Source organism: Mesoplodon densirostris, chromosome 6 (genome assembly GCF_025265405.1).
Source record: "Mesoplodon densirostris isolate mMesDen1 chromosome 6, mMesDen1 primary haplotype, whole genome shotgun sequence".
Lineage (NCBI taxonomy): Eukaryota > Metazoa > Chordata > Mammalia > Artiodactyla > Ziphiidae > Mesoplodon > Mesoplodon densirostris.
In genome coordinates, this window is record NC_082666.1 from 45,190,451 (window position 1) to 45,292,801 (window position 102,351).

At 41.1% G+C, this 102,351-nt stretch overlaps 1 protein-coding gene across 1 annotated transcript; it reads left to right on the forward strand.

Annotated features, from left to right (window-relative positions):
• Positions 1-683: 683 nt before the first annotated feature.
• Positions 684-82,538, forward strand: RASEF (RAS and EF-hand domain containing). The gene is made up of 17 exons (XM_060100729.1): positions 684-1,114; positions 31,423-31,569; positions 34,880-34,970; positions 38,649-38,744; positions 42,404-42,481; positions 44,787-44,902; positions 46,950-47,018; positions 48,827-48,911; positions 50,035-50,123; positions 56,858-57,092; positions 57,401-57,538; positions 57,655-57,802; positions 59,116-59,197; positions 60,638-60,752; positions 73,808-73,927; positions 76,347-76,423; positions 82,433-82,538. Exons 1-17 carry the CDS (start codon positions 684-686, stop codon positions 82,536-82,538), a joined length of 2,223 nt encoding a protein of 740 aa, XP_059956712.1.
• The last annotated feature ends 19,813 nt before the right edge of the window (positions 82,539-102,351 follow it).

Sequence of the window (102,351 nt, forward strand, 5' to 3'; positions counted from 1 at the left end):
CTCATACTTTGGTTTGTAAGAAAACTTGTATACACGGAAGTTTAACAATTTTCCGGAATCAGAAAATAATAAAATACACATAACGTTAACCAATTTGGAATCCTACCCCTGCCTTCCTTTCCCCTCTCTATCCAGTGAGTTAGCTTCTCATACCAGCTCTCGATTTACCCGAGCACACACTGTTTATGCCGAAGGGCCTGGCAACGCTTCTGTCTCACCCCCAGTTCCGGCCGGCCTCCCCAACTCCAGGAGCCCCAAACACAGGTTCCAGAGGCCAGCACGGAAAGCACAGCCGGACTCTCGAAGGCGTGGGAACCGGAGCGGGGCGCTGCTCCTCCCAGGCTGGGCGGAGCCGGGCCTCGCTGGGCAAGTGAGTGGGGCCGCGCCGGGCGCTCAATCGCGGCGGGCGCTGCTGCGCGGTGCGCGGGGCCAGGGGCGCGCTCGCACCGCTCTGGGGCTGAGCCCAGCCAGGGTCCGCGCGCGGAGCCTCTCGGAGCGCGCCGTCCCGACCCACCCAGGCGCTTCGCCCCGCCCCGACGTTCCCGCCAGTGGCCTAACCTGCTTGACTCGCCGAACTCGCCGCAGCTCCCGGCGGCAGCAGGTGGCCTCGGACTAGCCGCTGTCACCGCTGCCCGAGTGGCCCGCGCGGCCCGGAGCCCTCTCGGTCGCCCCCGACAGGCGGGATGGAGCCGGACGGGGACCTGGAGGAGCTGGCCCGGCTGCGCTCCGTCTTCGCCGCCTGCGACGCGAACCGCTCGGGGCGCCTGGAGCGCGAGGAGTTCAGCGCTCTGTGCGCGGAGCTGCGCGTGCGGCCGGCCGACGCCGAGGCCGTGTTCCAGCGGCTCGACACCGACCGCGACGGCGCCATCACCTTCCAGGAGTTCGCGCGCGGCTTCCGCGGGGCCCACCGCGGGAGACGGCGCTGGGGCCGGGGGCCGCGGGAGCCTGCGTTCACTGCGGCCCTGGTGGGGTCCGACCCCGGGGACAGCCAGGAGGACGAGGGCGACGAGGACGCGGCGGCGGCACTGGCCGCCCACTGGGACTCGGCGAGCCCGGGCCAGGCTTGGCAGGACTTCCAGGCGCGACTCGGGGACGAGGTCAAGTTCATCCCCAGGTGCGTGTGTGGTTTGCAGAGCGGAAGGTGGTGGTGGTGTTACCTCCCTGGGACGCTGCCATCTCTCTCTCTTACACTCGGAGTGTGCAGACCCAGTGGACACCCCCCCCCGTCTCTCTGTCTCTCTGTCTCTCTGTCTCTCTGTCTCTGTCTCTCTCTCTCTCTCTCTCTCTCTCTGTCTCTATCGCCTTCCTCCATTCACCGACGCACTTTTTTTTAAAACATCCTTATTAGAGTATAATTGCTTTACAATAGTGTGTTAGTTTCCGCTTTATAACAAAGTGAATCAGCTATATGTATACATACATCCCCATATCTCCTCCCGCTTGCGTCTCCCTCCCACACTCCCCATCCCACCCCTCTAGGTGGTCACAAAGCTCCAACCAGGGTCCTTTTTTTTTTTTTTATCTTTATTGGAGTATAATTGCTTTACAATGGTGTGTTAGTTTCTGCTCTATAACAAAGTGAATCAGCTATACATATACATATGTTCCCACATCTCCTCCCTCTTGCGTCTCCCTCCCTCCCACCCTCCCTATCCCACCCCTCCAGGCGGTCACAAAGCACCGAGCTGATCTCCCTGTGCTATGCGGCTGCTTCCCACTAGCTCTCCACCGACGCACTTTTAACTCTTCCAAGACGGGATCTCCTAGAGTTAAAGAAAAGGAATGCGTTCCGAGTCACAGTTCGGGGAGAAAGTTTCACTTGCTCATTTCTCAGTTTCACAAGCCAGAGTGAAATCCACAGCGTCCGGAGATTATTCCGGGACGCTGGTTTAGGAGCGCTCCCCAAACCTCAGAGACTTGATTACATCACCTCCTACTCCCGGCCTCCAGGCTGCACCTGGAGCAGCAATGCTCGGTGACCCGGGCCGCTAGCCAATTTGCCATTCTCTATGGTGGTTTTTGTGTTTGTTGTTTTCCTGCTACTACGTAGAAAACAAGACATTGTTGCGCATTTATATTGCTGCACACAAAGATTCACCAATGCCTACTATGTGCTAGGCATTTTACAGGTTAATTCGTTTAATACTCAGAATAACCTTGGGGGTGGACGTTCTTATCTGTGATTAATGGAGAAATTTAGACCTAAAGACGTTAAGGGACTTGACCAGTTACTAAAAGAGCAGCATTTGATCCCAGATGTTGTGAATTTTAAAACTCTCACTTTTTATACCACAGAATAAAATCATACAGTAAACTCTCACTCTTGTTTCTGCGACAGAAATAACATAGTATCAAGTTACTTAATTCTCAGGGGGAAAGGGGATGCCTGCAGGTTTGGGGCATGGTGGGAAAGATATTCAGGTTTTATTGAGATTAATTTGCATCTATCTCTGCCTAGAGTCATGGTATGTCTTGAGCTATTTTCACTTCTTCCTCAGGCGCTACAAACATCTTAATACTGTAAAATGTTTTTCTGCTCTCTGGATTTTCATTGAAATTTTATGCATCTCTGGTTGTCATTATTAGGAAGATCTGAACATTTTGCTTGGCAGTTCACATATCTGAGACATAAGACTCAGAAAAGGAAATAGCCCTGGAAGGCAGCAGTGGCCTGGCTCACCCATTCACCGCTTAGACCTGCAGGGCTGGGAATCCTCACTTCCTCCTCCGCCCAGCTTCTCCCTCCTGTTTGGAAAGTTCAGGAATACTGGGCATAAAAGGTTACTCACTGCAGTATAAGAGAGATTGTGTAGAGAAAGTGGGCGTGATACCCATCTTTTCTGTTATTTACAAATGAGTGAAAATGCAGTGTCTCCACCAGGGAAGTAGAAAAATTTAAACTTTGCTATAAGCCATATACTTTGAATCATCTTTCATCTGTAACTTGGTTTGGGTCCAGCTAGTTTAAAAAGGTAACAATATTAAGAATAAGAAAAGGTAAGACCACACCGTATTTTATACACACACACATACACACACACACACACACACACACACACTGAACTACTTTTCAGAGTTGCTAAGTCTCAGCAGCCAATATTTGACACTTAACCTTTAAATGATGAAAATGATCTTCTTAGGATCAGCATACAACCAGGTCTTAATATTATTGGTGACATTATTATTATCACGATGCCTTTCCGACTCTTGAGATGTTATTAAATATAATGGCACCAGCGTCACCTGGTAGACTTGTGTCCTAAGCCCCACCCCCGTCTTCTGCGAGATTAACAAGTACAATATTTGCCTTCCTGTACTCGTTCAAGTGGAAAAGAACTAAACTGAATTGCTTCACCTGATTGTTACTATGGCAGCCATTAGCTGTTTTGGTAAATTGGGTTGCTTCTATTCTACTTCCTCATACAGCTGTTCATCTTCCCTTCTCCCATTCAAATGTGATAAAAATCTTTCATTATTGACAATGTCATTGCCATTATTTCAGCCAAATTAATTCTGCAAACATTGTTGAGTGCCTGTTTTGTGCCACTGTCTTAGGTACTGTCCTAGGTACTTGGAGACAAAGAGAAGGAGATGTGGTTCATGCCCTCAAGAAGTTCATAGTGTGGGTGAAATATTTCTCAAAAATTTCCTCAGAGAACATGTAAAGGCAGGAGAGTTATTTGCAGGAAACTCCGTGTATTGTGGACATAACCCAATAGACTGCCTGCAAGCAGGAACTTTCTTTGAATTCTTGAGTTTTTACCTTAAAAGAAAAGAATTCATGTTCACTTTATAATATACTGGGGCTTGGTTTAACATAAAATATTATATATTCTTCCAGGGGGAAAATTGTCTCTCTGGGAAGGTGTGCCATTTCATCTGGTTCCTTAGTTTCCCACCTGGCACTCCATCTTCCCCCAGGTGGCACCCTGTCCCATGCCTATCCTAGGGGGGTATTTGTGTACAGTTTAAGCAGAACAGATATCAGATATAGGAATGTTTGGTGCCTGCAAAGGCAAAACGTGGTAGTGATTTCCATTTCAAAGATCATTCAAACTCTTAGATCAAAATATTAAACAAATCTGGGTTAAAGTCCTCAGTCATCAATAATTGTGATATTAGAGAGAAAATAATCTTGCACTGTGAAAGAATAAAAATGGTCTCTGGGTGGTGTGTTAAATTCTCAAGTTGGTCTTCTCTTAGAAACTGAAGGACTCCTTTCCTTAAAGGTTGGGGAGGGGAGTGTCCCATCGTGTGACACTGTTAACCTGAGCTGGGCAGGTGTAAATGGTCCAGAGGGTCAGGATGGGCCGTTACCACTAGTTCCAGTAAGCTGGAACTAGGTCAGCCAGCAGGTGAAACCAGAATGGGCAAGGCAGTGTAGTTACATAAGAGAATTCCGGAAGGAGGATTGTATCAGGCCAAGAAAAATCCATGAAGTGGGAAGAGAATGTCTGGGGAGAAACAGAGAGCAGAGTGTAATTACCTAGTGAAGCCAGTTTCTGGTGTCAGGGGCATTATCTTGGTGAAAGGGAGGTTTGTATCCAGTAGGTACTCAATAAATGTACTCAATAAATATTTGCTGAATGTTCTTTGATTCCCTGCTTCATATACTGAGAATGCAGTTAGTTCATGCTGCATGCATTCTCTTCATTTCTCTTGTTGGTTCCGTCCCTATATTTTCACATTCTGGTGAGAGCTGGTGTCTTCCGAGATTGGCAAGGAGAGAAGGATATAGGGTGTGTGTGTCTGTGTGTGTGTGCATTGAGCATTCGACTGAGGCAGGGTCATGACAGGAATTCACCTCTCTCCTCTAGTCAGAGCGGAAGCTTTCAGAATGTTCTCAATTCCATTTGTAGTGATTGAGTGTCATCTGTGGACTGATTCACTTTAACTTAGAACCCACGTTCTCACAAACAGAAACACGAGGGTCCAGCTGGCACCAGAACCACAGCGGACTTGTGAATGGGCACCAGTTTTGCCACAATAGCCAGACTAGACCCAGGGTGGGTGGGTGCCTCTGGTGTAACAGGGGTTAGCGTGATTGGGGACCTGCCAGACAGGGCTGGGGCGGGATTTGTTCAGGCACCAAAATCAGACCTGTGTGGTCAAGCTGTTTCACATGATTTGTGCCCTTTCTACACACACAACTTTGAAGAAGAGTCTTCTGTTGAATAACTTAGAAACAGGAAATTTAATTGAGAAGAACCAAAACTACCCACGTGTGAACTTTTATATGAATTGTCAAAAAGGTTTACTTTGGCACGTCCATGTAACTATGAAGATGATGTCTAAAATGGAGAGGAAAAGCAACAGGTGACACCAATCCCACTTAACTAGGACGTTTTAAAAAAACACGAAGCTACAAGTAGGCAGAGGCATAGTTTCATGGTCAGGGACTCCTTTACATTTCCCTTTCTTGGGGTCCACTTTAGGGCTTTTGCCTCTGATCGTCTTCTTGTAATAGTGCAGTTGCTTCATAAGCCCGCTTCACCTTCATGATATGGTGCTTGGCAGGATGGGAAAGGGAGAGGAAAGATGGACGCAAAGAGAGAGGTAAACACAGAGAGGGCTGGAGACACGGAGTGAGAGGGGGACAGGGTGAGAGGAGGCAGAAGACAAGCAGACAGAGAGACTGATTGATTAGACAGTGCCTCAGTTTCCCCTCTCTTCCCACTCAGTGAGGGTATGGCCCTGAGACAGCTTGGGATGCGAGAGTTAAATCAGCTCTTCTCTATTTGATCTCAGCTCTTGAGTATCTTCCACATGTGAGCATCTGGGTGCTTTGGACTGTGTTTTTAATGTTTGAAGATAAGTATATTTTTTTCATCCATATTGCCAGTTATATCTGCTGCTCATCCAAGGAGGTAAAGATTGGTTCCAGCCTTGAGACACCATAGTGGGCTGGACTTCAGTCCTGGAAGAGGTTCAAAGATGTTTTTGACTGTGTGTGATGCTTACCTTTGGCACTGGCTTTGAGGCCTATCAGCATGCTAGCCACAGGCTCTCCAGAGATTTCCTGCCTCTTCTGCATTCAGAACTGGGGATATATGTGTGTGTGTGTGTGTGTGTGTGTATGTATATCTTTATATGTCTCTATCTCTATATATAGATTATATATATCTTTATTTTCTAACTGTTTCTGGTCTGTTGCTTTTTGTTTTTCCTCTTCAGTATATCCTCTATCACAATTATGTGTCATTACGCTACTGCTGAGTGGGAGACACCTGTCCATTTAAAGCACAGCTCTTCCTTGAACCATCCAAACCTTGCTCCTGGGCCCAGCAGGAGTCTCTGAATGGCTTATTTTTTTATGAGCTCTGGTTGCTGGTGGTGGCCCCTTCTGGTTCTGATATTTGAATTTCATCTCGAGGTTGTAATTTCTTTTTGGCCTCCTGGCCCCAGAAAGGTATTCTGGCCTCCCATCCTTAGAGGACTGCCAGTTTTGGCCATACAGACAGTGGCCTGCTCTGACCCTCAGATCTCACTGATTGTTCAGAGCTCTGCTGGCAGGTTTTGGTGAGAGATTGTTTACTCAGCCCTTATGGTATGGGTAAAAAGAAAAAGGCTTAAGATGGGGTGTCATTGGAAGACTACCCTCCAAGGACCACAGACTCTTCTCTAGCTTGTCTTTTTGCCTGAAGTTTTCATTTACTTCTCTCCGGAATCACTGTTCAAATACACGGTCACTCTGAGCTTGTAAAACCTGTTTCTTGATTTCTTCCCAGGTTACATGATTTTATTTCATTTGTAAAATGGAAGTAGCAGAATTGGGCTGATCTGCCTTGAATGGAAGCTTAGAGGCTGATGGCGGAGAAGAAAGCCTTTGATGATGGGGGAGGTTAGGATGCTGAGGTGATTCAAATGTCTGCTTTTTTCTCCTAAGAGGATATACAGTTTACTTTCTTGCTTCATGTGTAGCTTGTGAAAGCTTAGTTGCACCTGACAGCAGTATATCGTTGGAGGGAAGAAATGGGAAGAGAGTATTTATTGTGGGTATTTGGGCTGCTCCTATCTGACTCTGTTAGTCTCATATCAGGTTGTAAAATGGAAAGTAAACACTGTGTCCCAGAGGAAAGCTGTAATGATGGAATGACACGTATGATTTCTTTGATACTAATTCCTCAAAAAAAAGTTTCACTGCTTCAACTGGTAAATATTTGGGGTCTTCCAAATTATAATTGCCTTTGTCAGAGTAATTATAAAAAGAGAAAAGTGAGTTTTAGCCCTTAAGGCCTTAGTCTATATGTCTTATAAAAACAAGACATATAGATGCAGTAGCTCAGACATGTTTCTTTCATTCTTTCTCTAATTCCCTCAGTATTCATGTGCCTGCCAGTGTCCCAGGCACTAGAGAGACTCCTTCGTAGACCTGACCTTCAAGGAGCTCATTGTCTCACGTTTTTGTTGTTGGTGGTTTTTTTTTAAGAAGATGTTGGGGGTAGGAGTTTATTAATTTATTTATTTATTTTTGCTGTGTTGGGTCTTCGTTTCTGTGCGAGGGCTTTCTCCAGTTATGGCAAGCGGGGGCCACTCTTCATCGTGGTGCGCAGGCCTCTTACTATTGCGGCCTCTCTTATTGCGGAGCACAGGCTCCAGACGTGCAGGCTCAGTAGTTGTGGCCCACAGGCCTAGCCGCTCCACGGCATGTGGGATCCTCCCAGACCAGGTCTCGAACCCGTGTCCCCTGCATTAGCAGGCAGATTCTCAACCACTGCGCCACCAGGGAAGCCCCGTCTCACGTTTTTAAATACCTAGGAGTTTCTGACATCTGAAGGACCTGAGATGCAGTATAATAAATGCAGAAAAATACCTCAGGGCACATCTCCAGACTATGGACATTTCATGTCAAGAGTGTTTCTCAGTCTTTATGTGTATGCTTGGCAATCTTAGAAGACTAAACATTTATGTTTTCATTTTATGTTATTATATGATAATATAAAACAAATTAATTTGAGCACATTTGGAATCACCTGGATGACTCTTACATGACAGATTTGGCTACACTGTTTCAAAACCTGCCTCTGTGTTTAAGATTGTATGGCATCTGTTCCTTGTCATGGGCTGATGAGGAAGGCACAACAGTGGACTTGGTGCAAATGATGTGTCCATGTAAATTGAAAGTGACCAACAGCACAGGGTGTTGGGTTGTCTGTGTCCTCAATGGAAAAGTGATCAGGGAGTGGGGTTTTGATCCTGTCAGTGTGGCTGGAAAGCGCAGTACACAAGCTGCCAGGACCATACTGACATTGGCTATGGGGGTGTAGTTTCAGTAGAAGTGCATCCCTTGTCAGTTTAAATGAATGTTGCTAATTCTCATTCCACTGATTTTGCAAATGCGTGTTGGTCACATAAATGTCTGGGAGCTATAAGGATAAGGGGTTTATATCTGGTTTATGTTTGTTTATAGTTAAGTGACATAATATAAACAATATTTACATCAACTCTGGAAGCCATAGGAGATATTTTCTTTAATAAGGTCTACATGTTTATCAAGTGTGAGAAATACTGTTCTAAAAGGACTTGAAATCCTCAAGAACTGTATGAAATTGAAAACGTTAGTTTCTCTATTTTTCATTGCTTATCGATCTCGTCCGTCATTTAAATCGAGGGCATCATATTGTGGAATAAGTTCATCTTAAATTGTTCCCAGTCTTAAGGATCATTTTTGTTATTTGCCCACAGAGGAAACTCTTCTTGCCTTTTTCCTATGTCATTCATTCACTCCTTCATTTAAAAAACTTTTTTTTAAATCCATGTGTGCCTGGGACTGCACCAGGAATGGGGTGCTTCAAAATGATATCCAGTCAAAAATCAGAAGTTTCTTAGACAGTTTCTCTCTCTCCAGAGGTGATGGCACCAGTGAGAGTAATGAACGGGAATAATCACAAGGTGGGTGGTCTGGGTCCCGCTTTCACTGGGGGTCAGAAATCAAGCAGACCAAATTGACAGACGAATGGATAAAGAGGATGTGGCACATGTATACAATGGAATATTACTCCGCCATAAAAAGAAACGAAACTGAGTTATTTGTAGTGAGGTGGATGGACCTAGACTCTATCATACAGAGTGAAGTAAATCAGAAAGAGAAAACAAATACCGTATGCTAACACATATATATGGAATCTAAAAATAAAGGGTTCTGATGAACCTAGGGTCAGGACAGGAATAAAGACGCAGACATAGGGAATGGACTTAAGGACACGGGGGCAGGAAGGGTAAGCTGGGACGAAGTGAGAGAGTGGCATGGACTTATATATATTACCAAATGTAAAATAGATAGCTAGTGGGAAGCAGCCGCATAGCACAGGGAGATCAGCTTGGTGCTTTGTGACCGCCTGGAGGGGTGGGATAGGGAGGGAGACACAAGAGGAAGGGGATATGGGGATATAAGTATACATATAGCTGATTCACTTTGTTATACAGCAGAAACTAAACAATGTAAAGCAATTATACTCCGATAAAGATGTTAAAAATAATAATAAAGGCATTAATTTAAAAAAAGAGAAAAATCAAGTGGACAAACTAAATTCAGGGAGTTTCTTCCTCTCTTCAGTAGAGCAGTTATCTCCATTTATGTTGTGTGGTGGTGTCACAGTTCCAGCAAGAGAGACTCTAGGCCCTGTCAAATTATCTCCACGTTCCCTCCTCTTACCACCCTGTGGGCTGTGACTGATGTAATGGAGGGGGGCTCACAAACTTTGAAGCCTCCGGGGCCAGGCAGGTAACGTAGACCTGGTGGAGTGGAGCTGGGGCCCAGTAGCAGCCTCTGCTTCATATGCTGGGGGGACGGACAGATGCTGCCATGCAAGACATCGGCCCAGTGTTGCCAGCGACGCCAACTTATAAAGGATGGTGAAAAATCCAGATTTTAAGTAGGAATCTCCAGTTTTGCATATTCCATGAAGGACAAAGCACAGAGGCGGGAAAGATACTTTCTCCAGTTTGCAACCCCTGTTTCCTACCTGAGAATGTGCCCTAGTAAATTCAAGTGTCAGGCGTGATCTTGCTTTGAAGGTTCGTGTTGATGTGAACATGTGGTTCCATGGTACCTTAACTTAGAATTTTAATCATGCTACTTCTTCCCCTTCCAAGTTTGTGGGATAGTAGTTTGACCCAAATATAGTCTGTCTTTACTCTCTTTTTTGCTCTTGGATGTTCTTGTAGTTTCCTGAGTTACCTTGTTCAGGCTTAACAGATGTTGCTGTACAGTATTTACTGCCTCCAGATTTGCTGCCCTGATGGTGTGTCCTTGGAGGAGGAGGGCTGAGCTCTGAAAGCATTGAGATGTCCAGAACACCTTTTACCCTGATGTCTTTCTTTCTCTTCATTTGAAGCTGAGAGTATTTGTCACAGTTTTAAGATATGTAAAAAAAAAAAAAAAAAAGGAATGAAATAAAAATAAGGGAATTTAGTGATGAGAGGTTATATTTTCTGGTACCACAGTGGTATTTCCTTTCATTATTGGAATATTTTGTCCTTCAGTCAAAAAAAAATTTATGGGGATGAAAAGATGCTCATCACTAATCAGAGAAATGCAGATCAAAAGCATAATGGAATATTGCCTCATACCTGTTAGGATGGCTGTTATCAAAAACACAGAAAGTAACAATTGCTAGTTAGAATGTGGAGAAATTGGGACCCTTGTACATTGTTGGTGGGAATGTAAATTGGTGCAGCCACTATGGAAAATGGTATGGAGGCTCCTCAAAAAATTAAAAATAGAATTATCATAGATCCAGCAATCCCACTTCTGCATGTATATCCAAAAAAATGAAATCAGGATCTAGAAGAGATATCTGCACTCCTGTGATCATTGCAGCACTAGTCATAATAGCCAAGAGGTGGAAACAGTTCAAGTGTCCATTGATAGATGAATGAATAAAGAAAATGTGGTATATATATACAATGGAATATTACTCAACTGTACAAAAAGAAGGAATTTCTGTAGTATGTGACAACACAGATGGACCTGAGGACATTATGCTAAGTGAAACAAGCCAGTCACAGAAGGACAAATAATGTATAATTCCACTTATATGAGGTATCTAAAGTAGTCAACTCTTAGAAAGTTGAATGGTGGTTGCCAGGGGCTCGGTGATTGGGAAATGAAGAGTTGCAGTTCAGTGGGTTATAGAGCTTCAGTCGTTCAACATGAAAAAGCTCTAGAGATCTGCACAATAAGGTGCATGTAGGCAACAATACCATACACTTAAGAGTTTGTTAAGAATAGAGATTTCGGGCTTCCCTGGTGGCGCAGTGGTTGAGAATCCACCTGCCGATGCAGGGCACACGGGTTCGTGCCCCGGTCCAGGAAGATCCTACATGCCGCGGAACAGCTGGGCCTGTGAGCCATGGCCGCTGAGCCTGCGCGTCCGGAGCCTGTGCTCCGCAACAGGAGAGGCCACAGCAGTGAGAGGCCCGCATACTGAAAAAAAAAAAAAAAGAATAGAGATTTCATGTTATATGCTTCTTAACCACAAGAAAAGCAGACATATGGAATACAAAATTTCTTTTTTACAGAGATAAGAAATTGGGATAGCTACAAGCTCTGTGTCTCATATCTTTTTGGATCAGTCCCAAATACAGGCTCTGTCAAGGTTTGTCCTTTAAATGTATTCACACCTGTCATTTTCAGGTGACCAAGCAGAAACACTCGAAATAATGACACCTTCTGAGAGCTCCCTCCCACCACATACACACTGAAGGCAACCGCTCTCTTCAATTTCAATTTTTGGGGGGCATTTTATGGGCATGTTCAGCCATGATACCCCCTCACGATCATTACAATTATGGAGCATGCTCAAGTGACCATTTTGTTATAATGGTATCTCTGACCTAGAGTGTTGGTTTTTTTTAATGTCTGGATAGAAAACAAGTGCAGATGAGTTATTCATTCTGAAATCTGGTTGCAGCGGTGGAAGTTTCACCTGCTGTGAGCCTCTTGTGGCTGCCTGGTCCAGAGGTGGAGGGGTGGTGGTAGGTTGAGGCAGCCGGCGCTGGCTTGTTGCCCATCTCTTTAGGCATGGGGGTTGCACAGTGCATCCCCTGGCGTGACCCAGTCACCTCGTAATTCTTGCTCCTGTAGAACAGTTACAGTCTGCTCTGGCTGAGGTGGACGAATTCCTGAGGAGTCAACCAACATTTGCTTAGAAAATCCATGTTTTAGGATGTTCATATGTCATGTTTTCTAATGGACATGCCATAAACTAGTGTTTGTGTTTGTGATGCAAATATGTTTTCTTTTCCTCCTTGGGGATCCGTTGGCATAGCATGTACTTCAGTCTGGCAGAGATGGTTAGCCTGGGGATGTCAGTGAATGAATTACAGTGCATGCATTTCTACTCTAACACAGCACATGTATTCCAGACAAACCTCATGTTCTGCAAACACACAAAGGACATATGGACAAAAAAAGTAGGGATGGGGCTGATCTCTCCATATCTGTATAGCTTTGCAACCAGCATACTCAAAAAACCAGTAACAATCTGAATAAGATATTAGCACAATAAAAAAGTCACATTAGATGCTTAATAGAAACATACGACAGTCCAGGGTACCAGTACAGAAAAACTGTAAATGTTTTAATGCAAGTATAGGATTTTTCACTTTGTTTTTTAAGGTGAAGGTAACTTGGTGGATGGAGGTACATGGGTTGTGGCCGCTGGATTACAGGAACAAGGAGAGAATGCACAAAGACAACGCATGTGTACCGTCTGTGCTGGGAGGAAGCCCCCGGGGAATGGGCATTGTGTCCAGACTGAGTTCACCTGCAGCCGGCTGCCTTCAGCTGTGGTAATGGGCTTGCACTTGGTGACTGTTACTTGGGCACAGAGCATCGACATGCTGGGAATTGCAACTTCCACTTCTGCGTCATTCACCTGTTGACCTAAGGGATGAGCTAATTGATGCTATAGGAACATGTACTGTGTCCGAGCAGTACTAGTCTTGAGTGAAAATGCATGGGAGGCTAAAGCAAGGTACAAAGCCAGAAATGAGGGTTAGATTGATTCTGTGTGTACAGGTCCGGAGGTTTTATATTGGTCAAAAAGGGATAGTGCATTACCTCTCTCCTAAAAGATGACAGTGAATGAGCTGTCTTCAGGCTAATAAATATCTGTCCACAAAAGTCCACAGATCTGTTGGATAGGCTGTTACAATCCTAATGAACCCTGGTGAGAATTATAATGTTATGTTGTAGGTGAGCATGTGGGCCATTAAAAAGTGACCTATTCTGTTGAATAATATTTTAAATTAAAGTTCTTATTTAGCAACTGAATAAGAATTCAGTTCTTATTGAATTCAATTTATTCAACCAAGTAAGCTGAATAATCTTATTCAACTGTTTTAAGCAGTGCTAGCATATATTCATGGTGAAGCTGGTACATTTGTTTATGTGATTAACCCCAGGAAAAGTACAATGATATAAGCCACTGTGTTAGTTAGTTAGAGAAATAGAGCCAATAAGATGTGAGCGTGTGTGTGAGCATGTGTGTGCGTGTGTGGAGGTGAGGGGGCGTGGATTTATTTTAAGGAATAGGCTCACACGATTGTGGAGGCTGGCAAGTCTGTAATCTGCAGGGTGGGCCAGCAGGCCGGAGACCCAGGGAAATGCTGATATAGCAGTTTGAGCCCCAAGGCAGTGGGCTGATAGAATTCCCTCTTCCTTAGGGGTGCTCAGTCTTCACTGAAAGGTCTTCAACTCACTGGATGAGGCCTGCCCATGTTCTGGAGGGTAATCTGCTTTACTCGAAGTCTAACTGATTGAAATGTTAATCTCATGTACAAAAGACCTTCACAGCAACGTCCAGACATGTATGACCAAATATTTGAGCACTGCAGCCTAGCCAAGCTGACACATGACATTAACCATCGCAACTACTAAAAAAAGTTTTCCAGATACTCTGTTTTTGAGATTCCCTATGCTATGCAAATTGGTTCTGGTGAGATCAGAGAGCATTTTTTATTGCTTCCAGCTTATAAAATATGCACCAGAAATTTTTCAAATATTTATTTGAATCTGGAAAAATCCCTATACATATATTATATTCCCCTTGTACCCCTTCCAAATTCCTAAACACTTCAAAACCACATATCAAATTTCAGGGGTGGTTTAAAGTTATTAATATTTTTCTATCTGCCAAGAAGAGGCTTACCCTCCCTGTGTTCATGGCTCTGAGATGCCCCCCTGGGAGAAGAGGGCTTCTTCACCCTGGTGTCTACCCCTCCATTCTCACCCTACAACCTCACTCATCCCCCAAAATATCCATAACTCCACACTGAGCCCCTCATGGAAGAGACATCTTGGATTTAAGCAGCCTCAGCCATCTGGCAAGTCACGCCAGCACTTTACATTGCTGCACTTTCCCAGGCAGTTTAACTGCTTGCTTGCTCGCTTCCTTTCTTCCTTTACCTCCTCTCCCTCTCTCCCTCCCTCCCTCCCTTCTGCAAATGCTGAGGGAAAAGCACTATGCTAAGAAGTCCAAAGGTGAAGTTTTCATGAGAAATTGTACAAAAATCCCTAGAGTAGGAACAGGTTCTTACTTTACTGTCCCCAACTGCTAGTTTTTGTCCCTGAGTTGGTAGAGCTAACAAGGATGCAAATTGAGAGGCACAGGGAAGCCCAAAATGTTCCACCAGATACAGGTCCTAAAACTCAGCCATAAGGAAGCCGTGAGTTCCATGCTCAGTTTCCCAGGACAGGCATTATTCAGCTCCCAGGAGCTCTGCAAACGCTGGTTTTAAATCACGTCTTTTCTCAGGCTCTGCAGCTCAGGGCCTCAGACCAGCAACACTGGCCACACCCGGGAGCTCTTCCAGCAACGCAGACTGTAGGCCCCACCACAGACCTACTGAAGCATCTGTGTTTTAACAAGATCCCTGGGAGACTCGTGCATGTCTTCAACTCGGCTGAGGAAATGAGAACTGAGGGTGTGGAATGCAGCCACATTTGGTTGGGAGCTGCTATTCAAAAGGTAGAAAAGCCCCAGAAAGAGAATGTGGAACTGAGGTAGAAAAGATAAACATCACGTGCTTCACATTTTGCCTTGGGTTGCCTCTGAAATGAAATCCAAATTGTGAAGTGTTCATGACTGAATTTCCCATGAAGATAAAAAATATATACTTCCTCGAATATATTGTGTAATATTTTGTGAACGTGTTCTTCAGAGACAAATACACCTACAGAAGAGTGCAAGGAGCTTGGTATACGGCTTGCTGACTCTTCACAGATGGAACACTCTCATATTCGGCGTCCAGATCTAGAAACAGCACGCACCTAGAAGCCCCGGTGCTTCCTTCTAATCACCACAGCCCCTCCCTGACCCCCAGGCATGATTTCTTGGGTGTTTTTTTTCCTTACTACATAGGTTTGGCTTCTTGCACTCACCATTATGCTTGTGAGCCTGTAGTTGTAGATCTGTCATTTTCTCTACTGTATTCATTGTGTGAAGATATCACAGTTTATCCATTTTACTTTTCATGGCCATTTGGGTCATTTCTACTTTGTGGCTATTACATAGCATGCCGCGATGGGCGGTCCATCTCTTGGTAAGCATATGGACTCACACAGTGCCTTGCTTTTAATAACTGTTTTCAGAATAACTTCAGCTCTCCTTGCTAACTCAGGGTCATCATTATGAAGCTGCGTTTCATCCTGGGCTGTGGTGTAGCATATCCCCAGGATTTGTGGGGATGGTAGTTCAGTTTGGCTTTTTGAGTTCCTGTGTGCATTTTCTGTTCTTGCTGCCAGGTGACGGTTTACTATTGTCAGTTCTTCCTTCCTTCCTGGGTACCTTTGTTTACTGAAGACGCAGAAAGCAAACTGATCAGATGTATTAGAACTGTGTTCAGAACCCCTTTGAATGCATGTTAGTCCTGTGCCAAGGAGGGGGCTCACAGGCTGCTCTTCGTTCTCTCCTGACTTTGTCTGCTTTTGTATTCTTCTCAGGGCTGGATGCCTGAGCTTCAAAGGGCTGGAGTGCTGCCGTCGTTTTGAAATTAATTTTTTTGGCGGTTTTATTCCTTTTCCATTTTTATTTATATTTTAACTCCTTGCCCCCTTTCGTTCATTTTGAAAGTTCCCCAAGGTAGACACTGTAGTTCTAATTGTCTTTGTAGAAATTATCCCATGCAGAAGAGGTCCAAGAGGGAGGGGATATAGGTATACACATAGCTGATTCACTTCATTGTACAGCAGAAACTAACACAACATTGTAAAGCAATTATACTCCAATAAAAAGAAAAAGAAAAGTAAGCACAAAACATGGATTTATATTATTATGAATACATGTGAGAAGTATGCACCTAGCCAAGAGTAGGCATGGTGTTATGCTGAGATGAATCCACAGAAATCTGGCAAGTCTTGCACCTGGGTCTTGGGCCCCAGACCAATAGTTGGTTATTGATTATTTTTAATGCTCTTTTCTTTGAGTCTCGGGAAAATGCTACAAAAACTGTACATGGAGGTAAACAGATACTGCTGCTTTGTGAGGTTCTCCTTGTCCACTCAGGCCGATTATTGTAATAACCTATTACAGCTCCTTCTTTAGTACCACTTGTATTTAAAGCAACCATTCAGCTTTTATTTCCATTTTGTTTAGTAGATTTTAGGCCAATTGTACACTCCAGAAGGGATGTTATCCACACAGGTGAGAGAGGGCAGCTCATACCTCAGGGAAGCAGAACTGGAAACAAGGGCAAAATAATGGTTTCAGATGAAAAATGTAAACTGAGATAAATGTAAATGCACAGTTGACTGAAATTGCTTTTTCATTATCTGATGAACCAGTGAATTAAGATGATGACTCGAGAAAAGACCGGTTTCTCTTTTCTTGGCTCTCCAGAGGGGTTGAGGTCAGATTCCTTCAGGAGATAGTGTTTGCAAATCTACAGGTTGGTTGCTCTTCCAGTGGACTATGGCTCTGGGAGCACAGAAGTGGACTAGTTTTCAGGGCAGCTGATCCTGGTATAATGTGGAAAAGTCCGATTTTAATAGCTTTTTTTTGCTACCTTCTTTTTTAAATCACATTCCAGAAAATCACCCTTTGGTTCTTCAGAAAATCAAATGAAAAAGTAATTAAACTCCCCTGCAGGTTGCTAGGGAAGCAATGAAGTGCAAAGTTGATGAGCAGTGGAGTGTATCTCAAGAAACGTCTATCTTGTGGAAAATATACCCTGGGCATCGTTGAATGAGACCAGGAACCTCTCAAAGGGTTTTAACTGTTGAAATGTCAAAATTAAAGATGTCAACAACATTTTATTTTAGAGGGGAAGTGTGTTCAAGAAAATTTGTAAGAAAATCTCTACAACTAATTTTGCGTTATTTTGATATTTTTTCATCCGTCTCTGCATAAACAGAGAGACTGGAAAACCTTTATTGGTTTTTCATGGTTAGGTAGCAAGGTAGGTAGGTAAAAGTCAATGATTCTTAAAAGTAGATTAAAATTTTTTCTGTGATATTTTTGTACCGTAACTAAACAAACACTACATGTATACAAATAGTTTTAAGATAGTTCAAAGTCATAGAAAAGAAATTCTCATTTAACTACATGATTATCAGGGCTAACTCTTAAAACCTTTCAGAAAGACTTTTAAGAAGGCCAGAGCAGGTTGTGTACAATCTCCAACAGATTTCCTTGCCAGTATCATGTATACTCAAGCGTAAGGTCGAGATTTAACTGTTGAAGACAATGTGACTATAGCTTATGCACCTAACAGTTATCCTTTCATGATATCAATAATAATTTAGAGTTAAATGCCAGTCATTCAATAGTTAGTAGCAGTTATTCAATATATATTAAATACGAATTCAAGAAGTAAGTTTACTTAAAAAACTAAAAATAGAACTACCATATGACCCAGCAATCCCACTACTGAGCATATACCCTGAGAAAGCCATAATTCAAAAAGAGTCATGTACCACAGTGTTCACTGCAGCACTGTTTACAATAGCCAGGACGTGGAAGCAACCTAAATGTCCATCAACAGATGAATGGGTAAAGAAGATGTGGCACACGTATACAGTGGAATATTACTCAACCATAAAAAGAAACGAAATTGAGTTATTTGTAGTGAGGTGGATGGACCTAGAGTCTGTCATACAGAGTGAAGTAAGTCAGAAATAGAAAAACAAATACCGTATGCTAACACATATATATGGAATCTAAAAAAAAAAATGGTTCTGATGAACCTAGGGGCAGGACAGGAATAAAGACACAGATGTAGAGAATGGACTTGAGGACATGGGGAGGGGGAAGGGTAAGCTGGGACGAAGTGAGAGAATGGCATGGACTTATATACACTACCAAGTGTAAAACAGATAGCTAGTAGGAAGCAGCCGCAGAGCACAGGGAGATCAGCTAGGTGGTTTGTGACCGCCCAGAGGGGTGGGATAGGGAGGGTGGGAGGGAGGGAGATGCAAGAGGGAAGAGATATGGGGATATATGTATATGTATAGCTGATTCACTTTGTTATACAGCAGAAACTAACGCAACATTGTAAAGCAATTATACTCCAATAAAGAAGTTAAATTAAAAAAAAGTTTACTGCTGAGTGAACAGATAGAATTCACTTATATCCCAGAATATGCTAATTTTAGGAGAGAAAATGAGTTCTTTGCTGGTACTCATGTTTCTGTGGTATATAGTAAGAAGTCTTTGGGAGATTTTAGACAAGCAAATCCTTATCTTCTATAGAAGCTGGTGATGGGTTATCTATGTAATGCAATATTTTAATAAGTCCATGTTGATCTTCATAAAATCATGTGATTTAATTTGTTTTTAAAACTCACATATAATAATAATATTTATAAACTTAAACATTATTTTGTTTAAAATGCATCCTAATTTATTATTGAAATATATTTAGGATTCACCATATTGTTTTAGCCATTTAGCTTGGATGGAGTTCTGATTTCAGCATCCTCAACCCACAAACACACAAATCTGAAGTGGAAGAAAATGAAGCGGTTTCTGTGTATCAGAAATATTAGTTAGAAATCCCCACAGGACATTTTCTCCAGTGATGATTTTTGACTCTCTTCAGCTTTTTTAGTGTATGTTATATAGCAGATATTGGCTGCTTCCCTGTTGGAAACAGTGTGAAAGGAGAAAGGGGAAAATTAAATCAAGGCAAAAGGCAGCCAGCAGGTTGAAGAGGAGTGTACGCCCTTGCATGTAGATTTTAGATGCAACCCGGTATGCTTCTAGAATCTCTCCTTTCTCACTGTGTTGTGAAGGGAAATGCCCCTTTTCCGCTTGTCAGTCAGATATACCAATTTGTCTCCTTCCTGACCCTGTGCCCAGCCAGTCTCATCTGCTCCCTCCTCACCACTGTCTTCTTTACCCTCCGTGAGGCAGAGTCCTTAGCCTGCCTCAGGTCCAGTACAAAGCTCCACGTTCTCCACTCCACCCCGCACTGTGTCCGCCTTCCCTAGGCTTTGGCCTCATTCATTCATTAATGCAGGATCTGTTGCTGGTCAGATCTCTGGGTGCTGCAAGGGATGTGGAGACTGATAGGGTAACTGGGAAGATAAAACATCCACAAAAAACTCAGTACATAGAGCTTCAGATGAAATGTGGCATGGGAAGGATTTCTTGTGGTTGAATCATTCAGAGCAGGCTTCATGGAAGAGGCAACTTTTGAGAGAGCCTTGACTGATGTGCAGAGTTTGATTTTTAGATAGGAGTTACAGAAAGTTTTGGTTTTGATCAGAGAGTAAGATTAAAATATTATTTGACTAGGGAGAGATAAAGCTGTTTCCCAACTCTTTTCAGTCTCAAAAATTGAGAAAAAAAATAGTTAAGGAATGGGATAATTTGAAATCAACCAAGATAACATATTTGTCTCCTTTTTTGAAAATTTATATATTGTGTGTTGGGCACTGTGCAAAATATTCGAGGACAGTGAACACCTAAGAGTGTTTAGAAGATAGGACGTTTGAAGGAAATGAGATAGGAAAGTAGAGTGGCTGTAAAATTGGTTCTCCAAACCAGAATTTTCCTATGAATAAAATGAGATCTAATATACTTAAAATTATCTAATATTACTGAAATATTATTTTGTCTGAAAATTGCTTTTATTATATATGTGGTCCTATAAAACAGTTCTATATAAAATTTTTTTAATAAATAAAAAATAAAGTTATTTCTAAAATATATAAAAATTTTTAGGTACATTAGTGCAAAGAAAATCTTTTAATAAATATGTGAACATTTAAAAATTGCAAAGCAGAGTAGTTTTGGAAAATATGTAAGTATTTTAATCTGTTGATTATTCATCTATCTCTAATACTTTTCTGAAGAATATATATTTTTTCCAATGTGGTCTTATTATGCTTTTTTCCTCCATAAAATTGCTTGTAATCTTCTTTGGAGTTATATTTTATGATTATTAAATTTGAAATTGTTGACATCAGCAATTGACTCCTCTCTGTGGGTCATGTTTTTAATTAAGAAAATTATTCTGTGTACAAGGGCTGAAGAGCACTTCAAGAGCAAATCCTGTGATAAGGTTAGAGCAGATTCTACTAAACAGAGGATATTCTCAATTTTTTTTGGTACTGACATGTATGAATATTGACTTTTGTAAATATTTCAGCCCTTGATTGTCACAAGTTCTGTTTTTACCTCCCTTCAAAGTACTTTCTTTGACAAATACTTTGACAAGTTTCTTAGCTTTTATAAGACAAGACTTGTAAAATAAATTATCTCCATTTATGACTCTTTTGAATGTTTTCCCGTACTTAGATGCTTCAAAATTGTAGGCCTTTTCAACTTCATTTTATTTTGGTACAGAATATAAATTTAAAAGATGTAGATGCTGATGCTTCTTCAGGAGATTTGTGTCTTCTGGTTCATGTGGTTAATGATATCACTCTAATTCACTATAGTGGAGGATAAATGCTGACAAACTTTCTTTTAATAAGCCTATTTTTAAAGAATGTTTTCAGGTTTACAGAAAAATTGTGAAGATAGTACAGAGAGTTCCTATATAACCTGCACCCACTTTCCCTCATTTTTAACATTTTGCGTTGGTGTAGTAATTTGTTAAAATTAATGAAATGATATTGATACATTATTAGTAATTAAATTCCATACTTTATTCAGATTTCCTCAGTTTTTCCCTAATATCCTTTTTTTGGTTCCATCATTCCATCCAGGACACCACATTATACTTAGTTGTCATGTCTCCTGAGGCTCCTCTTGGCTGTGACAGTTACATGTTTCAAGCAAGCTACACGGTTATCACCATCATTCTTGAGGAAAGGAAATTTGGTACTGAACTTTTTATTAAGCATGCATCTTTGTTTGTCTTGTGGGGTCATTGCTGCTAAAAGGATTTACGGCAAAATGTAAAAGCTTTACCATCCAGTAAAATAACTGGTTATACATTTAAAACACACTAAAAATGGTTAAATCACAGTAGCGAAAACATTCTAGTTACTTTCTATTGCTCTGTGGCAGGACTCTCCAACTTGTGTTTTCGGTACCTATTTCCTGTACACTGTGCCTGTAATTTCCCAATTTCCCATTGATGTGGCCAAATGGCTGCCCGGCAGCACTGTGCATCTATCTGCGGGTAGCAGCACAACTGGCTGGTTTTCCAGGTGGCCCGCAGTCAGACCCCTCCATCTTTCTCCATCACCATCGAGACCTGTAGGAGTTATCTGTCTCCAGCTTCTCTTATCCAAGCTTAATTTGTTTTATCAGTGAGTATTCCTGTTTCCTGCTCCTGAAAGGAAAGTCTTAGTTACATTGTGTCTAGAGAGAGTCAGGAAAGGAGAGATGGGTTTATCACTGATGGTCTTCTGATTTAGCAGCGCATTAGTGAGAAGCCTTTTCACTGCACAAATGTCTCACGCTACCAGGTGAACGCTGAAGGTAAAAAGCGCACATCCACTAACTCACCCTGGTTTATTTTAATGCAGCTGTTAATGACTTTAATGCTTAAGAAAACCTTTAATGTATAGTCAGTACACAGTTTAATAACAATTACTACCTGTTAATGCAACTTTTTGATTACAGAAAAGGGGAAGTTCTGGATAAATGCTAAAGGACAACAGGCTTAAATTGGAATTGTTCCTGGCAAAACTGGGAAGGTGATAGATGCTGTCTAAAGGGAAAATTTAGCATAGAAACTGATATGGCACTCTTTATTTTCTCCCCATCCCCTATCTTTCCTGCCAAAATAGAAATTTTCAGTGAAAAATAACTATAATACACATAGTTGCACTAACATTTCTAGATTAAATGCCTACATTTAACTTGACTCAAGGTAAATTGATAGAAATATTGGGAGAGTGAATGTGCATTATAAAGTAAGAACTCTGAAATAAAGACACATATTCCCACATATACCTGCCCACTGTCTACATATATAAGCACATTGATAATGTGATGTCCATAAATGAAAAACTTTGATATGGACTTAGGGACAGGGTGAGAGCAAAGGCCTGTGTTCCTGGGTACAGAAGGGTTAGGTCTGCATTGCCCCATCCCCATTCCTGTGCTCAGGGCCTTATGCTAATATACTATAACAAGGATCAAAGTAAGGCCCATTTGGCCCTCTGCCTATTTGTGTAAATAGTTTTATTGGAGCACAACCAAGCTCATTCGTTGATTGTTGTCTGTGGCTGCTTTCATGCTACAATGGCAGAGTTAAGTAGTTGCAACAGGGATGGTAAATATTTTATATCTGGTGCTTTAAAGAAAAGGTTTACTGACCCCTGGACTATATAAGCTTTGCAGACTGACCTCGAGCATGACCCAACTCTCACTTTTCAGTGTCCCCTGCCCTGGCCCCATAAGACAACATTTCAGTCCAAGGGGCTTCCACACCACACGGCTTTCTTCCTTTCAGCCCTTTTCCAATACACAACATAGAAGCAGACAGGAGATAACCACCGACTTCTCTCTAACTCATAGGGGTAGAGGAGTCGAGAGGAAGCTTGACAATAGCTAATGTTTATCAATTACCTACAGCATGCCTCGCACTGTTGTCTGTGCTCCAGTTGGGTTAATCCTCACATTTCACGGTAGGTTCAAGTACTCTACCCACTTTATAACTGAGGAAACTGGAGCTCAAGAGGTTAAGTGTTTCGCCGTGGGTCACAAGGCCAGGATGTGCTGAGGAAGCATGTGAATTTAGCCAGGCCATTAACACTTACCCCGTGCACTCCTCCTTCCTGGCTTCAGGAGCCCTCAGCTGTTTCAAGTGTGCCGTCCTTAAACCTTCAGCACAGTGCCTCTTGCTGGCTCTGTCTTCCTCCCTCCATTGACAAACTCCCAGTAACTAAATTTCAGTGATTTTAAATAGGAAGTTTGCAATTTGCAATGTTTCTAGACTTTGCATAAATCTAGTTAACATGCTCACCTTCCAGGAAGTTTCCATTTTAAAACCTTTTGGGAAGTGTTTCCCAAATAAGTACTTAGGCAAGTAAAATATTTTTTCAGGGTGACATGAATCCAGGGGGAATTTTACCTGCAGGAGATGTATTTGGGCTGGGGGTCCTGGAGTAGGCAACAGTGGTTGATTACCTGAGCTAGGTCATCCTCTGACTCAGCAGCAGCAAAAACAGCTGAGAAAAGCCCAGGCCACTGGATTGGCTGTGTTTCCCAGTCTGTGGGGTAGTGGCACCAGGTTGAATAAACCACTGTTTGTTTTCTCTAGAAGGGAGAGCCAGATCACCATTCTGTAACTGAGTTAATGAAGAGCAAAACCTGTTGTGAGAAACAGGTGGCCAGTGTGAGGCTGTTAGTGGGCAGAGGTACATCCTGTCTGGAAAGCAAGACTTGAACCTCCAAAAGAGAACTGATGCTGCCCTGTTCTAGCAGCGCAGCTGGATTTTGGCTGTTGGAATTTACTTTCCAGTCAGTTGAGGTTTATTCTGAAAGTATGTGTACTATGTAATAAGAGTACATTTTGAAATCATTCATTTTCACTTAACTTGTAAGGGGGAAAGAGGCTAAGCCTTTCCCCCTCAACTGACTAAATGACAGTATGGTTTGTTCAGGGCAGCCAAAAAGATCAGTTGGTGTCACCTGAATAGGAATATACTCATTATCCTTATTCCCAAAGAGAAATAAACTATCAGATTTTAAAAAGACTTTATTATTATTATTATTTGTTGTTGTTGTTGTACGTGGGCCTCTCACTGTTGCGGCCTCTCCCGTTGCGGAGCACAGGCTCTGGACGCGCAGGCTCAGCGGCCATGGCTCACGGGCCCAGCTGCTCCGCGGCATGTGGGATTTTCCCGGACCGGGGCACGAGCCTGTGTCCCCTGCATCGGCAAGCGAACTCTCAACCACTGCGCCACCAGGGAAGCCCAAAGACTTTATTTTTTTAGAGCAGTTTTAAGTTCACAGCAAAATTAAGAAGAAGGTACAGAGATTTCCTATACACCCCCTGCTCCCACACATGCACAGCCTCCCCATTATCAACAACTCCCACCAGAGTGGTACATTTGTTACATTGATAAACCTACATTTTCACATCATTATCACCCCAATTCCTTACTTTACATTAGGGTTCACTCTTGCTGTTGTACATTCTGTGGATTTGGACAAACGTACAATGATATGTAGCCATCATTATAGTATCATACAAAGTATTTCACTGCCTTAAAAATCCTGTGCTCCACCTATTCATCCCTCCCCTCCAACCACTGGCAACCAATGATATTTTTACTGTCTCCAAGTGTTTCCTTTTCCAGAATGTCATGTAGTTGGAATCATAAAGTATGTAGTCTTTTCAGATTGGCTTCTTTTTCTTAGTAATATGCATTTAAAGTTCCTCCATGCCTTTTCACAGCTTGGTAGCGTATTTCTTTCTAGTGCTGAAAAATACTCCATTGTCTGGATGCTGAATAATGTTCCATTGTCTGGATGTACCACAGTTTATTAAAATTCATTCACCTACTAAGGGACATCTTGGTCACTTCCAAGTTTTGGCAATTATGAATAAATCTGCTATAAACATCTGTGTGGACATAAGTTTTCATCTCCTTTGGGCAAATACCAAGGAACACAATTTCTGGATCATATGGTAAAAGAATGCTTAGTTTTATTAAAATTTGCCAAACTGTCTTCAAAGTGGCTGTACTATTTTGCATGCCCAGTAGCAATGAATGAGAGTTCCTGTTGCTCCACATCCTCAATAGCATTTAGTGTTGTCAGTGATCTGGATTTTCGCCATTGTAATAGGTGTGTAGTGATAGTTTGTTGTTGTTTTAATTTGTATTTCCCTGATGACATATGATGTAGACTATATTTTTTCATTAATTTTTATTGGAGCATAGTTGCTTTTTTATTAATTTTTATAGAGTATCCTTTTTATGCTTATTTGCCATCTGTATATCTTCTTTGGTGAGGTGTCAGTTAAGGTCTTTGACCAATTTTGTAATCAGGTTGACCAATTTTGTAATCAGGTTGTTTTTCTTACTGTTTTAAGAGTTCTTTTTATATTTTGGATAACAGTCCTTTATCAGATGTGTCTTTCTCCCAGTCTATGGCTTATCCTCTCATTCTCTTGACATTGTCTTTTGCAGAGCAGTTTTTAATTTTAATGAAGACTAGGTTATCGATTATGTCTTTCATGGATCATGCCTTTGGTGTTGTATCTAATATGGCATCGCCCTGTCTGAGGCCATCTAGGTTTTCTCCTAGGCTTATCTTCTAGGAGTATGATAACTTTGCATTTTACATTCATATCTGTGATCCACTTTGAGTTAGTTTTTATGAAGGGTGTAAGATCTGTGTCTAGGTTCATTATTTTGCATGTGGATGTCCAGTTGTACCAGCACCATTTGTTGAAAGACTGTCTTTGCTTCATTGTGTTGTCCTTGCTCCTTTGTCAAAGTTCAGCTGACTATATTTATGTAGGTCTATTTCTGGGCTCTCTATTCTGTTTCATTGATCTGTCGATATGATAAGATTTTAGTTGTCTATACTTTTACACATTCTGTAATAAAGGAAAGTAGAAGGTAGTGAAAACTCCTGAAGTCCCACATTTCTGGATTAAATTACAGTAGACTTAGATTTACCTTCCTATCTGCAAACCTGTTTCAAAATCCTTCGCTTAATTCTCTGCTGCAGCCAAAACTTTGAGAAGTTGAGAATGGTTAAGATGTACATTTGATCATGTTGTCTCTTCCTTTAAACCTTCCAGCGCCTTACCACCCTCTCAGAATAAATGCCCCTCTTCCATGTCTTTCCTGTGCTCTCAGGCTCTGTGCAGTCATCTGGCTCTTGCTAACTTCTCCCCCAATCTGATGCTGCTGGTGCCTCCCCCACTCTAAGCTCTTCAGCCTCACCAGCTTCTTCCATTTACAGGAACTGCTGCTGGCCCCTCCCCTGCCCTCAAACCCCTCAACCTATGGTTATTGGTTCCTGGAACAGGCCACTCCCACCCCACTTCTGCCTAGTTGGCATCTACTCATCTTTCAGGTCATCAAACTGCAAGGCTTCGTCATGTTCACCTGCTCTGTGCTATCAGAGCATCTTGTACTTAATCTTCATGGTGAGCCTAGTGAGGGAAGATACTCAGTATGTTTCTTAGCATTTTATTTACAGGATCTAACGTAGTGCCCTTTGGATGGCCTGGATATTTAATTTCCCGTGCTCAGATGTTAGGGTCATAGCGTCAGTTTTCTTCCAGCCATCCCTAGTGTAGGATGATGTACACATTTAATACTATTTGCTTTTGTCTACAGACAACCATTTAGGGTTTTAGATCTATGTAATTTACAGTTTGAATAAATTGGTTGCCTCTCTATTTCAGTGCTTAAAGCAGCAAGACTTTGAATCTAAGGGCCAGTTTTCCTACCAACCTTACTGGGTCACTGTGTTCTTTAGCCTGGAATGATGTTGTCTGCACTTGACTATTTCCTGGGGGTGTCCTGAGACCAGAGGTGTCCAGGCATTCTAAATACTGGCCTTACTACATTACAAATACATAAACATCGATAAATATGTGCTCTTCTAAGTAAAATGTAAATCCTATGGAAGTGTGTGACATTTAAAATTTTTACCAATCTTAATTATACCTATTTTTTTCCTCCTGAATTCAGATAATTTCTCTCTCAGCTTCAGTGGGAATATTTGCAATTTACAATGCTTGTTTCCCAGGGATCATTTTAAAATTTTAAGTTGTGAATTTTTCATCAGCAGTTTGCCATTATCACTCTCTTTCATACAAATCGTCTTGTAATTTATTGAACAAAAAGATGAAAAGTCTCAGATCTTAAACATCTAAAACCAGTTGGTAATCCAGGGTGTGTCTTTCTCATTTTATTTGATCTCTTTCCTTAAGATATAAATTAGATTATTTTTAGCATGAGTGGCTCTGTCCGAACAGAAGCAGAGACTGTTTTTCATCTTGGCTGACTAACGTGTATGACCTGACCCTTAATCTTTACCCAGTATTTGTCTAGTACACCTGTAAACAGGTTTGCATGGTATTTGTGAATCCAAGCATAGTTGTCTTATATGAGGCCCTGGACTTAAGTCTTGTCACTACCGGGCACCCTTTTCAGCACCCAGAGGCACCGCCCTGGGTGAGGGTCAGGAGAAAACAGAGCTGTGTGTGCAGCATTGTGTGGTCTGCTTGTTTAACCTTTGACGTCAGGAGCAAGGACACTGGGAGAGACTGGTGACTCCTATAATCTCGGGAACAGAACAAAAAGACTGTCTTGGTACCAAGTAATGGCACCCAGTCTGTTGAGCTGAAGAATCCATAGGTGTTTAGCTGCCTGTACAGGACACAGCATTTAAATCTTACATAGAGGGACCACGTATTATCTTGTTAAGATAAAGTATTTTTTGTTTTTGTTTTGTTTTGTGCAACAGGTGTGCAAATCGCCACATGCAATGCATTGCAGTCTCTAGACATAATCCAGATGGTTCTCTAGTTTCACAGATAAGGACCGAATGAACCAAGCAGACAAAAGGAGGGGGAGAAGGGAGTGTGCCTCACTGTGTACGGTAGTGCTTTCCCCAAATAGCTTTAGGTAAATAAGAATTGATCAGATTATCTCATCTTAATCTTAGTTGTGCCTTCATTCCTTAAAGGAGTCCCTTTGTAATGTAGATGGTGCTTGTAGCAATAATACCTATCCTCTAAAATAATTTTCAAAAAATCTTGGTACATCAAAGTTTTCTAAATGGAGACATGCACTTGGGACCCCTAAAAAGCAGATTAGCACTTACTTTTGGTATGAAGAGCTAGTTCCTCTGGAGCCAGATGGGCTGAATTGGAATCCTAGCTCCGATACCAGAATGATACTTACCTCTCTTGACCTCAGTTTCCTCTGTGGTAAATAGGATACTAGTGATAACTTCTTCATAAGGCTGTTGTCAGGATTAAGTGAATAGTACATTTAAAAGCTGAGATCACTGCTGGGACTGCATATGTAAGGTGCTTAATAAATGTCTGCTTCACTATATGAATGCTTCAGAATAGTCTTTTATTCCCTTGAAAGAGAATGGATGGTGGCAGTAAAGACTCACCCTGGTCATAGAAGTTTTATTATTTATTTAATATGAAACTATCAAGGAAGGAGGTAAGAAAGTAATTTAATCTGGAAGGTGATGATTAAAAAAACAAATTAGGGGGCTTCCCTGGTGGCGCAATGGCTGAGAGCCCGCCTTCTGAGGCAGGGGACACGGGTTCATGCCCCGTTCCAGGAGGATCCCACATGCCGCGGAGTGGCTGGACCCGTGAGCCATGGCCGCTGAGCCTGCGCGTCCAGAGCCTGTGCTCCGCAATGGGAGAGGCCACAGCAGTGAGAGGCCCGCGTACCGCAAAAAAAAAAAAAAAAAAAAAAAAAATTAGGAAAGTATGAAGCCAACTTTTTAAGTTCAAGTTGAGTTTTACAAAGAACTTCCAAGCCTTAGGCTCTACAAAATGGAAACATTTCTTTCTCTCATATTAGGAAGATTGATGTGGTCAGGCATCCTTCCCGAGCAGTTTCCCTCCGTGTGGTGATCCAAACATATTTCATCACATGGTTTCGCCATACTGGAGTTTTTCACTTCAGCCATGAGGATGAGGAAATGAGGAGGGAGGCAGAGAAGGAGAGGGCTGGGAGGAGAGGGGAGAAAGAGAGAGAGAGAGAAATAGATATGAGAGAGGGATAATGAGAATGCATAAGAGCTGAGGATCTTACAAAGGATTTTAGGGGCCAAACATGGAAGTGGCACGCACATCACTTCTGCTCCTATTCCTTTGGCCACAAGTAGTCACATGGCTCCAACCTACCTGCCCAGGGTTCTGAGGAGTCAGTTCTCCCCTGTGTGCCCTATAAAAAGAAGCAGCATAGATGAGTATCCAGCTAGCCTCTGACACAACAGTTAACCATGTAACTTATTTCCTGCTAGTGGCAGACATTTTCTATAATTAATCTATTTGTACACTTCACTGTAAACTATTCCTGAAATTCTGTGTAATACCAGGACCAGCAAAGGACTCAAGAGAATTTACAAACATTATGTTCCTTTCTTATTTTAGAAATTTTCAGAAATTCAGGGAATTTTCAGAGACATCTGCTTCTGAACATTTTATTGCTGTGCAGTTAGCCAAGAAACAAGGACTCTTGGTGACAGTATCTTAATGGCAATCCTTGACAGTCAGGTCCCTATTAACAAGAAAGTTTTTATGCTTTGTATACCGCTGATGGTCAGTAAATGACAAGAGACAAGGAAGTTAATGATCCTGTTGTACATTGAAATTACATGGAACAATGTAAGAATAGAGTTTTTTTTTTTTCTGCTGTTTAATAAATATGGCTCACTACTGTAGCCAGTATTTGTACTCAGCTCTGACAGGAAGATTGATGGCAACTTTCTGTGTCTTATATCACCAAATAAAGTGACTTATTCCTGCAGGTTTATTAATAATATTTCAGTTGAGCAGTTCTTTTCAATCATAATTGGCCTCTGCACACATTGAGTGGTTTTTTTGGTTTGTTTGTTTGTTTTTGTTTTTTTGGGTTTTTTTTTTTTGCCGTACACGGGCCTCTCACCGCTGCGGCCTCTCCCGCTGTGGAGCACAGGCTCTGGACGCACAGGCTCAGCGGCCGTGGCTCACGGGCCCAGCTGCTCCTTGGCGTGTGGGATCTTCCTGGACCGGGGCACGAACCCTCATCCCCTGCATTGGCAGGCGGACTCTCAACCACTGCGCCACCAGGGAAGCCCCAAGCAGTTTATTTTTAAGAGAAAAGCTGGGAGAGTTTATAGCTACGTGGACACACCTCAGGGCCATGCCTAAATAAGCTTTGGGTTAATATATACCTTACATTTTGAAGTGTTTCATAGTTCTGTGTACTGATTTTGAATCCCATTTCTTCTGCCAAGGTTCAGATGTTTAACACCACTGGGAAGCAATATAATGTAATGGTTAACCATGTGATCTGAAGTATCAGACTGAGTTTGAATCCCAATTCTGCCACTCAGTCACTATGTGACCTTGGAAATTTTCACTGTTTGCTATGATTGCCTAGATATTTCTGATAACAAATATCAGACTGGGTGGCTTAAACAACAGACATTTATTTTCTCACCATTCTGGAGACTGGACGTTTGAGATCAAGGTATTGGCAGGGTTGAAGGTGAGAGCCTCTCTTCCTGGCTTGTCAACGGCGGTCTGACTTTGTCTTCACATGGCCTTATCTCTGTATCACCCAGAACATCAGCTCCCAAACTTGAGTCAAGGACACCACCAGCCTCACTGACTCACTCCTTTATCCCCTAGCAGAACAGCTGCCCAGTCTTACCAGGTTTTCTTTTGAAATGACTCTGAAATATTTGTCTTTTACAAATGTTAATAATAACAAGTATGAGGACTCTCACATATAAATATAATATATATGAAATAATTTTTAACTGACTATAAAACAATAGGTATATGTACTTTTATGATCATAAAGTCTGAAGTATGTCTTATAGGGATTGGTGGGACATATTATTAAGTAATTAGTTTGCTACCTAACTTTTTTTCTGTAAATCTATTTAACTTTCTATGAAAGAAAAAAAACCCAGCAGTGACAAAAAAATCCTTCCCTATCAATCCTTCCCTGTGCATGTCCACTGCCCTCACTGGCCTCCATCTTCTAATATTAAATCATCACATTGTACACCTTAAAAAATCACACTGTACAACCTAAATATGTACAATTTTTATTTGTCAGTCATATCTCAATAAAAAAATGGGGAAAAAATGAAGTTGTTGTTCCACTGTTAAACATACAATAATAATATGAAGAATAGTGCAATAGCATCTCTGACTGCTATCTTCCCTCCATTCTGGTCATTCTATTGTTACATTTTTCTTCCTTGGTTCTTAAGTGTCTCTTTCCTAAAAAATATTCTGAAATTTTGACTTTTTTTATTCGGTTTTATTTAATTTATAATCTAATTTTTTTGGCAGAAAAGAGCAAGTTAGTACCTTGTATCAAAACATCAACCTCGTGGAGCCAAGACTAATTCAGCCATATGAACATGTTATAAAGAACTTTATCCGTGAGATCAAACTTCAAAGCACAGAAATGGAAAACCTGGCCATCGCAGTGAAGAGGTATTGTAGTCTTTCCTGTCTAAGGGGCAGAAGGGGTCCTTTAACTGGCTCTCTGACCAAGTGGCACAAAAATGGAACTGCATTATCATATGGTATGGGGAGACGACCCGAACCTGAGGAATCTGGAGCTTTCTAAACTAAGCCAGCATGAGGGAAGCTGAGTCAGACAGTACTTTGTAGGGTCAGCCAGCAATCCATCAGCAGGTCCCCATGATCCTATCATATAAACCCTTCAAGGCCTGTGATTCCATATAGAACAGTTCAAGGAGATTCGTTATCTTATATCCAGCCACTTGAAACATACAGTATACTTTTCATCCAGAGAGGCAGGCAGACTCCATTTGAAGCCTGGCCTTGTCACTGACAGAAGAGTGACTTTGGGCAGGTTACTTAATCTCCCTGAGTCTCAGCTTCTGCATCTGCAAAATGAGGCTGTAAATATTCACATCCTCGGGGTGTGGAGACCTCATAGTGAGGCTTAGGTGAAGCACTTGGCACTGGGCCTACCACATGGTGGGTACTCAGCAGTGTTTCTTTCCCTCTCTCTAACCCTCCTCACCAGCTTGACCTGAAAGCCTAAAAACTGTTGAACCCTTACTCTCATACAGTTTATATAAGCCACAGCTGGCTTACATAGGATATCTTATTGGTTTTAACAGCAACCCAGTGCCAAAAGAGAATTTATATGTGTCGCAATCCAAACATCAGCCTCTTTGTTCCCTGGAAGACCACACTCCTTTGGCATATATTGGGAGAGAGGGCGTTTTGTTTGTCACAGTTCCTGGGTGTTCCGCCCCATAGATGCTTCTCACCTTCATGTGCTCTGCCACCAGCAGCTCCCAGTGTGCTGTGCACCGCACTGGTCTCTGCCCAGAACTTGTAAACAGCCCCTTTCATAGGATACCCCCCATTTGCATGGGGGCAGGTGAAGGCCGTTCCTCTCTCTTTAGTCTTTCCCTCCACATGATGATAAAACTATCTAGCTGACCCTGTGAAGTAATTAAAATATAGAAGAGAAAGTGTTTTAAAACACTGATGCTAAATAGGACTGTTTTTATAGTCCTAGAATCATACAAGAGTTGAACTATTCACAGGGGGTTTTTAAGTGAACATTTTCAGTTCCTGACTCTAATCTTTTCCCTCAAGTTTGCCTACTAGAGGCTTTCAGTGGGATCATAGAGCGGTCCTCAGATCATAAGTTTCTGTAGAGCATTCTGGGGTGTGGATCAGAGCCCCAGATTTGGCCTCCTTTGAGGGATGACTAGCAGACACACATACTGAGTTTTTAAAGAGTCCAGTGAATATCTGTGAAAACACACTAACTCCCCTGAACACACACAGGTGCGTATACATAGACCCACACAAAGATACATGGGACACACACACACACACACATTCACACATAACCTCTAAGTATAGTCCTGTGTAAACCCATAAGGGAAATAAAGAATGGCCTTCTCTTCCCTCTGCTCTCATTCCCAGCCGGGCCTCTCTGCTGTGGACGGAGTGCGTCACGTGATGTGGAGCTGATGGTGCTTCTCTCCCAGCTTCTGTGCTCTGTGGGTGGGATCCGAAGTCGGGCTCTGTCCTAAGCCCAAGGCCTCCTAAAGGCCGCTCTCTGAGCTGACAGAGACCTTGCCGAGGTGTTTAAGTGACTACCGTAAATATTCCCTTACATCCTTAACTAAGGACCATGCATCCCCACCTCTTTTTTTGGTTAGGGGAGGGCCTCAGTCTTTTTGCTCAGCACTTGCACCTGAAGAAGGTGTTCCCAGTGTCCTGGTAGGAGCCCTGGACTAAGGTTAAAGTGCACATTCCCAACACGGTAGACGCTTTACTGGGAATTGGGAATTGCTGGGGCAAACAGTGTGTCATTATAGACTACCCTGATTTACTCCCCCTCCCCCAAAAATAAGAAAGAAAGAAAAAAGAGTTGTTCAGAAGTGAAAAAGGCAGAAGGAACACATTTGGGAGAAGTCCCAGATGCCCAGATGTTTGGGACTGGATGTCTAGAAGGAATGGCTGGAAAAAAGTGATCATAACAAAGGGAGAAATGGATGTGTGGCTTAGCTATTCCCAGTCCCAGAGTTGACCAAAAAAACCCGAAAGTTGCTGTGGAGATACATAATGCCTAGATTTCAAACATCAAGTGTTTGTAAACGAACTAGAACTAGCTGACTGTCCAAACTTGGTTAACATAACCTCGGGCAGGCTGTAAGGTGAAGAGGAAGTTAACAGGAGCAGAAAATAGTGATAAGTCACTCAGAATTTTACTTCCGGGTCTTCCCTCCACCCATCAATGCTTGTTTGGAAGCTCATGTAGAAATTAAATTCATGCATGAACAAATTGTGTTGGAAGGGAGTAAATAAGTTGAAAGCAGGTAGGATGGTATAGCAGAAGCTATCAGACTGGAAGACAGAGGCCTTCTACTGAGGTCCTGTTTCTACTTTTATTAACAGCATGTCATTGGGCCAAGTAAATTGACTCTAAATCTCATGGTGGCTGCTTTCAAGTCACTTACAATCTAGTTGAGTAGGCAAGACATATGCATGTGAAAATTTAGATAACTGGACACAGAGCTTAGAAAGAACAAAAAATAAAATTTTTAGGGCTTAATCTGAAGCTTCAATCATTGTAAAGTGACAGGTGTCTCCATACTAGACAACTGCTAAATAAAACTATCTGGGTATCTTCTCAACGAAATTTTCTCATTTCTAACTTTCTGGCAGATCAGTATTCTCTGCCTTCACAGAAATATGATTTATTGATTGTATTAATAAAAGAAACAGGAATTTTCTAAAGGGCAACTATATCTACATTCTAGAACTTTAGGGAACCAATCAGAAATAATTTTTGAGATCTCTTCTTTTTTTCCCTTCTAACTATAGCATTTAGCATTGTGTGTTTCCTATGATAAAATTTCAAAATTGTATCTAACCATCTCCTTGACATGGAGTTCTTTTCTTGTCTGGGATTGTAGCTCAGTCATCGCAGCAAAAAAGGTTTTCAGAATTTATTGAGAGCCTCCCAGCAATTTGGTATCTTTATCCGTTCTTTGCTACAATCTAGTTTAATACCATTTAATCTATTCCATTTATTTAATATCTAGTTTTAATGTCCCTTTACACCCAACTGATCGAATTGCCAACATCATTTTATTATGTGGAAGGAACAGGGAATATTATTTTAAATGGTATGTTTCTCCTCATCTGTAAAATAGAGAGCTTGAAATAGATGAGGTCACAGTTTTCTGTTCATGTTACAAGGCCAAGAGTATAATGAAAAGGTGTGCATCCTCTTAAATTTCAGAGCCCAGGACAAGGCAGCCATGCAATTGAGTGAATTGGAAGAGGAAATGGATCAGAGGATTCAGGCTGCAGAACACAAGACACGGAAAGACGTGAGTTTGTGGGATGGCCCCTTCATGCGACGAATCCTCAGAGCACCTTTTATGGACAGGGCACCGGGCATCCTCTGGGTGCAGCAAGTCCAGACTGCCACAGGCGCTCTCAACAAGGGCATTGTTAGTGCTGGTGGTTTTATCGGGGTGTTGGGGGGGTGGGTAGAGTAAGGAGAGAGGAGAGAGGGAGAGGGAGGGAAAGAGAGACAGACAGTGACAGAGACAGAGACAGTAAGTAAGTAATCAACTAAAGTGGCTAATTTCAGATGGCAACAAGCACAGTAAAGAAACGGCATGTGTGATAGACAGGCTGCTTCAGGTTGGGAGGTCAGGGGCCTCTGTGAAGAGGGGACAGGAGAGCTGAGGCCTGAAGGAGAAGGCAGAGCCCGCCTTCCTAAAGGATGGTGGCTCCACCCTTAATACCACTGTCTTGCTGCCCACGTCCACCGCTACTTTAAATCTAGATTACAATGAAGTTAAAATGCTCTCTGCTAATTTTGGTGTTGTTTTACAATGGGATATACTTTTACTCATCAATACAGGAACTCTTGTAGTTGAAAGTTGGGTGCTACCTTCAGTGATTTCCATAGGAGAAATAATTATCTTCTTCCCTTATGAAATATATTTGGGTGATTGATGTTTACTGAAAACAGAAAATAGACATATTTCTTTGAGGAGCTAACATCAGGTTGAACATTCCCTTTTTTTCTATTCATTTTCCCCATTAACTCTGAGAGGCAGAAAATTGAGTGAGAAGGGCCTGGGGGTTGGCATCCAGTAGACCTTAGTTTGCCTCCTGGCTCTGCCCCGTCTCAGTTCAGTGGCACTAGAAAAATAACATAACCTCTGAGCCTTTGTTGTTCCAGCTTTAGATGGGATAATGCCCCCTACCTGCTTTAAGGAGGGTCGAGCCTGGTGATCTGTATGCGTGCCTAGAGCAGTGCCTGAGGTATGGTAGGGGCACCATGGCCATTGCTGTTCTGCTCTTTTCCGGTGCTCTGTGTACCTTGTGTCCTTTCAGATTCTTCACCTTAAGTTGCTTTACTACATGTATGCCTTCGGGTCTCTTGGTTGTCTTATCTCTTAATAACACATTTAATAACTGTTTGGAAGTCATGTTCACAGAGTGAATAGCTCGGAGTCCACGGTCCAGCTTTATTACAATGATTATCCCATTCTTTTGTTAGCGCTTTATTTCTTCTAGTCTAGAAACAGTAACATCCTATTTTTTTCTGCCTTTTTCCCTCTCCATCCATTTAATCTGTGCATTCATTCATTCATCACACACTTGTCAAGCATATGTGTTATTCTGTCATCAAATCTCCGCCTCTTCCAGCTAAGCACTTCCCAAACTGGTTGTTGGTGATGGATACCTGACCATGGCCCTACCCCTTATCACTTCATGTTTTGTTAATTATACCATCTTCCTCATTTTCCTTGGCTCTGGTACAGGGGTGATGAATACATGGCATCTTTCTCTGTTCCACAGCAATGGCATAAGTGGCTAGTGAGTCACTGCACAGATGTGGTCTCTGAAACCTCAGCACACTGCTGCCAATGGAGCAGCTTTGGCCCTGGGATGACACCTATTTGCCAGTCTGCCCCAGTCTCCTCGTCTCTCTGGAATAACACATCCACTCTGACTGAAGCTTTTCCCTAACTCACCTCCACTAAGCATGGCTTACCTTGGCTCCCCGCACACAGTTCTTCACCCTGCAGCTCTGGCCTGGCTCATTGCTCTGCTTTCACTCCAGCTGGGTTTTTTTTTTGCCTTGATAACTCCTCTCCACTTTCCTAAATTTTGCAAAGATCAGAGAAAGTCTCCCCTTCTCCCCAGTGCCCTCCCCTAGTCCTCTAGCCACGTTCACCTCTTCCTGACCTTGACTCCTCTTGCACATATAGTGTTTATCCCATTGTTTCAGTTAGGGTTTTAAAAATATATTATAACAGCTTTATTGAGGTATAATGGGCATGCAATAAACTTGTACCTACTCAAAGTGTAGAATATGATAAGATTGGATATGTGTATATACCGAGAAACCATCACCACAATCAAGATAAAGGTACGTTCACATACTGTTGGTTTCCATGCCCCTGTGTCATGACATCCTTCTTTGCCCCTCCTTGTCAGGCAACCATTTTATGTCTTCTTTGGTGAAGCATCTATTAAAATCTTTTGCTCACTTTTAAAACTAGGTTGTTTGTTTTCTTATTATTGAGTTTTGGGAGTCCTTTATATATTCTGATCTATAAATATTTCCTCCCAGGCTGTGGCTTATCTTTTCATTCTCCTAACAGTGTCTTTTGAAGAGTAGAATTTTTTTATTTTTATGAAGTCCAATGCATCATAGATTTAAAGTAGCGGTGGACGTGGGCAGCATGGATATGTTTTTTCTTTCATGGATATGTTTTTGATATTTAAGAAATCTTTGCGTAACCCAAGGTTGCAAAGATTTTCTCCTGTGTTTTTTCTATAAGTTTTATTGTTTTAGATTTCACATTTAGGATCTGTTTTGTAAGGTATGGATCAAAGTTCTTATTTTTTGCATATGCATATCTAATTGTTCCAGCCTATTTGTTGAAAATACTATCTGTTCTCTGCTGAATTGCCTTTGCACTTTGTCCAAAATCAGTTTTCTGTATTTGTGTTGGGTTTATTTCTGGGCTCTCCATTCTGTTCCATTGATTGATTTGTCTATCTTTATGCTGGTGTTACATTGTCTTGATGATTATTGCTTTATGTCTTGAATTATTAGTTCCATAATGAGTCTAGTATTAGTTCTTCGCTGTGTTCTTTTTCAAAGTTGTATTGGCTATTTTAGGTCCTCAATTTCCGTAGAATCAGCTTGTCAATTTTGAAAAACAACAACAACAAAAACCCAAAACCTGTTGGGGGTTTGACTGGACTTCATTGCATCTATAGATCAACTGGGGGAGATTTGGCATCTTATTAATAATGAATAATCCACAAACCTGATATATTCTCCATTTATTTAGGTCTTATTACACTCAACTCCACTGGTTATAAACTTAAAACTTTTTTTGAATACAGAACATAGGATATTAAATTCCATAATGTGTTAAGAGAAAAAGGAAACTGAAAGATATTTGGGCTCATGGGAGCTGCAGCCCCTGACCTCCTGGAGTGCCCTTTTGCCATTCTCTGTACCAGGGGTGACACACATGAGAAGTACCAGCCTATGGGGCAGCACTTTGCATAGAAATTTGCAGGTGATGTGGTTTGAATTTAGATAAGGTGTAAACTCTTGGAAAAACAGTAAACCCATCAGGCCTTCCTGAGTCCTGATGACATGATAGGATTCAGCCAAGCACTGGGGCCCTTGATTGTGCCATAGCTTTTAATTAGACACAGCAGTAATTAATTAGCTAGTTAATTGATGTGCTGCAGCCCTCTATCACAGTTGAGTAGTGGTCTTAGAGGTGTCACCCCAGGTTACGGTGTGTCTGTAGGTTGTGGGATTCTGCAGCTCTTTCAGTCTTGTAAGTTTCCATTCCGGAAGTGCTGGGCATCTAAAGTTTGGTTACTTCTGTTTTACCTTCTCACTATCTCTGTGTAGGAGACTTGGGGTCAGTCTTAGTTTGACACAAAATGTTTCTCACCTACAGGATTTTGAAGAACCTATTTAAATCAGCAAAATCATTTTTTTTTTCTTTCAGGAAAAACGCAAAGCTGAAGAAGCCCTCAGTGACCTCAGGCGTCAGTATGAAACAGAAGTGGGAGATCTACAGGTGACAATAAAGAAACTCAAAAAGGTAGGTATGTGGCAGCTGGACTTTGAGGGATACTTTCAGTATCTCAATGTGTCTACATTTTTAGCAACTAAAAACATGTGGAATCATATTGAAGCAGTGGATAAATCAGATTTCAGAATCAAATTGGACTCCTTGGCAAGGATTTTTTTTAAAGGCCTGTAATTTCTGTTTCTAAGGGCAGCCTATCTTCTGCATAGATCTAATAAATATTTCTGGTCCCTTGAACAGTTGTCCATCAAACCTCAGTTTTCTTTCCTTGGTCTTTACCAAGTGCCCTCAAGTCCCATCTCTCCAGTGGACTGTCTGCTCATGACAGCAGGGACACTGTCTTGCCTGGTCATGTAGCCCTACACTCAGCTTACTGCAAGGTATATGTATTCAGTGAATATTTATTAAATGAAATGAATATTTCTCTTCTCTGTGGAAAGTTCCAGATCTAGAGGACCACTGATCAGCAAGAAGTGGGAGAGAACCTGTTGACATGAAAGCAGAGGTGTGATTGGTTTTGGCCTCTGCTCTATTTGGTTTCTAATGATTAGGGTCCATTTCACTCAGTGGTATGCTGGTAGATGTTTAACAACAGGCTCTGGAGAGGGGAGGAAAGGAGGAGGCATTTGTAGCATTTGCCGATCTTCATGGTATAAATATTCCCACCATTACCGATTTCAAGCTACCAAGTTGACATCACTGAATGCAGAGTTTGGGAAGAAATGCTTAAAATAAATAGGCTCTCGCCTGCTGGCACACATTGGCTCCAGCATAATACTGGATTCACTTCCTGCATGTGGATGGTCTCCATAACTAATGGAAATACCTTAGCTAAAATGAAAATGGCTACTTAAAAAATAATCGTCCCCGAAAGTGGCATTGTGAATTTAGGCACATCACTTTGCTTCTCTGGTTGTTCATATGATAACCTTTAATGCTCCTTCCAGTGTTTATACCGAATGAGATTAAGTGACAATTAATGCATTTGTGGGTTACTGCAATTCAAACCTCTGGAATTATTAAGAATTCTCCCAGTATCCTTCTTGGAAAAGTATTATCAACGTCAACCTTATATCTGATTTCCAAAGGTCATTAGACCATAATATTATTCTTGTATTACAGAATTTGAATGGACCAATCCTTTGCTTAATGCTAGAGTCACAGATTCTCCTAGTCACTGTCCTCAATTATTTCTGTGTCATCCAAATCTTTAAGAGAATGTTTGCAAGAGGAGACACAGAGTTGTTTTTTCATATAGCATATGATGAAGACCAAATAGGCCCTGAACAGTAAGAGTCAGGAGTGACAAGACCCGAGTCCTTATCAAGACTGTGCCAATTTCGGACTTCCCTGGTGTTGCAGTGGTTAAGAATCTGCCTGACAATACAGGGGACACGGGTTTGAGCCCTGGTCCGGGAAGATCCCACATGCCACAGGGCTAACAACTAAACCCATGCACCACAACTACTGAGCCTGCGCTCTAGAGCCAGCGAGTTGCAACTACTGAGTCCGCGTGCCACAACTACTGAAGCCCACGCACCTAGAGCCTGTGCTCCGCAACAAGAGAAGCCACCGCAATGAGAAGCCCGTGCACCGCAACGAAGAGTAGCCCCTGCTCGCCACAACTAGAGAGAAAGCCCGTGCATAGCAACAAAGACCCAACGCAGCCAAAAATAAAAATATTTTTTTAATTTAAAGAAGACTGTACCAATTTCTTCTATAACACCCGGGACAATTGGCTTCATCGTTCTTTTTTTTAAATAAATTTATTTAGTTATTTATTTATTCATTTATTTATTTTTGGCCGCGTTGGGTCTTCATTGCTGCACACGGGGGGCTTCCTCTAGTTGTGGCGAGCGGGGGCCCTTCATTGCGGTGCACAGGCTTCTCACTGCGGTGGCTTCTCTTGTTGCAGAACATGGGCTCTAGGTGCACAGGCTTCAGTAGTTGTGGCACGCGGGCTCAGTAGTTGTGGCTCACGGGCTTGGTTGCTCCGCGGCATGTGGGATCCTCCCGGAGCAGGGATCGAACCCGTATCCCCTGCCTTGGCAGGCAGACTCTTAACCACTGCGCCACCAGGGAAGTCCGGCTTCATCATTCTGATCATTAGCTTCTCATCTGTAAGATGGGATTAATAATAAACTGTCCTGTCTAAACCACAGTGACTGACATTTTATTGACTTTGTAGCTTATTAAGCTCTTCTTCATAATTTAAAAAAATCAAATTCTTAAACTTTCTCTGAGAAAAGTGCAAACTTCCCACTTTTACAGATGAGAACACTGAGTTCCAGGTTAAATAACTTGCACAAAGTCACTCAGCTAATAAGCAATGGGTTGTCTTTCTGTCTTTACACAGTTGGTGCTTTCTCACTTATACCAGACTTCCTGCCTGCCTGATAGGGTTGTTCTGCGAGAGAGTAAGAGATAATTTATGGGAGAACATGTTAAAAGCTGTAAAGGAATATACAGAAGTTTACAGATTTAGTATAATCGCCAGACATTACCTTATGCCAGTGGTTCTGAGAAACTCATTTTTTTCCCCACAATTTTTTTTCTCTGAAATTGGCATGATCTTAAAATCAGTGGCTCTTTCGGCTTCAGCCACTTGAAAACCTTCCACTGATGCCATCTGGCAAGATGAAGAAAGTCTATCATCAAAATACTTAGATTTTGATGAAATATCGCATTCATTTTGATCAATGCATGCATATTCTATTAATGGACACCCACAAATCCCCACATTTCCCAAGGGATGTAAGCTATGTGTAAGAAAGACATTTTTGTTATCCATGTTAGGGATGCTTCTGAGCCAATTTAGTCTGGTAATACTCAGTAATCAACCAGGAAGTAAAGCTCATTTGTGTATTTATATAATTTTGTGTGTGTGTCTCTAACTTCATACCATACTTAAATATTATTGACTTAAATCATTAAATAAGCATTTTTTGACATCACCATGAAGAAAACATAGTTGATTTTTGACACCAATTCTGCTCTTAAAAATCTTGGACTCTAGTAAGAGAGTTAAAACACTCATAAGTAATTATGATATAGAATAGCAAGTGTTAAATGCAGATAAAGTTTAAGAGAATATAAAGGTCCAGACTCATACACAATATAACTGAAAAAGGGAGGACTGAATTGCTTGATAGTTGAATCGTTTCCCCAAAATGGCTTTTCAATTGTTTCAAAGAAAAATATACACACTACTATATATAAAATAGATAACCAACACGGACCTACTGTATAGCACAGGAAACTATACTCAGTATCTTATAATAACCTATAATGGAAGAGAATGTAAAAAAAGAATATATATATATGTGTGTAATTGTACATAAGTACATATGTATAATATGTACTTTACACCTGAAACTAACACACTGTAAATCAACTATATTTCAATTTAAAAAAAAAAGAATAAAAAGGTACCTTGGCAAAGAAAAGAAAATTCATGAAATAAGAAAACCCCTTTTTTAAATGTTTAAATTATTTAAAGCAAATTTTCAAACCCTTCTGGATTATATATAATTTAATGATTTATAAGGTTGTATAATGTTGAAAATTGGAGACTTCTAGAATTCCCATATCTATATGCACATATATTCCTAAACTTAACCAAATCAATTCAAAGTGAGTTTGTAAATGCCCAACTTTATTTGCTTTTTCAGCTAGAAGAACAATCAAAACACATAAGTCAAAAGGAAGATGTGGCTGCATTAAAAAAACAAATTTATGACTTATCAATGGTAAGAATTAACTTTTCACTTACAGTAATATATTTCCTGTTAGACTACTGTTTCCTAAATAAAATCATGCTATGATTTCAATGTTCCAGGAATAAAAGCTTAAAGAGAAATTAATACTACAGTTAGAGAAAGTCTTTGAAATACCTCTGACTAAAGGTATTATATTTATGCAGCCTTTTTCCCTCAATGATACCTATTGTAAATGCTTTTCATTTTTTATTTAAAGCAATAATGGCATGGCCTTTAAATTTTAAATAGTTAACCCCTGAATTCTTTTTTTTTTTTTTGCGGTACACGGGCTTCTCACTGTTGTGGCCTCTCCCGTTGCGGAGCACAGGCTCCGGATGCGCAGGCTCAGCGGCCATGGCTCACGGGCCCAGCCGTTCTGCGGCATGTGGGATCTTCCCAGACTGGGGCATGAACCCACGACCCCTACATCGGCAGGCGGACTCTCAACCACTGTGCCACCAGGGAAGCCCCCCGCTGCATTCTTATAACATCAACTTTTATCTGTTTTCCCTAGCTTTGTAAGATGAGGTATTATTGCCCTGCCCTTCCTCCAACTTTTCTGTCTGTCCCTTTTCCATCTTCTGCTGACCATATCTTTAGTATTTCTGTTGCCAAAACTGATAACATCTACATCTATTATATTATCGCCATTTTCTTTATTTTGTATTCAGGTTGACTCTAAAAGTTGAAAACCAATAATGAACATTTCCTTTATCGTGACTCTAAATATTCTCCCTGCAGAGCCAAGAAGTGAGCTAGAATTGCAGTTCTTTCTCTCCAGTCATTATCCCTGTGCCACTCAAAAGAGAAGGTCCCCCAGCTTTGTGGTCAGATAAATCCCCTTTATGCATTACCAGTTTCAGATTTTGCTACCTCTTAGTTGGTTTTGTGCTTGGATCACAATGTTCTCGTAGAGTTGCTTACTTCTCTTGGATTCTCTTGTGGAGTTTTTGGTTTCTTGTAAAAAGAACCTGCCATCTTCACGATATTACCAATACCTTGCAACTTCTTATTTATTCTTTCCAGTACATGGAATTTGTTTTTTTTCTCCTTGAAAATATTAATTTTGGAGTCCAGGAAATTTCAGTTCTTATTGGACTGGCTGCTTTTTAAACTTGCTACCCAGATGTCATCTTGGAATTTCTGATCATTTTAGGTAGCTGTGGTAGGATTCCTGTACAGCTGGGCAAACATCTGTTTAGTTCAAGGCCTCTCCCCTGGAAGATGGCCTTCCTCAGAGCTCTAAGTGTGAAGCTGGCTGTCAGACATAGAACCCCAATTACCAGATGCATGGGGCCTGGATGTTCAGAGAGAAGCCTTAGCTTTCCTTTTGGGAATCATTCAGTTATTTTTAAAAAGACGAACCCCATCTTGTTGCCTTTGGAATCAACTCTGGCTTATCTGCTCTTCTTTCTTAGGGTAAGAGCAGGTAAAGCCTCGAGAGCTACAGTTTTAATCTCTATTTCCAGACCCCCTTCTCACTCTCTGGGGTTCTGCCTGACCAGTTGTCTCTTCTTTGTTCTACAGCAGAACCTTCAACACACATCTTCTGGACCTCCTTTTCCCCTACTCTCTTCCCTTTGTCAGCACATTGCCATCCAGTTTCCTTTTTCCAGCAATATGTTTAAATCACTTGACTGCTGATGGGCCCCTCTTCCATTCTTTTAATTTTTATTGGTTTATTTCCTTTGGTATTTCATGTTAATGGGGTCTCAAAAGGGGAAGAAGACAAATTCATGTACCCAGTCCACCATATTGAACTGGAGCCTCCAATGATTTTTTTTCTTCTCTTTTTTTTTTTTTGTTTTTAAGAAAAATATAGAAATCTCCTAATCACACTGGCTTATTTTCAAGTGCAAAATTAAAAATGTTAGGTGATAGGATTTATTGTGAAAAGTAGCCAGTCTACCTGGTAACAGGTATTGTTAATTCCACAGAGTATCTATCAGTAGTTCCACAGCTCTCATTAAGTAAAACAGATGTTTAAATATTTGGTCTCCATTAATTTGCCAATAACATGTTAAAGTACATCATGATAAACTCTTGACTGTTGTAGTTTCACACCAAATGTCAAATATTTTTTAAAAAGCTTTGAGGATTTAATTTTTGACACTTTCTTTAATACTTTATGAAAATTTCAAATTACCTTGAATTGATAATTAGTTCTTTGAACACCAAGATTTGAAGACTTGTGGAGGGGAGAGAGTGATGTGTGGGAAGGTTACACTACACTTGACTTCACTTCACCCGGGTAGAAACTCTGAGTCTAATGACCTGCACTGTGCCTTTCCTCTAGGAAAATCAGAAAGTTAAGAAGGATCTTTTAGAAGCACAGACAAACATAGCCTTTCTTCAGAGTGAATTAGATTCTTTGAAAAGTGATTATGCTGATCAGAGTCTGAATTCTGAAAGGTATGAAACTTCACATTTTACTTTTCAGTTTGAGTGGAATGTTTATTTAGGTAACCATCCATGTGAATGAAGCTCAGTAATAAAGGGTTATTTATTAACTTTACTAATATGTTCTTTGCTTTCTAAAGATGTTACTTTTAGTGTCAGATTTCCTAGTGATTTTTGTGTTTTCAATTTTTTTAATTATTGGCTGCTCAGGAAAGTGCAGGGCTTAGTAATGTTTGAATTAACTGGCAGCAGAAGAATATACCTAAAGTGTCAAGAGGCAGCGCTAATTGAAGTGCTTTGAAGGTAGGAATCCTGGCCCTACAACAACAACAAAAAAAATAGAAAATGAGACATCTTAGGCAAGTCATTTTATTTTGCTGTGCTTCAGTTTTGCAGTATGGTGTTAATAACATATGACCTAACACACATGTACCCACAGAAGCATGTAATTATATATAAGGAAGATACCCATGTATATTTATATAGGGGTATTTAAAGATAAAATGCATCTATATGCATTAGTATATGTGTGTATCCCCTAGTACATGTATACTTAAGAAAAACACCTTGTGTTTTGTTTGTTGGTTTGCAGACTTTAATCAGAATTAAGGTCCTGTAATGGAAAGCAGTGAAACATTTATTAAGTGCTTACTGCATACAGGTCCCTGAACTAGATAAGGAGTTATGAGTGTGGAATATATAAAAAAAGAAAAGACGTGGCCTCTGCTCTTTGAGAACTTCAAATTTAGTTGGGAAAAATTAAAAGGGTTATGGAGTTAAACAGCATAAGAACTCAGCAGTGTCAGAAACAATACCACTGCAATGTCACAGGTTGGGTTCATTGCCATGAAATGGTAGACAGCGTGTTCCTTTAGTCCAGAAAGGTGGAGACTTTATAAAAGAAGAGATACTTGAGATGAGTTTGTCAGCAAGCAACACAGGTCACACTGACAATTGCCCGGCACTGTCTTTAGTACTTTACTAGCATTAACGCATTCATGGTTTCCTATGAGATAGGGACTTTCCTTATCCCCATTTCACAGATGGGAGAAGAGTCTCAGAGATGTTCCAGGTGAGGCAGAACCCAAAGCAGGGGCAAGGACATGGGGAAGGATAAGACTGGTTTGGGGAACAGTGGTCAGCCTGGTGGACAGAAAAAGATATTTGGAATGGAAAGGCAAACGTTTAAAAAAAGATTAAAAAGTATAAAAGCTAGTTTAAGGCTATAATGTAATGCCCCAGAATTTTTGGCTAAGGAACTTAAATTCCTACAGACAATTGGGAAACTTTTAGCCTCATCAAGAGAGCAAGTGGACAGCTTATTGCAGACAAAATTTGACAGCCTGAGGGTTTTTGGAAGCTAGTGATGGGGTTTTATCTGCTTAGAAATGGGGCAGGTGTGAGGTAGGGGCTGAAGGTAAGTGGCTGATGTTCTGAGTGGACCTTTTAAGGAGGAGGCGGGGCTTCTTCATAATAAAGCAACAGAGGAATCTGTTGAGCATGAGTTTACAGTGAACAGAGAAAGCCTGGTCCTGTGGATTCCTCTGTGGCTTAGGGTAAGGCAGGGAGGGCAGGGAGGGCTGGGCGCACAGAGGTGAGAAGGAATCACAAGAAGGGAGAATATAGCTGGGGCTGAAGTTGCATACGGCTTGGAATGAGCAGAGAAGAGTCTGAGGTGAGAGAGTGAATTGGGTGGAAGGGACTGGTAATGTGAGTAGCTGGGGAGAGGGGACTTAGCAGAACATCAGGGGGTTCAGTCCCAGTGAAGAACAGAGTCAGGTCAGTGGGCTGGGGTGGAGGAGCTGGTGGGTGCGGGGAGGGGGATGGGGGGAGTAGAGCCTTGCGAGAGGAAGCAGAGGCGTGGGTGTGCTCGTGGGTCACAGGAGGAGAGGAGGCTGCTGATGTCTCAGAGGAACCGGGCAGCAGCACAGAGAGATAGAAGACCACGGTCAAGGACACAGGCCTTCGGAAAAGGCGGAAAGAGGTCTGGGAGGGTAGGTGTCAGTAAGGCAGGACTGAACATCTAATCCGCATTCAAACATAAAATATAATTTTACAGGGATCTGGAAGTAATCCGAGAGTACACAGAAGATCGAAATAGTCTTGAGAGGCAAATTGAAATACTCCAGTAAGTTCTCATATAAAGTCCTCATCACATTTACATTTAATTATATTTTGTTAGTAAAACAGGTGCCACATGTAACACGAGTTGCCATATATCAAAGGCTGGGTTCGCGGCTCCACGCACGTCCCTTCTCGACACGGTGTGTTCAGCACGTCAGCTTGGCTTTCTGATGCTTCTCATCCTACATAAACTATTCAAATCCAGGGACTAGAGTATAATTCTCTAAAAGTCCTCGCAAGTCAGGTGATATGTCCGGCACGTCTTTATGATACCTTTATTTTACTGTAAAGGACAATGGCCCTGACCTCATCAGCTTTCTCTGCAGCTCAGCACACTGAGAGGTTTCAGGCGTCTCACATAGTGCATGTCACATCACTAGGCATACACGATCATTCTTTGGCAATTTATTGTGTCTGCTTAGCAGTATATTTTTCTTTTTTTTTTAACCTCTTGGAAATATTATACCTGCTTTGTCAAATTTGCAGCTAAGTTTTAGGAAATCCATCCTCTGAGACCTTCCCTGCAAAACCTCCCCCTTTCCCACTGCCCCTTTCTCTCTTTTTCACCTAGGCAGTATTTTCTTCTGGTTTTAGTTCCCCCAAATGATGTCAGGTCAGATTTGACAATTTTTTTGTCATCATTATGAATGCTTATTACATCTCACCTGTGGCAATGATAGAGTTGATATATTACAAGAATCCTGTTAGGGGCCTCCCTGGTGGCGCAAGTGGTTGAGAGTCCGCCTGCCGATGCAGGGGATACGGGTTCGTGCCCCGGTCTGGGAGGATCCCATATGCCGCGGAGCGGCTGGGCCCGTGAGCCATGGCCGCTGAGCCTGCGCGTCCGGAGCCTGCGCGTCCGGAGCCTGTGCTCCGCAACGGGGGAGGCCACAACAGTGAGAGGCCCGCATACCGCAAAAAAAAAAAAAAAAAAAAAGAATCCTGTTAATTCATTTATTCATTCATTCAGCAGGTTTTCACTCAGCACCTTTTATGGTTCAGGTATGCCAGGAGCTGAGGATACAGTAGCAAGTAGGAGAAAAAGGCCTCTCTCCTTATGGGGCTAGTCTAGGGGAAGAGGATGGAACCCGATCAATACTTACAGATGTTAGATGCCAAAAGAGAGGCAGGGGCCAAGGGGAGCCGAGTGTCTCGTAAGGGCATCCTCCTAACCAGGAAGGTCCAGGAAGCGTCTGACTGCTGAAGGATGAATAAGCCTGAAGCAGGGAAATAGTAGCCAGTCTCTACAGCAGAGACTTCATTTGATAGAAGAGGTTGCTCAGTCTCTGATAGCTTAAATGGCTGCTGTAAGGCATATAGAAAGTAAGTGCCTGAGTTGGGGTTTGAACCCTGAGCCAACATTGGAGCCTTTAACTGGTATAAAACAGTGTCTGGCAGTACAGCACCATGCCACAAGAAGGATGCAGGAGTAGCCAGGAGAAAGAAGTGTGACATAACACAGCATATCCGTGCAGGGGGGATAGAGAGTAGGTGGGGCCAGCTGGCTTCAGGCCTTTAGGGAACAGAGACCTGCACCAAACCTATCCAAACAGTGGAGCTACCTGAAGGAGCAGTGGGTTCCACAGCATAGCTGACTCACTCCTAAAATGCCTTGAGACCTCTAAAGAGAGGTGACACATTGTTAAGTTGCACTTCTAGTAATGAATTATGATCTCAGTTTATGAGGTTTGAAGGGAAGTGGTAGAAAGATACAAGCGGTGGTAATGCCACGTTCTGAATATCACAGCCTGAAAAGAAGTGGTGACTTTCACCCCCATTAATATTTTCCTTATCTATTTATTTACTTTGTAGAACAGCTAACAGGAAACTGCATGACAGTAACGATGGCCTAAGGAGTGCCCTTGAAAACAGTTACAGCAAGTTCAACAGATCCTTGGTATGTGATAGAATTTAATAATGCATTTCATTCTTTCTCATGGTAGAGTATTTTGATAAAAATCATGTATTTTCTTAGAAGAGAACTTATAATAATGAGAAACTATTTCATATAATAAAAGGAGACATTTTCCCAACTTAAAAAATATGCTATTCCTCTGCATAAATAAATGTCTAGATGTTAGCCAACTCTTTGTTCAATGTTCCAGAAAACCAAAGAAAGATGTATAAGGTGTGACCTGAGTCTTGGAAGAGTTTATAGTATAGTAGGGAGTTAAGATGTGCACAGATAGCAATAATAGAAGAAAAAGCGAGATGTCTCATGGAGGTTAAAATACATATTGCCCAGTTGAGAGGAGAGAGAGGGTGCTTCTGGCTGAGGAGTTTATTTAGACCCATTGGTTTGTTCTTTCTGGTAGTGAGATCATCAGAGTGGAGGCCTTGGGCTTTAATCCTCCTACAGAAACGAGCTAAGACCCATTTGGAATTTTGAGGACCTTTCCCTAGACTACATGTGCCAGAAAGCCTCTTCCCCCACTTTTGGGGGTCAGCTTCAAGGTTGGGGTTCCAGTGCCACAGCTTTGGGTATGGATGAGTCAGTCACTAAGCCAAATGATGGTTTGAGAAGAGACAAATCCACAGTCGGTATTGCAGGGTCCTGGCAAATCTGGGGAACCAGGATTCCCCTTTATGGCTTATATGGTAGGGTTTGGACTTAAGACATGATGAGGAGAGAGTCCTACGGGCAGTTGTTGCAGTTTTTCCCTTGATTTCTGTGCTTTCGTTTTCTCATGTAAGATACCAAACTTTTAATTACATTAGTAAACTAGTGTGCTACAGTTTTTTAAAATGTACATAGGGGTTCCCTGGTGGCGCAGTGGTTGAGAGTCCGCCTGCCGATGCAGGGGACACAGGTTCGTGCCCCGGTCCGGGAAGATCCCACATGCCGCAGAGCAGCTGGGCCCGTGAGCCATGACCGCTGAGCCTGTGCATCCGGAGCCTGTGCTCCGCAGTGGGAGAGGCCACAACAGTGAGAGGCCCGCGTACTGCAAAAAAAAAAAAAAAGTACATAAAATTTTTACATGGAATAACAATATATTACATATGTATTTTATGTATTACAGCGCATAAATAATATATCACCAGGGAATACAATTTCTAGAAGCAGTCCTAAATTTAATGCTCATTCTCCTCAACCTCTGGGCTATGACAGGTATGTTAACACCTACTTACTTTCTGTTTAAATTCTGGAACAGAGTTAAAAGGAAAGTACATTTCCTTACAGGTGAATTAGAATAACAGAATATATTGGGGGCACTAATATCTGTTTTCTACTATCTTACTTTAAATTTCTGAAACATGAAACATGTAAAGATTAAAGTAAAAATGTTTGAGAGAGTAAAGTGATTTCTTTAAGATGTTATCGTGACTTGGTTTTATGTATGCTTACCCTTACCTCATGCCTATTAAGTCTTGTTTCTTAGAAGTGCCCTCAGTAAGAGGTGTTTCAGGGAAGCCAGTGGAACTACCATATGTGATGTTGTGATATACGCAGTATATGATGTTGAGACTCTTGGCACAATCTGTAAATGTTTAATAGCTCAGTATAATATTATGCAAGCTATGTTCAAGGAAAGGCAAACTTTCAAAACAAATAGAAATGTAGCAAGTAGATGTTTATGCGCTAATGTATTAAAGGAGTCACAGAGCCTTCCCAGAAGTGAGGATTTAGCTCTATTTTTAATCAAATGAAGTGAAATATTAGCCCTGTTATAACTTGAGATCTAGCAATAAAAACTGAAAGATTACATTTGTGTACACATGTGTATACATATACATGTCCAGTGTCACTACTTAAAAGGCTAACTTGGAGTATGTCAAAGTTTGATGGTAGACGTGAGTGCATAAACTGCAGGTCTCTGGCTCTCCATTTCTGATGCCACTTTCATAATTTATGTTCCTTCCCTTTTCATTTGAGGACTTTTGGTCTAAAGAATAATGTACTTAGTATCTTGGCATTAGCAAGATGGCCATATCCCCTTTCAGGAAGGTCTGTTTCCAAGGCTTACTGGTAGTCACTTTTAATAAAATTCTATCCAAGTATCAGATGTTTTTATTATTCACTGATTTGTTTAATAAAAATTTTGAATAGTTTATCTATTTGTAGGCAACTGGCTTCTCTGTTTTTGAGAAATAGATATTACTTTTTTTGAGTTTAAAAAGGTATTATTCTTTATTTTTAAAAATAGTGATAAAATATACATAACGTAAAACTTACCATCTTCACTATATTTAAGTGTACAGTTCAGTGGCATTAAGTACATTCACATTGTTTTGCAACCGTCACCACCATGCACCTCCAGAACGTTTTTCTTTTTTCTTTTTTTTTCCACACACACACTGTATTTTATTTTTACAAGAGATAAATAAACTGACACCAAGCATTGTAAATGGATGACCACAACAAAAGCAACGATGATTGCAATTACCAAACACGAAACACACTCATATTATGTCATAATATTGACATTCAGTCCAGTAATCCTCCACTGTAACAGCTCCTTTACTTTGCAATGAAAATTGATTTGTATATTTTTTGCCTCTGAGTCCTTGTGGGATTTTTTTTTATTCAAACAGAAAGTCACAAAAATTATAATCATCCTCATCAGTTCACTCAGTCCCATGTAATTAATTTTTTTTTCATCTTGATCTTTTGTTAGCGCTTTTATGAATTCATCAGTTTTCCATTAGAGTTCTGAAAATGCTTCTTCATTCAGTTCAGCAGTATAGTCAGTTACCAGAAACCCGTACTTGTCAGAGTCTTTTCCATGAATTCCTTGAAGATGAAACCCTTTTATAGGAACATTTTTGCAAAAGCATCAGAGTACACCCAGAACTGGCTGTAAATGACAAAAGACTTAAAAATGACCATGGTTAAAGATTTGATGAAAGTTCATAATAATGCAATTGACAAGGAAATTTAGTTATTTCTGAGATATACATTTTAAAGTAATAACTAGAATTATGACTTATAACATTATACCAGAACATATAAGATTTTTGGAAATTTCATGTAATGTCTGAAACATTTATATTAACATATTTCCATACAAATAACCCAAAGAAAATTTAGTATTAGTTGTTTTGTTTGTTTATATTGCAGGTTCTTATTAGTCATCAGTTTTATACACATCAGTGAATATATGTCAATCCCAATCATCCAATCCAGCACGCCACCATCCCCACCCCACCGCGGTTTTCCCCCCATGGTGTCCATACATTTGTTCTCTACATCTGTGTCTCAACTTCTGCCCTGCAAACCGGTTCATCTGTACCATTTTTCTAGGTTCCACATACATGCGTTAATATACGATATTTTTTTTTCTCTTTCTGACTTACTTCACTCTGTATGACAGTCTTTGGATCCATCCATGTCTCAACAAATGACTCAATTTCATTCCTTTTCATGGCTGAGTAATATTCCATTGTATATATGTACCACAACTTCTTTATCCATTTGTCTGTCAATGGGCATTTAGGTTGCCTCCATGACCTGACTGTTGTAAATAGTGCTGCAATGAACATTGGGGTGCATGTGTCTTTTTGAATTATGGTTTTCTCTGGGTATATGTCCAGTAGTGGGATTGCTGGATCATATGGGATTGCTGGATCATATGGTAATTCTATTTTTAGTTTTTTAAGGAACCTCCATAGGTTCCTTAAAAAACCTATGTATCACTTATGAATATAGATGCAAAAATCCTCAACAAAATATTAGCAAACCAAATCCAACAATACATTAAAAAGATCATACATCATGATCAAGTGGGATTTACCCCAGGGATGCAAGGATTTTTCAATAGCAATGTGATGCACCACATTAACAAACTGAAGAATAAAAACCATATGATCATCTCAGTAGATGCAGAAAAAGCTTTTGACAAAATTCAACATCCACTTATGATTTTAAAAACTCTCCAGAAAGTGGGCATAGAGGGAACATACCTCAACATAATAAAGGCCATATATGACAAACCCACAGCTAACATCATTTACTCAAAGGTGAAAAACTGAAAGCATTTCCTCTAAGATCAAGAACAAGACAAGGATGCCCACTCTTGCCACTTTTATTCAGCATAGTTTTGGAAGTCCTAGCCACAGCAATCAAAGAAGAGAAAGAAACAGAAAGAATCCAAATTGGAAAGGAAGAAGTGGAACTGTCACTATTTGCAGATGGCATGATACTACACATAGAAAATCCTAAAGATGCCACCAGAAGACTGCTAGAGCTCATCAATGAATTTGGTAAAGTTGCAGGATACAAGATTAATATACAGAAATCTGTTGCATTTTTATACACTAACAGTGAACTACCAGAAAGAGAAATTAAGGAAACAGTCCCATTTACCACCTCATCAAAAAGAATAAAATACCTAGGAATAAACCTACCTACGGAGGTAAAAGACCTGTTCTTGGAAAACTATAAGACACTGAAGAAAGAAATTGAAGATGACACAAACATATGGAAGGATATACTGTGTTCTTGGACTGGAAGAATCAATATTGTTAAAATGACCATACTGCCCAAGGCAATCTACAGAGTCAGTGCAATCCCTAACAATGTAATCGCTAACAAAATACCAAAGGCATTTTTCTAGAACAAATAATTTAAAAATTTATATGGAAACACAAAGGACCCTGAAAAACCAAAATCATGTTGAGAAAGAAGAACAGAGCTGGAGGAATCATGCTCCCTGACTTCAGACTACGTTACAAAGCTACAGTCATCAAAACAGTGTGGTGCTGACACAAAAACAGACACATAGATCATTGGAACAGGATAGAGAGTCCAGAAATAAACCCACACACTTATAGTCAATAAATCTATTACAAGGAGGCAAGAATATACAATGGAGAAAAGACAGTCTCTTCAGTAGCCAGTCCCAGGAAAACTAGACAGCTACATGTAAAAGAATGAAATTAGAACATTCTCTAACACTATATGCAAAAATAAACTCAAAATGGATTAAAGACCTAAGTGTAAGATCGGATACCATAAAACACGTAGGGGAAAATGTAGGCAGAACACTCTTTAATATAAATCATAGGAATATTTTTGGATCCATCTCCTAAAACAAAGGAAATAAAAGCAAAAATTAACAAATGGGACCTAATTAAACTTACGAGCTTTTGCACAGCAAAGGAAATTATCAACAAATCAAAAAGACAACCCACTGAATGGGAGAAAATATTTGGAAATGTATGACCAACAAGGGGTTAATATCCAACATATATAAACAGCTTATATAACCCAACATCAAATAAACAAACAGCTGAATTAAAAAATGGGCAGAAGAACTGAATAGACATTTCTCTAAAGAGGTTGCTGATGGCCAACAGGCACTTGAGAAGATGCTCAACATCTCTAATCATCAGGGAAATGCCAATCAAAACCACAATAAGATATCACCTCACATCTGTCAGGTGCTATCATCAAAAAAAATGATATCATCAAAAAACACAAATAACAAATGTTGGCAAGGATGTGGAAAAAAGGGAACCCTCATACACTGTTAGTGGGAATGTAAATTGGTGCAGCCACTGTGGAAAACAGTATGGAGGTTTCTCAAAAAACTAAAAATGGAACTACCATATGACCCAGCAATTCCACTTCTGGATATATATCTGAAAAAAACAAAAACACTAATTCTAAAAGACGCATGCAGCCCAGTGTTCATAGCAGCATTACAATAGCCAAGATATGGAAGCAACCTAAGTGTCCATCAACAGATGAATGGATAAAGAAGATGTAGTATATATATACAATGGAATACAACTCAGCCATAAAAAGTAATGAAATTTTGCCACTTGCAGCAACATGGATGGACTTGGAGGGTGTTATGCTAAATGAAAAAAGTGAGACAGAGAAAGACAAATACTGTATGATATCTCTTATATGTGGACTCTAAAAAATACAACAAACTAGTGAATATAACAAAAAAGAAGCAGACTCACAGATACAGAGAACAAACTAGTAGTTACTAGTGGGGAGGGGAGGAAGGGGCAATATAGGGGTAGGGCAGTAAGAGGTACAAACTATTAGGTATAAAATAAGCTACAAGGATATATTGTACAATGTGAGGAATATAACCAATATTTTATAATAACTGTAAATGGAGTATAACCTTTAAAAATTGTGAATCACTATATTGTATACCTATAATTTATATAATAGTGTACATCAATTATACTTCAATTAAAATTTTTTTTAATTAAAAGCATCTTGTAAATTTAATTTTATTGCTTTTGTGGCCTTATTGGATTTTAAGTTGTATATCTGTTTTAGTTTTGAGTTTTTTCTAAGAACTCTAACAAAAATATAACTTGTTTTGTATTTTTACATATTTAATTGTAATGAAAATATTCTTCAGGCAGATAAGAATAGTTTACTTTTAAAAGGGTATGTATATAAGTTGAGTTTGAGAAAGTCTGATCTATACCTGTATTTTTTAGATTCTGTATTTTCATGGAAGTGATTTTTCAATCAGGATTTTTTTCTCCTTCATTCCTTATCAAAAATATGAATAGGTTAAAAAAATAAAGTTCTGACTAATCATGACATGGAGCTGAATTTGTACTATATTATAATGAGAATGGTTTCTTTAGGTTCCTTATAGATTGACCTAAAATCAGTGTCAGAAGGAGAGTTTTATAAGTGATGAGACAAACAAAAAAATGTACACAAAAATTCACACACAGCCAGCTAGGTAGATTGAGATGTGGTATGAAATTCCTGTCCCAGGAGACGTTATAATTGAGCAGCATATTTAGAAAGAGTTAGGTGATTAAATTACCTTTTTAGTTAACTTTAAATATTTGAAAATGGCACCAAAATATTTTTGACTTCTCAGATTTATATGGCTTATATTTGTATTTATATTAAGATTACCCTCTCTTTTCTAAGAACATTCATCTCTTATTATTTCTCGTATCTGGAGACCTATATACCCTGCCCATTTCCTCTTTCTGATGACATCATGTAGGCCAAGTGGCTAGGATGCCCAGTGTGTAGTAGGAACTAAGTAAGTTGTAACCCTTGTTTTATTTCAGTATAAACTTAGATATTTATGGGAATCAAATGGAAAAGCAAAAGTAAATGAGGTAATTAACATTTATAAAATGTTGGAGTTTCCCAAGTGGAAAGATCCGTAGAAGTCAGGAGTTCTAGCCTTTGTATGGGGCATCTCCCTATGAAACCTCTCCCATAGGAGTCTTTCCAGACATGTCCCCACTTAGTGGCAGAAAATTCATCTCGTATGCCAGACCATTCCAGGGCCACACATTTCTGATTGCCTGTCATTTTTCACCATGTTGATTAGAGATGTGATTCCCAGAAAAGTTTATCAGTTGGCACTGAGAGAATATAGTCTTCCTGTGTCCGCTCTTCAAATATTTGAGGAGAGAAACCATTACAACTTAAGCCGAGTGCACTGAAACATTTCTCAGACTGGAGGGTTTAAAGTCTCAGGTCATAATAGAGGTATTATCCAGAAATGGACATGCTGTTCAAAATATGGTCTGACCACATTAGAATAAAAAGGTTCACATGTTCTATGTACATTTTTCTTAACACAACTTGAGATTGCATTTACATCCTGGGCATTCTAATTCTTTTTGTATCAGGAAATAAAGAAGGTGATTTTTTTTAAATAACTTCCTTTATTAAATGTTTGATTTAAATGTCTTTATCTTAATTGATTGTTGCATAGAATGAACTATTGCTCTGAGCATTTTATTTCCCCTGTTGCTTAATCATGGAATATACTGTGGCTCTTGGCAAGAACGAGAATATCAGTCTTCTTGATTCTGTTGCTGTCTGATTCCATTGCTGTGTCATCTTGAGCATCGCCAGCCCTCAGGTACAGCAGTCCTCTCCTTTGTCACCAGGTCATCCCACTCTTCCTACATGGATGAGGACTGTGACTCTCTGGCCCTCTGTGATCCCATGCAGAGGATAAATTGTGATATTGACAGCCTGCCTGAGAGCTGCTTCGACAGCGGCTTGTCTACCCTGAGAGATTCCAATGAGTATGACTCGGAGGTGGAGTACAAGCACCAGAGGGGATTCCAGAGGTCACACGGCACACAGGAGAGCTTTGGGGGTGATGCTTCAGACACAGACGTAAGCCCCAAAGTCATTTCTCTCCTAGGCCTGATTTTCCATAGAAATACGTATCTCACCCCGTTTGACCCTTATCTGTCATGGGCATTGTTTTAAAGGTTATACATGTGAAACATAGTTGGGAGAATGTTTCTCCCTATCAAGTTAGGGAAAACTCTCACAGATTTCGTTTTGCAGCCACTCTGTTCCATAATAGCATTGACTGTTGATTCAGCAGCATATTTTTCTTCTTTTTATTTCATGATGTATGTATGTAATGAAAGACTTTGGTTTTTAACGGCTGACTTTAAAAAAAAAAAAAAAAACAGGTTCCTGATATAAGGGATGAAGAGACGTATGGCTCAGAAGACATGGCTTCCATCCTGGACTGGAAGCCGCAGGAGTCTGCTAGTGAAGGCAGTGTCATTAGCTCCTTGAGAAAGCCCATCTCAGCACTTGCACCACAGGTAGGTGGTTTCAGAGACACTTTTATTCGTGAACACTGTTCATCTTCATGCCATGTAACTTACTAGGAAGAAAGCTGGCACTACCTTTGTCACTCACTGTGGCTTCCTTCCCCTAGACAGACATGGTGGATGATAACCATAAATCTTCCAGCTCACAGAAGGCTTACAAGATTGTGCTGGCTGGGGACGCTGCAGTAGGAAAGTCAAGTTTGCTCATGAGACTTTGCAAGAATGAATTTCAAGGAAACACAAGTGCCACCCTGGGTACAGTTCCTTTTTCCATGGATAATGGGAAAATGACCTTCTTTAGGTTGATTCTATTTTCGTTAGGGATTATATACAGACACACGGATCTCTCTCTTGATCTCTCTCTTTCTCTCTGTATAATAAATATGTATATAGGTAGAGGTGTGTGTGTGTGTGCACATGCACTTGCACACACACGTGTCGTCCTCTATAGAATAGCCCTTTGTTTTGGCTAAGGCCTAAATTTGGGAGAGGAAGACTAGCAAAGGACTTGAGGTATCTGCTTACCCAGTGAGATCAACCAAACAAAGTTTAGAGCCAGAGATGACAGATTCATTTATTCAGCAAGCATATCCTGAGTCCTGCTGTGAGCCACATACTGTTGTAGGCACTACGGATACACAATAAACAAAGTCGACTAAATCCCAGCCCACAGTGAGGGAAATGGATGAAAAACACATTTTAAAAAATAAGGTTTGGGAGAGGTGCACTTTTACACAGGGTGCCCAGGGAAAGCCTTTCTGATCAGGTGTCATTTGATGTTGATAAAGTGAGCTTATCGATAGCCAGTTTGTCATTAAGGTCAAAATCATAGCCGGGTGTATGTTCCCTCCCCTCCTTCACAACGGAATACATGAGTAATACCTCTCAGAACAAGGAAAAAATAGGGTCCTCATTTCCCAAATTTGCATAGTAATCAGTAAAAGGAATTGAAAGAAGATATGCAAATTATCATTTACTTTTCTTCCTTATCTAAAGAGTTCTTATTTTGATAACCAGAAACCTTAGAACAGATTACCTTCTTCACAATGGATGTCCTTCTAAATTTATGGTTCTCTGTTACACCCTTCAAGATAACAAAGCTGAAGGTTCACTTCAATTTGATTCATAAAAAGCCTACAATATTTGGTTCGGTTCCTAGAGAGCCTGGCATATATATACATCATATACATGTACTTATATACATATACATACACATGTATATACCTGTATATATACATATACATAGGCACATTTATGTGCATGCACACACACAGATATAACTGAGTCCATCTAATTATGTGGACACATAAAACATAGATTTTCCTTTTGTCCATAGATTAAATCCTTCCCCAAGTCAGCCAACCTGCAATAAGCATATGCACGCACATGTGTGGTCTGACTTATAATTAGTATGTGAAGGTCACTGTCCTTGAAGGCCAGGTTCATTCCTCTCTGTCTTGCCGAACTTTGGCTTATTAGATTTGTCTCATCCTAGAGAGGGCTTGAAAGTAAAAACCAATGGAATTATTTACATCGTGTTTTCCATGTTCTCTTATATTCCTTTTCAGGAGTTGATTTTCAAATGAAAACTCTCATTGTAGACGGAGAGCGAACAGTACTGCAACTCTGGGATACCGCTGGCCAGGAGAGGCAAGTGCTTTCCATAATGCTTTGGGTTCTGCTGAGTTGCACAGACAAGCCTTGTAGGATACTTGGGTTTTTTTTTTTTTTTTTTTTTTTTTTTTTGCGGTACGCGGGCCTCTCACTGTTGTGGCCTCTCCCATTGCAGAGCACAGGCTCCGGACGCACAGGCTCAGCGGCCATGGCTCACGGGCCCAGCCGCTCTGCGGCATGTGGGATCTTCCCAGACCAGGGCACGAACCCGTGTCCCCTGCATCAGCAGGCGGACTCTCAACCACTGCGCCACTAGGGAAGCCCCCTTGGTGGTTTTTGTACTCATATAATTCTGATAGAGCACGTTAGAATTTCAAGAATGCTTGTTTTTTTCCACATCCTTTCCTCCTTCGCTGCTCCATCAGTCATGTGAAGAGGATCTTTAAGCTTCCTTTGAATTGGTGAGCCACTGAGAAAAAGAGAATGCCCTATCCTAAGGAGAAAATTTCGGAGAGGCGGCATTCCTGAATGTGGCAACAGCGTGAGGAGCTGCATAGCTGGGGCACCACAGAAGATGGAGAGGAGGACCTGTCAGTTCCCCAGTTCAAGGGCAGGGACACAGACCATTGATAAATAGCAGACTCGCATCTGGCCACAGACAGTACCCTGTCTTTCACTGCTGATGGCCAGAGCATCAAGCATAGGTTTTAATCATATCTAACTCTTAGGGAACAGACTGTATCCGATTGTGCACCAAACAAGTATGGGGGTACCTGCCGACCTCTGTAACCAGGCACCATTCAGGGTGTTCAGATGCAACGGTGAACAGGTGGACACAGACACCTGCCCACATGGAGCTCATATTTTCTAGCAGCATTTGAAAAATATGTGTGGTTAACATAGCTATTTAAGATCCTGTAAAATACTGCACTCAGTTTAGGACAGATAGGGTGAGGTGTCCTCTTTGCCTGGTGAGCCCCCGACACCCTGTGTGTGTGCCCTGTGGTGTTCCACATGGTTAGTTCTTCTACCACCCACCTACAATACTCCCTACCCACCAGCCAAAAAATAATTTTTCTCTGATGTGCCTCTCCTTCCATCCTTCACACACACCCTTCTGTGTCCCACAGCTGGGTTCTGGTAGTGTGTTGCTGAGGCTGAAATTTTTAGAAATTATGATCTCAACCTTGTCCTGGCTATGCTCTGGGGTTTGTAGACTTTCTTGGGATTATTTGGTGGAGAAAATGATTGGCTTTTCTAAATCACTAGCCCAGATTCTTATCCTGTTACCTTTCACCAGGTCATTCTAGGCCTCGGGGATGGCTATTTCACAGTAAGAGGTTGCCATTAGATTCTTCTCAATTGGGGCTTGTTTTAAAAGATGAGGGGAAAGGGTGAGCATAATGGAGATGAAGAATGAGGCAGCCCCAAACTGACTGACTGATGAGAACCATTACGTGCTTTTCTCTTTTCCAGATTCAGAAGTATTGCCAAGTCTTATTTCAGAAGAGCAGATGGTGTTTTGCTGCTGTACGATGTTACGTGTGAGAAAAGCTTTCTTAATGTACGAGAATGGGTAGATATGATTGAGGTAAGAATTCAAAACAGAGAACCAAAAAATTACATAGGAGAGCTACAGCCTGTCTCAGGAAATGCTGTTTCTCTTGTCAAAACGAACTCAATTACAAGCCACTGATCCAGGCTCTCAGGAAGAACTGGATGTGAGAAGCGGGATTCCCAATGGCACTTGGCAGTACTGGTCTCCTCCTCAGTAGCTGGGCAAGTTCCCACAGAGCTAAGGACACTACTAAAGTGAGCTTCTGGGGTGGGGAAGGGGGGGGACACTCCTGGGTTTTCTTTTTTTTTTTTTTTTGCGGTACGCGGGCCTCTCACTGCTATGGCCTCTCCCGCTGTGGAGCGCAGGCTCAGCGGCCATGGCTCACGGGCCCAGCCACTCCACGGCATGTGGGATCCTCCCAGACCGGGGCATGAACCCATGTCCCCTGCATCGGCAGGCGGACCCTCAACCACTGTGCCACCAGGGAAACCCTCCTGGGTTTTCTTATAGATATAATCAGAACCTGATTAGCAGCAACTGAAAATTCAGGCAACCCAAAAAGGGGAAGCAGCTCTCACAAACAAGGGGGGTGATGGGGCTGGGTGTGTAGTGTGACTAGAGGTGTAATAGGGGCTTCCACATGTGCTAGAAGTATAGGTGAAACACTACCTGGGTGTGAGCTTGCACCAGGTCCAAGTTCTATAGGAACTGTGTTCTCAACCTTATTGTGGCAGTGATTTGGGTCTTTACACACCCCCAAGGTACTACTGAAATACCAACTGGTATTTTAAATGTGTGGTAACTATCTGTGCTTTCTTTTGGTCAAATGAGATGGTGTCTTCCATCTGAGCCACTTTCATATCCTTTGTTTCATGGTAAATAATTTTTTAAAGTAGGAAATGATTTTGCCCACATGTAGTGTGCTACCAACGGTTATTAATCACCATAAAACTACAGTTCAAGCCATGGTTCAGCATACTCTTGGGAAAAAAAACAAACCTAGTGGTTAATACAATTTTTCACGTACGTCTATGATCTATAATTTTTAACAGGCATTAAGTGCAGAGGTGGCTGAACAGAGAACACTGCTGTCTGATCTCAGGTTAGCCTCTAGTTTCTTGAGTTGGGCCTATTTCATACCCTATAAAACACCAGAATGAATGTTCTCTTTCTAACTAAAGAAATGATGCAAGAAATGACTGACTGAAATTGGCAATAAGACTCAATGATGAATATAAATAAGCATTTTGTTCAACTGAAATATCATGACTTCAAATTATTATAAATACATCGTAAGTGTTGACATTTATGTAGTATTTTTATTTCACAAGGTTTTCCACATGTTATATTCATCTCTGTAACATATCTGAGAAAGGAAGAAATGTAATGTTATTCTCACTTTTTATGAGAAACCTGAGGCAGAGAAAGTGTATGACACTGGCTTTTAGTTATTTAGAGGTTAGGAGTGGAAGAGGAATTGGACCTCCTGATTCAACACTGGTTGCTCCTTTAATTAAGCTCCAGAGTGAGCAGCAGGTTAAGAAAAAATCCATTGATGTCAAGAAAGAATCTCCGAGGTAGTTAGTGCATAGAGGAGAGGGATCTACTCAAGGGAACAGATTAACCTCCATGGAATAGGCTGGTGAGTTCAGAGAAGAACAAATGATCCCAACTAACTCATACCCACAGATATTTAAGATCTATAGCAAAACATTTTATTGTTGAAACTGTTGGACTTGGTCTTCATTTTAAGACTTTGGATTATACTCAAGAAAAGGAGGCACAAAAGGCAGGGTCATCCACAGGGTTGAAATAGCCCCCTCAGTGACCAGCTGTGGCCTGCTGTGCCAGGGGCCCTACTGCCATAATTTGCTAAATGATTAAGCACCTACATGTGGTAAATGACCTTCTTAGCTATTCATGTTACCTTTCATAGGGTCTAAAAAGGAAGAAAACTGTATTCAAGATGAATTCTTGAATTTGTTATTGGAGAAAAAATTAGATACCACTGGGCATTTGACTTTCACTTATCACAATGAACCTTCACCACGGCTCACCTCTTCTAATTTGCGGAAATTCCATGGGGGCAATTTATATAGCCACTATAATATAGGTCGGAACTAACTGTGAGGTTGTTGGGATAGGCAAGAGGATTGAGAAGCAGTAGAGTGTCAGTGGTGAATGAACGCTCTGAATAACACACTTCAACTGAAAACCACTGGGTTGACTGGTTCAAGATGGTGGAGTAGAAGGACATGCACTTACTCCCTCTTGTGAGAGCACCAGAAGCACAGGAAGACACTGGAACTCACCAAAAAAGATACCCCACATCCAAAGACAAAGGAGAACCTGCAACAAGATGGTAGGAGGGGCACAATCACAATAAAATCAAATCCCATAACCGCTGGGTGGGTGACTCACAAACTGGAGAACAGTTATACCACAGAAGTCCACCCACTGGAGTGAAGGTTCTCAGCCCCACGTCAGGCTTCCCAACCTGGGGGTCTGGCAATGGGAGCAGGAATTCCCAGAGTATCAGACTTTGAAGGCTAGCGGGATTTGATTGCAGGGCTTCGACAGGACTGGGGGAAACAGAGACTCCACTCTTGGAGGACACACACAAAGTAGTGTGCGCATTAGGACCCGGGGGAAGGAGCAGTGACCCCATAGGAGAGTGAACCAGACCTACCTGCTAGTGTTGGAGGGTCTCCTACAGAGGCAGGGGATGGCTGTGGCTCACTGCAGGGACAAGGACACTGGCAGCAGAAGTTCTGGGAAATACTCCTTGGCATGAGCCCTCCCAGTGTCCGCCATTAGCCCCACCAAAGAGCCTCTAGGCTCCAGTGCTGGGTTGCCTCAGGCCAAACAACCAACAGGGAGGGAACCCAGCCCCCCTCATCAGCAGACAAGCAGATTAAAGTTTTACTGAGCTCTGCCCTCCAGAGCAAAACCCAGCTCTACCCACCACCAGTCCCTCCCATCAGGAAACTTGCACAGCCTCTTAGATAGCCTCATCCACCAGACAGCAGGCAGCAGAAGCAAGAAGAACTACAATCCTGCAGCCTATGGAACGAAAACCACATTCACAGAAAGATGGACAAAATGAAAAGGCAGAGAACTATGTACCAGATGAAGCAACAAGATAAAATGCCAGAAAAACAACTAAATGAAGTGGAGATAGGCAACCTTCCAGAAAAAGAATTCAGAATAATGACAGTGAAGATGATCCAGGACCTCCGAAAAAGAATGGAGGCAAAGATTGAGAAGATGCAAGAAATGTTTAACAAGACCTAGAAGAATTAAAGAATAAACACCTAGAAGAATTAAAGAACAAAGAAACAGAGATGAACAATACAAAAACTGAAATAAAAAATACACTAGAAGGAATCAGTAGCAGAATAACTGAGTCAGAAGAACGGATAAGTGACCTGGAAGACAGAATGGTGGAATTCACTGCTGCAGAACAGAATAAAGAAAAAAGAATGAAAGGGAATGGAGACAGCCTAAGAGACCTCTGGGACAACATTAAACACACCAATATTCACATTATAGGGGTCCCAGAAGGAGAAGAGAGAGACAAAGGACCTGAAAAATTATTTGAAGAGATTATAGTCGAAAACTTCCCTAACATGGGAAAGGAAATAGCCACCAAAGTCCAGGAAGTGAAGACAGGCCCAGGCAGGATACACCCAAGGAGAAACACACCGAGACACACAGTAATCAAATTGACAAAAATTAAAGACAAAGAAAAATTATTAAAACCAACAAGGGAAAAATGACAAATAACATACAACAGAACTCCCGTAAGGTTAACAGCTGATTTCTCAGCAGGAACTCTACAAGCCAGAAGGCAGTGGCACAATATATTTAAAGTGATGAAAGGGAAGAACCTACAACCAAGATTATGCAACATGGCAAGGATCTCATTCAGATTCGACGGAGAAATCAAAAGCTTTACAGACAAGCAAAAGCTAAGAGAACTCAGCACCACCAAACCAGCTCTACAACAAATGCTAAAGGAACTTCTCTAAGTGGGAAACACAAGAGAAGAAAATGACCTACAAAAAAAAACCAAAACAATTTAAAAATGGTAATAGGAACATATATATCGATAATTACCTTAAATGTGAATGGATTAAATACTCCAACCAAAAGACACAGGCTCACTGAATGGATAGAAAAACAACACCCATATATATGCTGTCTACAAAAGACCCACTTCAGACCTAGGGACACATACAGACTGAAAGTGAGGGGACTGAAAAAGATATTCCATGCAAATGGAAATCAAAAAGCTGGAGTAGCAATACTCATATCACATAAAATAGACTTTAAAATAAAAAATGTTACAAGAGACAAGGAAGGACACTACATAATGATTAAGGGATCAATCCGAGAAGAAGATATAACAATTATAAATATATATGCACCCAACATAGGAGCACCTCAATACATAAGGCAAATGCTAACAGCTATAAAAGAGGAAATCGACAGTAACACAGTAATAGTGGGTGACTTTAACATCTTACTTACACCAATGGACAGATCATCCAGACAGAAAATTAATAAGGAAACACAAGCTTTAAATGACATGATAGATCAGATAGATTTAATTAATATTTATAGGACATTCCATCTGAAAACAGCAGATTACACTTTCTTCTCAAGTGCACACAGAACACTCTCCAGGATAGATCACAGCTTGGGTCACAGACCAAGCCTCAGTTAATTTAAGAAAATTGAAATCATATCAAGCATCTTTTCTGACCACAATGCTATGAGATTAGAAATAAATTACAGGGGGAAAAAAGTAAAAAACAAACACATGGAGGCTAAACAATACGTTACTAAATAACCAAGAGATCACTGAAGAAATCAAAGAGGAAATCAAAAAATACCTGGAGACAAATGACAATGAAAACACGATGATCCAAAACCTATGGGATGCAGCAAAAGCAGTTCTAAAAGGGAAGTTTATAGCTATACAAGCCTACCTCAAGAAACAAGAAAAATCTCAAATAAACAATCTAACCTTACACCTAAAGGAACCAGAGAAAGAAGAACAAACAAAACCCGAAGTTAGTAGCAGGAAAGAAGTCATAAGGATCAGAGCAGAAATAAATGAAATAGAAACAAAACAATAGCAAAGATCAATAAAACCAAAAGCTGGTTCTTTGAGAAGATAAACAAAATTGATAAACCTTTAGCCAGACTTATCAAGAAAAAGAGGGAGAGGACTCAAATCAATAAAATTAGAAATGAAAAAGAAGTTACAACGGACACTGCAGAACTACAAAGCATAATAAGAGACTACTGTAAGCAACCCTATGCCAATAAAATGGACAACCTGGAAGAAATGGACAAATTCTTAGAAAGGTATAACCTTCCAAGACTAAACCAGGAAGAAATAGAAAATATGAACAGACCAATCACAAGTAATGAAATTGAAACTGTGATTTAAAATCTTATAACAAACAAAAGTCCAGGACCAGATGGCTTCACAGGTGAATTCTATCAAACATTTAGAGAAGAGCTAACACCTATCCTTCTCAAACTCTTCCAAAATATTGCAGAGGAAGGAACACTCCCAAACTCATTCTACGAGGCCACCATCACCCTGATACCAAAACCAGACAGATACTACAGAAAAAGAAAATTACAGACCAACATCACTGATGAATATAGATGCAAAGATCCTCAACAAAATACTAGCAAACAGAATCCAACAACAAATTAAAAGATCATGTACCATAATCAAGTGGGATTTATCCCAGGGATGCAAGGATTCTTCAATATATGCAAATCAATCAGTGTGATACACCATATTAACAGATTGAGGAATAAAAACCATATCATCTCAGTACATGCAGAAAAAGCTTTTGAGAAAATTCAACACCAGTTTATGACAAAAACTCTCCAGAAAGTGGGCATACCTCAAGATAATACCTCAACATAATAAAGGCCATATATGACAAACCCAAAGCAAACATCATTCTCAATGGTGAAAAACTGAAAGCATTTCCTCTAAGATCAGGATCAAGACAAGGATGTTCACTCTCACCACTATTATTCAACGTAGTTTTGGAAGTCCTAGCCACAGCAATCAGAGAAAAAGAAGAAATAAAAGGAATACAAATTGAAAAAGAAGAAGTAAAACTGTCACTGTTTGCAGATGACATGACACTGTACATAGATAATCCTAAAGATGCCAACAGAAAACTACTAGAGCTAATCAATGAATTTGGTAAAGTTGCAGGATGCACAATCAATGCACAGAAATCTCTTGCATTCCTATACACTAACAACGAAAGATCAGAAAGAGAAGTTAAGGAAACACTCCCATTCACCATTGCAACAAAAAGAATAAAACATCTAGGAATAAACCTACGTAAGGAGGTAAAAGACCTGTACTCAGAAAACTATAAGACACTGATGAAAGAAATCAAAGATGACACAAACAGATGGAGAGATATACAATGTTCTTGGATGGCAAGAATCAACATTGTGAAAATGACTCTACTACCCAAAGCAATCTACAGATTCAATGCAATCTCTATCAAATTACCAACGGCACTTTTTACAGGACTAGAACAAAACATGTTAAAATTATGGAGACACGAAAGACCCCGAATAGCCAAAGCAGTCTTGAGGGAAAAAAACGGAGCTGGAGGAATCAGACTCCCTGACTTCAGACTATACTGCAAAGCTATAGTAATCAAGACAAATGGTACTGGCACAAAAACGGAAATATAGTTCAATGGAAGAGGATAGAAAGCCCAGTGATAAACTCACCCACCTATGGTCAACTAATATATAACAAAGGAGGCAAGGATATACAGTGGAGAAAAGAGAGTCTCTTCAATAAGTGGTGCTGGGAAAACTGGAGAGCTCATGTAAAAGAATGAAATTAGAATACTCCCTAACACCATACACAAAAATAAACTCAAAATGGATTAAAGACATAAAGGTAAGACCAGACACTGTAAAACTCTTAAGAGGAAAACATAGGAAGAACACTCTGACATAAATCACAGCAAGACCTTTTTTGACCCACCTCCTAAAGTAATGGAAATAAAAACAAAAATAAACAAATGGGACCTAATGGAACTTAAAAGCTTTTGCACAGCAAAGGAAACTATAAACAGGGAGAAAAGACAACCCTCAGAATGGGAGAAAATATTTGCAAATGAATCAATGGACAAAGGATTAATCTCCAAAATATATAAACAGCTCATGCAGCTCAATATTTTTTTTAACTGACAGTTAAAAGGTATGACTTTTTTTTAAACATCTTTATTGGAGTATAATTGCTTTACAATGGTGTTAGTTTCTGCTTTATAATAAAGTGAATCAGTTATATATATACATAGGTTCCCATATCTCTTCCCTCTGCGTCTCCCTCCCTCCCACCCTCCCTATCCCACCCCACTAGGTGGTCACAAAGCACCGAGCTGATCTCCCTGTGCTATGCGGCTGCTTCCCACTAGCTATCTATTTTACGTTTGGTAGTGTTTATATGTCCATGCCACTCTCTCACTTTGTCACAGCTTACCCTTCCCCCTCCCCATATCCTCAAGTCCATTCTCTAGTAGGTCTGTGTCTTTATTCCCGCCTTGCCCCTAGGTTCTTCATGACCATTTTTATTCTTAAATTCCATATATATGTGTTAGCATACGGTATCTGTTTTTCTCTTTCTGACTTACTTCACTCTGTATGACAGACTCTAGGTCCATCCACCTCACTACAAATAATTTCGTTTCTTTTTATGGCTGAGTAATACTCCACTGTATATATGTGCCACATCTTTATCCATTCATCTGTTGATGGACACTTAGGTTGCTTCCATGCCCTGGCTATTGTAAATAGAGCTACAATGAACATTTTAGTACATGACTCTTTTTGAATTATGGTTTTCTCAGGGTATATGCCCAGTAGTGGGATTGCTGGGTCGTATGGTAGTTCTACTTTTAGCTTTTTAAGGAACCTCCATACTGTTCTCCATAGTGGCTGTATCAATTTACATTCCCACCAACAGTGCAAGAGGGTTCCCTTTTCTCCACACCCTCTCCAGCATTTATTGTTTGTAGATTTTTTGATGATGGCCATTCTGACCAGTGTGAGATGATATCTCATTGTAGTTTTGATTTGCATTTCTCTAATGATTAATGATGTTGAGCATTCTTTCACGTGTTTGTTGGCAGTCTGTATATCTTCTTTCGAGAAATGTCTGTTTAGGTCTTCTGCCCATTTTTGGATTGGGTTGTTTGTTTTTTTGATATTGAGCTGCATGAGCTGCTTGTAAATTTTGTAGATTAATCCTTTGTCAGTTGCTTCATTTGCAAATATTTTCTCCCATTCTGAAGGTTGTCTTTTCATCTTGTTTATGGTTTCCTTTGCTGTGCAAAAGCTTTTAAGTTTCATTAGGTCTCATTTGTTTATTTTTGTTTTTATTTCCATTTCTCTAGGAGGTGGGTGAAAAAGGATCTTGCTGTGATTTATGTCATACAGTGTTCTGCCTATGTTTTCCTCTAAGAGTTTGATAGTTTCTGGCCTTACATTTAGGTCTTTAATCCATTTTGAGTTTATTTTTGTGTATGGTGTTAGGGAGTGTTCTAATTTCTTACTTTTACATGTACCTGTCCAGTTTTCCCAGCACCACTTACTGAAGAGGATGTCTTTTCTCCACTGTATATTCTTGCCTCCTTTATCAAAGATAAGGTGACCATATGTGCGTGGGTTTATCTCTGGGCTTTCTATCCTGTTACATTGATCTATATTTCTGTTTTTGTGCCAGTACCATACTGTCTTGATTACTGTAGCTCTGTAGTATAGTCTGAAGTCAGGGAGCCTGATTCCTCCAGCTCAATTTTTTTCCCTCAAGACTGCTTTGGCTATTCGGGGTCTTTTGTGTTTCCATACAAATTGTGAAATTTTTTGTTCTAGTTCTGTGCAAAATGCCAGTGGTAGTTTGATAGGGATTGCATTGAATCTGTAGATTGCTTTGGGTAGTAGAGTCATTTTCACAATGTTGATTCTTCCAATACAAGAACATGGTATAACCCTCCATCTGTTTGTATTATCTTTCATTTCTTTCATCAGCATCTAATAATTTTCTGCATACAGGTCTTTTGTCTCCTTAGGTATATTTATTCCTAGATATTTTATTATTTTTGTTGCAATGGTAAATGGGAGTGTTTCCTTGATTTCACTTTCAGATTTTTCATCATTAGTGTATAGGAATGCAAGAGATTTCTATGCATTAATTTTGTATCCTGCTACTTTACCAAATTCATTGATTAGCTCTAGTAGTTTTCTGGTAGCATCTTTAGGATTATCTATGTACAGTGTCATGTCATCTGCAAACAGTGACAGTTTTACTTCTTCTTTTCCAATTTGTATTCTTTTATTTCTTCTCTGATTGCTGTGGCTAAAACTTCCAAAACTGTTGAATAATAGTGGTGAGAGTGGGCAACCTTGTCGTGTTCCTATCTTAGTGGAAATGGTTTCAGTTTTTCACCATTGAGGTCGATGTTGGCTGTGGGTTTGTCATATATGGCCTTTATTATGTTGAGGAAAGTTCCCTCTATGCCTACTTTCTGGAGGATTTTTATCACTAATGGATGTTGAATTTTGTCAAAAGCTTTCTCTGCATCTATTGAGATGATCATATGGTTTTTCTCCTTCAATTTGTTAATATGGTGTATCACATTGATTGATTTGTGTATATTGAAGAATCCTTGCGTTCCTGGGATAAACCCCACTTGATCATGGTGTATGATCCTTTTAATGTGCTGTTGGATTCTGTTTGCTAGTATTTTGTTGAGGATTTTTGCATCTATGTTCATCAGTGATATTGGCCTGTAGTTTTCTTTCTTTGTGACTTCTTTGTCTGGTTTTGGTATCAGGGTGATGGTGGCCTCGTAGCATGAGTTTGGGAGTGATCCTCCCTCTGATATATTTTGGAAGAGTTTGAGAAGGATAGGTGTTAGCTCTTCTCTAAATGTTTGATAGAATTCGCCTGTGAAGCCATCTGGTCCTGGGCTTTTGTTTGTTGGAAGATTTTTAATCACAGTTTCAGCTTCAGATGCAGCTCAATATTAATAAAACAAAAAAACCAATCAAAACATGGGCAGAAGACCTAAATAGGCATTTCTCCAAAGAAGACATACAGATGGCCAAGAGGCACATGAAAAGCTGCTCCACATCACTAATTATTAGATAAATGCAAATCAAAACTACAATGAGGTATCACCTCACACCAGTTAGCACGGGTGTCATCAGAAAATCTACAAACAACAAATGCTGGAGAGGGTGTGGAGAAAAGGGAGCCCTCTTGCACTGTTGGTTGAAATGTAAATTGATACAGCCACTATGGAAAACAGTATGGCAGTTCTTTAAAAAACTAAAAACAGAATTACCATATGACCCAGCAATCGCACTACTGGGCATATACCCAGTGAAAACCATAATTCAGAAAGACACACGCACCCCAATGTTCATTGCAGCACTATTTACAGTAGCCAGCTCATGGAAGCAACCTAAATGCCTATCAACAGACGAATGGGTAAAGAAGATGTGGTACATATATACAAGGGAATATTACTGAACCGTAAAAGGGAATGAAATTGGGTCATTTGTAGAGTCGTGGATGGACCTAGAGACTGTCATACGGAGTGAAATAAGTCAGAAAGAGAAAAACAAATATCATATATTAACGCATATATGTGGAATCTAGAAAAATGGTACAGATGAACCAGTTTGCAAGACAGAAATAGACACAGATGTAGAGAACAAACTTATGGACATGAAGTGGGGAAAGTGGGGGGGTGGAAGGCATTGATTTGGGAGATTGGGACTGGCATATATACAGTAATATGTATAGAATAGGTAAGTAATAAGAACCTGCTGTATAAAAAATAAATAAAATTGTTTTTAAAAAACCTTAAAAAAAACCCACTAGGTTACAAAAGCTTATAAATAAAATTATGTCCATTTACCTGGCATGAATAATTTATTGATTGAATATTTTGGGTAAAAGCTTAATGGAGACACTTGAGATGTGAGATGTTTTTCCGACTTTTACACATTCAAAAATATATTGGGCATCCCTGCTTTGTGCATGTACTGTGCTAGTGCTTGTAGTATATCCATTAATAAAACGAAGAGCCCTACCCTATGGATCTTGTACTCTAGTGGGGAAGACATAACATGCCACAGACATAAATAAATAAAATAAATAGAATGATAGGAAGTGCTAGATATAGGAACAAAACGAGGCCAGGGTAAAGGACCTTATGGTGAGGCAGTGCGCTACAGGTAGTGTAGTCAGGTTAGTCACACCAGAAGGTGATATTTGAGTCAAGACTTGAAGGAGGTGGCAGCATTTATCTGTATGACTTTAAGTCATTTAGATACTCAGATTCTTGGCTTACCTAAGTGAATATTTGATGAATGGCTTCCATATGATGCCCCCTTGAATACCGAGCAGTACCCCCACCAAACGCAATTACTTAACACATTAATGGGTAGGGCATCTAGTTTTGAGGAGGGCCTTTCATTTCCTTCTCCCCTTCGGTTTTACTTCACTCTGATGCATTCGGTTGGAGGAAAGTGGTTTGAAGAGAAAGGAAGTCGAATATAATTTCATTGGTTTTTTTTTATGTACTCTTTTTAATTTCCATATATTTAACATTTGGGGGGCACTTCATTTCTTCTTGTGGATTCAAGTTACCATCTGTGTCATTTCCTGTCCACCTGAAGGATTTCCTTTATTATTTCTTAAAAGGTAGGTCTGCTAGCAACAAATTCTCTCAGATTTTGTCTATCTGGAAACAGCTTTCTTTTGTCTTCATGTTTAAAGGATGGTTTTGCTGACTCTATAATTATTTGTTGACTTTGTTATACAGCAGAAACTAACACAATATTGTAAAGCAGTTGCACTCCAATAAAGATGTTAAAAAAAAAAAAAGAATCCATACCTAGACACATCATGGTTGAACTGCTAAAAGCCAAAACAAAGAGAAAATGTTGAAAGAGAAAATTCACTCATTGTGTACAGAGGAACCACAATACAATAATGACTCATCATCAGAAACGAGTCCAAAAGGCAGTGAAGTGGCATAATTTCATTGTTTTTGAGGCTCATTTCTTGATGCTGTATCAGGTGTGGTACCAAAGTTGATGAGCACCTGGATGTTTTTAGGCATCACAAAGAGTCATTTCTCAGTGAGGGCTGCTGCTTCGCTTGTTTAGGAGCTATAAACCTGTTTTTCTAGTCAGGTTGTCTTCTGTTCTCATCATAGCCTGCTCAGGGGGATGTGTCCTTACTGACCCCTTCGTTTTACAGATAGGGAAATGGAGGCAGAAACAGGAAGAGATTGCCTGATTTCATGCAGCCGGCGAGCGGCCAGGTGGTGGGAGGGACAGTCTCAAACTTAACTCTGCCTCTCACATCTTACATTCTGCCAGCCAGCTCCTCTATGAATGCCGGGACAGACAGTGCAACAGTATGCATGTGCTGATTTGGGAGCATTATCCTGAGAATCTGTTACTTTGAATGACTGCTCCTTGACTCTTCACAAGAAAAATGTTGACATTTAGGGCCTTCTTATTTTGCTTTTGTTGTAAGCCAGCTAGCAGCGAGTGTGGAACTCTCAGACTCCATTTTTATACCATTATAGCTGAGGGAATATTTGTGTGTTTTGTACCTGCGATAATGAAGTTGTCTTGTAATCACCACTGTTTGGAGTGAAAATTATAGAAAATTATGTGGGCACTACAGCCAAATGTAATTCTGGGGTTGTGCCTCTTGAGTTCGGTATTAGTTTGTATAGTGGCAAGGGTGATGGAGTCAGTTTGGACCACCCCTGGCCCTTACAATGTCTTATTTAACCTCTCTGAATTTCAGTGTTCTGATGAAATGGGAAAAGGTTTGGCTCCTTTTAGAGATATTTTGAGGTTTAAAGATATTGTCTGTACATCATGTGGCATATAAGGGGCATTCAGAAATGGTAGCTGTTGTCGTCATCAACCTCATAACTTGTCCAGTGTTTCATGTATGCACAATTTCTTTCTTTTCTTCATGGTAGGATGCAGCCCATAATAGCATTCCTATCATGTTGGTAGGAAACAAGGCTGATCTTCGTGATGCTGCTGAAGCGGAAGGACAAAAATGTGTCCCAGGGTACTTTGGAGAAAAACTGGCCATGGTAAGAGTAAGAGTGGGTCCAAATTGGGAGGGACCTTTCAGTTCTGTCTACATTTGCTGAAGAGGCTGTTTGACAAACTCCATTCTGTTTGATAAGTCTTCTGCCCCTATACAGGCAGAACTCCCAGTGGCCCCCATCCGTCCCATGAATGTAGATAATTACACCAAGATTTAAATCCCTTGTGGAGGTAAAACAGTCACATGATCATTTTCCCCCACTGAGTATCAATGACAAAGAGAATGCAAAATTATCCTGTCTTCCTCCTCACTCTTCCCCAGTTCCTGGAATCCTTCTCTAGTCCTGGAACCTAGGTAAAGGAAGAAGAATGGGTGTCCTGTTTTGAAAAGATGGGTTTGGTTCCAGAGGGTCACTGTGCCAAGGGGCAGCAGATGGTGCAGTGTGTCACCTGGGTAAAGGGGTGAAGAGAATTGGAAGACTCATTCTTTTCTCTAAGATTTGTAGTCAGTTGGAATAGTATAAAATTATTTTTGGCTATGCATTTGTACAAAGGATGGACCTCATTTCTGTCCAGATTATTATTGTGGGCAGTGTTTATTCTCTCATTATTATCATTGTGTCAGAATGCTATGTGGCCCCTCTTATGACTTGTCTTACCCAAACAAGGAACCAGATGCTCCTTACGTCAAATATGAAGTTCTTATCATAACAGTCCGATCTGACATTGCTATCACGTTGTCTGTCATCAACATGAAAGGACTGCTCTGTAACACATACATGTGAACTTTAAAAAGAAGTTTCAATTCCACTATTCTAAGTTGGAATTGTTTCTTGTTTTAAATTTTAGAACTGTGAGCCAAATAATGATAAACATCAAAACTAGGCAGTGAAATACAGAAGAGATCCATTCAACACATATTTAATTGTATCCACCATGTGAAAAAGCACTTCATCGTGAGCTGAGCAAAGGGTAGAGAACAAAGGAAACCATCCTCGTCCTCACGTAGCTTACTGTCTGGGGGAGACAGATGTTAAACCCATGTAATCCACATATTCCCCTAGAGAGCTCATAATTCCTGGCCACATGCCAATTTTATTCCCTCCCCCATAGTTTCTCAGGTTTCCCAAGGTTTGCTTATTTATTATGCATCTCATGTCCTCCACCCTCCTGCATCCTCAAAGGCCATCTCTATTTCACCCTGTAACATCCTGGCTATGAAATTCAGCAGCAGCACTACCCATTTCTACTAGAAATACATTCATTTGGTGTATTTTTTAGATTTTCTATGGATTTGGGGGCTCATGGGTAAAGGTTTCACAGTAGCCTTTCCCCATTGTTTGGTTCTTCCTTCTCTCCCTGCTCCAGAGCACCCATCACATCCTGCCCGTATCCCACACAGGACTGTGTCGCCCACACCCAGCCCCACAGCACACATAATTTTCCTTTCCTAAAGGAAACTGTCTCCAGCTGTTAGACAAAGACACACAAAAATAACCTCATCATTTACAACTGTGGCAAGTGCTATGCTGGAAAAATACATGCATCAAGAGGTTTTACAGTAGGAAGACCTAATACCAACTTTTCAGAGTTAGAAAACAATCTTAACTTCAAGGGAGGATTACCTAAAAATCTAGAAGGTAGGTAAAAGTCAGCCTGGGGAAAGGGTTACTAGGGATATGGGATAACCTAGGTAGTGGTAACAGCAGGTGAAAAGGTCCTGAGGTGGGAGGGAATTTGGAGTGTTGGGGAAATAGAGGGACGGCCAGGGTAACTTGAGCACTATGAGTGAGGGAGAGTGGTGGCAGGTAAAACTGGGAGGTTGGCTGGGGCCACGTACAAGCTAGGCCTTGTCGGCCAGGTAAGCATTTCAACATTGCTTGAGAGGGATAGGAAGCCTCAAAAGGTCTGAAGCAGGAGAGTGATATGATCAGTGATTGTATGTACAACCACTGGGAGGTTAAATAATAGACTAGAAAATGTCCATTGGTTTTAGCAACACAGAGGCTGCTGAATCTTGATAGGAAAAAATGATAGGGTGAAGGGGGGGCGGGATGTATGTTAGCTGCCAGCCAAAAGGAGACATATTTTTGATGGACATTTAATTCCTAAGTGATTACCTTAAGCTATCATTTTTCTCTCTCTCAAATTATTTGATAGAGAACATTTGGTAGTATGTGTGACACTTGGATATAAGAGCCTTAAACCATGAAATTTTGTACTGTGGGATTTTTTTTTTTGGATGCAAAATAAAAATCCTCTGACTAGGAACTGTTCCTGACATAACTAGGCTCAAACCTGTTTTTTTTTTAAAGTCTTGAAACTCAATCCAATTTTTTAACTATTAGTTTTAGCATACTCAACAGGGCAATATTTTTATTTTATTTTATTGGTTTTAAAAGCGAACATTCCAGGAAACCTAATCAAAGCCTTCATTTAATGGTATGTATATGTTTTTTACAGACCCATGGGGCACTATTTTGTGAAACAAGCGCCAAAGATGGTTCGAATGTAGTGGAAGCTGTTCTCCACCTTACTCGGTAAAGTTTTGCCTTATATTTGGAAAACTGGATGTAGGATTGAATTTTCACTTAGCTGTTGTATGTGTCAAATTTCTTGACCATAATGTGAATCTACATTATGGGAAAACAATGTCTTGTCTTTCAGTAGTGGTTGGAGAAACAAACATAGTTTTTATAAAAAACTGGTATGCTGCTTGTTCACTGTGAACATTGGGAAAATACCTCTACTGCCAAACAAAGCAGGTGCATCTGAGGTGTCATTGACATTTCTGCAAAATGTCCCCACAGAGCTAATAGTTGACGTGTGTGAATCACTTCTAGGAACCAGATATTAAACACAAGAGACTATTATGAATATAACTATCTATTATGACATTTTCCAAGGTAAAGGAAAAAGAACTCAACAAAACAAATTGTATATCATGCCAGTTGGAAGCACGTTGTTTACATTATTAACCAGGTAATTATTAAGCTAAGGCAATGGTGTTAATAATAAATAACATTTTGGGATGTGGATTAGAATGAAAATTGCATCATTGAGGAACTTGGTTTTAACTGTATTTTAATCCTTGCAGTATTCTTAGGAAATAACAATGTTTTCTGCTGGATTTACTTCTTCTGCCTAGTTTTCTGCCACAGATGAAAAGATGATTCTTTGCTGATCTAAAGGGATTCAATACGCCCCCAAAAAAGAAAGAAAGAATATAAAAATGCGCATTAACAAAATCCAGCCAATGATCTTTAATTGCTGACAAAGCAAAAACATAATTTTAGGCATGTAGAGATTTGTGAGATGATTTGTGAAATTCTGATTTTATAAGAATCTTAACTTTAGTACAGTAAGGGGCTCCGTGCTACCTTAGCTTCAGGCAGGGAGTGCTGAATTGCTGCCTGGGCTGAGCAGGAAAGGATGCTGCAGGCCAGGCCCTCCACATGGCTGCTGGCTTCTGCCCAACACGTTGGAGGACTGTAGTATCAGGAGGCTCAAAGTCCAATCTTAAATCTATCCCGAACAGCTGTGGAGTCTTGACTAAGTCCCTGTCTTGCTTTAGGCATCTCTAATCTGTACAATGAGGGAAAGGGCTAAAGAAAATGATCCCTAAGGCCCCTTCTAGTTCTGACAGCCTATGATTCCATATATAATAGCCTGGACTCTACTGAATAAGATAATCACTATTTAACGTGGAATTGTCTTGTGGGGTCATGTTACAGTTAAATGACTCCAAATTGCCCCAGTCACACCCCGAGTGCAGAATCGATCCTCTTTATTATATCATAAAGATAGGAGAGCCAACGGCCTTTTCTCCTGGTGCTCCTGCTGGCATGTTGGGTCAGCCCAGCAGCCTCCCTGTTTACAGTGTAGCTTCTTTACTTAAAACACCTGTGTGCAGGAGCAGTCTGATAACAAGGTCACTTCTTGTGAATCACTTATCAAGGAGATTTTTAAATTGTTGCTATTGCATTATGGGCTGGTTTGAGGCCTCTAGGTTAGTTATGTTAACAATGTGTTAAATAGGAAAATTATAAATAAACCAAACATGTAAAGACTTTAATCTGCTTTATACTGTGTCATCAGACTGCTTGTCAAAGTACTCAAGTCTTAAATGAAAATGGTATCATTTCCACAAGTAAAATTACCACTTTAAAAAGTTTTAAAGCTTTCAGAATGTTAGGTATAATAGTAACTCCCCTTCATACCATGTCATGTCATAAAACTTGAACTAGAACAGTTTATGGGTTTGCACTGTCTGAAACAGTATTTGTTTTTGAAGGAAGGCCATAAATGTTTGGTTAACAACCTGAACTCCTCTGCTTTTTCTTGGAAAAACCTCTCTATCCCAGGAAAAGTTTCTCCTAGAAATGCAGTTTCCCTGTAGGGCTGATAGACATTCATTCCAACCATTGTCCACTGGTAAGTAAACCTGCCATCACTAGAGCCACAGGCTTGAAACATTTTTCAATAGATTCAAGTACAACAGGCATTAAACTGGTCAATGGCCTAAAATTTGAGAAAAACACAAAAAGCTCAGGCTGATGTATCAGTTCAGCGCCATTGCTGAGCCCATTGGGGATAAATCTGTCCATAAGATTGAGTCATTTAAAATGCAGTTGTTAAGCATATGGCAGTTTGGGGTGAGGTAATTTAATTTTCCCAGCCTTAAACCTGTTTTAGATGTTTGGAATTATATCTTCCTGATTTCCTTAAAGTGGGAGGTGCCTGCATCTTTGGTAGATTAAAGAAACTGAAGGCCAGGTGAACTATATGGGTACCTATTTTTTCTCCCTTAATATCTGCTTTCAGTGTTCAGTAATGTCTGCATTATTATCATTTCTGCTCAGCATGAAAGCCCTGTAGAGATATCAGGGTATGTAAGATAGGCTGTGCAATTTAACATTAGAGAAAAAAAAAGAAAACAAAATACATGACCAGGCAGCCATATGATATGTAACTTACAGAGGCCTTTTAGACCTTCCAGAAGGGAGAGATGTGAGTTGTCTTGTGAAGATGCTATGTTTACTAAACCCACTGTACAGATAAGAAAATTGAGAATTAGAATGCTTCATCAGCTTGCTCAAAGTGACACAGTACTAAATGGCAAAATTGGGACTTTTTACTACTCTGAATTTCTGGCTTGCCTTTTAAATGTTGGTAATCTCAGGATTCTATTCTGCACTCTCTTCCTCTTACTCTTTCTCTGTCTGCCTAATGTCTTCCACCCCCATGGTTTCTAGAACTGTGTCTAGAAGGTGACTTCTAATTTCTGTATTTTTAACTCCCATCTTTTTTTAAACTCCCACAACTATATTCCCACCCACCAACAAATGAAAATTCCATAGGCATGACTGATCCAACATATCTAAACCCTAATGTGTTCATTTTTCTTTAAAATTGTTCCTTATTCTATACTCCGGTTCTCAGGAAACTACTAACAAACATTATAATTCAAAAAGAGTAACCTAGAGTCAGTCTTGGCTCCTTCCTCTTTCTTCATCATCTGCCTCTAGTGGGTTCTGGGGCCCTACTGATTCAGTGACCTCTGCAATCTTCCTTCAATCCCTCCCCCCCACACACCCTGTTCTGCTTCAGGCTTCAAAATTTCCTACCCCGTTTAGTGTAGGAGGGACCTAAGTTTCTGCCTCAGAGTTTCTCCAACATCAGTTCATCCTCCACCCTGTAATCAGGGTAATCTCTGTAAATAAAAATCCAATTAAGACCTTCTTGCTTGCACCCCACACTGGTGCCCTACCTACAGCATAGAGTCCAGCCTCCTTAGCAAGTGGCTAATGGTCCCCCAGAGCCCAGTTCACCTACCTTTCTATTTGCATCTCTTATCTTGCTTCCCAAATGAATGATAATCTATAGACACAGCAAACTTTGCTTCCGGTCATAGCCAAGTTCTTGTATGCCTCTTTGCCTCTATACATGCTGTTCCCTGCACCTGGAATCTCTCTTCCTCATTAACTGAAAGTGAATTCCTATCCCACCAAGAGGTCAGCTCCACTGTGCTTGTGTGTTAGTGGCTCTTGGGGACCTGGTAACGATTTATTTAGAAGACATCTGGCTCTCCCTCAAAGCTCACTAGTTGAGAGGGACTTCCCTGGTAGTCCAGTGGTTAATACTCCATACTCCCAATGCAGGGGGCCCAGGTTCGATCCCTGGTCAGGGAACTAGATCCCGCATGCCACAACTAAAGATCCTGCATGCTGCAACTAAAAACATCCCGCATGCTGCAACTAAAGATCCCCTGTGCCGCAAGGAAGATCCCGTGTGCCACAACTAAGACCTGGCACAGCCAAATTTAAAAAAAAAAAAAAAAAGTACAATTAAAAAAAAAAGCTCACTAGTTGAGGATCCCAGAGTTTGGCATAAATCGGACATTTATTGAATGACCAAATGGTCAAGATTTTGCATTTGGAAGTTGTATTAGTTTTCTATTGTCACTGTAACAGATTCCTACTAGCCTAGTGCTTTAAGCAATAAAAATATAGTTCTGGAGGTCACAAGTCGGAACCAAGTCTTACAGGGTGTTATGGGGTTGAACTGTGTATCCTCCTTCTTCTCCTGAGTCTTTATTTCCTCATCTGTGAAGGGAAGACAGCGATGCTCACCTGTTACCTGTCAGCATGTGTGTGTGTTGTGTGTATTAAATAAGGACTATGTGAAAACATGTAACATAGCATGTATTAACTGGTCTCCAGCAAGAACCAGTTTCCCTTTTGTTTCCTACTCACAGTGCAGTGGTTTTCAAAGGTTAGCACGTATCAGCTCCTTTTGGGGCTGTGCTGACCAGTTTAGTAGCCACTAGCCACCTGAAGTGTGGCTAATCCAAGCTGAGATGTGCTGGATGTATTAAATAAATACTGGGTTTTGAAGATAGTATAAAAATTGTAAAATACCTCATTAATGTTTTTATTGGTAACATGCTAAAATGATATTTTTGTAATATTGAGTTAAATAATATATGTTAATAAAATTAATTTCACCTATTTCTCTTTACATTTTTTACTGTGGCTGCTAAAAAATTTTAAATTACATATGTGAATTACATTCTATTTCTATTGAACAGCGTTGCTGTGCCGGGAATATGCCAATTCCCAGGATCTACTGCTCTGTAACAAGCCACCCAAAATGTAGTCGCCTAGAACAACACCACTTTTTATTTTTTGAAATTACCAGAAGTGACTGGATCTCACTGGAGGGTCCGTGACTGCTCTCCCTCGGGCGTCTCCTGCATTCGCGGTCATGGACACCACTGTGGCTCGGTCTGATGTCTGCGGCCAGGGTGCTCCTCCCTGTGGCATCTCAGCCCCCAGGACCTCTCTGCTGCCCTCTCTCCAGTGAGGAACACTGGGCTTCGTAAATGGCAGCTCAAAATGGTCAGGCCTAATGCCTGGCTTGGAAGTTTTAGCACACCATTTCCTCACCATTCTATTGGTCTGAACAGTCACAGAGCCGGTGCTGACCACGGGGGAGTGGCACAAGCTTCATCACTTAATGGGGGGCACCAGACACTGACAGCGGAGGCAGAACTCTTTGGGGTTGTCTTGGGGACAAGCTTTCACACTCTCCTTACCCACAGAGTTTGCCATTCAGCTTGTCTAAGGTGGGACTTCAGGATGTGTGTATTTCACAAGCATCCCCAGGGATAGGAGACTTCCCTAGGGGGCTTTCATAAGATCACGGAGGGGGCTTCCCTGGTGGCGCAGTGGTTGAGGGTTCGCCTGCCGATGCAGGGGACACGGGTTTGTGCCCCGGTACGGGGAGATCCCACGTGCCGCGGAGCGGCTGGGCCCGTGAGCCATGGCCGTTGGGCCTGCGCGTCCAGAGCCTGTGCTCCGCGGCGGGAGAGGCCACAGCAGTGAGAGGCCCGCATACCGGAAAAAAAAAAAAAAAAAAAAAAGATCACGGAGATCTCTGGTCCAGTGTTGCCTCTAGCAGTTATTTCTAAAAGAAATTTAGGAAGAGGCAAAAGGAAGACATTTTTTCTGGATTTTAACCATCTGTTGTTATCTCCACTATCTTGTATAATTACAGAAGGGTTATAAAGTCATCATTGCTTTTGTTAATGTTAAGCATTAGCTGGGGGTGGGAGCCAGGTTCCAGAGTCCCAAGGAGTGACCTGTGCGTGTGCAGACTATAAGCCATGCAGAACCACAGGAGAGAGCAAGAGTAGTCTGTGTGTGTGCATGCGTAAGTGTGTGGCCTGGTACTCAGAATGTGAGCGCTGGAGCCCACCTGCGTGGCTGGAATCCCAGCTCTGCCACTTCTCCAGCTGCGTAACCTAAGGGAAATTTCTTAACTTTTTTTTGCCTTTGTTTCCTCACATATAAAATGGGGCAAACAAAATCATATAGTTGTTATGAGGATTAAATAGGTCAACACCTACAAAGCACTTAGAACACTGTCTGTATGGCACACATCAAGTGCTCAGCAGTGCTGTTTTATTTCTACAGAGTTGTTTATGGTTCCGTTTTATACCTCAGCAATCTCCTTTCTCTCTCTTGTCTCTCTTTCTCTCCCTCCAGGGAAGTGAAAAAAAGAACCGATGAGGATGACAGCAAATCCATTACCAATCTGAGTGGGACCAGTTCCAAAAAGTCAACCCAGATGAAGAATTGTTGCAATGGTTAAATCCAAAAGATCCTTGGCCCACGAAGCCTTCATTCCCAGAGTACTGAATGTATGTGACTTATTTGCTTCCTACATGGAGTGGTACATCCTAAGGGCCCTGTCATATGGAGAGTTAGTGTGGGAAATCTGAACCGTGCTCTCAGGTCCCTCCAGAACCTCGGCTCTTTTTTGCTATGTTTCAATGAGTGATTTGGGCCCCCTGGTTAAATATACCTGTCTTATCCTTACAAAGTCTTAACAGATAATGTGTAAATGTTTTTAAAGTGGTAAAAAAAGAACCAAACACATGCTCAGATCAAAGCTATAGAAGAAATTCACTGACGTAATTAGGTTCATGTGGTAAATAACCTATGACATTTACTTCCAATATTCAATACTAGAAAACTAATAAAAGGGGGTTACCATCCTAGCTTTGCTGTAAACTAGCCTTGTGGTTTCAGACATGTCGCCAGCCCACATTAGATCCATTTCCTCATCTGTAAACAAGCAGCTTGGCCTTTCAGGCCTCGGCCCTCTCAGCTCTGTAGCTCTTTAAGGAGTGAGAAGGAGAGCGTGATGGCCCACAGTTAATAAGGACTCTGCTTGTCTGTACTTTTTAAATATTGGGGTATTAATTTTTCTCACTTCTTGTACAAGAACAGAATTTGAGAAAAAATGGTCATGTTTTAAGCTCCAGTGGAGACAGAAAAATCTATTTTTTATGTATAAAGAAAGAAAACACAATAGTTGTTTTGGGGGACAAAAATAGTTTGTATATAAAAGAGGGTATTTTTAAATCTCAGAATACTTATAAAGTCAATGGTTTGAATTCACTGTTAAAAATTCTAATGAAAAAATATAAAGCTACATGCAACTGAAAATACAATGCCCAGGAAAGTTGTCACACTTCACTTAAAAAAAAAAAAAAAACACCAGCAAGAGACTGCCAGGGGCTGGTAAAAGGGAGGAACTGAGAGTGACTACTAATGGGTCTATGGTTGCTTTGCAGGATGATGAGAATGTTCTGGAATTATATTGTGGTAATGTTGCACAACTTGGTGAATATACTAAACCCCACTAAACTGTATACTTTAAATGGTGAATTTTATGGTATATGAATTATATCTCATTCAAAAAATACACTAGTATTGATTTAACATTTTGCTGAATGAAAATATGCATGCTCAAACCTCCCCATGCTTTACCCATGGTTTAAGAGCATAATCTCCAGAATAACGCAAATCCCCTAACTCCCTGGTTGCCAGCATTCTCCTCCTTAAATAATGAACAGTGAAAGAAATGTTATGTGTAGTTTTGGAAAATCACCTCTTTTAAAGAGGAATTGTGGTTAGGGTACAGGTAACTCAGAGTCCTTTGTCTCAGGTGATTAGGGACTCATCCTCACCAACAGCCTGATAGGTTTTGCCCTCCTAGAAGCCGTACTGCCTCCCAGACTTCCCCACTGAAATGTCTCCAAAAGCCAAAGGAGTCAATACCTGACCCCAGGGTGGGTTAGCAAGGCATGCTCTTTGGTTTTTGCTTTTGGTTTTCAGTGGCCTGAACCAGCTAAGTTATTCCCAACTAGAGTCTTGAACTTACCTTTGTTCATAGGTCCAGGCCCCAAGTAGCCTGCTGAAAAAACTTAAATAACAGCTCTTATTTATTGTAATACATAAGCTAAAAACATCCCTCTTGTAGAATTAAAACAATTCTATTTATGATTTTTATGATCAGACCTTAAATTTTCCAAGCTTTTTTTTTTTTAACAAAAATTGGCCAGTATGTTAGCACACAGAAATTATAAATAGCCACAACGTCCGTTTGGCTTTTCAAAGCATGCGTTCTCTCTACTGGTGAGATCTAGTTGGGGTTTTTTTTTGTTTTTTGTGTTTTTTTTTTTTACTGGAAAGTTGGTTCTGTCCTCAACAACTCTACCATGGATTCCTGTTTTCTGTTTTTTGGTCCCAGGAGAAAAAAAAAGTTTACATTTTTTACCAAAAAGAATGCCTTGCTGGTGGGGAATTGTCAAACTGAACCAGGGAGGGATGGTTATTTTTGTGCCATGGTGTGATGAAAGTTTTGCCACTGCTGTTTGCCTAGGTGGCATCTATAGAGCCTAGGTTAGAATAGACCTGACACCTGTGTTGATATATAGTACTCAAGTTTAGGTGTTTGGTGCAATTGCACAAAACTGTGTTAGTATACATGTTATTGTGTTGTCTTTATTTATTTTCCCACCAAGTGTCTATATTTGTCTTACAATCTGTATATAATAGTATACCTTTGATACAGAAGTATTATCTTGGTCTTTGCTTCTGGGTTGTACAGCCAGCACACCCAAATTGATTAGATTACATAGGTGCCTGTGATAAACAAAGCAATCATCTTTAACTAATTGAACCTGAATAGATATTTTTGCAACAAAATCCAAATTAGAGACTTAGGCTTCAAACGTGGACTCAATGTATTCAATGTATTTTTAGATGTAGGACAAAAACTTACTCCCCAAACAAAAGCCTATCTCCTACCTCACATGCATGAAGAACGTTCCTACCAAGGCTGAAAGCAGTTATGTGAATGACAGAAAGTAACCTACCTCATTAATAATGTAATTTTTAAAATGCTTTTCTAATTCATTAAAAACTTTTCTGGGCCGGAGGAAGATGGCGGAAGAGTAAGACGCGGAGATCACCTTCCTCCCCACAGATACATCAGAAATTCATCTACACGTGGAACAACTCCTACAGAACACCTACTGAACGCCGACAGAAGACCTCAGACCCCCTAAAAGGCAAGAAACTCCCCACATACCTGGGTAGGGCAAAAGAAAAAAAGAATAAACAGAGACAATAGGATAGGGACGGGACCTGCACCAGTGGGAGGGAGCCGTGAAGGAGGGAAGGTTTCTACACACTGCAAGCCCCTTCGCGGGCGGAGACTGCAGGTGGCGGAGGGGGAAAGCTTCGGAGTAGCGGAGGAGAGCACAGCAACAGGGGTGTGGAGGGCAAAGCGGAGAGATTCCGGCACAGAGGATCGGTGCCCTCAGGCACACACCAGCCCGAGAGGCTTCTCTGCTCGGCCGCCGTGGCGGGCGGGGCTGGGAGCTGAGGCTTGGGTATCGGCTTTCAGTCGGAGCGCAGGGAGAGGACTGGGGCTGGCGGCAGGAAGAGAGCCTGAAGGGGTTAGTGCACCACGGCTAGCCCGGAGGGAGTCCGGGGAAAGGGTCTGGAGTTGCTGAAGAGGCAAGAGTCTTTTTTCACTTTCACTTTCGTTTCCTGGTGCGCGAGGAGAGGGCATTAAAAGGGCTGCTTAGGGAAGCGCCGGAGACAGGCGCGAGCCGCGGGTAAGGCGTGGACCTCGGAGACGGGCGTGGGCCGCCGCCGCCCGCAGCCGCCGCGGCCCGCCGCGGCCCGCCGCCGCCGCCGCCGCCCGCCGCCGCCCGCCGCCGCCGCCCGCCGCCGCCGCCGCCGCCGCCGCGGCCCGCCGCCGCCGCCGCCCCCGCGGCCCGCCACCGCCGCCACCGCCGCCGCGGCCCGCCGCCGCCCGCCGCCGCCGCCGCCCCCGCGGCCCGCCGCCGCCGCCGCCTGCCGCCGCCCGCCGCCGCCGCCGCAGCCGCGGGGCCTGTGTGCGAGCGCGGGTCACTGTCCGCCCCGCCTTCCGGGGGACCTGTGCACCCCGCCACTGCCGGGGTCCCGAGACCCGGGGACGGCTTTCCCGGGAAAGCGCACGGAGCGCCACGGGCTGCTGCAACGTCACGCCGGCCTCTGCCGCCGCAGGCCCGCCCCACACTGCGCGCCCCTCCCTCCCCTCTGCATGAGTGAGCCAGAGCCCCCGAATCAGCGGCTCCTTTAAACCCGTCCTGTCTGAGAGAAGAACGGACGCCCTCCGGCGACCTACGCACAGAGGCGGGGCCAGGTCCAAGGCTGAGACCCGGGAGCTGTGAGAGCAGAGTCAGGGAAATCTCTCTGTGCAGCCTCGGAGGCAGCGGATTAAAGCTCCACGGTCCATTTGATGTGCCCTGCGTCTGTGGAGTGCATGAATGGACAGCGAATCATCCCAAATTGAGGAAGTGGACTTTGAGGACAAGATTTAAGACTTTCCCCCCTTTTCCTCTTTTTACAACGAATTATTCCAAAGTAAGGAGGTGGACTTAGAGAGCAAGATTTCAGACTTCTTGCCCTTTTCCTCTTTTTACAACGAATTATCCCAAATTGAGGAGGTGGGCTTGGAGAGCAAGATTTTTGATTTTTCCCCCTGCTCTCTTTTTGTGAATGTGTATGTGTAATCTTCTGTGTAAGATTCTCTCTGTATAGCTTTGCTTCCACCATATGTCCCAGGGTTCTATAGGTCCGTTTTGTTTTTTTTTTTTCCCAATAATTACTTTCTAATTTTAATAACGCTACTATATTTCATACTTTATTCTATTTTACTTTACCTGCTCTTTCTTTTTTTCCTACCTTCCCTTCCTCCCTCCCTCCCTCCGCTCTTCCTTTCCTTCTTTCTTTTTCTTTCCTCCCTCCCTCCCACCCTTCTTCTTTCCACTTTCTTTTTCTTTCCTTCCTCCCTCCCTCCCTCCTGTCTTTCTTTCTTTCTTCCCTTCCTCCCTCCCTCCCTCCCTTCTTCCATTCACTCATCCTTTTGCTTTCATTGCCCCCTCCCTCCCTCCTTTCTTTCCTTCTTTCTTTCCATCCTTCCTCACTCCCTCCCTCCTTTCTTTCTTTCTTCCTTCCTTCCTTCCTTTCTTCCCTTCTTCCTTTCTTTCCCTCTCTCTTTCTCTCTTCTACTAATTCTTTCTTTCTGCTTTTTCTCCCTGTTATTCTGAGCTGGGTGGATGAAAGGCTCTTGGTGCTGCAGCCAGGAGCCAGTGCTGTGCCTCTGAAGTGGGAGAGCCAACTTCAGGACACGGGTCCACAAGAGACCTCCCAGCTCCACATAATATCAAGCAGCGAAAATCTCCCAGAGATCTCCATCCCAACACCAGCACCCAGCTTCAGTCAACGACCAGCAAGCTACAGTGCTGGTCACCCTATGCCAAGCAACTAGCAAGGCAGGAACACAACCCCACCCATTAGCAGAGAAGCTACCTAAAAACATAATAAGGCCATAGGCACCCCAAAACACACCACCAGACGTGGACCTGTCCACCAGAAAGACAAGATCGAGCCTCAACCACCAGAACACAGGCATTAGTCCCCCCCACCAGGAAGTCTATACAACCTACTGAAACAACCTTAGCCACTGGGGTCAGACACGAAAAACAACGGGAACTACGAATCTGCAGCCTGCTAAAAGGAGACCCCAAACACAGTAACATAAGCAAAATGAGAAGACAGAAAAACACACAGCAGGTGAAGGAGCAAGATAAAAACCTACCAGACCTAACAAATGAAGAGGTAATAGGCAGTCTACCTGAAAAAGAATTCAGAATAATGATGGTAAAGATGATCCAAAATCTTGGAAATAGAATAGACAAAATGCAAGAAACAGTTAACAAGGACCTAGAAGAACTAAAGATGAATCAAGCATCGATTAAAAACACAATACATGAAATAAAAAATACTCTAGATGGGATCAATAGCAGAATAACTGAGGCAGAAGAACGGATAAGTGAGGTGGAAGATAAAATAGTGGAAATAACTGATGCAGAGCAAAATAAAGAAAAAAGATTGAAAAGAACAGAGGACAGTCTCAGAGACCTCTGGGACAACATTAAACGCACCAACATTCGAATTATAGGGGTTCCAGAAGAAGAAGAGAAAAAGAAAGGGACTGAGAAAATATTTGAAGAGATTATAGTTGAAAACTTCCCCAATATGGGAAAGGAAATAGTTAATCAAGTCCAGGAGGCACAGAGAGTCCCATACAGAATAAATCCAAGGAGAAATACACCAAGACACATATTAATCAAACTGTCAAAAATTAAACACAAAGAAATCATATTAAAAGCAGCAAGGGAAAAACAACAAATAACACACAAGGGAATCCCCATCAGGTTAACAGCTGATCTCTCAGCAGAAACTCTACAAGCCAGAAGGGAGTGGCAGGACATAATTAAAGTGATGAAGGAGAGAAACCTGCAGCCAAGATTACTCTACCCAGCAAGGATCTCATTCAGATTTGATGGAGAAATTAAAACCTTTACAGACAAGCAAAAGCTGAGAGAGTTCAGCACCACCAAACCAGCTTTACAACAAATGCTAAAGGAACTTCTCTAGGCAAGAAACACAACAGAAGGAATATACCTACAATAACGAACCCAAAGCAATTAAGGAAATGGGAATAGGAACATACATATCAATAATTACCTTAAATGTAAATGGACTAAATGCTCCCACCAAAAGACACAGAGTGGCTGAATGGATACAAAAACAAGACCCATATATATGCTGTCTACAAGAGACCCACTTCAGACCTAAAGACACATACAGATTGAAAGTAAGGGGATGGAAAAAGATATTCCATGCAAATGGAAATCAAAAGAAAGCTGGAGTAGCAATTCTTATATCAGACAAAATAGACTTTAAAATAAAGACTATTAGAAGAGACAAAGAAGGACACTACATAATGATCAAGGGATCGATCCAAGAAGAAGATATAACAATTGTAAATATTTATGCACCCAACATAGGAGCACCTCAATACATAAGGCAAATACTAACAGCCATAAAAGGGGAAATCGACAGTAACACAATCATAGTAGGGGACTTTAACACCCCACTTTCACCAATGGACAGATCGTCCAAAATGAAAATAAATAAGGAAACACAAGCTTTAAATGATACATTAAACAAGATGGACTTAGTTGATATTTATAGGACATTTCATCCAAAAACAACAGAATACACATTTTTCTCAAGTGCTCATGGAACATTCTCCAGGATAGATCATATCTTGGGTCACAAATCAAGCCTTGGTAAATTTAAGAAAATTGAAATTGTATCAAGTATCTTTTCCGACCACAATGCTATGAGACTAGACATCAATTACAGGAAAAGATCTGTAAAAAATACAAACACATGGAGGCTAAACAATACACTACTCAATAACGAAGTGATCACTGAAGAAATCAGAGAGGAAATTAAAAAATACCTAGAAACAAATGACAATGGAGACACGACAACCCAAAACCTATGGGATGCAGCAAAAGCAGTTCTAAGGGGGAAGTTTATAGCAATACAATCCCACCTTAAGAAACAGGAAACATTTCGAGTAAACAACCTGACCCTGCACCTAAAGCAATTAGAGAAAGAAGAACAAAAAACCCCCAAAGCTAGCAGAAGGAAAGAAATCATAAAGATCAGATCAGAAATAAATGAAAAAGAAATGAAGGAAACGATAGCAAAGATCAACCAAACTAAAAGCTGGTTCTTTGAGAAGATAAACAAAATTGACAAACCATTAGCCAGACTCATCAAGAAAAGAAGGGAGAAGACTCAAATCAATAGAATTAGAAATGAAAAAGGAGAAGTAACAACTGACACTGCAGAAATACAAAAGATCATGAGAGATTACTACAAGCAACTCTATGCCAATAAAATGGACAACCTGGAAGAAATGGACAAATTCTTAGAAATGCACAACCTGCCAAGACTGACTCAGGAAGAAATAGAAAATATGAATAGACCAATCACAAGCACTGAAATTGAAACTGTGATTAAAAATCTTCCATCAAACAAAAGCCCAGGACCAGATGGCTTCACAGGCGAATTCTATCAAACATTTAGAGAAGAGCTAACACCCATCCTTCTCAAACTCTTCCAAACAATTTCAGAGGAAGGAACACTCCCAAACTCATTCTACGAGGCCACCATCACCTTGATACCAAAACCAGGCAAGGATGTCACAAAGAAAGAAAACTACAGGCCAATATCACTGATGAACATAGATGCAAAAATCCTCAACAAAATACTAGCAAACAGAATCCAACAGCACATTAAAAGGATCATACACCATGATCAAGTGGGGTTTATCCCAGGAATGCAAGGATTCTTCAATATACGCAAATCAATCAATGTGATACACCATATTAACAAGTTGAAGGAGAAAAACCATATGATCATCTCAATAGATGCAGAGAAAGCTTTCGACAAAATTCAACACCCATTTATGATAAAAACCCTGCAGAAAGTAGGCATAGAGGGAACTTTCCTCAACATAATAAAGGCCATATATGACAAACCCACAGCCAACATTGTCCTCAATGGTGAAAAACTGAAACCATTTCCACTAAGATCAGGAACAAGACAAGGTTGCCCACTCTCACCACTCTTATTCAACCTAGTTTTGGAAGTTTTAGCCACAGCAATCAGAGAAGAAAAGGAAATAAAAGGAATCCAAATCGGAAAAGAAGAAGTAAAGCTGTCATTGTTTGCAGATGACATGATACTATACATAGAGAATCCTAAAGATGCTACCGAAAAACTACTAGAGCTAATCAATGAATTTGGTAAAGTAGCAGGTTACAAAATTAATGTACAGAAATCTCTGGCATTCCTGTACACTAATGATGAAAAATCTGAAAATGAAATCAAGAAAACACTCCCATTTACCATTGCAACAAAAAGAATAAAATATCTAGGAATAAACCTACCTAAGGAGACAAAAGACCTGTATGCAGAAAATTATAAGACACTGATGAAAGAAATTAAAGATGATACAAACAGATGGAGAGATATACCATGCTCCTGGATTGGAAGAATCAATATTGTGAAAATGACTCTACTACCCAAAGCAATCTACAGATTCAATGCAATCCCTATCAAACTACCACTGGCATTTTTCACAGAACTAGAACAAAAAATTTCAAAATTTGTTTGGAAAAACAAAAGACCCCGAATAGCCAAAGCAATCTTGAGAACAAAAAAAGGAGCTGGAGGAATCAGGCTCCCTGACTTCAGACTATACTACAAAGCTACAGTAATTAAGACAGTGTGGTACTGGCATAAAAACAGAAAGATAGATCAGTGGATCAGGATAGAAAGCCCAGAGATAAACCCACGCACACATGGCCAACTTATCTTTGATAAAGGAGGCAGGAATGTACAGTGGAGAAAGGACAGCCTCTTCTATAAGTGGTGCTGGGAAAACTGGACAGGGACATGTAAAAGTATGAGATTAGATCATTCCCTAACACCATACACAAAAATAAGCTCAAAATGGATTAAAGACTTAAATGTAAGGCCAGAAACTATCAAACTCTTAGAGGAAAACATAGGTAGAACACTCTATGACATAAATCACAGCAAGATCCTTTTGGACCCACCTCCTAGAGAAATGGAAATAAAAACAAAGATAAACAAATGGGACCTAATGAAACTGAAAAGCTTTTGCACAGCAAAGGAAACCATAAACAAGACCAAAAGACAACCCTCAGAACGGGAGAAAATATTTGCAAATGAAGCAACTGACAAAGGATTAATCTCCAAAATTTATAAACAGCTCATGCAGCTCAATAGCAAAAAAACAAACAACCCAATCCAAAAATGGGCAGAAGACTTAAATAGGCATTTCTCCAAAGAAGATATACAGACTGCCAACAAACACATGAAAGAATGCTCAACATCATTAATCATTAGAGAAATGCAAATCAAAACTACAATGAGATATCATCTCACACCAGTCAGAATGGCCATCATCAAGAAATCTAGAAACAATAAATGCTGGAGAGGGTGTGGAGAAAAGGGAACACTCTTGCACTGCTGGTGGGAATGTGAATTGGTACAGCCACTATGGAGAACAGTATGGAGGTTCCTTAAAAAACTAAAAATAGAACTACCATATGATCCAGCAATCCCACTACTAGGCATATACCCTGAGAAAACCATAATTCAAAAAGAGACATGTACCAAAATGTTCATTGCAGCTCTATTCACAATAGCCCGGAGCTGGAAACAACCTAAGTGTCCATCATCGGATGAATGGATAAAGAAGATGTGGCACATATATACAATGGAATATTACTCAGCCATAAAAAGAAACGAAACTGAGCTATTTGTAATGAGGTGGATAGACCTAGAGTCTGTCATACAGAGTGAAGTAAGTCAGAAAGAGAAAGACAAATACCGTATGCTAACACATATATATGGAATATAAGAAAAAAAAATGTCATGAAGAACCTAGGGGTAAAACGGGAATAAAGACACAGACCTACTTGAGAATGGACTTGAGGATATGGGGAGGGGGAAGGGTAAGCTGTGACAAAGCGAAAGAGAGGCATGGACATATATACACTACCAAACGTAGGCTAGATAGACAGTGGGAAGCAGCCGCAGAGCACAGGGAGATCAGCTCGGTGCTTTGTGACTGCCTGGAGGGGAGGGATAGGGAGGGTGGGAGGGAGGGAGATGCATGAGGGAGGGGATGTGGGAACAGATGTATATGTATGACTGATTCACTTTGTTATAAAGCAGAAACTAATAAAAAAAAAAAAAAAAAAAAAAAAAAAAAAAACAAATTAGAGACTTATAGCTCCGGTTAGCAATCTTGTTTAAAGAAAAGCTACTTATAGATCTTTCAGTTGCCTTGCTAGGAAACCAAGATTACTAACATTTGATTTCGTGAAGGTGTTCTCAAATTTAGAGTATATTTTTGGTAAGAACAAAAATAGCTAATGTTTTTAACTTGAACTTAATTTGCTACACTTGCATAGTTCTAATGCAAGTAACTCACCTTGTCTCAATTTTTCCTTGGAGAGCTTTTAAAATCACAATTATACTACACTCTTTTTTATGTATCCTGACACATTGGATAATATTTTAGTTTTGTCATGGAAAAGAACATTGGCTATAGAGACATTTTTCACTGTTAACTTTTAGCCTTATGCATTTTCATAATTTATTTTTTCCACTTGCTGCTTTATATGACATATGTGACATTTGATTATTTAATATTAAATGTGATTTGCATGAAGCCAAACCATACAACCCTCTTGCTGAAGATAAAATTGAGTTTAAAGATATTTATTTTCATATTTGTACAGTGATTGGCTTCAGAGTCACGGTTTTTGTGGGCTTTTATTGTATATGTGTATGAGAAATTTCATATGTATATATTAAGAAGGCCTCTGAGTACTGAATAATTATTTTATGATTTTGATTTACATGCTTTACATTTTCATGGTATCAGCTATATTTCGTTTATACTGTTTATTTCTCTTCAAACTATTAATAATTATCCCATAAAGTGTAATTTTTATAGCAATGCAAATGTCTAAGGAACTACAAATATTTTCTACATCATAAATTCAATAAAGCATGCTTGCTTTGGCCTTCTGGTGTTTCCTTCAGCTTTGCTGCAGGCATCGCTGAAGTAATGTTAGTCCTACAATGTGCCTACATGAAACCCTGCCTCTAAAACACTGGCCTGGGCAGCTGGCTGGGAGAGAAAAGGATGAACACATGGTGTGTGGTACTGTGGCACATCATGTCATCTCGGCCAGCGGGGCTACAGGTCGACCAGCTTGGGGTGTGACAGCCAGCAACAGTAAGGCTTTCAGAAAAATTTCAGGACGTGCTCTGGCAGCTCTCATGACCTCAGGGGTTAGGCCCCTCCTCTGACACCCCTGCGTGGCCCCCCACCCTGCCTAGCTAACTAACTCCGCTCATCCTTCTGCTTTAGTTTTAAACATCACTTCCTTCAGGAAGTTTCCCTTCTCAACCCCAAGCCAGGATGAGGCTGCCTGCTTTCACCTGTAAAGCACCCTTCCTAACTGGTCGGCATCCTTATTGCCCTCATACTTGTTTAACTAGACGTGTCCTCTGAGCTTTATCCCTCTTGTCTGCTGCTGCCTCCCCTCTGCTATACACAGTGCTTGAATGGGAAATCAAAGAATTAACTGTTTAAAGGCAGGCTTTGCAGAGTTTCTGCAGACGCACATACACAGAGACATACATACGCAATAGACAAGGACAGTATAAATAAGAGGCAACATATTTGGGTGGCCACAGGTCTGAGCTCTGCAGCCAGCTTGCCTGGGTTTGAACCTGGCCTCATGTACCTACTAGTCGGTAACTGTGAATAAGGGGCTTAATCTTTGTGTACCCCAGCTTCTTCATTGGTAAAATAGGGGTGACAACAGTACCTTTCTCATGGAGTGGTTGTGAGGACTAAATGAGTGTACGTATGGAAAGGGCTTAGAATAGTACCTGGCACTTTGATCACCCTCAATGAAAAAAGAAAAACTTTTGAAGCACCACTGATCACATTGGTCTTGCTCAGGGCCCTGGGTACTACCATCAATATGTGACAGAACTCCCGAAATTTACCAGATTACTTGGGGGAATGGGGCATTGTAGAGGATTCACTTGGACATAAGTTCATTTACCTCCCACGTATATTCTTGGTATTTCATTAGGCACAAAGTTGGGGTATCATATAGGATAGAATATTCTGTAAAGAGTAGATTAAAAGAGAAGGAAATCACTGAGAGAAAAATGAGGGCCTGAAAGTTAGAATTGAAAGTTGTGAATGGAGTCCTTATAAGTGTATGCTCTCCATTTATTAAGGGGTGACTGGATGAAGTAGTTGAAAGGACGAAGAATGTAACAGAGCTCTGACTAGGCTTTCACATCTAAATGACAGTAAAAATGGTGGTGGGTATTGGGGTTATTTAAATGGAAACTAACCTTTATACTATGACCAACAGCCTGTTGACAAGGATTTCCTGTGTATATATCCAGAAGTCCACAGGATGGGAATGAATCTCCAACAAAGCATATTGTTTTGCAAGCCTTAAAATAAAAAATAACATCTTTTATTTCCAGATCTAGACATTAAGATGTTTTCATAGCTGAAAATGGAAAATAGGCACAAATGCTTCAACTTGAATTACAGGTTAAGATAAATTTTCAAGTGCAAAATTCTAAGAATAATTACCCAGTTTTAAATATTTTTCTGCATTTCAGGTTTATTTGTGAATTTATATTTCTTAAATTTCCGTAGAGTGAGAATTTAGTTGTAAGGCCCATTAGCTCATGACCTCTCAGGCTGGCAGTTCAGGAACCACGTTTCGTGGTATTTGACATACATTTTTATAGAGTCCCTCACTGTCCTTAGGATTTGGGCTTTCTGAAAATTTCTCAATCCCAGTTTTCTGGCACATCTTCCCATTGCTGTGCAGCAGGGTAGAACTCAAGAGCTGGATAAAGATCTCTTCAGAGGAAGTTTTATGAGTTCCAGTGTACTTTTAGGAGTAAAACTAATGCTCTTTAATTCACCACAAATTAAACAGATATATTTACTCTTAGATAATATCCAAAAATTTCTTAACATGACCTCTCAGGCCCTCTGTGATCTGACTCCTAACTGTTCCTTTGCTAATTCAGTTATGTTTATTGAGCCTGACTGTGTCATGGGTGCAATTCTAGACCCAGGGGGTGCAGAGTGAGTAAGACAGATCTGAAGCCGACTACGTTCTCGTGGAGGCTGACAACAAACTTGTAAACAAAGAAGATCCACATTCTGCCTCCTCCCCCTCTTTCTCCACCCCGAAGTCCCCAGTCGGGCACAGGAAACTGTCCCTCCATCAAGCCTTGCTCTCTCCCCTCCAGCCCTTTACTCAGCTCCACTTTCTGCCCGGAACACCACTCTGTCTGCTCTCGTCATCTGCCTGCTCAACTGCTGTCTGTCCTGCACATCTCATTTCAGAGACTGCTTCCTCCCAACAGCTCTACCCAACCCTGGGGTCTGAGCTAGAGCCTCTCCCCCATGATTTCTACCCCCAGTGCCCATCGTAGACTTGGTGAGACTGCATGTGATGAGCAGGTTACTTGTGTGCCTGGCATGCTGGATGATTTCTGTCTCCTGCAGCCCTTTAGACTTTACTGAGTGGGGGTAACCTTTCCCCACTCTCAGTGCACACTTCAGCAGCCTCATGACTTAAGATTCCTCTAGATCAGGGTCTCAAGGCTTTTTTTAATGTCACAGACTCCTCTGAAGCTGAGGAGCCCCTTGGAATAATGTTTTTAAATGAATAGAATGAAATACATAGGATTATTAAGGAAACCAATGATATTGAAAGACTGTTCCCAAGATATTTAAAATTTTGTGGGGAATTTCCTGGTGGTCCAGTGGTTAGGACTCTGCAGTCTCACTGCTGAGGGCCTGGGTTCAATCCCTGGTCGGGGAACTAAAATCCCACAAGCTGCACGGTGTAGCCAAAAAAAAAAAGAAAAGAAAGAAACAAGTTCAAAGAAGTAAACATTTTTTAAAAAATAAAATGTTGTGATATCTGACAGTATTGGTGCTGCTTTATTGGCACATTAAACTACAAGATCTGATGGTAGGTCTATTACTTACCATAATTTTGACATCATGATGAAGGTAAATGGTATTTTGTGACATCTGCAAAGAATCTAACGTAGAGTATAAATAGCTATGATTTCTATTGGTGACACAGTCACAGATACCAATAATCCTATTGGGGTCTGTTGCTAGCATTTTATATTAAATGAAATGCTAAATTCCAATCAGTTTAGTAAAAAATAAACACGTAATTTTTTCCCATCCAAGGTAGAAATACAGATTTTCACCCATAGACCCAATGGGTCCGTGGCCCTAAGTAAGAACCCCTGCCCTGGGTGAGAAGCTGCAAACATAGTACATTCAGAAGAGAATTCCCACATAGTAATCAAAACTCCAAGCTTGACTTAGTGGTATTAGTCCTCTCCCTGATCCAGTTCAGTTCTGCTTCAGCCTGGAAGCTCGCTGTGGGAAGGGGGGCTTGGTCCCCCTGCTCTGTCCTACATCCCTGACTACCACTTACTGGTGATACACTCCCCTCCAGGTTCCAAGCAAGGGGAGCATGATGTTAACATTATAGATGCTGTTTTATATGTTAGCAAGCCAAATCTCACAGAAGAAAAAGAATGTATGTGGCCAGTTGTTCTTGACCATCAAGTGTGCTAAAGTTTAAGGATAAAATGTCCTTGCAGGAATGTGTAGTAATCCACCTCCTGCCTTTATAACTGCAGCTCTGAAACTAGTCTGATTTAATCATCCCTCTTATAGCCATGAACATGGGCTGAGGAAGTAAGAAAGGTTAAAGATTGAGGATAATTGGGTTAAGAAGCAGAAATATTGAATGTTTTCTGGGGTGAGATAGCATATCATTTTTCTCCTCTCTAAAACCCCACTGAAACTAGAATCAAATGAGTTTTTCTTTTAAAGATACAGAGCCACAAAGGCAGAAGACAATAGGAACAAAATAATGAAGCTGGAGAGTAGATGGAAAACTTGGAGCCCGGTTAACAACCTAAGAAAGCTGAATTCTAAGCCAGTGGGGGAAAGCTGAGAGCAATCTAGGTTTACATTGCCAATTTCCCAAAGGCAGAAGCACATACCTCTGGAACTGGGAGTATAAGGGAAGGTGGGGTGAAAGTAGTTTGAGAAGCAGTTTTATCCTTAAGTATTGTTCTCTCATGCTGCGCCACTACTACTCTGACCAAAGTCTGGAGATGTATTTTCTGGAGTGAAACAGAGGGATGCTAGATTGGGGGCTATATAAGGCATGGTTGAGTGTGTTGGTACTGTTCAAAAAGCAGGGGAGTTAAATGACAATATGTAATCTGAGCGCTCAGTGCTAAAAGCTAATACTACCCACTCAGCTTTCAGGACACTGATGCTTTTATCTTCCAGAGATTGAAAGACTTTTCCCTGGAGTACTGACCAGATAAGAGGAAAGACCTTTTCTAAGAAATGCACCCTGCCTCCATCACCCTACAGTAAAGTTCAAACTTAGCAAGTCGCCCCCATCACTCAGAGCTTTCAATCAGGATGTTAGCTCCCCTGAACACCTGAAGGATCACTGGATTTTTGTGGAAAGGTTCTAACATGGAAAACGGAGACCAAATAAAACAGAAAAATATCAACTTAGGGAAACAGAGCTTATGCAGAGAAAAAAATCTATCATTAATATATTTAGAGAGATAGACAAAACTACTACAGCCATGAAACAAGAACAAGATACTATCAATAAGGAACATTCATAAATCAAAAATAAGATCTTAGAAATTAAAAACATGACAACAGAAGTTTACAAAAAAGTAAACAATATAGAGTTTGAAAGACAGATTTGAGGAGTCTTACAGAAAGAAAAGTGCAAAGAAAGAGAAACCAGGAGAGGAAGGAAGTCCAATATCCAAAAATAGCTGTTACAGAACGGGACAACAGAGAAAGCAGGATAACACAATCAAATGTCAAAAGTAAATGACAGAATCTCCCCTCTCTGCTCCCTGTTGGTTATTGGTTAGATCTTTGTGGAGAACTCACCTAGGAGGCTGCTGTAGCTCTCTTGCCTATATCCCACTTCCACTGCCTATCAGCTGCATGGAATGAATGACACCTGGAATGAAGATCACAGTAGGGCATGGTGAGGGGCTGGACCCCACCCCCAAGGGTAGGCAGGGAGAGAAAGAGAGAGGAAGACCATGTAGATGGGGGTCTGAGTACCTGGGACAGAAGCTGGGATGTTCCTAACCAGGGCACGTAAGGGAGAAAAGCCAATCTGCTTTGCACTCAAAGGAGCTTAGAGCCAGGAAGCCAACTCAAGGTCCAATACTTTTGGAGGAAGGAGCTGAGTAAATCTCAGCTTCAATCTGTTTGCCCATAAAAGAGCAGTGGGTTTAGCACTGAAGCTTCGGGAAAGAACCACAAACACAAGGGGTTTTCGAAACATACTGGGTTGGCCAAAAAGTTCATTCGGGTTTTTTCCATAAAATGTTATGGAAAATACCTGAGCTGGTTGAGCTCCTGCCAGCAGCCTGTACTCAGCCCTGCACTGTGTCTCATTTCTACACCACCTATACCTGGGATCCTTCACCACTTTCCTCCTTTCCACCAGCCTTGCCTCCCTGAATATTCATGTATCCTTTTATATATACGTATATTTATATGTATTTCGTGTATATTATATGGTGCTAAACTCAGTCGGCTGTATCCCCTCCCAGGATTTGCCTGGTGCCTTCCCCTTAGAGGATGACTTCTGTCCTTTCCCCAACCAAAGACTGCATCATATAAGCTTGCCAGCTCCAGCCCTTCATTCCTGTCGTCCTTCCCCATTTCTTCATTATGTCCCACTGCATTTCAGAAAGCACCAGAACTACTCACCTTGACTGTCAAAAGAAAACTTTAAGGCTTTTGGAAACTGTCCTGTCCCATTAACCAGACCAGAAAGTGGCCAGGAATCTAGAATTTAATGCCACACGTACGTCTTTATCAGATAAAAGGCTCAGAACTGAAGAGAGTCTGTGGCCCCTTCACCTCTCTCTGAAGATGTCCAATAATTGGCTATTTCAGAGAAATATCTGTTTATCATTCATGTAAATATGTGAAATTCTCTAAAACCCTTGGATTGAAATGGAGAAAGCTGGGGAGGGAGGTGGCTGAGAGGCAAGCTGAGATCTGTAAGCATCTACTAAGAAATGTAAGCCCCTCCAAACTACATGTTGTCTCCACGCTCCCTCACTCACAGACTGAACGAAGTTCCTCCTACAGACTGTTTTAGGAGGTCATTCTGAGACATTCCTAGAGCTCCTTCCTGCTTCCTGTTCAGTCAGCCTGCATCCCACCCCCACCCCCAGCACCACCACTGGATGGGTGATCCACCACCACCGGCAGCCTGGCCGCAGAATGGATCTCTTAATGGTGGCAGTCATACTCATATTCCCTTGAGCTCCTGAGAAGGCATAAGCGGACCCTGTCCTAGCTTCTTCTGTTAACTGGGTTGGAGCAGGAACGTGTCTCCCTGGAAGGAAGGCTGGAACCCCAGACCCTTCAGAAGGCCATGGCAGAACAGCATAGCTCAGGGCTGTGCTTGTTCCACTCGATGTAGGTTAAGTATAAGTAAAAGATTCGGATCACCCCTTTCCCTTTGGAAGGAAACTTCTGGCTGAAGTGGCCAGAGAATGATTTCAGAGAAAGATGATAAACATGAACAAAGGGCAGCAAAACTACAACACAAGCAAAACATTACAAAATCCTTGAGCATGTGGTTTTTACAATTTTCAGGCCAAATGTGTGACCCTTGGAGAGGATGCAAATTTTAAGGTCAAAGTCACAAGGATGGAATATGGAAAAAATCATGAGAGTTAGAATCCTAACTCTGGCATTTGACAAGTTACTTAACATCTCTGAGCCTGTTTCTTCATCTGAGAAAGGGAGAATAACTGTACATCCATACCCAAAACATCATTCACTATTAATGTGCTGGTGATTCCCAAAGCCACTTCTCTGCACTGTCCTTTCCTCTGAGCTCCAATTGTACAGCCAACAACCAGGGGAAGCTCCATCTTGCTCCAAAGACAATGCAAATTCATTCAAATTTTCCAAACATCCACCACCCCACCAAACTGTTTTCTAATGTCAGGGAATGGATGTCACTATACATCTACTCAGACCATACACCGAGTCAGTCACTGGGTTCTAATTTTGGGATCAAGTTGCCCCTTTTCCTCTATTTTTTACTGCCTCTGCTTATAGTTCAGTTTCTCACTCTTTCTTTCCTGAATAATTACAATAGAGTCTCATATCCCCAGGGCTTAGAATAGTGGCTGGTATACAGCAATACCTTAATACTACTTGAATCAACCCAAAGTCTGGACTGAGGGGAGATAAATTACTCCATCAGTGTGAGGAGTGCTATGGTAAGTGAGGTCCTGCCACAGGAGGAAGTAGTCACTGATGAGGAGGACCGTAGGGTCACATAAAGGGGTCACGATGAAAATGACCTTGAGAGGCATCTTGCATTTAACAATTAAAATATTTGAGTACTTACTATGTGCCAGGAACTATGCGAGACATTAACAGTCACCAAGACACAGGCCTTGCCTCCAGGGAGATCATTATCTGATGTAGCAGAAAGTCTCACATGCTCAAATTGTCTAATCAAAATACACACTTGGATGTGTCCAAAGTGGATCTCAAAAGGGAACTAATGCCCTGTGCCACCACTGCTACCACCCAACCACACATACCAAACCTGCTCCAATCACAGTATTTCCCAAATCAGTTAATGGCAACTTTCTCTTGCCAGTTTTTCAGGCCAAAAATATCGGTGTCATCCTTGATTTTGTTTCTAACAATCTGCTTCTGATCCATCAGTAAATCCTATTATCCCTACCTTCAAAATGAATCCAGAATATAACCTCTTCTTGCCTCCTCTGCTACTATGATTACTGCAGTAGTTTCATAACTATAATCACTCTGCTTCTTCCTGAGACCAGGAGAATGTGGTCTATGTTGAGGATAGACCAGGTCTATCCTCAACATAGAAGCCTTATAGTGCTCAGGGAGGGTATTGGCTACAGATGATAGATGGATAGATAGATAGACAGAGGTATATAAAACCAAGAGACCAGGTAAAGTCACCAAAGGAATGAGTATAAATGAAGGAGAGATCTAAGGACTGGGCTCTGGGACATTCCAACATTAAGAAATTGAAAGGGAGGAACTTCCCTGCCAGTCCAGTGGTTAAGACTCCACGTTTCTACTGCAGGGAGCACAGGTTCTATCCCTGGTCTGAGAACTAAGACCCCACATGCCATGAGGTGCAGCCAAAAAAAAAAGAAAAAGAAAAGAAACTGGAAGGGAAAAGAGGAAACAGTAAGCAGAGGAGACTGAGAAGCAGTAGCAAGGAGGAAGAAGGAAATCCAGAAGAGTGTGACATACTGGAAGCCAAGAGGGGAAAATATGGCAAGGAGAAAGTGATCAACTGCATGAAAAATTCTGAATTGGCCAAGTAAGATGAGGATCCAGAGTTGAACACTAGATTTAGCAACACAGAGATCACTCATGGCTTTGAGAATAGACACACATGTGATGGAGGTGAAGGCATGACTGG

Excerpts from the sequence above, each read along its gene's own strand:
- RASEF (XM_060100729.1), top strand. The coding sequence starts at position 684 with ATGGAGCCGGACGGGGACCTGGAGGAGCTGGCCCGGCTGCGCTCCGTC. Across the intron at positions 73,928-76,346 it reads TTGGAGAAAAACTGGCCATG|ACCCATGGGGCACTATTTTG; the intron begins GTAAGAGTAAGA and ends TGTTTTTTACAG. Across the intron at positions 76,424-82,432 it reads GCTGTTCTCCACCTTACTCG|GGAAGTGAAAAAAAGAACCG; the intron begins GTAAAGTTTTGC and ends CTCTCCCTCCAG.